Genomic DNA, 111,559 nt, shown 5'->3' with positions numbered 1-111,559 from the left:
GCGACGTCACGCCGATGTATAACCAGGCCACACTACGTGCTCTACCCAGGGCACGTAGCGCGTGACGCGTGTACACGCCGGCGGAGCCCGCGAGCCCGCAGCCGCGCCCGTGCGACGTCACGCCGATGTATAACCAGGCCACACTACGTGCTCTACCCAGGGCACGTAGCGCGTGACGCGCGTACACGCCGGCGGAGCCCGCGAGCCCGCAGCCGCGCCGTGCGACGTCACGCCGATGTATAACCAGGCCACACTACGTGCTCTACCCAGGGCGCGTACGCGCGTGTACACGCCGGCGGAGCCCGCGAGCCCGCAGCCGCCCGTGCGACGTCACGCCGATGTATAACCAGGCCACACTACGTGCTCTACCCAGGGCACGTAGCGCGTGACGCGCGTGTACACGCCGGCGGAGCCCGCGAGCCCGCAGCCGCGCCCGTGCGACGTCACGCCGATGTATAACCAGGCCACACTACGTGCTCTACCCAGGGCACGTAGCGCGTGACGCGCGTGTACACGCCGGCGGAGCCCGCGAGCCCGCAGCCGCGCCGTGCGACGTCACGCCGATGTATAACCAGGCCACACTACGTGCTCTACCCAGGGCACGTAGCGCGTGACGCGCGTGTACACGCCGGCGGAGAGCCCGCAGCCGCCCGTGCGACGTCACGCCGATGTATAACCAGGCCACACTACGTGCTCTACCCAGGGCACGTAGCGCGTGACGCGCGTGTACACGCCGGCGGAGCCCGCGAGCCCGCAGCCGCGCCGTGCGACGTCACGCCGATGTATAACCAGGCCACACTACGTGCTCTACCCAGGGCACGTAGCGCGTGACGCGCGTGTACACGCCGGCGGAGCGCGAGCCCGCAGCCGCGCCCGTGCGACGTCACGCCGATGTATAACCAGGCCACACTACGTGCTCTACCCAGGGCACGTAGCGCGTGACGCGCGTGTACACGCCGGCGGAGCCGCGAGCCCGCAGCCGCCCGTGCGACGTCACGCCGATGTATAACCAGGCCACACTACGTGCTCTACCCAGGGCACGTAGCGCGTGACGCGCGTGTACACGCCGGCGGAGCCCGCGAGCCCGCAGCCGCGCCCGTGCGACGTCACGCCGATGTATAACCAGGCCACACTACGTGCTCTACCCAGGGCACGTAGCGCGTGACGCGCGTGTACACGCCGGCGGAGCCCGCGAGCCCGCAGCCGCGCCCGTGCGACGTCACGCCGATGATCGTGCGCAGGCACGCTGATATGCACGACCTCACCTGCAGGGGCCCGCCGCTGTCGCCCTGCGGATAAAATAAGCTACATTACTACATTATACCCGGCAAAAATAGGCTACATTTTATCCGGGTGCGGGAAAAGTTCACGATTAAAAGCGAGATTTTGAAAACACTCTGCTCAAAAATCAGAATTTCTTGGGTCTCGGCTCAAAAGGTGGGGTGCTAGTTTTTTCCGCCGCGTCAAGTAGTTTCATTAATGTATTGTTAGCGGTCAATTGTTAAGCCAGCTCTACACTTAGCCCGCGGAATGCGTTTTAAAGAATACGCGAAATGGCTCCACATTTGGCGTTTGCGCCCTTTCGCGGCATTACATAGATAGAGGGCAGCAAAACCGAGTGACCATAGACGTTTCGCCATGCAGCCGGGCGCCTCTGCTTGAAAGATTCTTTCTTCGAATGTCATTGTGACAAGACATGAAGGGCAATAGGATTTTGCCGCACTTTCTATTAATTTTACTTGATTTTAACATAAAACTATTTCTTATTATTTTCTTTGTAAATAACACTCGACAATAACACTGCTTCTTGTTTTTTTTAATTATAGGTGCTGCTTTATTGGGTTTCATTTATTGACAACGTACAAAATTGAACTATACGTACTGCGAAGCTGATTTATCCCAGAAAGTCTTTTGCAGTCGGCTTAAAAAATTTGACCCTGGAAACGAGTTAAAAAGTCTGAAATGTCCTTACCTCACAAGTGTCCCTGGCTTCCGTGGTGGTATCTCCTCCGTAGCACATCTGTATGTTGTGCATGTACCCTCGCTTCAGCAGCCGATGCGGAGGGAAGTTGTGAGAGCACTCCGCCGCTGAAAACTCGTATAGATTCACCTGAAATTACGATGGCACGTTAAACTGTAGGTCCCGGCTGTCCTTGAATATCCTTGGCAGTCGTTACGGGCAGTCAGAAGCCAGTAAGTCTGACGCCAGTCTAACCAAGGGGTGTCAGTTTGCCCGGATAACTAGGTTGAGGAGGTCAGATAGGGCAGTCGTTCTTTGTAAAACATACGGACTCAGCTGAATTCGGTTAGACTGGAAGCCGACCCCAACATTGTTGGGAAAAGGCTCGAGAGAAAGTTTTTAATATGCTTTTGTTATGTCGGCCTGAATGTAACTATGTAATGGAATCTCACAATGGAACTAGGTACGTATTTTAGGGGCACTGCCGTTCCTGAGGTCTAACTAGCTTGTAGCCTGCTCACCTCCTGCAGATTGTCAGCCAAAGGTCTATTCCTGCCGAGTTTGCCCCACCCAGTGGCGGAGGCACGCGACTGCGGCTGCCCGCCGACGTCCAGACACGCCGGGAACACTTCCTTACTGAATGTTACTCTGAGGAAATTGTATATCATAGCACTCATCATCATCATCATTAGTCTGCATCAGTACCGCCGTCACAAATCACCTATCCTCTCGAAATACATATAGAGAGTTGCTACCTAATTGCTACCAGCTACCATTAGTTGCTACCAATTGCTACCCTCGTGGTTTTGAAGATATTCAGCATCCTAAGGTGACATTCAGACATTCTGATATCAGGATGACTGTCACTTTTCCCAGTGTGAAGAAACGGCGCAAAAGTATTGAGTTTTTTTTCACCCAGAATTAAATTTTAGACCACATCGATTCAGTGGATAAAAAAATATCATTTTTTTAATGAGTTTTTGCGCCTAACAAAAGTAGATTAGCAAGTTGACAGTTCAATACAAAACAGTACTTTTGAGTTAGGCGCCATCTATAGTCTACCTGTCATATTAACTTACTAGCCGTTTTCCCGCAGTTTCACCCGCGTCCCGTGGTAACTACTGCCCGTACCGGGATAAAATGTAGCCTATGTTATGCTCGTGGATAATGTAGCTTTCGAATGGTGAAAGAATTTTTAAAAACGGTCCAGTAGTTTTTGAGCCCATTCATTACAAACAAACAAAGTTTTCCTCTTTATAATATTAGTATAGATGTATGCTAACTTGCTAATCTGTTTTTGTATATAAGCTAGGCGGATAATAAAGACCAGATCCCAAAGGCGATTATTTTCAATTGATTTACTGTCACTGCTTGCACTGCTCAACTTTTACTCACGGTTTAGAAATCTCCAACAACGCTATATCATGATATTTTGATGGCGGCGCGAAGTCTGGGTGTGGTATGACCCGGCTGATGTTGAATACTTGCCACCGCTCCGGAGGGTCTGACCTCTTGAGTAAGCCCAGGGCTGCGAAGCGTATTGGACCTCTGAAAAAGTTAAATATATCTAGGAATACTAATACATATTATAAAGCTGAAGTGTTAATTTGCTTTAATGCGCTAATTTCAGTTTGCAAAATTATAGGCTCCTCTTATCCGAATATGGGAAGTCGTTTCCACGGGACTCGGGTGCAATCTCTGGCAGAAGGTAATAGGTTAAAAAAGGTTATAAAAGTTCTTAAATATAAATTTCTATCTTTTTGTTATGTTTGTTTATGTTTATCTATTGTTATTCTGTGCCTCAGTCTGAAATCCATTAGTACCAAATAATTATTATCACACAACCACGATCACACCGTGGTTGTGTAATAATCATAAAAAAATATACATGCGGGTCAAACTGAAAACCGCCTTATGCTTTCTAAAATTGTATCTCAATCAGTTCACAATCAGTTCAGTTTAAAAATCCAGCCTTTCAAATTGTTTAAAATACATGACTACAAAGACTTACAGATAGTCTGACGATATGCAGTGCGCTGCAGTCAGTATGAAGGTCTCACTAATGAGTGAACCACCGCATAGCCACAGCGCTGACCCTGCATCTTCACCGAACCCCAGCAATGCCTGGAAATCATTAATACCGTCAAAAAAATATTTAGGACGCACAAAAATGGTTGGATTAATTGGATTTGTAATGACGTTTCTTAGCTAGTCATGTATTGTCATCAGAATATAATATGATATGTCTAATAGAACCCCGGGAAGTGGGTCAAATTAAGATTCCAAGATTTTCTCACATACATAGTTACAAGTGAAGCTAAGTAAGCGTGTTAAAAAGCAAAATTGTTTATTCAAACTTGGCTGCACAACACCACTTTTTGAACGTCAGAAACAATAGACAGCCCCCAAAACGCCCACCCTTCACCACTTCCTATGTGTTTTTGCTGGGAAGAAGAAGTGGCGCAACAAACTCCCCAGCAACACATGTCTGTCTGTAGGTTAGAAGAATCTTTCAACAATGTTTTATTTACCAACTAGCTTACGCCCGCGGCTTCACCCACGTCAAGTTCGGTTATATCGCATTTCCAAGAGACCTCTTCAAAAGACCGGGATAAAAACTATCCTATGTTCTTTCTCAAGGTCAACCCTATCTCTATGCCAAATTTTATTAAAATCAGTTCAGTGGTTTAGACGTGAAAGCAGTAGTGTAACAGACAGACAGACTGAGACTGACTTTCGCATTTATAATATTAGTAGGGATTTAGGCGAGGTAAATAAAGCTTACCATATGAGGATACCGATACATCTCGACGTTGTTCCCCGCAATGGCCACAGTGTGGGACCTTGTCTCGAAGAAGTAGCAGTTTCCTTGACTGTCCCAGAACCGCTCCAGGCCTCTAGTTTCACATGAATACGGTAATTTTGTCAGGTACTCTAAACATTCTGAAAATTTCAGTTTTTTTTGGATTTTGAGGACCTGCTAAGAGATGGTTAGTGGAATGGCATTTCGTGGCACAGTTAACGGCAGCGAGACGGTGACAATTTTTAGGTGCTCCGACGTACCCCTAAGACTGTCTGTGTCTTTAAGTTAGAGACTTACACACTGCAACCTTGTATTTTACTATTAGTCAAGTACAAGTTGGTCATGGTTGGCAACTAACGTCCTACAGTTTAGTCTGCAGTATTCAGCGTTTTTGAAGAATTGATTCATCCACACCTTTAAAAACTAACTTGCTGTGCCCGACAGGGTCTATAATTGTTTTTTTTTTGTTTTAACTGACCAGCAGGTATACATTATGGGACGCAATAGAGTAATGAGTATTGAGTATATATTGAATGAAGATATTTCCATGATATTGATTACGAAAAGATTATCAACTTACTATCTCTCGCCTTTTGACCAGTTTTGAAGAAAATTCCTCCTTGATTATCAACTATGGCATTTCTAGAATATGAAACATGAAAAGTTAGTACAACATAAGTCATGAATAAAGCAAATATAATTGAAAGCTTTATTTAATAATGGTGTCCAGACAGTAAAGGAAAACATCTCGAGAAAATCTCGACTATAAAAGTGAAGAAGAAAGAAAGAAATCCCCAACCCGCATTGAGCAAGCGTGGTGATTAACGCTCAATCCTTCTCCGTGTGAGAGGAGGCCGCAGCCCAGCAGTGGGACGATACAAAGGCTGATGACGAAGATTATGACAGTAAGTTATCATATATAAGCTATTTTAATAGTTACCTACCTGGTATCATTGACTAGTTTACAATCCAAACAGCAGACAACTGGTTCCTTTCCTTTGAATGAACATATCTGCAAAATAAATCAAGTTGGATATACATATAGGGGGCTTCAGGAGGAACATGGTACGTACGTTAGTCAGTAAGAGTCTGACACTCCCTCACGCTGCACCCACAGCGGGAGGGGTATTTGATGATTTCCCATAAAAAAGGACCCACCAATTTAACGTGCCTCCCAAAACCCGAGTTTGTCACTCGTCCACGAACAGACGGTGCCAAGGGTTGCTTAACCTTAGGGTGCGTCTACACGGCGCATGTAGCTGGAGCAAGTTAGCATGCGCAAGTGATAAGAGCACATCATCATCATCATCATCATCATCGTCTCAGGCATAGGACGTCCACTGCTGAACATAGGCCTCCCCCTTAGATCTCCACAGATACCTGTTGATGCTTTGATACATGCGCGATGCGCGAGTCGCTGGACCCGCACGTTTTTAAAATGCATGTAACCTACACATGTGCCTCAACATGCGCAAGCTACTTGCATCGTGTAGATGCACCCTATAATTGACCGACCCGTGCGGCTGTCACTTAGCCACAAGCCCCCTTATGACCGGCTCTGGTTGCAATAAATGCGTATTTTGGTTACTTTTACCTTTGGATATTGTTTATTTTTTATGTCTATCACTGTAGATAGGCACTTGTAGATGCTAACACATTTGCCAACTCCCTTCTCAGTGAAACACGGCTCCCCTGAAATTGTAAACGAATTTTCGTAATGAAAAATGCTTTGTGAAAGGTATTCTACTAATATTATACACGAGTAAGTTTTTATATGTATGGATGGATATATGTCGGTTTTCTTTCACGCAAAAACTACTGCATGGATTTTGATGAAACGCAGATGATGATGTAGAACTCATATAAAGAGATCAGTCAGCTGCGCAGGACATATTACAGTGCACGCACATTTGCTTGGACTGCGGTGCACTCACTATTCCTTCACTCTCATGGCGCGATGGGGCGACAATCCGACACCACCGGAGATAGATCACAAGCAGAGCAACATAATCGTACTCTCCGACGCTCGTGTGTGTCAATCACTGACTTCCAGGCTCTGGGTTCCTCAAAGCGATTTCGGCCCGACCCGGGAATCGAACCCGACGCCTCGTCGTGCTCAGCAGCCACGCTTGCGACAGCTAGATCAACGAGGCAGTTAAATAATTACATATGTTACTACATAGTGAGTGTAAGTTGTACTACATAACTGTTAAAGCATTAATCGCAGTTTGATACCGAGACTAATCTATTTACTAATCTAGTTTTACCCAGTGGTTACCAAGGCAACCTGGTCAGAAACGCAGTCGCTCCTTATAAAACACTAGTAGGTACTTAGCTGCATCCTCACTAGACTGGAAGCCGATACTAACATAGTTGGAAAATGCCATTATTAAATTTATTGAATTATTATTCAAAACTTTGACTAACCTTCCATTTTATCGAACGTACACACCAGTGAAACACAAACCAATATACAAACTACACTTTTATAAATCATAGCTACAATTTTACACTAATACCTATTTTAATAATAAATTCTAAAGTCATGTGTTCAACGTGAACAACGACATCATACTGTATTATATGTAAAAGATAAAGTTACAAAACTGGAGCCCGATTCTGCTAAGTTAATAATGTCAAAATCGAATAGAAATCGAATCGCAATAGGTATGATCGCAATAGCAGTTTTAACCATATCGGACATTCTGCTACAATGGAGTATAAGACCAATCGTATTCCAACGACATTCGATTGGTTTGCGATTGGTCTGTTATTTTGGTGATTTTGGTCTATACGGTAGTTTGCTCTACAATCATATTGCAATCTTAAATCATTTGCAGACAATATGATTCATTATTGAATCACAGAAAATTATAAAAGCGTTTATTTTAAAGAAAAAATAGCGGAATGCCACATACGCTTCAATCGTAATTGAGTCGTGATTGGATCTCAGTCGGATGTGAATCGTATGTCGCTTAAGTAAAATTAACAGAATTGAGCCCCTGCTTGTAACTTTATAAAACTCGTTTTTATATTGTTTTTTTTCCTGCTTGTTACTGGGTAGGTGGGACCTGCTATTTTTTGTTTGTTCTTAACTATTTCTGGACTGTATCCGGGTTGTAATTAGCCGTTCCCAACTATGTTGGGTTCGATTTCTAGACAGAAACTGTGCTGGCCTAAGCACTGTTGGTCACAAAAGTTCTGTGCCTCCTAATATCCCAAAATATAATTTGGGAAATCCCTGTGGGATTTTAACCTATTTGTCTTAGGAAAAAGGGCTAGGTAAAGGCTAAGGGTCTAGGGCTGCCATCACGAATTTCGCTAAACCCGGACAAACATTAAAAAAACCCGGCCATTTCGCGTAAATCGCATTTTTCCCCCGTGTCCATTTCGACCGCGCGGCCACCTCATAATTTTTGATGAAACTTTGCCAGGAATTAGTAGTAATTTGTTACTTTTCACTCCTCTTTTCCTGAATTTGTTACAAAAAAAACCAAGCCGCTATGACAAAGAACAGTTGGCCGCTAGAACCGCCACTTGCCGTAGTCATCGCCCGTGATTACTCAGAAACTATACAATGCAGATAGACGAATGATACATCAAAAGAAAGGTCTTAATTTGTTAAATTTGTTACAAAAATAAAAAAGGTCAAAACGTAGATATACAAAAAGTTATGCAATGTTAAGTTTTCAGGTTATGAGTAGGTAAGTATATCACCGTAGGCACCAAATTAATAGAGGCTAATGTGTATAGAAAATTAGTCTTTAATTTGTTACAGCGAAAAAAGACAAAAAAATACTAGAAAGCAGGTTCAATAATATGTTAGAGTCGATTTTAGTTGGCCGCGCGGACGGCAATATGCCTAAAATACAATTTCGTTTTTCTCGTTATTAAAAGTAGGTTTTAGCTTAATTAAAGTACTAGTCGATGGGTAACGTAACCTAGTTTGAATAAATATAGCGAATTTAACTGCAGCATTCGTATTTTAGGAGATATTTACAAAAACACAGTGGTATGAAACTGTATGAGAGTAGGGTGTCCATGCATTTTCACATATTCGAAATTTTCGTTATTCACGTCTTATTTTTTTAGGGAGAGTGCATCTTCTTCTTCTTCCGTCCCTGTTCCCGTTATCTGGGGTCGGGTCTCCTCACACTACGGCGCCAGGTTGGTCTATCCTGGGTTGTCATTTTTGGCAATTGGGCTTTCTTAAGGTCTCTTTCGATGTTTGACCACCAGGTCAATGGCGGGCGGCCTCTACCTCTCTTTTGTTCTGGCAAGTTTAGTGCGATTTTCACTATATGGTCTTCACCTCGTCTCATAATATGGCCATACCATCTAAGGCGATTTTCCGTCATTTTGTCCGTGATCGATGCAACTTTAAAGCTCCCCCTTATGTATTCGTTCCGAACTCTGTCCATTCTGGTCACCCCACCTGCCCAGCGCAGCATCTTCATTTCATTTACATGTGCTGTCTGTTCATGAGTTTTCTTGACTGTCCAGCATTCGGAACCGTACAGTAAGGCGGGCCTGACGGCTGTTTTGTACACTTTACCCTTTGTTCTTATGGGCATACGAGTATCACACATAACTCCTGTTAGTGACCGCCATTTCTGCCACGCTACATTTACACGGTGTGCAACATCGGTCTCTACGTTGGCATCCGGCGTGAGCATAGATCCTAAATATTTAAACTTGTTTACTGTGGGGATAGGTGTTGATCCAATACATATAGTTTCAGGAGTTGCATTTCCGCTAAAGGGGCATTTCATGTACTCCGTCTTACTTTTGCTCACTCGGAGTCCGTACTTCTCTAAAGAGTGTGTCCACGTATTTAACGTTTCTTGCAGGTCTTTTGCAGTGTTGGCCGCCAGCACTATATCGTCAGCATATAGTATAGTCCACGGTAAAGGCGATGGAATATGTTTGGTCAGATAGTCCATTACCAGATTAAACAAAAAAGGGCTCAAAGCGGATCCCTGATGGACCCCCACTTTGACCTCGAACGCGTTACTTAGTCCTGCTGGTGTTTTGACTCGTGTACTGATGTCACTGTACATATCTTTGATTATTGATGTGTATCTTTCCGGAACATTTTGCGCTCTTAGGGCCTGCCACACGAGTTTGCGAGGCACTCTGTCAAAGGCCTTTTCAAGGTCGATGAAGGCAAGATGAAGATCTGACTTGTTGATCCTGTGTTTTTCCATCAGAATTCTAACTGCCTGAATAGCATCAGTGGTTGATCTGGATGATGTGAAGCCAAACTGATTTTTTGATACATTTGCAATAGAGCAAAGGCGCTTATGTATGATCCGCTCCCAGATTTTTAGGGTGTGTGAAGTCAATTTTATACCTCTATAGTTTAGAGAGAGTGCATACTTTATAAAAATCAAAGTCACAAATAGATTAAAATTTCTTTATTCACAATCAACACAAAGGCAAACAAATCAATTGTTTGCCTTTGTGTTAACACAATGTGTCAAAAATGTGACACAGAGTTGAAAGGTGAACTTAAGCTAGGCGAGATCATAACATTTGATTTAAACGGAGCTGCAGACTCAGTTTTACTCACTGAATTGCCGATTACTCTTAGCATTAAGGATAATTATTATTTCTTAGTTGGTACTATAGAATTTATACTATAGATTTTAAATAACAATAAATATTTTTGTTACGACGACAATTCTTTTAAAATTGAAATACACACATTTTCGTGTCTAACTGACACGAAAATATGTGACACAGAATTTATAAATATTATGTTAGTTTATGAAGATTTTATATTTATCTGATTGTCTTTTATTACTTGATTTGTTTGCCTTTGTGTTGATTGTAAATAAAGAAATTTTAATCTATTTGTGACTTTGATTTTTATAAAGTATGCACTCTTCCAAAAAAAAATAAGACGTGAATAACGAAAATTTCGAATATGTGAAAATGCATGGACACCCTACTCTCATACAGTTTCATACCACTGTGTTTTTGTAAATATCTCCTAAAATACGAATGCTGCAGTTAAATTCGCTATATTTATTCAAACTAGGTTACGTTACCCATCGACTAGTACTTTAATTAAGCTAAAACCTACTTTTAATAACGAGAAAAACGAAATTGTATTTTAGGCATATTGCCGTCCGCGCGGCCAACTAAAATCGACTCTAACATATTATTGAACCTGCTTTCTAGTATTTTTTTGTCTTTTTTCGCTGTAACAAATTAAAGACTAATTTTCTATACACATTAGCCTCTATTAATTTGGTGCCTACGGTGATATACTTACCTACTCATAACCTGAAAACTTAACATTGCATAACTTTTTGTATATCTACGTTTTGACCTTTTTTATTTTTGTAACAAATTTAACAAATTAAGACCTTTCTTTTGATGTATCATTCGTCTATCTGCATTGTATAGTTTCTGAGTAATCACGGGCGATGACTACGGCAAGTGGCGGTTCTAGCGGCCAACTGTTCTTTGTCATAGCGGCTTGGTTTTTTTTGTAACAAATTCAGGAAAAGAGGAGTGAAAAGTAACAAATTACTACTAATTCCTGGCAAAGTTTCATCAAAAATTATGAGGTGGCCGCGCGGTCGAAATGGACACTTTCCCCCGAACGAGTACGATTTTTTTAAACAAAATAATACCTAATTTGTAATCCATTTACTATTAACATATACCTTAATTCAATGAGGTGCTTCCTTACATGGAAGTGTCCGGGTTTTCCCCGGACACTTCATGAAACCCCGCCCGGACGGCCTCCAAACGAGGACAAATGGCAGGACAAACGGATGGCAGCCCTAGACAAGGCACATAAATCCTTACTTATATCATGGAGAAATCGGTCTGTTAAATCTACAGACAGACATGTGTTGCTGGGGAGTTTGTTGCGCCACTTCTTCTTACCAGCAATAACAGATAGGAAGTGGTGAAGGGAAATTTTGACGTTCAAAAAATGCTGTTTTGCAGGCGAATTTGTATAAATGATTTTGAGTTTTGTCTATCGATCTATTGAACCGATTTAAATGAAATTTACAGATAGCTTGAGAAAAGATATACTTAGTCTATTTATACTACTTTATCCGTGTGGTGAACTGTAGGTCCCGGTTGTCATTGAACATCCTTGGCAGTCGTTACGGGTAGTCAGAAGCCAGTAACCGTGACACCAGTCTAACCAAGGGGTATCGGGTTGCCCGGGTAACTGGGTTGAGGAGGTCAGATAGGCAATCGCTCCTTGTGGCACACTGGTACTCAGCTGCATCCGGTTAGACTGGAAGCCGACCCCAACATAGTTGGGAAAAAGGTTCGAAGGATGATGATCCGCGTGGTGAAGTAGGACCTACCTAGTGTGTATTATTATAATAACTGGTCTGGACTTATTCTTCAATGCAGTTTGAAAATGTCAGTGACTTTAAACTTGCCATTCTGGTTGTTGTTGATAACTCTTAAGGCATTTCTATAGCCTAGTAATTAAATCATCCGTTTCTCAAGTACGAGAGTGCGGGTGCGATTCCAAGTTAAGTTTGCACCAATGTAATTTTTTTAGTTTATACTTACCGAGTGTATCTTTGATACCTACCAATGAAGTGAGTAAACTGGTTTCAAGTGCTTTAAGAGGGAATTACCTACTTCCAGCAGCTGGGTAAAAACTACCCCTTATGATCTGATCTGATGTACTTATATATGAAAAGATGTGAAAAAGTATGGATTTAAAATAAAACAAAAATATGTATGCTAAGCGCTTTTATTATAACTGAATAGAAACATTATTCTTATTCTTCATTAAAATCATTCAACATTTAAATACATTACAATCTAAGGATTCCTACACGACTGCGATTTTGCGACGCGACAAAAAAATCGCATTTTCGTTGTTGTCGAATCGCCAGTCATTGAACCCGGGTGAAACAACACAAGATATAAATAAATGCTTTAAATACTAATCGTTGCGACTAATCGCATTATTTTGTCGCATTAACGACTCTAAATGACTACGTATTAGATTCTTTATATCACATATTATATGTACAAATACCACGGAGGAAGGAAAGATAGCGGAGATGCCATAAGGAAGGTAGGTCAGGCGCCTTCTTGTAGCTCAAGCAACGTACGGTAGCCGTGATCAGTTACTAGAACTAACGAGACGTTCGGGTTCCTTGTCAAATCAAAACCAATCTGTCAAAGATTGGTGATTTTATTTTGAAAATGGGCGGGTTCTATGTAAAACGTTTAAGGGCGGAGCTAGTAACATTCCTCGTCCCCCTAACACCCGCATGTTGTCGCGCTACTTTCTTAGGAGATTTTGCGTTATGACATCTCCCCTAGTCATTTTGTTCTCCATGACAAATTTTAATATTTTTATCGTTATAACATAATGACAAAAAATAGAAGGAGAAAGATTACATATTTATTTTGGGACTAACTTATTCAAGACATGTCATCGGTTGATAGTAGCGTCAACTTCAGGTCAGTGGTAACAGTTTTATAGGAAAATCGTACTTATTACTATTGAGTTAAGGTGCATGACAGTTACCACTGATGGGCAGTCTACCGTACATTACAAAATGTTTTTTAATGAAAGTACAAACTACTTTTGGAAACAAAAAAAAAACACTTTTTTACGTGGAAAACTCAAAATATATATACCCCTTGCCACACTGGTTCTTTTTTTTTTCTTGTATACTTTTTGTTATTTTTCAATGACTGTATGTGTGGCTAAATAAATGGTTTAAAAATAATTACATTAATTTAATAAAAGATCTAAGTACATAGGGTTGGGAAGATAACCGATTGTAAAAAAGAGATTCTCGATTCAGATATATAGGAAATACATGATTTTTTTAAATACTACAAATCGCCTGTCTAAGCTATTTTGCTGACTAGTCAAAGTAGAAAAGTAGATTTATTTATTATTAATAATTCATAATACGTTAAGTATTATTTTTAAGTTGTACTTATAAATGTTAAGGGCGATTCATGTATTTTGAATATTATTTCTATTACAAATTAAATTAAAATCAATGTGGGTACTTTTAAAATAATAAGGTATACATATTTGTAATTATACATTTCTTCTCAATTTCAAATTACCCAAGGTTTTTACAACAGTTTTTTTTTACAGACTAGTAAAAAAAACAGAAGAAATTTTCTAAAATCTAATATTATAGGTATTTGTGGTAAATCCTAAATTATTATCTGAGTGTAATCATTTAAACAGAATTGGCAAAACATACAATAATTCTAATTTCTATTAAGTACAAATAGGCCTTATAATATTTTATAACAGGGTTTTTGAAAATGTGAAATAACATAGTTGTTCCTGAGATTAGCGAATTAAAACAAACAAACAGTTTAACATTATTATACATATTAAGTACAGATAAAGTAAAAAAAATACGACTAGTATTTTTGCTCAGATCATAAAATGACAAATAAGTTAGGTATAGTTATCGGCTCGGATATTGAGCCCTGACCTTCACCTGCGCAGAAGTGATTTATTGGTTTATTGCCTTAAGCGTACAGTGCGCAAAGCGATCCCAACTCTTCCGCCGAGAGCTCAATATCCGTGCCGATAACTATAATAAAGTAATTTTGGTACATTTTGACTAGCCAATTGGTAAATTTGGTATTTTTTACGTTTAAATTAAGTAATACATTGTTAGTAGAAATTAAATATTAAAATTACCTTTTTCATGCCAAGGTGTAGGTATGTTAGTAAGTTTTTAGTAACTCTTATATTATGTATTTCAGTATGTTAATCAGATCAGTAGTTTCCGAGATTAGCGCGTTCAAACAAACATACTACATATTTCTTTATTTTATAGTATTAGTAAACATACTTAGATATAAATATATATTTTCTATAATACTGGACAGTGTTAGTATCTAAACTAAATAGTGCATTGAATTTTGTTAATATTTTTACTTCTACATTTATTTTTACATACATTCACCGTTCATATTTAAGTACTATGTAATAGAATTAGAGCCCTATTAGGTAAAAACCGTATGAAAATCTGTTCAGTATTTTTGGAGATTACCGCGATAAGAAGTAGAAGACTGTTTTATAATAATACTAGCCGTTTTCCCGCGGTTTCACCCGCGTCCCGTGGGAGCTATTGCCCACACCGGGATAAAATATAGCCTATGTTACTCGCAGATAATATAGCTTTCTAATGGTGAAAGAATATTTAAAATCGGTCCAGTACTTTTTGAGTTTATCCATTACAACCAAACAAACAAACAAACAAAGTTTTCCTCTTTATAATATTAGTACAGATGTTATGAATTAAAGAGTTTTAAACTGACTATAATCGACTATATTATGTTAGTTCATAAGGTTAGGCAACTGATTGTAAAGAATTAAATAGCTAGCTTCTATAATGTTAAATATGCAGTATATGCTCTATTTGAGTAGGAGTAGTTCTCTTTTAGTTCAGTGCCTACTCATATGGAATATAAAATAGTCGATAAATCTATTTATTTAGTAAGTCGAGGTATTTATAATTGCTTAGTGATAGTGCAAATGACTGCCTATTGACTATGCCAGTGTTTTTCAAACTTTTTCCTTTCTTGACCCCTTTAAGGGGCATGCATCAACTGTTTGTGAGAAATTATATGTTTTACCTATATAAACATTAGATATAAATAATAAATAAATTGTTTATTGTCCCAAAATAGTTACATAATTGATGAGACAGCCCCATTAAGTTTTTAAAATACTTGTGTAGATATGAGGCGTGATATTATCTATTGCGGTAATAATATACCTCAAAGTAATTTTCGATGTCTTTTCTTAAACCGAAAGTTGTTACAATTCGAATATTTATTTGAACTATTATTATAAATATATTTCACACTAAGAAACAGGTTACATGTGTATTTAAAAAACTTCTTTTTCTTACTGAAGTTGTTTTAATAAATTAATTTGAATTGGTGAATCTTCAAAGTTAGAAAAATACTGGTCTTTACAATGGAAAATGTAATTCCTACACTGGCACAGTTTCTAAGTAGGTAAGTTTATTTAGAAATATATTATTTTTTTACAAATTATTATGCACTTTTTTGAGATACTTAAACATGTTTTTAAGATAGGTATAATATTTTAAGTAGGATTCTTAATTCGGTATAGTAATAACCAGAGGTCAGAATTAGGTGCTCATAAGTTGTTTTTGTACCTACTTAAGATTTTTGGAAAAATATGTAGCGTTAATTTTCGCGAGACAAGGCGAAATACGGGTCGAGTATCCAAAGCCATTTTTTTTTTAAGGGAAATCATCAAATGCCGGCTCCCGCTGTGGGTGCAGCTCTCGGGAGTGCCAGACTCTTACTGACTAAACCCCGCCATGTTCCTTCTGAAGCCCGCCATGTACCAGCGCCGCGGTCATGAGCGCGAACAATCCCGCGGCCCCGGTAGATTATAGAGGTACATTTATTTTTATATGTACTTCATACAAAACTACATAATTCCGACCTTTAGTATTAACTTAAGGCGCACACATACAAATAAATTACTGAGACCACTCAATCTGACTATAAACCAACTAACGGATTTCTATAACGTATCTATCCACGGTTTTGCGATTAGAGATTGAAGACATAGTTTACTAGCTAAACCCGCGTCCCGTGGGAACTACTGCCCGTACCGGGATAAAATATAGCCTATGTTACTCGGGAAGAGTGTAGCTTTCCAACAGTGAATAATTATTCAAATCGGTTCAGTAGTTTCGGAGCCTTTAGGGTCCAAACAAAAAAATATTTACTCTTTCATAATCATCATCATCATCATCTCAGGCGGCGGACGTCCACTGCTGAACATAGGCCTCCCCCTTAGATCTCCACAGATACCTGTTGGAGGCGACCTGCATCCAGCGTCGACGGCGACCGACATAAGGTCGACTTTATACCTTTCCGATTCTTTACTATATCAGTAAAGATATGGAGCTAATATCAATTCAATCTCTTATCGCAATTCAACGGATAGATAGCTTATAGAAATACATTGTAAATGCTAAATATTATTTATACATTATATTGTAACTGTTAAATATCTACTATTAATATACTGCAGTCTATTTAAGTACAAACTACTGGTTTGGGAATCACTGACCATATTGCATGTATTGTCCATTTCAAAACTTAGGAAAAACTAAACAAAATCTGATAATAATATTATCTCTCTAGCCTTTTCCCAACTATGTTGGGGTCGGCTTCCAGTCTAACCGAATGCAGCTGAGTACCAGTGCTTTACAAGGACCGACTGCCCTATCTGACACCCTCAACCCAGTTACCCGGACAACCCGATACCCCTTGGCAAGACTGGTGTCAGACTTACATGTTTCTGATACGTAACGACTGCCAAGGATGTTATATGACAGCCAAGTAGTTAAAAGTCAGACAACTAGTGTTACCAAGGGTTGTCCAGGTAACTGGGTTGAGGAGGTCAGATAGGGCAGTCTCTCCATGTGACACACTGGTACTCAGCTGCATCCGGTTAGACTGGAAGCCGACCCCAACATAGTTGGGAAAAGGCTCGGGAGATAAGTTTAACTTTCCCTCAAATGGTACACTGTACTATACAGGAATGAATTTTATCCAGTGCGCAAACTTTGTCAACTTATAGTTAAATAAGTTTTATAGATACATACGTATATTTTTATTTTGTTGTGTTTTAGTACAAAAAAAAAATAGTTATTGATAGCGAAAGATGTTTATTTTGTAAACGATTGTACGGTCACAGTACACGCGTAAAAATAGTGTCGTGTCCATATTTTGCTGGTTTTACGGTGGATATTTTTAAATAAGAATCAACATCTCGAGTGTGCGGGTTTGGGTTCGAATCCAGGTCAGGCAAGTACCAATGCAACTTTTCTAAGTTTGTATGTACTTTCTAAGTATATCTTGGACGCCAATGGCTGATAAAAAGGTGAAGGAAAATATCTTGAGGAGACCTGGACAATACAGTCTGAAATCGTCAACCCGCCGCATTTAACAAGCGTGGTGATTAACGCTCAATCCTTCTCCGTGTGAGAGGAGGCCGCAGCCCAGCAGTGGGACGATAAAAAGGCCGTAACCGTAATTTTATATATAAAAAAAATACTGATGCAGATATGTTCTTGTATATTGTGTTCTTGTTCTTCAAACGGTAAAACAGGACCCTATTGTTTTCGGTCCTCTGTCCGTCCGTCCGTCCGTCCGTCACCAGGCTATATCTCATGAACCGTGATAGTTAAAGAGTTGAAATGTTCACAGATGATGTATTTCTGTTGCCGCTTTAACAACAATTACTGAAAGCAAGAATTAAAAAAATATTTTGGGGGGCTCCCATACAACAAACGTGATTTTTTCGCTCATGTTATAAATAATGGTACGAAACCCTTGGTGCGCGAGTCTGACTCGCATTTGGCCGGTTTTTTATTTTTTGCGCACAGCTTAAAATCCAATCCTATATACATATGTAATACTACGGGCATCACCTGACTGTAGGTGGTGCGAGTAGAACCTGTTGTTATTTCAAGAGTTTCTCCTGCTCATCAGGTCTGGCGAATACGTCTCCGTTGCGGGTTTCTGGTGAGGTTCGGGAGGCAAATGATGAACGGGTGTGGGGGGAGGCTGACACTGGGAGGGGGTGGGGAGATACCTGAAGACAATAAACAAATCGTTACCAGACTTTAAAAAGTGGGGCGGCAGTTTTATGATAGTTAAAATTATTTACATCTAGCTAGAGTAAATATATAATACACTAGCTTTTGATATGACTTCCGGCAGATTTTTGGTTTGACCAAAAACTATTCTGTGTCCTTTCTCAAGTTCTAAACTATGTCTGCCTGTACCAAATTTCACACAAATCGGTTTAATAGCTTAGGCGTGAAGAAAAGACAGACAGACAGACAGACAGAGTTACTTTCGCATTTATAATATTAGTTTGTAATTTGTAAAGTTTGTATTTGGATAAAAGTTACAATATCTTACCTGTCTCGAAGGCGTTTTATGTTCACCACTAATACTTATATCTTCATCCACAGATTGTAATAACTGCAAAAAAACAGAAAATATATATAATATAAATATAGTCTATGGACGGGTCATAAAATGGGACCCAAATTCATCCAACTTTTAACCGGATTTTCTATATACGTTTCTTAAAAACTACATACATACTTATTACATAATATCATTTGGTATGACGACAGCACATCAACCTACCTCAATACGTCAAATATCTTCAATAGATTTTCAACCTTATCACAATACTGTTACAGCCTTTTATCGTCCCACTGCTGGGCTGCGGCCTCCTCTCACACGGAGAAGGATTGAGCATTAATCACCACGCTTGCTCAATGCGGGTTGCTGATTTCAAACTGTATAGTCCAGGTTTCCTCAAGATGTTTTCCTTCACCTTTTTGTCAGCCATTGGTGTCCAAGATATACTTAGTGAGTACATGTATACAAACTTAGAAAAGTTGCATTGGTACTTGCCTGACCTGGAATCAAACCCGCGCCCTCATACTCGAGAGGTTGGTTTTTTACCCACTAGGCCACCAAGACATTATCACAATAGTGGAAGTGGAATGTTCGATTGGTAAAATTCGACAGATACGGGTAGGTTGACCTGCTGGCGTTTGTACATAATAATTTACTTAGGACTACAATTTAGAGTCGTTTTTGCTAATTTACATGTACTTAAGTTACCATACACTACGCCAAAAACAGCTATACAATACATATAAATTGTTTATTATTTCACTTTGTACGTAATTTTAGATACTTTATATAACTTTTATGCAACAATACCGCTAGTCATTTTGTTCTCTATAGCTCAACCATTTTCGTGAGAACTTCTACACATTTTATAGTTATCGGCACGAATCTTGAGCTCTGACCTACATCTGCGCAGAAGAATTTATTGGGTCCCTTTTGTGGTATGAAGTTAGGCGCGGGAGCGGGCTAAAGCGGTGATTGGCCCGCAGCGCATCGCGTCATAGCCGTCACTCGGGATTGGTTCTTTGCTAATAAATCACTTTTGCGCAGATGTAGGTCAGAGCTCAAGATTCGTGCCGATAACTATACTAAAGTTACACTGAAAAAAACCTCAGTTCTGATTCCTCTCCAACATTTTAATGATCTTGGATAGTTGAACCAACATGAGCTGTTCAGTTTCCATCCTTCTCTTTTCCAACTCTAGTCTCTCTTCTCTCCAACCTCTATCTTCTATCGAGTCTCTTTCAAATTCTAGAAACCTCTCATATCGATCTAAGTATTCGAGTTGGCGATCATTCGATTCGATTTCATGTTGAATCGATGTATAATCTCGATGGTTGTGCGGTATATCGAGCTGTGGACGCGGGCGGGGCGGCTCTGCGCTCTCGGGGGATAGCTTGTGGAAGGATAGCAGCGACGAGTCGCAGTGGAACGTGGCTTTCTTTTTCTTGCAGTGCTCTCCTTCTACAACAGTGTTTGTATTATAACTGCTATGCCCTTTAGTTTTAGTATTTTAGTTATAGGTTTGTTTAATAGAATAGTTTTTAATTAAAATGTAAATATGATTTAAAAAACAAAATAAAAAAAATGGCACTCGAGATGCCGATCATTCGATTTGTAATCGATACCATTCGACTTATAATCGATATGATTTGATTGTATATCGATATCATTAGTTTGTATATCGATATCATTCGCTTATAATCGATATGATTCGATTGTATAATCGATATAATTCGACTCGATGTCGTGCTGAATCGATGTGTAATCGATATGATTGGGTTGTATATCGAGCTGCGGCCGCGGCCGGGGCGGCTCTGCGCTCTCGGGGGATAGCTTGTGGAAGGATAGCAGCGACGAGTCGCAGTGGAACGTGGCTTTCTTTTTCTTGCAGTGCTCGCCTTCTACAAGATTATTTTCATTTTTACTACTACTATCTCTACTACTAACTATCGATATCATTCAAATTGTAATCGATATCATTCGATTTATAAATAATCGATATCATTTGATTTATAATCGATATCATTTGATTTATAATCGATATCAATCGATGTATAATCGATACTATTCGACTCGATTTCGTGCTGAATCGATGTGTAATCGGTATGGTTGGGTTGTATATCGATATTATATGATGCATAATCGATACGATTCGATTGTATTTCGATACTATTCGACTTATAATCGATACCATTCGATTTATAATCGATATCATTTGATTTATAATCGATATGATTCGATTGTATATCAATATAATTCGCTGTATAATCGTTATGATTCCATTGTATATCGATATGAATCACTGTATATCGATATGATTCGACTCGATGTCGTGTTGTATCGATGTGTAATCGATATGATTGGGTTGTATATCGAGCTGCGGCCGCGGCCGGGGCGGCTCTGCGCTCTCGGGGGATAGCTTGTGGAAGGATAGCAGCGACGAGTCGCAGTGGAACGTGGCTTTCTTTTTCTTGCAGTGCTCGCCTTCTACAACAGTGTTTATATTGTTACTGATAAAGTATTTGGTTTAACTTATATAAGTACTCTAGATGGCGATCATTCGAGTTGTAATCGATATCATTAGTTTGAATATCGATATCATTTGATTTATAAGCGATACCTACATTTTTATAATCGATATCATCGGATTGTTATACAGATATCATTCAATTAATAATCGATATCATTCGACTCGATTTATAATCGATATCATTCGACTCGATTTATAATCGATATCATTCGATTTATAATCGATATCATTCGTTTATATATCGATATCATTTGATTGCATATCGATATGATTCCATTGCATCCATATCCATATTGATTATATATCGATATGATTCCATTGTATATCGATATGAATCGATATATAATCGATATGATTCGACTCGATGTCGTGTTGTATCGATGTGGAATCGATATGATTGGGTTGTATATCGAGCTGTGGACGCGGGCGGGGCGGCTCTGCGCTCTCGGGGGATAGCTTGTGGAAGGATAGCAGCGACGAGTCGCAGTGGAACGTGGCTTTCTTTTTCTTGCAGTGCTCGCCTTCTACAACAGTGTTTATATCGGGTGTGTCGTTCGTAATCACATTAAATGAAATGCGTTAATATACTGGTTGATATATGTCGATTAACACAAAGAAAAAAGAAAAATACGTAAAAATAAAAAAATGCATTTTAAAAATAAATTGACTTTATTAAAAGGGCACTAAAGTATATAATGCTATGATCCAAAAAAAAAAAATAACATCAGAAAAATCGCAAATCTCGCACAAATATTATTTTTGGTTCCCAAAATGGATTAATGGTCACCAAATTCTAATCCAACTTAAAGATTAATATTACTACCAAAAAGTTAGTGACGAAAACGAATCGCTGCAAAACCGACTCCACGTAGTCTTGTCTGCCCTACCCCTAGAGTGCAATTCAAAACCGCGTAGGCGCGGAGGGGCGAGGCGGCCTGCGAGCTGAGGCGCAGGTAGTTTTAAGGCTCGCCGCCGCGGCTGAGGCTGGCCGGCGGAGCTGGCCAGTAAGCCGAAGCTGCGGTGGTGAGCGTGAAAACCATCTGCGACGATAAGCTCGCATGGGACCGCCGGAGCCCTGCAGCGCCGGAGCCGTGACAGAAGCCTTGCTTGCTGCATGTTGCGTGCTTACATTTTAAACGCACTGAGTTACACACAAATTCATATAACAATAAATAAGCGACGTACGTTTGGGAACCACAGTATATTAATTGGTATTTGGGAAATATTCTAGTGATCGTTAGCTTTTTTAGTCTAACAAAAATGACCAAATTAGGAGTCATGGTATTACATAATTGGTAGCATCTAAGTAGTGACAATATATAATATTTGGTCTAAAGTGTATTTTAAAGGCGTCCATATATTTTTTTAGTAGTCAATAATACGAAAAAATGGTTTTATCTAATAATATTTTTGGAAACGTTATTTGGTGATCATTTATCCATTTTGGTAACCGTTTAGAATTTTTTTGGTAGTAAAATAGGTACTTTTTAGGGTGGTGTTTAAACATAAGCCTTTTTCAAACAAAGTAAATAGAATAAAAATGTGCGAAAATTAGAACACCATATAGAAGTCAGTCATTACAAACAACTGAAATTCTCCCTTGAAAACTGACAGCTGTCAACTGGTCAAAACATTTGATACTCCTAACTTTATCTTTGCTTTACACATGATGTTGTAAATTATGAAAACGAAAAACGAGTCCTGTGGCTAAACCACTGAATGGATTATGTTATTTTTTTTACAATTCGATATAGAATATCATGAAGTACATGTGATAGAATTTTGTGTGATTATGAACGACACACCCGATATGTACTAAAACTACACATCATCTGCCTACCCTTATCTGACAGTTAAACCATAACTTCAGGTTTCACAGGTGTTGGATAGTAATATCTAGCAAAGTTATAAGCAGCCTTTATCTTTCAGATAACAATAACTATCAGATAACTAAAAATTATTTCGATTAATGGCCAATTTTACAAGTAAGTAACTGATAAAGTCTATGAGTCAGAGACTAATCTGACAGTTAAACTAAAACTTTTGATTTCATAGTATATATCTGGCGACTGGCAAGCATTCTTTATCTGGCAGATAGCAGTAACCATCGGATAACTAACCAACACTTTATCGGAAACCAAGTGTAACAGGGCCTAAATAATATAAGTTCTCTAAATATCGATAACACTTTGTAAAACTGGTAGGTAGTCAGAATTACTGGCTTCTCTTTCTGACTGCATCGGAACGACTAACAAAGATTTTTTATCAAATGTTTAAATTAACGACATCCACGGATGTTGCTTAACCTTATGATCGATCGAACCGTGCGACTATTGCTTAGCCACATTTTAACGTAAATGTTTGTCCATACAATAGAGGTATAAAAAAACTAACCATTAGCCTTCTCATCAGTATTCTTATTCAAAACACTTTTCTTGAACCAGAAGTTATTTTCTACGCATTCCGCACAGTTACTGGCATCCAAATCTTTGCTCAAATGTTTGGGCAAATCTATATTCAACTTGGCAAACTTATCATAATTGGCCCAGTATTTTGCAGTGTCGCAAGCATTTGCGTAAGATTTTGAAGGCCCAGTTTTTGTTAATTCGTTGTAAGACTTCGTCGTCACGCCCATTTTAGCTTTTGAAGTGTCGGAGTGAGACCAGTATTGGTTGGGTTTAGACAAATATTTGTCGGAGTTTACATCCAACTTTTCAGAAGATTTATACGTTTGGGGGATTTGCATCAGTTCTATTATGTTCACTCTTTGGGGGAACTGGAAAATTAGTAGTTTTAGAATTACAGTTGATTGTAAAAAACTATGGGTATGATGCAAAAATTCGGCTAATTTAATGTGTTAATATTACTGAAAATTACTTAAACAGAAAGATTGAATAATTCTAGGAGTACTTGATTTCAAAAAAATAGGCAACTTAAAAAATTACTAAAATTATTCAATGTTTAAAAAACACATGATTTTGTCATCCTGCACTTGATTGCAGAAATGAGTTAAATTTAAATAAATGAGCAGATGATATTACTATTTTTTTAATTTTAGGACTACTATTACAAATACTTCAAAAATATTACTGAAATATTATATAGACAACCATGATTTTTTTAATATGTACTACCCGCCCACTCCTTCTCTGTATAAGAAGATCCATACCTCTTCCGACCAGTCAGTCAAAAAAATACTCTACACATCGCTAATACAGTTAAAATTGAACCTTATTAATAGTAGAAGTAGATCCTAAATCATCTGTATTCCTAGTGGACGCAGTGCTAGTAGACTTGCCGAGTAATTTCTTAGATATTAACGAAATTGGTATATTGCCACTCGATTTACTTGAGTTACATAAGTTCTGGAAAAGGATAGGATAGGATAGACAGCGTTATCATAAAAAAATAAACATCTGTTGAACACTTGTCTAAAAAAAAGTGTGGCTACAAAACCGATCAGATCAGTTCAGATCTAATTTCAACGTAACAATCTGACATTTTTTTAGACAAGTGTTCAACAGACGTTTAAAAGTTTTTGTGGTACAGAGATAGTCTAGATAAAGATACCTCAGTTTTATCATCGTTTGTTTAACCTTTTTCCTATTTTGAGGATTATCTGACTTCCTCAACCCAGTTACCCGGGCAACCCAATACCGTTTGGTAAGACTGGTTGTCAGACTTACTGGCTTTTGACTACCCGTAACGAAATCATAAGAACTTACCTTAAAAAAAAGTACTGCAATAGCATAACTAAAATCTTCACTTAAGTAAAGCAAATACTATGCTAAAAATAACATAAAAGTAGGTCCAGATGATCATCATCATCTCAGGCGGCGGACGTCCACTGCTGAACATAGGCCTCCCCCTTAGACCTCCACAGATACCTGTTGGAGGCGACCTGCATCCAGCGTCGACGGCGACCGACATAAGCTCGTCTGTCCACCTTGTTTGTGGACGTCCAGATAAAAGTGAGATAATCTCGCACAAACATATATACTTACAGGTCAAACTGAAAACCTTATTTTTTGAAGTTGGTTAATAAAAATATTAGACTTTAACAAATAGTTTACCTTATCAACTTCTGTATCAAATTGTTCGTTCGTTGCTCCTTTTGATAATGCGCCCTTTTCCATAAGAGTAGCTCGTTTGGCTGCTAGGTAGAGAGATCTGAAAAAATATATAACGTAGTTATATACAAGTATATAATGTTACATATCATATTTAAACTTTAACAGCCTTACTACAAAAACTTGAACATCTGTTCAACACTTGTCTAAAAAAAATGACAGATTATGATGTTGAAATAAACTACGTTTTGCAGCCACACATTTTTAGACAAGTGTTCAACAGACGTTTAAAAGTGTTTATGGTACGACGGTGAGAGATTATTTTTCATATACAAACTAAAAAGGAGATGACCAAAAAAAGGATTCAGTATAATTTGTGGGTTTTAAAAAGTATTTCAAATCATCTAAAAACCATGGGGTTCTCTTTTTATAACGTTTTTTCGATCAAGATTTTAGCTCACAAAAAAGTTTACTTTTACTATTTGATGTTCGTTAGAAGTTGAATGCAGACTCGTGATTGGACCGTTTTGCATTGTTAAGTCATTTGTTATATTTGACAATGTCACATGGCGCGATTTTCAAAGACAATTTCTCCAAAAACATTTCATAGCCAGTTGTGAAGGTTGCATGTAACTGCGAAACCTCTCCAAGTAGGTAAGGTCGGTGCTTAATCGTATCTGGAGTGGTTAAATACAAGACCTTTTAGTCTCCAGACAAACTCTGTAACTATGGGGATATTCCCATTGGCTTGTATAATGTTAGTGTACCTTGTTTTTTATGTGCCTTGATGTCAATAATCTTATAAATCAACATTAATTCAACATAACTTATTTTTGTGAAAATATGATATAGCTCCTATACCCCATGGATTTCAGGCTAGATTTTTTGGCACCATCAAAGGTCAATAATAATGAACCTATTGGTACCCATTTCGTTGCTGTCGATTCTGGGTTTTTTTTCTATGAAAATTTGGCCATCTCCTTTCTTGTACACTACCTGAGTACAAGAAATTCTTTAGTTTTTATTTTGGTCAAAAGTCGTCCTGCAACATTATTTTTTCGGTTCAGTAGTTTAGAATCCTTAAGGATACAAACAAACAGAAAAATGTTTATTATACCTCAAGTAGTATACATGGTTAGCCGTTTTCCCGCGGTTTCAGCCGCGTCCCGTGGGAACTACTGCCCGTACCGGGATAAAATAAAGCGAGATAGTATAGCTTCCTAGCAGTAAAAGATTTTTCAAATCGGTAAGTATAGGCTAGTTTCGGAGCCGTAGCAGCATTATAACATTCCCATCACAAGACATGCTCAATTCAATTTTTCTTACATATTTTCGTGGTATATTTTTTAGTTACATTACTACAGAAACATATATAAAAACTCACCGTTTAACAGTCAAATAGAAGAGCTCAGTGATGGCCCTGACGGAGTAGTCCGGCACGAAGGTGTGACGCAGCATGGAGTCCATGTTGATGTTCTGCAGAGAACCCATCGCTGACGGCGTCGGGGACTCCGCTGCCAGGAGAACATCATGCTTATAGTAGCTTATTTAAGATGTATATTAGTAATGGGGTCTTATTTTACCCTTTGGGAAAGGAACCCTAAAATTAGGAGTCAAATGGGATATTAGTTAGGCAAATGATGATGATGATGATAGTGATGATGATCATGATAGTGATGATGATGATAGTGATGATGATCATGATAGTGATGATGATGATAGTGATGATGATAGTGATGATGATGATAGTGATGATGATGATGATAGTGATGATGATGATAGTGATGATGATGATAGTGATGATGATGATGATAGTGATGATGATGATAGTGATGATGATGATGATAGTGATAGTGATGATGATAGTGACGATGACGACAATGATGATGATGATGACAATGACGTTTAACAGTCAAATAGAAGAGCTCAGTGATGGCCCTGACGGAGTAGTCCGGCACGAAGGTGTGACGCAGCATGGAGTCCATGTTGATGTTCTGCAGAGAACCCATCGCTGACGGCGTCGGGGACTCCGCTGCCAGGAGAACATCATGCTTAGAGTAGCTTATTAAGGGCATATCTTATTTATAGAGTCCTGTTTCTGGATAAGGAACTAAGGACCCCTAAGAATAGGGAAACCAAGAAAGCAGAGAACAATTTTTCCCATTTCAAAAAGTAGGTATTAGCCGTGACAATGATAATGATGATGATAGTAATGATGATGACAATGATAATGATGGTGATGATGAGAACCCATCGCTGATGGCGTCGGAGACTCCGCTGGAGGGAGGAAATCATGCTTATAGTAGCTTATTTAAAATGTATCTTAGTAACTCCTAGCCGATTATCGGCCACGGCGACTGTTCTCATGTAAGGAGATCAGCCAGCTGCGCAGGACATATTATAGTGCACGAGCATCTGCTTGGACTGCGGTGCACTCACTATTCCTTCACTCTCATAGCGCGATGGGACGACAACTTAGGAGTCAAATAGTGTATTAGGTAGGCAAATGATGACGTTGATGATGATGACGACGACAATGATGATATTGATGATGATGAGCGTATTTCTTACCCAGCCCCACGTTCTGCGTCAGAGCCTGTACGCCGAAGTATGTGAAGGGTCCGGCCTCGAACACGAGGTTCCACTATGTAGTGCCCTATGATGCTGTACAGCGGTGTTACATACCCAGCCCCACGTTCTGCGTCAGCGCCTGTACGCCGAAGTATGTGAAGGGTCCGGCCTCGAACACGAGGTTCCACTATGTAGTGCCCTATGATGCTGTACAGCGGTGTTACATACCCAGCCCCACGTTCTGCGTCAGCGCCTGTACGCCGAAGTATGTGAAGGGTCCGGCCTCGAACACGAGGTTCCACTATGTAGTGCCCTATGATGCTGTACAGCGGTGTTACATACCCAGCCCCACGTTCTGCGTCAGCGCCTGTACGCCGAAGTATGTGAAGGGTCCGGCCTCGAACACGAGGTTCCACTATGTAGTGCCCTATGATGCTGTACAGCGGTGTTACATACCCAGCCCCACGTTCTGCGTCAGCGCCTGTACGCCGAAGTATGTGAAGGGTCCGGCCTCGAACACGAGGTTCCACTATGTAGTGCCCTATGATGCTGTACAGCGGTGTTACATACCCAGCCCCACGTTCTGCGTCAGCGCCTGTACGCCGAAGTATGTGAAGGGTCCGGCCTCGAACACGAGATTCTCTCGCCCCACCGTCACCTCCACGCGACCTTCCAGGATCAGCACGAAGTAGTCCACCTGGGAGATACAGAAATGGATCATTATACTCTTGCCACTATATCAAATCTATGTGTGGTCAGCGCAACATATTTTCTCCTTCCAAACTCCGCGTATCTGCCGTCATCACTAGCCTCCGTCAACGGTTTAACGTACATAACAACCTTTACCGTTTTTAATATTAATAGGATTTTGCCCAAATAAGTTAAACTTTTTATATCATTATTCGGATTACATTTGAATTAAGAGAGTTTTCTGACTAAAAAATATATCACAAATTACTACTACAATATTATTATCGCGGTCGATAAGACTACGCCTCATATGTAATGTACTTAGGTAAAATATACAGAAAAAAAAAAAACATTTTATACTTGAATTTCTCGCTAACAGAAGAAGCGTTCATCTTCATCTACAAGTACTCTCTAAATACTACTTTAATAAATAAATAGCTAGACAAAACTCACCGGCTTCCCCTGCTGGAAGACATAAGTGCTGGGATCCTTCTTAGTCTTGCCTTTCAGCTTAATGTGGTGTATCACGTCTTGCTTCAGCAGCCTTCGTAGAACCGTCTCCGAGACTGTGTCTGGTCGGAATGCGTCGACGCCTGCAAGAATTGTAGAGATCTTGGAGAATCGGTAAAGTTTTTTGCTTGCAGTGCACGTGTATATCAACTGAACACGGCATTTTAAATTCATTCATTATCAACATGGCGACATACCCAAGATGGACCAATGACTTGTAATGTATTCCTACAATATGGGTATCAAATGAAAGGGCTTGCTGAGAATTATTCGAATGACTCAAAAATATAACATACTAGCCGTTTTCCCGCGGTTTCACCCGCGTCCCGTGGGAGCTACTGCCTGCACCGGGATAAAATATAGCCTATGTTACTCGCAGATAATATAGCTTTCTAATGGTGAAAGAATATTTAAAATCGGTCCTGTAGTTTTTGAGCTAATCCATTACGACTAAACAAACAAACAAACAAAGTTTTCCTCTTTATAATATTAGTATAGACACATAGAAACAACTCAAAATCAAAATAGATTGATCTAATTAGGCTGATAAATCGGCACTTTTCCAACTTAAGCCGGCAAGTGCGAGTCGGACTCACGCACAAAGGAAAACGAGCAAAAAGTTTGTTGAATGGGAGCCACCTAAAATATTTAGCAATATTCTAGTTTTCGGTATTTATTATAGTAGCAACTCTTCAACTGTCTTGCTGTTAGGTTTATGAAATACGGCCTGGTGACCGACGCACAAACGGACGGTAAGTTCCCTGTTTAACCTTTAGGTGTGGACCCATAAAAATGGTTTTTATTCGATATTCTGAGCCGCCATTAAGTTTGATACTCACTGGTGCTGAGAAACTGGAAGGTGGCGAGCGTCAGCTGAGGAGATATGTGTATGCGCTGGTTTTCATGTCGCTCGGCGAACGCGGCGAAGTCCTGTAGCTTGTTCGTCGGCTTGTTGCGGCGACGTTTCGAACGGTTGTCCACTGTTGGGGAGAAGTCAAAGTCGGTATCAAAATGTATAACTTTGAAAGTCTAAGTAAGGAAAAACAGTGAAGAAGTAAATTACATGTATGGTTTCGTATTCACAAAACAGGAATTGGTCCATGAAAGATCTATAGTTTCTCCTAAAAAAAAATTCAGTGGCTGAATGCTATGTCCTCAATTTTCAGACGCACGTGACCTTGACCTTGGTTAAAGCCAGGAAAGCTTAGAGAAGATATTGGTTTCATCAACTAACTTGGACTGTATAATTTAATCTGATCTAATATGACCTTGACCTTAGGAAATCCAAAGTGTAACGTTGACCTTGTAGATAATGCAGCAGTAAAAACAGCAGCAATGTCAGTCTGTATCATCTCTTTTATCTATTTTCCAGTGACCGAAAGTATGTGCCTTTACTTTTACGGTAAAGTGTAATGTAAGAACACTTACAGAAGACACCGGTCTCATCAACGATGATAGCCTATATATTTTTTTCCGACTTTCTTTTGCCCAAACATGACCTTGACCTTGGGAATTCCGAAGTTTAACATTGACCTTGGGGATAATGTAGCAGTATTTACAGCAGCATTGTCGGTCTGTATAATCTTTTATGTGACCTTGACCTCAGGTAAATTGTAAGTATACTCACAGAAGACATCGGTCTCATCAACAATCTCTGCCTGTATCATCTCCTCTATAACATCTTCCAAGGTCACCAACCCCATGGTCTCGTAGAATGGGTCACCCTCACCCTCGTTGTTGATGCGGTGGACGAACGCCATGTGACCTTTGTGACCTTGGGATGAAAGGTTGAGGTCATTTTATTCTGGAATATTAGCTAAATATGGTTGTAATTATAAAAAATACAAAAAATAGTGCATATGGATAACAGTGTCTCATCCCAATTATATGCAGAGACACACATAAAATAAATCCTAGAAAATAAATCTCATTTAACTAAATTCGAAAACTCCCATTCACAGAGATTATTCGAAGAAAAAATGTGAGGACCTTTACATAGTTCTTCTTCCTCCTGCCCTGTTCCCAATTTTACTTGGGGTCGACGCAATATGTCCTCTTCTTCCATTTTCCCCTGTCACTTGTCATACTGACACTCACTCCCTATTCATGTCATCTTTCAGGAAATCCATCCATCTTTTCTTAGGTCTTCTTCTTCCTCTCCATCCATCTACATTCATACTTAGCACACACTTTGTTGCGTGCGTATCATCATTCTTCATTACATGCCCAGGACTTTTACATAGTTGATGAGCACAAGAAAATCAACAATCAAGTAAAAAGGCACTGATTATTTCTCAAGAAATCTCTTTAAGCAGGCCTGCTATCTCACTGTAGTTACCAAAAATACATGTTTTATGTCGTGTCAGCAGAAGGACGTCTCCTGCTAGACAAAGGCCTCCCCAAAGTTACACCCTTATCTAGGGTTTAACAGTATTAGGCCCGGTTGTTCGTACGTTACGGTAAAGTTAAAATTTGACCAATGCGATGTCAATTTTGACCACGGCTAATTTGACGTTTTTATTATGAAATTTTAACGTTCGTAAAAACTAACTGGTACTTCAACAACGCTTTTTGAATTTAAACCCTGTTAATTTTACTGTAACTAGAATATAACCCTAACCTTGACGTAACTGAGCTTCGAACAACCGGGCCTTAGTATATGTCTTCTCAAATACTCCTCACCAAAAAAATCTGCAACCTACCTTCCTTAAACTGCTTGAACATGACATCCAAGGTGACATCTTCGAAGACAAAGTTGCAGGGGTTCTGATAGTACTGGCACAGCGTCCGCAGCGGCGTGTTGTCGTCAGGGTCCACGAACGCCAGGTCTTTGATGAACAGCACCGTCACGATGTTGCCGCGACCACCCTCGTATACTGGGATGCGGGAGTAACCTGGAGGCAGGTCATCCATCATCATCATCGGCGCTTTAATGTACTCCTATAGGTAAGCTTCTTCTAAATATAAATAGTCACATAAGACTGAAAAATAGCATTTTGGTCAGTTTTACAAAAGACCTACCGACCGGATCCTAAAAACGCACACCTTTCATCATTCAAACTTGGCTGCAAAACTAGCACTTTATGAAAGTCAATTTAACAAAAGACAGATTTAAAAAACACACCATTCACTACTTCCTATGTGTTTTTGCTGGGAAGAAGAAATGGTGGAACCAACTTTCCAGTAAAAAATATCTTGAAGAAAACCAATGAGCGTTATGGTAAAAGCACGCTTAAAGGAATCAACCGCAAAATTTTATTCTGGGGAGGACGCACAATATACGCCTGTCATGGTAGGTCCCGGCTGTCATTTTAACATCTTTGGCAGTCGTTAAAGGTAGTCAGAAGATAGTAAGTCTGACATCCAGTCTTACTTATGCAGTATATGTAGTAGAGAGCTGCATAAAGGTATATTTAGATTTTTTTTTTATCACGTGCACTGCTATAATCATTTTGTCGAGCTAATGACTCATTGTTAGCAAGTCAGCTATTATTATAAAATACAAGAACTATTCGTCTTAACGCTACTTTGTTGTAATATTTATTTCCTCGGTGTTGTTATTTGTATTGTAATATTTTACGATTGGTTACGCTTGTTGCTACACAATGGTTTCTTTAAGTACTGTTAACATAAAATCTTATATGTTAACTTATTTTTCGTTGACTAGCTGATTTCCCGCGGTTTCTCTCGCGTTTGGGGGAAAATATTGCCAAAACCCGGCTAAAATATAGCCTATGTTACTCGGGAAGAGTGTAGCTTTCCAATAGTGAAAGTAGAGTGTAGCTTTCAAATTTTTCAAATGGTTCAGTAGTTTCGAAGTTTTATCATAGATTTCATAGAAGACTTATCCTTAATTACGCGATATAAATGCGAAAGTAACTGCTGTACTTTCACGACTTAACCACAGAACTGATTTAGATGACATTTAGTACATCCAGTCTAAGCGCCTGAGAAAAGTATAAGGTTTCATCCGAATGCGTGAAGTTGTTCCTTCGGGACGCGGAGAATAATTAGCATTCCATAATAAGAACATTCTATGGAAACTTTTACCGCATCTGACAAAACGCTGCATAGTTAATATTACACAATACCATCATAACTCGTCAGTTGGCGATCATCCAACGGGACAGCTTACGGTAAATATAAACGCCGTCTTTAGACTAGCGTTATGAAATATTTGAAGTATCACTCTTCATACATTGCGCAGTTTTTTATCTAGTGTGCCCTTATTTTAAATAAGTTCCCGAGAATATTTTTTGCATTTAATATTTTTTTATTTATTATAAAATAGTTGTTTTCCTCAACTAGTTTCACTAGCGTCCCGTAGAAAACCACTACCCAGATAAAATATAGCCTATGTTATTTGGGAATAGTGTCGCTCTCCTACAGCGAAAGAATTTTCGGTTCTATTCAGTTCTATAGTTTAAGAGTTTCTAAGGTAGAAACTAAAAAATATTTCCTCTTTATTATATTAGCATAGAAAACGAAACTGAATTAAACTTCATGCTAAACTATTGCAATCCTCCCATCCTTCTTGTAAGGTAAAATTCAGTCTTTTATTCACTAGAAGCGACAACAAGGTCTTTAAATGGAATGGTGGACCCCACATACCAAACGGTTCGAAAATATAGTTCCAAACAATACCACTTACCAGACTTAACAATCTCAGACATAGTCTCGAAGTCCAGCACAGAACTGATAGGTAGCATGAAGACATCTTCCAATTTCGTCATCACATCTGATACAGTCTTCTTTCGAAGTTCAAGAGCTCCAGAAATTATATTAACTTCATCCTTGTCTAAATCATTAACGTCTGTTGTCACCTATTGAGCAAGATCTTTATTAGAAGGAAACATTTTGAAAAAAGTTTTTTTGGTTAAGCCTTTGATAGATTTTATCATGTTATATTTTATTAATTTGTAGTGTCTTGGGTTGAAAATGAATGATTTATAGCTTTTAATATTCAGCAGAGTGGACAGTTATTTAATGTTTAGTTTAATTTGGAATGGTTGCATGCATATTTAAAGTTACTGAAGTAGGTGTACCACAGGGTAGTATATTTGGTCCACCTTAATTTTATGCTATATCATAAAGATCAGGTATTTACACAATATTAGTTTATAACATTGTTCATAGTTATGTTATCATGTCTAGGTTTAAAAAATGGTTTCCTGCAGGAATCGAACCCATACGAAGAGTTTACTATTCTATTGGAAATAAGGGTCTATTTTCTATGCAAAACATGCATTTATTGGCAAAATTAAAGCTCAATTTTACTTAGGTATAAATATTGTAGATTTTTGATATTTTTTACATGAACTTAAAATACTGAATTATTTTATATTGTCTTCATATTGATATGGAAAATTAATAAATTTGAAATAAAATAGATAGGTAAACATTAAAAAAATCTTAAAAGATCTCTGATGAAGATATATCTGTAATTGAAAACTTTATTAATTTTGAATATTACGCCAATGTACCAGATTTTTTTCAGTCAAAACCGTCTTAGGTATGTTGAAAATTCCTGTAAAAATAAGAATAAAATTATAACGGTAAGGTTGTAAGGTGTAGCAAGGCACTAAGGCTATAGGAATCAGCTCTGGTAAGGGACCTTGGTTCAATCTAGCGTTTTCTGTGGGTACAGAAAATAAGGTATATTCTGTGTGTGGTGCGTCGTGAAATTCTAAATAATTTCGTTTATTATTTTGACAGTAAATTGAGATTATGAATGACGATATACTACATAAATTGTTTTTAATAATTCCGTGATTTAAACAACAAAAGTTTGACACCAATAAAAAAAAAACTTGATTGTTTTAAAGACATGCCAAACGTCTGTTTAATTTATTTGTCCTATGCAATTACTGTTATTTTTTTTCAGATAGCGTACGGATTTTGGGCTTTCGTTAGGCTTAGTTTCAAGAATGTTAAACCCCGAATAACTCAAAAGTTACTTCCTACTAATCTTTTTCTGTCACAGTTTACTTAAGTAGGTATGACAGAGATAGAATGATTTTTCATTATTCGTGCGCAAGTCTTAGACTTAAATCATAAAAACCCTGTTTAGAAATCACTGTTATTGCCCAACTTAACACTACCACGGCAAGATACCCCAAAAAAATTTCACTGCACACCTCACTCTACCAGTATTCACACCACTAAATACGCCTACACTACCATTCACTAACAACCGTTCTGAACAATACATACCTGTCTCACACTCTTTGTACGGAACGCAAAAAGAGACAAAGTCTCTCTCACCTTCACAAGCTCCTTGAGTCTCTCGCGGTTGTAGACGCTCCCTATCTCCTCGCCTAGGAAGTAGTCGAGGAGCTTGCTTACTGGGAACGCGAGCGGCGCTGTTAGGGCCATTACTGCCTGTGGGATTAAAGAAGATATTAGTCTATACTTATTAATATTTAAAGAGACCAGATTTGATTGTTTGTATCGTATCGAATAGGCTCCGGATGTACTGAACCAATTAGAAAAAACCCAAGGCCAAGTGCGAGTTGGACTCGCACACGGAGGGTTCCGTGTCATTATTTATAAAAAGGACAAAAAAAATCACGTCTTTTGTGTGGGAGCCCTCCAAAAAAATTATTTTATTCTAGTTTTCAGTATTTGTTGTTATAGCGGCAACAAAAATACATCATCTGTGAAAATTTCAACTCTCTAACTATCACGGTTTATGAGATACGGGTACGGAACCCTAAAAATCTTGGAAAGCTATTCTATTTCTGAATAATTGGAAAGCTATTATATTCTTGAGTAATGTAGGCTATATTTTATTCCGTTTTGGGAAGAAGTTACCACCATCGATCACAAGGTTAAGCCCGATTGGCGCTGTAGTGCCCATTTTATCATGACCAATTCCTTCGAGTTTCGGAAGGCACGATAAACTGGTAGGTCCCCGCTGTCATTTGAATATCTTCAGCAGACGTTACGGGAAGTCAGAAAGCTTAACAAACAGTCTTATAAAGGGGTTTGTAGGTATCTAGTTTGAGAAGCACAAATAGGCAGTCGCTTTATGTGGCACACTGGTACTCAGCTGCATCCAGTTAGACTGGAAGCCGACCCCAACATAGTTGGGAAAAGGCTCGGGAGATGATTGTTTTTCCAAGCAATAAGACGACCAAAATAATCTATTTCTGTAATAACATTTAGTTTTTTATGTTGTTTACAATTGACTGATGTTCTGTTTTATTTTATGTTCAAACGTCTTTCCTTTGATATAACGTATGTTTATTTTAAACAAAGATTTGGCTAATTTCAAAGTCATCTCATCTGTGTAGACTTTTCCCAACTAAACTCTTTTGCAAAAAAAGCGGGCACCTATGCGAAATCTTAGTTTTAAGGACTTTACGTGTATTTCAAAGGGTTTTAATGATTTTAGTATGTTTCTAGCATCAAAAGAGTTAGCCGAGCATGCGTGAGAGTGTATTCTAAATTTGAATTTTGTACAATTGCTAAGAAATTGGTTAAACCTTGTTTTGGACTAATTGCTAGCAGAAAGTTCGTCGGTATTTCGAAAAGTTTTTGAAGTGATTTTCAGAAAAATGATAATGCAGTTTTAATTAATGATTAATGTACTTTTTTGTTGGATCAAAACATTTTTGAAAAACTATGCGTATTTGATAAAATTTTCACCTGCTCGAAATGGGATATACTGATGGTTGATGGCAATGTTAAGAGTTTCGGTATTTTAGTGTAAAGCGTTCTATTGTTTAGATATTATACCCACGTGTTTTGAAATATCGCTTTTTCATAAATAAACACTATTTAGAAGAGTATCAGTACTTTGAGCTGCGACAAAACCAATTTAAAGTAAGCAGTGCCGATCAAAACTCGTCTCCTATCAGACTTTGACATTTTTTAAAGTCTTGAAATTCTACAAAATATAGAAAATAGCACATAGACTGTGAGCACGAGGTCTTAAGGTCTCGTAATCACTGATTTTTAAACAACCTCGTCTCTTGGGAAACTCCGTAGACCTCTGAAGATCTATGAGTCTGAGCGTTCAAATAGCGTGTTTTCATCCCACGGACATTTTATTAAATAAACTTGCCTACAATGAGATTTCCTGGCATCTACAGCACTTTCTTGCTTAAATCATAACAATATTTGGCTATCTGCTCATTTCTTAAGAACCATACGTTTGGCCAATAATTTTGAATTCTTGACTCCCTTTCAGCTAAATCATCGTTGAGTAACCCGATACCTATGGAGTTATCGAGAGCTTCAACGCGGCAATAATTTGACTTTTTAGATAGCTTTAACCCTCCTCATCATTTTTCATGTGGTTAATTATAACATTTATTGCAAAATTTGGTATTTTTTAAATGTCAAAGTGCGATAGGAGACGAGTTGTGATCGGCACTGCTTACTTTAAATTGGTTTTGTCGCGCCAAAGGTACTGATACTCTTCTAAATAGTGTTTATTTATGAAAAAGCGATATTTCAAAACACGTGGGTACAATATCTAAACAATACAACGCTTTACACTCAAATACCGAAACTCTTAACATTGTCATCAATCATCAGTATAGCCCGTTTAGAGCAGGTGACAATTTTATCAAATACACATAGTTTTTCAAAAATGTTTTGATATAATAAAAAAGTAGGTACATTAATCATTAATTAAAACTGCATAATCATTTTTCTGAAAATCACTTCAAAAACTTTTCAAAACACCGACGAACTTTCTGCTAACAATTAGTCCAAAACAAGGTGTAACGAATTTCTTAGCAATTGTACAAAATTCAAATTTAGAATACACTCTCACGCATCCTCGGCTAACTCTTGTGATGCTAGAAACATGCTACAATCATAAAAACCCTTTGAAATACACCTAAAGTCCTTAAAACTAAGATTTCGCATAGGTGCCCGTTTTTTTTGCAAAAGAGTGTATTTATATGTATAGTACCAGTGTGCCACAAGGAGCGACTGCCTATCTGACTTCCTCAACCCAGTTACCTTGGCGACCCAATACCCTTTGCTTAGACTGCTTGTCAGGCTTTCTGGCTTCTGAATACCCGTAACGACTGCCAAATGACAGCCGGGACCTACAGTTAATTGTGCTTTACGAAACACGGATTTCAAAATGCATTTTATAAACGCTTATATGTAAAACGTTTATCTGACCATGTATAATATAGTTTCATGGTAAAATAGCGTAATCAAAGTGGTAATTTTTTATGGCTATTTAGTACTCGTGACGTTTTTACATATTTTTTTAAAGATGTAAATTCGTTATCGTTAGGAGCCCACTAGAGGAATGTTCAAAACATTGTTTTATATCACTGAAATGTTTAAAATATATTTTTGTACCCTTAAGGGTCCGGGGCTACTGTACCGATTTAAAAAATTCTTTCACTGTTGGGAAGCTACACTATCCCTTGGTGACATAGGCTATGTTTTAACCACGTACGAGAAAAAATGCTGCGCCGACCCCAAATAAAATTGGGGTAAGGGTAGGATGATGATGATGATGTACTCTCTCACTGCACTCGCTCTAATTTATATAGTACCAACAAGCTATTTTTCCGCGGTTTCACTCGCATCCCGGGAGAAACTTCTTCTCGTACTCGGATAAATGTAGCCATGCCACTCAGGAATATAGCTTCTCAAAATTGTCAATTTCGCCTTTAGTTTTTTTTTTTTTTTTTTTTTAATTAAAAATCCTGTTCATTATATTAGTATAGACAAAAAAAATCTTAACCAAACATACCTTAGTAATCATAATACTTTTAGCTCCAACCATGAGGCCATGTCTCGAACAGATAGCCTGAGGGGTTATCTCGCCTAACAGCACAATAGCTAACGTCGAGAAGATGACAGCGAACAGTCCAGAAGTCGGTCAAACCTAACCGCGTGCAGCTGAGTACCAGTGCTTTATAAGGAGCGACTGCCTATCTGACCTCCTCAACCCAGTTACCCGAGCAACCCAATACCCCTAGGTTCGACTGGTTGTCAGACTTTCTGGCTTCTGACTACCCGTAACGACTGCCAAAGATGTCCAAATGACAGCCGAGACCTACAGTATACTGTGCCCTCCGAAACACGGTTGATTTCAAACTTTAAGGTACAAACTAACATTGTTTCTTCCTCAAAATAACAGTGTAGATTAGACAATCAACAAAAACACATACCTTAGTAATCATAATACTCTTAGCTCCAACCATGAGGCCATGTCTCGAACAGATAGCCTGAGGGGTTATCTCGCCCAACAGCACAATAGCTAACGTCGAGAAGATGACAGCGAACAGTCCAGAAGTCAGCTCATCCAGGAGTATGGTGAAGGTGGAATTGACAGCTACGTTGCCTAGGAGTATGCTGCAGAGGAGGTAGTTCCCGTGGTCTCGGACTGGCATTATGGCGCGGGCGTATTTGCGTTCTTGTTCGGTGCCTGTAAGGGGACATTTTATATAAGTCTGTGGAGATCTAAGGGGGAGGCCTATGTTCAGCAGTGGACGAACTATGGCTGAGATGATGATGATGAATAAGGCTACTGATGGCTCTTTGAATGGATTTTTTTTTAATGTTTTTTGGTGTGTCATTTGTGGTAATAATATAACTCAAAGTAATTCTTGATGTTGTTGTTTATCTTCCAAAGGTCTTGCAATTAAAAAATCCGATAAACTGTTTAGTGTAAAATATAACAATATGCCGGATTGTATTCTTATTGTATGTAATATCTTTCTGAATTAGACAAGGACAGAAAAAAATATATTAAGCTTTTTTGTGTTTAAAACTGTATAAAATGTTTACTTGTGTATGTAAATAAAATCCAACGGATATGATGAATCTATGCTTATATTATAAAGCTGAAAAAAATGTTTCCTTTAACGCACTAATATCAGTCACTCCTAGACAGATCCGAAAAAAAAAACAGTTTTAGATCACCCATTTATTAAGAAAAGTTATAGGTAGGCATAGGCTTCTCTTTATCCAAGTGTGTAGAGCAGTTTCTAAAGGATACGGGTGAAACCACTGACACTATCTAATCAAAACTAAAAATCACCATAATTCTAGTACAGTAGACTGCACATCAGTGGTAACTGTCATGCACCTTAACTCAATAGTAATAAATACGATTTTCCTATAAAACTGTTACCACTGACCTGAAGTTGACTGTACACTTACCAGTATTAGATATAATCTTCAACTCCGTTCTATCCAAAGACATGAGTCCTAGGTTCAGCCCGGAGAATAGCGCCGAAAAGGTCAGACACGTCATGATGAGTGTCAGAGTGACCCACAGCGGTAACATCTTGTTGTGGGACGCGAACATCTTGTAGGCTTCCGTGCCTAAGAGAAAAGGGGGAAAATTCAAATATAAAATGGTTTTTTTTATTAAAACATCATAACCTAAGTTAAATAGCTAGAGAGGTCTGATCTTAACAGTCGCGGTAATAATATACCTCAAAGTATTTTTTTATATATTTAACTCCGAAAATTCTTAGAATTCGAATGCAATCCGAATTACTATTTTTTATTTACCAGTTCATAGAGTTACATTTTAATTATAAGAACTTTTACATAAAAGCTACTGGATGGACTTTGATGAAACTGAAACTACTTAAAGCTTATTTACATATCATAATAAAAAATAGGCAATTTTTGATCCACGTTCGATCCACTTACCTTGATGAAGATATTTCTCTTCATCTTTGAAGGGATCATCAACGCCTAACTTGAGGTTTTTGGCACAAATGTAAAGGTTGGAGTCCGATATAGGAGCTGGTGCGACCACATCGAATAAAGCTGTCTTGGGTCTCACTGATCCTTCCTTAGCCTGCGAACAGAAAAGAAAAGAAAGAAAAATCATTCATTACCCCAAAACTAGTCATAAATATTGCATTTATAATGAAGTTTCTTAGCTAATCATGTATTGTCATCAGAACTCAGAGCGTGTGCAAAATTTCATCCTAATCGAAGATCGGAAGTGGGTCAAATTGAGATTTACAAGTAAAGCGAATATAAGCGTGTTAAAATAGGGGGAAAAAGACATGAGCATACTTTTGTCCGGTTGCGGGAAATATTATCCTCGTAACCTAACCTAACCTACCTGGAGTGTAAGGCCTCCTTTACAGACCATGACGAATTTCAACCTTATTGCATTTGACTCATCACCTCCAGAGCCTTTTCCCAACTATGTTGGGGTCGACTTCCAGTCTAACCGGATGCAGCTGAGTACCAGTGTGACACAAGGAGCGACTGCTCATTTGACCTCCTCAACCCAGTTACCCGGACAACCCGATACCCCTTTGTTAGACTGGTGTCAGACTTGTTTACTAATGACTACTCGTAACGACTACCAAGGATGTCCATCATTGGATAACTGTATTTGACTGAAGCTAAAAATGCTTGTAAAACATTCTAAAATTGTCAGCCGACGTAATTTAAGGGCGCGTCTAAATACCGCTCGGGGAACTAATAACCAAAATGGATGTGTGGGACTATTCGTAAACGTGATGGAACTAATCTCGCAAATTGTAGGTTGGTTTCTAGGTGAATACACCCCAGCCCATACGGCCTTTATATGCTGTCGAACTGAGGATAATAATTTAATGAGAGGTCCCGCACCATTATCAAGTCATAGAAGCCTAGTGGGTAAAGATCCTACCTCTCAAGTACGAGTGCGTAGGTTCGATTCCAGGTAAGGCAAGTACCAATGGATCTTTTTAAGTTTGTATGCACTTTTAAGTATGTCTTGGACACCAATGACCGTGCTTCGGAAGGCACGTTAAGCTGTGGGTCCCGGCTGCCATTGAACATCCTTGGCAGCCGTTACGGGTAGTCAGAAGCAAGTAAGTCTGTCACCAGCCTAACCGATCAGGTCCGATAGGGCAGTCCTTCGCTTCTTGTAAAGCGCTGGTACTCAGCTACATCCGGTTAGACTGGAAGCCGACCTCAACATAGTTGGGAAAATGTTCGGTTGATGATGATGATGACTTAACTCACCATATATTCTCCTTTGAGCAGAAACTTGCAGGGCTGTCCGTACTGCTGAACTTCATGAGTGAAAGCTATCACCGTCCTTGAGGTGAGGCCGTCTCCGAACAATCTGGAAGATCAGTCTCATACTGCAGAGGAAATACAACCGAATTGCTAGGAACTAAGGTGGTAAATGTCATAAATCATGTTGTAACAATGACTAAAATGTAAGATAATGTACAGGTTTGAAATTGTAAATAAATGTAAAAGAATTTTCAGTTATAGCTGGAAAGAATGTGACTTATGAGAAGACGTTAGAGACGAGGCGTATGAAAGAAGACGAAGTGAGGATGAAGGGCAGAGACGACGGGTAGGAGGATAATGATGATGATTTCATAGAACACTTTCAGTAAACAACTGATTAGATTAGGGTGAATTTAGTTTGGAAGAAAGAAAAAACTTAGTGCAGACGTATTAATTAAGTAGTTCAATCAGGACGCAACCCTATTTTTATAGACGTTTTATTTGACGAAAGCGGGAGATTTGTAAGCATAAATCGGGAGCTTTCAGTAGTGGTCGAGTCGCCGCGTCATACAAACAAAATGTGCATATACATTTACACACACAAGCATGGCTCACCCGCTTTCGTGAGATGAAATAAAACATCTATACTTATCTATTAGTTACTACAACTTACCTCAAAGTAACTCTCGAATCAGCCAGCACACTGGGTATACTTTCATCAATAATTTTCGGCTCCTTATCCGAATTCTCTATCCTTAACCCTTCAATATTCACAATAAAAGTATCTGCTTTTACGCTGAAAAATTCAGTTTCAGGTACCGTTACATCCCTTGGTTTTCTTAAAGCTTCCATAGCTTCAACATTTCTAGATGGTTCTATAGTTCCATCTATACTTGAGATATCTCTTTTGAGTCTTTCAATAGAATTCTCATTTGTATCAACATTGAAGTCGGTAATAGTTTTATCATGTTGTATATCATTTAAAGGCACATATTTCTCGTTGGACAATACTTCTATATCTTCTCTCTCTTCTCTTGTTAATGTTGGTGTCTTCTCTAGATGGTTTATATCTATGTCATGGGTTAGGTCTGCCCATTCTGTGTTTGTTTGTATGTCTGTTTGTAAGGTTGGGCCTGTGATCTGTTCATGTCTGTGGACAAAAATAAGTTTATTAGTACTTTGCAGGGAATATGGATTGAGAAGGGTTGAGGCGGCATGGCTGAACTTAAAAACCTTTGCTTAAAGTAGCCTAATTATATATTATTCATATGGTCCATCTAATGAAAGCGCATATAGGTAATTTACTTATTTTTAATTGTACCTTTCTAAAGATGAGTTAGATTTGTATTGTTTATGTTTCGTTAGTTTCTTTATAGTTATTCCAGAACTAAAGATTTATGAAAATATTTATAAACAGATCTGAACAAGATACTTTAGCCTACTATTTGCAATACGAGATTTTTCCTCGAAGATACAGCTTATTGAAAATCACCTAAGAAAATCGATCACAAAAATATTCTTGAATTTTCTGCGAGGAGTAATTAAATTCATTCATCTGCTTATGAAGTGAGACTATTTAAAAGTTTAGTAAGTAGTATGTGGTCATATTTGAAGTTTTTAGAACATAGTCGTAAACTAAAGCAATTTTAACACCGCCAGTCAAGTGTTGCGTGTCTCGATCTAATTTTATAGTTCTTTGCATATAGGTAGGTGCAGAGAAGGAGGCCGGCGTAAAAATAGAAAAAGGGCACTCGCCCTTTACTACTGAAAGTTTATTTATTAAATGAAGAAGCTGACTATCCGTCAGTTGCACAAAGGTCCATTAAAGTTAAAGCTTCTTTAAATCTATTGCTGTCTCTCTCTTTGTCAACAAGATAAAAAAGTGTTAGCAATAGATTTAATGAAGCCCTAATTTTAATGGACCTTTGTGCAATTGACGGTCAATTAGTTACATTAAATTTCAACTTTATAGCTATCGTTTTCCATAAGATAAAAGCCTGGTGACAGCCGTACAGCGAAGTCTTAGAAATAGGGTCCCGTTTTGCTCTTAGAGCACAGTTACCTAAAATGGAAATGAGGTAAGAAAAGGTGTCCAAAACGTATGCATCAAAAAATGTGTTAAGTCTATATGTAGTTGGATGGAGAGGCAGAAGAAGACGAAGGAAAAAATGGATTGATTGCCTGTAAGATGTCACGAACACTAGGGGAATGGATGTTATGATAGCTGACAGAGACCAATGAAGACGGAAAACGTATTGACTCCAAATCTATACTAATATAATAAAGAGGAAACATTCCGTGTTTCTTTGTTTGTACCCAAAAGACCGATTTAAACATTCTTTCACTCTTAGAAAGATTCATTATTCATATTTTATCCGGGTACGGGAAGAAGTTCCCCGGGACGCAAGAAAACAGCTATAACACAGTAATGTTTACTCGTACATACAACCTTTTATTTTTGATAATTTATACACAGAAGCTTGGTGTTCCTTTATTCATAAAAAGGCTTTGGAGATGCCAAAGGTGCATGTTTGTCATAAACAGTCAGACAGCCATTGAACCGCTGAATGAACCCGAGGCGTCTATGTGTCTAGCTTTCAATATAGCTCACTAGACCATTGTTCAGATTCCGGCTAAATTGGAATACTGCCAAATACCATAGGCTTGGTACTTTGTTTATTTATTAAATAATTATGTATCTCTTTAATTAGTAGGTATAATAATAAAGTTTTAGGAGTCAATCTCCGGTACTAAAAACTTTTTTGTGTTTGTAATCATCTTTGGCATCATGGCCAAGTCTTTTTCAGTACTATTTTGGGTGGTTTCCTGTCTAACCACATTCAGCTGAGTACCAGCGTATTACACGGAGCGTTTGTTTATCTGAACTGCTTAACTACTTTCAAGTAAAACCATAAGTAAAACTGGTTGACAGTCTTCCAGGCGTCCGACTACCCGTAATGACTGTCAAAGAAATTTTTTTCAAACTCAAAAACGAAAACACTTTTCGAACGTCAAAAACAAAAGAGCCCCCGAAACGCCGGCCTTTCACCACTTCCTATGTGTTTTTGTTATTTATATGACAGCCGAGACCCACCAATATAACGTTAGAACATGATGATAATGATGATATCCTGCCATCCCTCATCCCTCTTCATGAACGTAAGGCTAAGGCAGAAGACTTTTTCATTCCTTCCTAGCTTTATGAGCAAGTAAGTACATACGTCACAATATCAAAGGCTACACCTTAATCTGCTAATGGCTTTAAAAATACGTTTCTCATTCACTATGACGTGAACATCGCGTGACGTAGGTACACAGTGCGACACGACATAGTCTATTAATATTGTTGTATAGTAAATAAACATAGGCTTGCCAATTTATCCTTACTATGTAACGTGAAAAACGGGTCGAATGGTCAAAAGGTTGAGGAGGTCCGTGGATGAGTATAATGAGATCCTTCGTGTTTCGGTAGGCATCTTTGGAAGTCGTAACGTGTAGTCATGCATAAGAAAGTCTGACTACTCCCCTTTCCAACTCTTACCCGTCACCCCCGCTTTCTAAGTAGGTACGTCCCCGTATAAGAGTTTCATTTTAACCGACTTCGCAAAAAGGAGGAAGTTCTCAATTTGGATGTTTGTATTTTTTATGTCTGTTAGCACTTCGTACCAATTTGAACAAATCTTTCTTCTTTAAAGGGTAACAAGTAATTCCTAAATGGTCCCATTGTTATCAGGTAAACGATCTGATGATGCTAAACTATTCAGTAACTTCACGGTGGTCAAAATATACGAACAAACCAAACCAAGCTACTACTACTACTACGCCAAGCTTTAAATGGCTGATTTCAGAAGACGAAAGTTATTTGACGAAAACCGAAATGAGTATCTACATAGTGTTACGATTCAATCGACATTTACCTTAACAAGATTTACTTTCCAACTCACCGGCCGAGTGAAAACCGTATTATACGTGTATTTCGTGCGCTTCTACAATTAAAATTTCAGACTGAAATATGCCGTCTTCATTATGAAATGCTTTGAATGATTCGAATAGCTATTCTGAATGGATTGCTTTGGTTTCAGTGGTTGAAATTGAAAGTATTTTCCGACAGTTATTTATTGAGCTAGCGTGGTTATTAGCGATCAATCCCTCTCTGCGTGAGAGGAGGCCGCAGCCCAGCGCTGGGGCGATGAAAAAAGGGGTGTGACGACGAAATCTTGTTACTAACATTTAGTACAGGTGATATTTACTCTATCTTGCTACAGACTAGACTAATTTGGATGTTGTATGGAGCGAATAAAAAACAGTGGTACTCAGCTACATCCGGTTAGACTGGAAGCCGACCCTAACATAGTTGGGAAAAGGCTAGGCAGATGATGGGTTCAGCAGTGGACTTCCTATGCTCAGATGATATGATAAAAAAATGGCTCGCCACTATTTAAATACATTTACGACTATATCCGAGTTATCTGACAAAACAAGACGGTAATAAAAAGTTTCTGAAACACTCTTTATAGTTTTCCAATCTTATTTTTCTGCTGACGCAAATGGCTTTGACCTTCCGAATCCATATTCATAAAATAGTGGTTTGATTGCGTATTGAAAGCTTTTGTACTTGAACTAAATTCGGTTATACAATACTAACTTTTTACAGCGGTTTTCCTCGTTTTCAGTGGGAACTACACTGCGCAACCGGATAAAAATCTTAGGTATCACGATACATGGGCTATCTGACACTGCATTTTTTTAATCGGTCCACTAGTTCCAGAGATTAGTGCGTGCAATGAAACAAACTTTTCAGCAGAAACTTAAATATTAAGTATTTTCTGTTTCACGTAAAATACACTGAATTGATTTGGATAAAACTTGACAGTGTCAGAATAACACATAGGCTTATCCATCCATCATCATCATCCTCCGAGCCTTTTCCCAACTATGTTGGGGTCGGCTTCCAGTCTAACCGGATTCAGCTGAGTACCAGTGTTTTACAAGGAGTGACTGTTTATCCAGGAAACTAGTTTTTTTGACTGACTGGAACTTGGGCGGTTTTTCTAGGTACTAGCGACAATTTTAACCATCAACGTCTGTTCCCTAATGACCAAATCTTACTCCAATCATAGGACTGGCATATCGCCAATATACCGCTTATGAAAGGGCACGTGTTAGTGACACACAACACATGACACACATGTGTGTCTGACACAACACATGTGCTGTTGTGTATTTCTGGAGTGCATTCACGTGTTGTTTGTTTGTTTGTCAGCTGTTTTGGTTTGTCACGGAAATTATTGGGACCTACCTGTTTGTTGGGGGACTTCTTCTTGTACTCGGAAAAACTAAAACCTATATACTAGAATAGCTTTCTAATAGTAAGAGCATTTTTAAAATCGGTTCAGTAGTTTAGTAAACAAACAAAAAAGGTTTCCTATTTTTTACATTGATTTTCAAAATGTACATTTTCGACTTGCTCCTCGTGGCTAAATTCGCGGAATGATCAATCATAAGCATCGCTTGGCGCTGTCCGTTTATAGATGGGCGTCCCACCCAACTGTCATTTGAACATCTTCATCAGTCGTTACGTGTTAATCAGAAAGAAAGCAGTCTCACCAAGGGGTATCAGGTTGCCCAGGTAGCTTAGTTAAGGAGGTCAGATAGGTAGTCGCTCCATGTGGCACACTGGTACTCAGCTGCATCCGAAAAGCGATCCCAACGGCGGTCATGCAAATATTTGCAATATTTTAAGTATTACACAGTTTTTACCATCCTATATTCCGACTCGGGACACAACCTTTTCTCATTATTTCTGCAATGCTAGTTCCAGGCTTAGGCCGTTACGTAATAACCTTGTAGGCCATAGTTTGTCAACTACTTAGACTAAAATATCTGGGTCGCACTTATGCGTGATATAAAGGTCATGGGAGGGGGTTGAGGGGTGGTAAAGTTCACCCCCTTGGTAGGTCAGATTATGTCGGATGTGGGTATAGTTGCTGTTTTCTGCGACTTTAATCATGTTGGAAAGAAATAAAGAAACGTTTTTTTGAGTAGAGCACAGGGGGTGCGAGATTTAACAGTGGTAAGCATGGAAATATGTACATATATTATTTAGATTACAAAAAATAGAATTCCAAAATTGTAATTTTTTTCTAATTTGATTGGATTTAATACGCGTTATAAAAAACTACTTTCCGCCAGCCGTTTCACCTACGTCCGACCGTGGGACTTTGCGTAGCCGGTTAAAAAGTCGGTAAAGCTTTCTTCGTGTATGGAGTATCTAAAACCGATTGAGAATCTTGAGATTAGCGCGTTCAAACAAACTCTTCAGCCTTTTAGTATTAAGTATCTTCAAATGGGCACCTTTCTCGTGTTTCCTTATTTATTGACGAAAACAGCAAAATTCCTTCAGTAGAGTTCGAATATTTCGCGAACAAACAGATAGACAAAGTCCTCCATAATTTTAGTGTTACAGCAGAACAATTTATCGTCCGTACCGCCAGACAATATCATAAAAACTATGTTAATTGAGAAGCTATGGTGTTTGCCAAATATTATGGCGACCCCTCTGGTCTTTGAACTTTGCCTAAATGTCGTCGACTGTCTACAAAAGAGTCTAGATATTATACAATGGCACTATATTACCGCGTGTTTCGGAGGGTAAGGTAAACTGTAGGTCTCGGCTGTCATTTGAACGTATTTGACAGTCCTTACGGGCAGTCAGAAGCCAGTAAGTCTGGCAACCAGTCTTGCCTAGGGGTATGGGTTGCCAGGGTAACTGGGTTGAGGAGGTTAGATTAGCAGTCGCTCCATGTGGCACACTAGTACTCAGCTACGTCTGGTTAGACTGGAAGCCGACCCCAACATAGTTGGGAAAAGGTTCGGGAGATGATGACTATATTACTGCCTGGTCAGTTTAGCGCGAACAATCCCGCAGCCCCGGCAGGCCTTGGCCCTGAGCCCCGCTGCGATGGAAATGGCCTTAGACGGTTATTCGCAGCACAGTCCACTCCAAAAGCCTAGGCTAGTATACAAAACTAGGTTACGTAACTTTTTTTTAAGAAACGTTTAACATCTGACAATAGAAGCAAAAAGTTTGCACTTTTAAGGTTTCTTTCAGCAAACAAAAGGCGAACGAACCAAGTAAAACGTTCACTTTGTAAATAACTGAAACCTTGTAGAAATAACTTGTTTCTTTGGCGGTTCTTTTTTTGCTTGTCATTTGTTTTTTTTATTCTACCTGAAAACTGAAGGTATGTTTTGAATGCCAACTGTCGATCGCACATGCTGCGACTGCATGAAAACAATCGATTATCTGAGGGCAACTGCACGTGCTACTGCCGCTTCAAAACGGTTTTATGTAAATACATACAAACCAGTAGCGCAGTTTTTATCGATGGCAAAAATCATCAAATGACCCCTCCCGCTGTGGGTTAGCAGCGGTGAGGGAGTATCAGACTTTTACGTAGTAACTATTATAGTAATCTGTGCTTTTACTGTATATAAATCCATCGTGTTACTTCGGAAGCCTTTTATTTATGTATAAAAGGCTTACGAAGGGCCGCGGTGACTCTTTCGAACAATCCTTGCAGCCCCGGCAGGCCTTGGCACGGCTGGCCCAGTAGTGTAGCTGCGGCCGACTTCATGCAATCGAAGCATGTGCGATCGGCAATTGCAGTCGCCAGCTAGCATTCAAAAAACACCCTAATGGTGGATGCCCATCTGTCGGAGCAGAACACCCTGAAGAAATTGTTATTATATATTTTTTTAATCATTATTATAAATTGAATGAGCCTTTCTTAAATATGGAAGTAGCTATATTATGTAATATAGATGTTTACCCATTCATGGATATACCGCCCTAAGCATTGCTTAACCTTATGATCAACCCATGCTGTTATTTCACTCATGTTATCCTTACTAATATAATAAAGACGGTTATTTTTGTTTGTAGGGGCTCCGAGACTACTAGATCAGTTTGAAAAATCCTTTCACTATTACGAAGCTAGACTATTCCCAAATAACTGAGTCTATATTTTTTCCAGATACAGGTAGTCGTTCGTTCGGAATGGGGGTGAAACCGCAAGTAACAGCTAGTTCTAAATAAAGTTACATTATCCAAAATAATTAGTGCCGGTTTTCAGTATTGTGTCATAACAGTGTGACTGACCATCCTTAGAAAGTAGGCTAGACATAACTGATTAAAATAACTGTGATTATCTACTAATACAGAACATCTGACTAGTTTAATTCTAGTTTTCTTTATTAATTTTTTTATGAAGTTAAATATTTATATACTGTAGTGGAAAATGTGTATTCCAGCTTGATGAGCATTTTATGGGCATGATCAACTAGAAATTAAATATGTATTTGGTGATCTTCCTTGGTAAATGCTTTTTTTTAGTTAGCCTGTGCTGTCCCACTACTGGGCAAAGGCCTCCCCCAAAAGCCTACCACTTTTCTTTATCCATCGCTGCTTGAGGCCAGTCCGAGAGGAAGCTGTCCAAGTCTTCTCTCCTTTGCTAAATGCTACTTATTTTAAAACTATGATAGTGTGTATACTAATATTAGGTATAAGATATTGTTATTGTTACTAAAATTATGCATCTCTTAGTTGTCCGATTAAATTAATAAATAAAATTATATTCTAGGGAAACATGTTTTCTTTTTCCAGAAAGTGGGTGACTCAATCTAGTGTGGTTAGGTATAAGTACACACTCATTGTCTTTGTGTGACTCAGTCAGTACTCAGTACTGCAGAGTACATACAAATGCAATGTGCATGTATGTTTACACACACAAGTTAGGTTCACCTGCTCTCCTAAAATTTAACATCTGTAGCAATTTTAACTTTTTGTATGAAAAAGTTCAAGAAAGAAAGTTCAATGTCTTAAAAAAATCTGTTATAGTTTTACTTAGGTTTTTATTCAGTGGAGGACAGTCATACATGCTATAAGATATGATGAGAATTTTTTGGACAATCTGTTTTGCCCCATTTTGCTATCATCCAGTTTTTTATAATACAACCAAATGTCTTATTAAGTACTGAGTATTTAATAATATAAAGAAGCCAACTGGTTTTGGTATACTAAGCTATATTAATTATCAAGAAAATAAAATCCTACAAATATACAAAAACCAAGATATGCCTGTATTTCATGAAGTCTATTTATTTTCAAATACAATAGGAGTTATTAAAAATAAACCCTTTTTGTTAACATCGCAAAAAAAAACGAATATATTTTAGTAAACTATAAAGAAATTACTCACGAATTATCGCTCTTCACATCCAAGTAGAATTCAGCGCCCTGGTGCACCCATTTTCCTCCAAACGGACTGTTTTTCACATGATTTTCGTACACACAAAAATACAATTTCGTATTCGCCACAGGCAAAATAATTTCTAATTGTGTTAGCCACTGCGTGGTAAAAACCTCTTTTAACTCGTAATTGGGGTATATGACGTCACATTCACCACCCCTTGAACCTTCCACTGGGGTTAATCTCCACGAAAAATGCCCGAGAAACTCACCACCCTTGATATTTAGTAAATATTTACAATTTACAGTATCACATTTTTTGTTGTCCAATTTCAACGATATTATCCGTGGTTCAGACACACTATTGTTGGAGGCGTGCACATTAAAAAATAAGTATATTAGTAAACCACAAGTCCGCACCAAATTCATCACTTGCGACATTTTTGCGAGTGCAAAATTGTAAAGAAAACAAGGGTTCGTGTCGCGTCGACGGCTACAGCGACATGTTTCCGTTTGACAGTTCGGCGGGCAATTGTTGCCGGAACTGCAGTAATCCAAAAACTGTTGTCATATCCTGTTTATATTAATTTTTATTTACAAGCGAACACTTATGTGTTTATTTTTTAGGTATTTCATATAAATTAAGACGGTAAAATAATTGAACTGTATTTAAATAATTACAAACAGTTGTGTTAATTTTCAATAAGGAAAAATATTTTACGATTTCCGAACGAAACTAGCTAGTTTTTGTCATGTTGGTAGAACTGAAAAATAAATTCGGATACACATCTATCAAACAGTATTCTTTTTAAGCATTTACACTTTACTATCATTTCTAAGGGACTAGTGTTATAATAATGCACAATAGTACTTAATGAAATGAACCACTAAGATGTAAATAATTTTTACTTTCATAGATTTCGTAAAATTCTCCCATTTCTGTTTCGGAATAAATTCGAGATAAATTCAATGCAGGGAGTATCCGAACGAAATTTAATTACGTACTCACGCAAAACTCACCGAAATTTCACTGAAATTGATATCGAGTAGAAAGGCTGCCTTTCTTCTCTGTCTATCATACCAAATACGAAAGAGAAGGGCTATGTTTGTTATCTGATAAGTTCGAGAAAGTTATGAAGTGTACGTGTTGGCGAGTGAGTTTGCCAAGACGAAACCGGTGGTAAAACCGCGATCGGTCAGCGACCATTTGGCAAGACAACTAAAAGTCAAAAACGAGTGTGTTGGCCCTATTTTTAGTGAAACAAAAATCAAATCAACGTAATTTCAATATTATAATGAGATCGCCATTTAAATATTCATTTAACTAGACGAATTACGTGTCTGAGTGCACATATCTGTTGTTCTTTGTTACATCATGAATAAAAGTTTATCGAGGGAAGAGAATTGATTTTCTTTACGGTAAAAATTGATGGAAACTGATATTATGGAGGTGAGAGGGGCTGGAGACGGGGCTGCGGCCGTGGAGTATGTCCGACCTCCTTCGAAACGATACTCCTGGGCTGAAGTAAGACAGGCCGTACACGATTTAAGAAAGGAATTATCATGCCTATCGACAATGGTCCCGATTGCTATAAGTTTTCGTAAATTAGGCAATGGGAAGACCAGGATATATTTTTTGAGGAACCCACAGAATGGCTGGGAGATCACGTTGCTGTATACTGATGTTTTGCCTTCACAACAGCCAAATAACTCAAGGTACCTTTTAAATCATTTTTGTCATCTCATCATCCTAGCTGTTTTCAATTGGTTTAAAAAAAAAGATCATATCATTAAATTTACAGTAGTTATTAGCTTTTTCTGTGAGAAAATTGTTGCTTTTGTTTCAATATTTAAAATTCCTTTGTTTCCTCAGTATTGTGTGTGAATAATAAACTAATTATGTGACTGTTGCACAATTAATAAATACAGGTTTTATAATAGCATTGAAATTGAAAGAAAGGTGACAACAAGGCTGTTTTTTGTCCAAAAATATGTAAATAGAGAATGCCAAAAGAATTACACTAATATGACTGAGAATTGTATGAATAAGTCAGCATACAAAAATATGTAAATACCTATTAATAAAGAACTTATATAGCTCAATCACCTTAGTTAATGACTTCAGGCAATGGTTCATCATCTGTCATCTTTTCGCAACTATGTTGGGTTCGGCTTCCAGTATAACCGGTTGCAGCTGAGTACCAGTGCACCACAAGGAGCGACTACCTATCTGACCTCCTCAACTCAGTCATCAATTCAATTAAACTAAATCAATAGTTTTGGTGTGAAAACCTGACAGCAGATGGTTTTTTTTGCATCACTGCATAGTACAAAACAAAGTTGCTTTCTCTGTCCCTATACCTCAAGAATGCTTAAATCTCTAAAATTACCCAATGGATGTTGATGCGGTTTTTTTAATAGATAGTGTGATTGAAGAGGAAGGTTTCTAGGTATAATGTAGTATTTACTTTAAGCATTGCACCTGTGCTAAGCCAGGGTGGGTCACTAGTTTATAATATTATAAGGAAATAGCTGGCTACAGATGAAGTAGTAACTCAATAAAATGCATAGACAATAGATATGAATGGGTTGCAACCTACATGTATTCAAGTAATAGACAAAGGGGCATTCTAATCTCGCTCTTGAATAATAATTACCAAATAGTTATAAATAACATAATGTTTACAAAAACATTAAACTTTCTCCGTCAATACTTATCTGTGTATTATCACAAAGGTATTTAAGTTAATTTGTTATTTCATAATACATATTATTACTTGATAACCTGTCTTTGTCTGTCTATTGTGTACTTAATCCTGTTTTCCCCAGTTTCATCTGTGTCCTTTGAGATATCTGGCCCATCCTAGGATAATATATGCCTATGATTTTTATTATTATGTGCCAAGCCTTTTCCCAATATTGTGTGCTGTATACCAGTTTTTTTAATGGCTGCCTATCTGCCCTACCTCTACCCGGTTACCTGGACAAACTTATACCCCTGTAAGACAGGTTATCAGACTTTCTGGCTACTGAATTCCTGTAACAATTACTAAAAATGTTCGCATACCAGTTTAGAAATTGATTGTGCCTTCAAACTCGTTATGGCTAGATGATAACTCTATCAGAATTGAATTATTTCTAAAACAACAAACAGACATTTTAATTTTATTTCTTAGTGTAGTGCTCTAGTATTTTGTAATGACATAGATATTATGTTTATAAACACTATGATAAAATATATTGAGTCAGAATCTTACTATGTAATGCAAGTAACCCATTTTCCAAAGTCATATGCTTTGTTTGTAACGATGTACTAGTTACTTGATTCACGTATCTGTACTAATCTATACTTTTGGTAAGCCACCCTATTCCCGAGTAGAATAGGTTACAGTTTATCCCAGTATGGGCAGTAGTTTTCACGGGACATGGGTAAAACCGCAGGGAAATGGCCAGTTGCACATAAAACAAAATGTATATATAAATCATTTTTAAATTAAAAATAGTGTCCCAATGGCATTAGGAAAATAGATCCTCTAACACTTGTTTCCGCACACGGTTTCACTCGCATCCCGTTGGAACAACTTCATATACCCAGATAAAAATTAGCACAATGTCGGTCCTGCTTGTGATCTCTCTCCGGTGGTGTCGGATTGTCGTCGCATCGCGCTATGAAAGTGAAGGAATAGTGAGTGCATCTGTGTCCAAGCAAATGCTTGTGCTCTGTAAAATGTCATGCGCAGCTGGCCAATCTCCTTACATGAGAACAGCCGCCTTAGCCGATAATCGGCTAGGAGGACATCATCATCATCAATATTAGTTTAGATGTTCACAATCTTCTACTCTCTTTACAGATTAGACTGGAAACCTCTAATAGAGTCGAACGTGGCTCTCGGAGTGACATCAGGCAAGTGGTCAAGAGAGGAACAGCTTCTATGGGAACGCCAGAGAGTAGCAGCATGGGGCATAGCCTCCTATGAACTGCATCAGGCGACAGGACGCATCATGTTTCCCTGTGCTTCCTCGCTGTTTGTGGCTGATGAGGGACTTAGTCAGGTAAGATGGGATTTCAAATTTATTTTTTATAAGATTCTATGAGCCAGTATACCAAAAAAAAAATAAGCATAGACTGTGTGTACCTTTTCACCGGCTTCATAAAGTGCATGGCTCATTTCTATCGGATCTAGGTATTGATTTTTACTATAATAAAGTTTCTCGGTCTACTAGAACTGCTGTTTATTCAATTCCATCCTTTTATGAGTCAATATTTTTTATCTACCTAGCCTTTTCCCAAGTACTTTGGGATTACTTGGGATCGGCTTCCAGTCTATGCGGATGCACCTCTTTATCACATGGGAAGGCTGAGTATGTGACCTCCTCTACCCAATCACCAATAGAAAGAGTATAAGCACTTAGCGCCGTCGTTTCCGAATGCTACTCAGTAGCAGTCGTTGTTACAATTCCACGTCAGAGGCCGTCAGGCGGATTTGAGAAAACTCTGACACTAGGGCTTGTTAGGTGATTAAACTTGTAACTCACTCGATAGAAGAACAAGCTGTATAAGATTACCTGTGTAACTGGGTTGAGGAGGTCCTATAGGCAGTCGCACATATGCTTAATATATTCTAGATTTTAATTTCAATGTTGCAAGTGTATCATTACTAAGCAGTTTTTAATTGTGTCGTCATATAATAATGCTCAATGATATAGGTGTATAAATTGATATTATCATACTAAAAGATATGTTATACATATAAAACAATACCTGTTTAACTTGCATATTGTTAGGCAGAATTACAGTATTTTATTTATTTTGTATTCATGTATGTATTTACATTAATTATTACTTTTATATAGAAGTAGAACTTTTGTCATCTGTTTTTTATAACTTGAAACTCCTTTAAGTATCTTGTTTAAAAGTTAAAGAAATATGCCTACGTAATAATGAATAAATACATATAATTACAAACCATAGGTGTCAGGATGAAATCTCATAATTTTATAATCAAAGCAATATCTTTTAATTTCTTAACCAAATAAAAAAAGAATTAATAGTTTTAAAAACTAAAAACACGCTAGTCATGTATTGTCATCAGAACTCAGAGCGTGTGCAAAATTTCATCCTAATCGAAGACCGGGAAGTGGGTGCTGCGGGTTGTTCGAAAGAGATACCGCGGTCCTGGTACACAAAAGGCCTATGACGGAACACGACGGTTTTTAGTCAGTAAGAGTCTGACACTCCCTCACCGCTGCTAACCCACAGCGGGAGGGGTCATTTGATGATATTTAACGTCGGAAAAAAAAAAGACCGGGAAGTGGGTCACATTAAGAGTCCAAGATTTTCTTATATCATAAGTTAGTTACAAGTGAAGCTAATACAAGCGTGTTAAAAATACTAAATCTATTCTTAAGACACTTATCAACATTTCCTTTATTTCCAGTCACCCCCCCTAGTTCCCCGTTCCCTCAACACGGGAGGGGGGGCTCCTCTCACCCCGGCGATGTGTCCCCGAGCCCCCGACCTGGTGGCTCACGCGGCGAGGGGTGATATCTGGCTCGCTGGGGGGCAGCTGAGGCGTCCTACTAGACTTACGTATGCTTGTAAGGGACATGAACCTGATCGGTAAGTGTGAAAAATAAATTAGTTTACTCTAGTTAAATTAGCACTTTTATAGAAGTACAAATGAGTAGATGTTCTTACTGGAGACACACTCTAATCAACATCGTCGTACAAGACATATGCTTATTATAATTAAAAGATTATAATAAGCATATGTTTTGTACGCAGATTTTGTACTTGTTTGCAGATTATAATTAAAAGAAAAACAAAAAAACTTTTTAGTGTCTAATTACAATTAATTGGAAAGAGCCCTCAAAAACCGTTATTTACCGCTTTGTAATTCGTTTAATATTTGTATTGTACACCTCTGGGAAAAGCATAGAGGAAACATCTCGCATTGCTGTAATTTGACCTATATTTACAAATAAAAGATTCTTATAGTTATTTATTTTAAAGATAAATTTTTAACCGGTTCCTAGATTATTCTTATTAGATAGGATTTTTGTAAGACATTTTGTATTTTTCCTAAATCATACGTTTTTATTTCAAATAGGCCTTTATACACTAGTAGCATATATAGCACATTATTATTTATTATTTTGTGGATTTTTGTTTATCCAGGTTAGCAGACGACCCCCGGCAGGCCGGAGTGCCATGCTACGTGACCCAGGAGGAGTTCTCAAGATACACGGGTTTCTGGTGGCAACCACAGGCTGAAGGTGAGTTTCGAATATCTCTCCTATGTCTTATAGATCTGCGAAATTATGCCAAATAACTGTGCACATCTAAAGTTAGCTAAGAATATTTTGGGCCCAAGTTCACTAGAATTATAATTAAATTAGAACTTATTTATTTGCTTGAAATAAAGTTACAATTATAGGTCTCAAAATACAATTATGTTTCTTCATATCTCGCCTCATATTCAGCATGCAAACTTACAGACAACGTAAACGTCAGTTTTCTTAAAATAACTGCCCACTATGAATTTCCACATTCAATTTTCAAAGTAAACACTGTTTTTAAGAAAAACTGAATTTTGTGGTGAAAATGCTCCTCTATAATAAAATAACCCCCTATTTTATATTATATCTCTATAACATGGGAAATGGTTGTTGGGAAAATAAAATGAAAATATACGTTTGTATATAAATATGTCGGCGCCACCGTCGATCTGTCAACGGTGGACCTTATATAAAGCGGCGCGCGCGCACGACTCGGGTCATTCGTTCGCCGACCGTTGCCGAGTGCACACCTCCCACAAATTCGTGATAATTTATTACGTTAATATTAATTGTAGTGACTAATATTGTGTTAATTGGAATAAACCAAGTGATTGTGTCAGAACCCCTTTGTTTTATTTAACGATGTCGGATCCTGACGCCGACAAATATATGTTTTAATAGGAACTTATATTCCTAGCTTCTGCCAGCGTAAACTATTCCGCGCAGTCAGTTAAAAAGAAGCATAATGGCCTTACATTGTAAGATTTTTCAAATCAGTTCAGTAGTTTATATTACTCATAAATAATTATGTATTACAGATGATGTGTTCAGAATAGTGTACGAGGAGGTGGACGAGAGCGAAGTCAAGATCTACAGCTTCCCGTCTTCGCAGACCACCAGCGGAGAAGTTGAGGAGTTCAGGTATACTTCATCATAACTCCTTGAAAGACCTGTCCACGGAAAAAAATAAGGCACTTCAGTCACTTAGATTAGAAAGAAAATTGGAATCGAAGAAAATTGGACCCGTGTTTTGATTATTTTCTGTTTTTTTTTCAGAAAAATTAAACAATCTGCCTAGCATTTCGCCTATTATTATGAGTGGTTTATCAAAAATTTAGGTTAAATAAGTACACAGCTTTATATAAACATCTGTGACGTCATAGTTTGAGTTTTTATACAAATTGACAGTAAAATAGTTTGTAAATATAGTGTAAATATTCTTATTTAGATAAATATTATTTGCATTCATATAAAAAAAATCCGTCAGCTGTTTTTCTACAGTAAAGAAATTTCCTCGAGCACACAGATACTAAAAAATAGCCTGTGAATCTGGGATAGTGTAGCTTCGCAACAATGAAAGACTTTGAAATAATACAAATTGTAATTTTGGAACCATTTTAAACTAAAAACAAAACGTTTTTGTCCTCAGATTCCCTCGCGCCGGTACACCCAACGCCAAGTCCTCGCTGAAGATGGTCACGTTCAGATTGCAGAAGGCGGCTCCCACCACAGTCCTGGACTATTATCAGGAGGGGGCTGCTGAACACTGTGAGTATTGTGGCTAAGGGGCTACATCATCTGCCTAGCCTTTTCCCAACTATGTTGGGGTGGGCTTCCAGTCTGATGCAGCCGAGTACCAGTGTTTTACAAAGAGCGACTGCCCTATCTGACCTCCACAACCCAGTAACCCGGGCAACACGATACCCCTTAATAAGACTGGTTGTGAGACTTACTGGCTTCTGACTACCCATAACGACTGCCAAAGATTTTCAAATGACAGCCGGGACATACTATTTATCTTGCCTTCCGAAACACGGAGGAACTCGTTATGACAAGATTATCACCCGTATATAAACTAACTTCTGAAAGCAATTTCACCCGCATCCCTTGGGAACCTTTGTACTAACCCGGATACAAAGTAGCCTATAGCCTTCCTCGATAAATGGGCCATCTAACACTGAAATAATTGTTCAAATCGGAGTTCCTGAGATTAGCGCGTTCAAACAAACAAACTCTTCAGCTTTATAATATTAGTATAGATTTATATATTTTTTGTTGACGTTCTAATTATAATTCCTGTTCTATAACCCTATTTCAGCTGGTGAATCAACAAATGGCTGTATGGAAGTGACGGATATCCGGTGGTATGAGTTACGCCAGCCGCTGAAGGAAACCTTCCCCTGGTTCGAGTACCTGGCCAGGGTCGGCTGGACACCTTGCGGACAGTAGTGAGTAGACTTTATTAGCCTAGCCATATAGTAAAACAAGGGGCAACCAGGGAGGATAATATGTTTCCCTATAGTGAGAGATTTTTTCACATCAGTTCAGTAATTTCGGAGCCTGACTTAAGGTACGTTTTGAATTCTTGCTGCCGATCGCACACGCCGCGAAAGTCGGCCGCAGCTGCACTACTGGTTTGTATGTATTTACAAGAAGTCGTTTGGGATAAAATATCTGACGTCTATAGTTGCAGTCGTTAACACGTAGCTTAACATGGGCTATTTTTTGTCCGAGTACGGGATATTTCCCCTCGGAAGCGGGTGAAACCTCTGGAAACAGCTTTAATAGATACTGGTACGGAACCCTTCACCCTCGAGTTTGATTCGATACAACCGGATTTTAGCCGCCTTAAAAAAACAAGTCTCAGTTTTACCTGTATGAATGTTTGTGCGCGTTTATCTAAAGTTTGGCTGATCCGATTTCACCATAGTACTTGTCAACTTAGGAGAAAGTTTTAGGTATATTTCTTTGTCATTTTTTATTTTCCTATTTTTATTTTCTATTCCAGTGTCTGGGTGCAACTCCTAGACCGTAAGCAACAGCGATTGGAGCTGGTATTAATACCGCTGTCACAGTTCTGTACTCCGTCCCGATATGACACAGATGACGCGCCTACTGTGAGGCACGAGCCGGTGATTAGTGATCAGGTAACTATTATATTGTAAAACTCATTTCATTATCTGCCTAGCCTTTTCCCAACTGTTGGTATTGCAGCTGAGAACCAGTGTGCCACAAGGACGGACTGCCTATCTCACCTCCTTAACCCAGTTACACAGGCAAACCTATTAGTACGATTGGATGCTAGGCCGGCAATACACAGATTGATTCGAGCGGTCGACCGCTTGAAGCTGTCGCGACGCGCAGGGGCGACAGCTTCAAGCGGTCCGTGTATTGCCGGCTTTAGACTTTCTGGCTTCTGGCTACCTGTAACGACTGCAAAAGATGTTCAGAAGACAGCCGGCACCCACCAATGCGACGTGCCTTCAATAAGGAAGTTAATATGACAAAATGGTCACCCTTTAAACTACCCCTGTGTGTGTACTACTCCTAAATACTCCCTACTACCTTCTTTACTTCCCCTGTGTACTCCCTTATGTGTCATCATCATCTGCCGAGTTCTTTCCCAACTATGTTGGGGTCGGCTTCCTGTCCAACAATATACGGCTAGTACCAGTGTTTTACAAAGAGCGACTACCTATCTGACCTCCGCATCCAAGTTACCCGGGCAACCTGAATTTGTCGTGCCTTCCGAAACACATTCATTGGTGTCCAAGATATTTGTACTTAGAAAGTACACACAAACTTTGAAAAGTTGCATTGATACTTGCCTGACTGGAATCGAATCCACGCACTCATATTTGAGAGGTTGGTTCTTTACCCACTAGGTCACCACTTAATCCTTTATGTGCTCTCCATTACTTTCTTACCGTATCTCCCTAATATGCTCCCCCTATGTATTCCCTTATATACCTCCTATTCCTATCATTCTCCCCTACCTATGTAGTCCCGTCTAATTTTCACGGACACCCAACGAAAAAAAACCGTTTGTGTCCGATTTTATTTGGGCAACGGTAGCCTCTTTTTTTAATTCGGTAAAAAAAGTTTTATTTTGTATTATTTTTACAGGCAATCCAAGACATCCAGATCTTAGTATCAGAAACGGCTCCAGACGCTTGGATCAACGTCCACGATATTCTATATTTTCTACCATCAAACGGCTTAGAAATGAACTTTATTTGGGCGAGCGAAGAAAGCGGACATTTACACCTATATTTAGTCACTTGTGCTCTAATACAGAAGAGTACTGCGCAGAATAGATGTAAGTACGAAAAGATAAAACTTTGGTAGAAAATGGTAGAATTTTTTGTGTAGTGGTAGATTGTTTTAGGATGTGATTTTGAGTTATTTGGTTGCGGTAATTGAAGTTTTGCGTAAAATATTGTTTGGTAGGAAATGGTAGATTTTGAATTTTACTACAATTTGGTGTTTTCTTCCTACTAAATTATAATCTCATGAAATAAAGGTTGAAAATTTAATATTTTGAAATTCTACCATTTGGTAGAAAATGGTAGAATTTGTCTACCATCACTAAATGACTTGTTTGCCTTCCAGCCGTCATAGAAATGATAACGGAAGACGAGAGCAACGCCGTAGGACCGAACATGATCAGCAAAGAGCCAATCACGGCTGGCGAGTGGGAGGTCATGGCGAGAAAGATATGGGTGAGTTTATATCATCTGGCTAGCCTTTTCCTAACTACACTGGTACTCAGCTGCATGCAATACTCTAGAAGCAATCTTCATCATCATCTCTTGAGCCTTTTACCAACTATGTTGGGGTCGGCTTCCAGTCTAACCGGATGCAGCTGAGTACCAGTGTGTCACATAGAGCGACTGCCTGTCTGACCTTCTCAACCCAGTTACCCGAGGAATACGATACCCCGATATAGGTTTAAATCGGCTTCGTAGACGTCCATTTAAGAATAGACTAAGACTATTCTTGATTAGTTGTGCCTTGTCCGTTTCACTCGTGCCCCATAAAAATTATTACCCATACCTGGACAAAATATAGTCAATGTCACCTAGGTACAATGTATCTTCCCTTCTTCTTTCTCCTGCCCTGCTCCCAATTTTATTTGGGGTTGGCGCAATATGTCTTCCGCTTCCATTTTTGAACTCGTCATACTGACACTATCCTAATCCATCCATCTTTTTTTAGGTCTTCCTCTCCATCCATTTACATTCATACACATGTGACAACTTTCTACTTCTCATCTTTTCTGTAACTGGCGCTACTTTCAGACTTCCTCTAACTAATGTTATCATTCCTCACTTTATCCATTCTTGTAACACCACACATCCATCTCAACATTCTCATTTCTACTACATGCACTCTTTTCTCATCTCATCATTTTTGTCCAGTAGTTTTTCAGTTTATCCTTTAGAAACAAAAATACAAAGCTTTCCCCTTAATAATATGAGTATGGATCCTGCACAGGTAGACGTGGGTCGGCAGCTGGTATACTTCGTGGGTCTGCGCGAGACGCCGCTCGAGCGACATCTGTACGCCGCGCCGCTCGCGCCGCCGCGACCCCATGCGGTGACGTTGCTGACCAGCGTGGGGCATTCTTGTGCTGTCGATATTGATGAGGTAAGTAACTTTCAATAATACGACCATTTTTTTTAACGACGTAAAAAATCATCAAATGACCCCTCCCGCTGTGGGTTAGCAGCGGTGAGGGAGTGTCAGGCTCTTACTGACTAAACACCGTCGTGTTCCGTCGTAGGCCTTCTTATGTGCTAGGGCCGCGGTACCTCTTTCGAACAACCCGCAGCAATAATACGACCAGACTGCTGATTCCGAGTTTTGTGAGCGTTTCCACTCGATGCGTAATGATACATAACCACGGATTTATAGCTTTGACAAAGGAACGCGCATTCAGAAACTGCAGCTATGCAGTTTCTGAATGCGCGAGCGAAGCGGGCGCGAATTTTTCCATGTTTTGTAATTCAGGAGGAAAACACAGAAAGATTCATAGTATTTTGTATAAAATTGAATTTGAAAAAAATGCGGTTCAAAAATTGTAAGAGCGATCCACGAACCGAGCTTGCCATGCGTTGCTTAGCCTTATGATCAGAAAGTCCGAGCTAGACAGTTTTTCAGATTCTCAAGGCAAAAACACATAGGAAGTGGTGAAGGGTGGGCGTTTTGGGGGCTGTCTTATGTAAATTCCTGACGTTCAAAAAGTGCTGTCTTGCAGCCAAGTTTGAATAAATGATTTTTGATTTTCATTTTGATTTCTCAGATCTTTTTAACCAACTTAAAACAAAAGTTTAATGGTATATTACCCCTTTTCATCCACAGGACTGCACAATGGCAGTGATAACATCTTCGAACATAAGCAGTGTGCCCGTAACGAGGGTATACAGGATCACCACGTCACCACCGCGCTTACTGGTGCAGGGCACCATCACTGATAGACCTCCTTCAGGTAAGATAATACCACCAGAATGACGTATAATGGTTATATGTAGGTAGGAGATGATGTTGGCAAAAACTATCATTTTGGTAGAAAATGGTAGAAATTTTCGTAGCGCTGAAATTGCTTGAAAATTCTTGTAGTATGTGGCAGTTAGTGTAAAGTATGGAAAATTGGCAAATTAGTGTTTGGTAGAAAATGGTAGTTTAGTTGCAATCCTCGAACATAAGCAGTGTGCCCGTAACGAGAGTATACAGGATCACCACGTCACCACCGCGCTTACTGGTGCAAGGCACCATCACTGATAGACCTCCTTCAGGTAAGATAATACTACCAGAATGATGTATATAGGTTGTTTGTAGGTAGGAGATGATGTTGGCAAAAACTACCATAATGGTAGAAAATGGTAGAATTTTGTGTATAGCTGAAATTTATGAAAATTCTTGTACTATGTGTCTAATAGTGTAGAATATGCGAAATATTGGCAAATTAGTGTTTAGTGGAAAATTGTAGAATTTTTATTGTACTAAGTAATAAATGATCTTATTAGGTATGTGTCAATGAGTGCTAAATATATGAAACATCGGCAAATCTGTGTTTGGTACAAAATTGTAGAAATTATTTTCATATGAAATAAACAATAACGCCTCCTGTGTATCATTCAGTGCAAGTTTTACTCAAGAAAAACAAATGGTAGAAATTAAAACTTCATTGTTATCCAAGCAAACCATACACTAATTATGTAGTATTACTCAATACTCAATTCTTTATTAGCATTCCATATGTTATGGACCAAGTGATAAATTGGGCAGTATACATAATGCCCGGTCATTATGAAAAATGCCCAATATGAGAGTGCAATTTGATAATAATTATTCAAATAATCAAATTGACCGGGCACTATACATATTGCCCGTGACCTTTTGGGCAAAGTAATACAAACATATTTAATTTCACTTTTTTAACATAACACATCCCATATTAATTGACCCAGCATGGAAGTAAGCATGCAACATGCAGCAAGCATCGCTTCTGTCACGGCTCCGGCGCTGCGGGGCTCCGGCGGTCCCATGCGAGCTTATCGTCGCAGATGGTTGTCACGCTCACCAACGCAGCTTCGGCTTGCTGGCCGGCTCTGCCGGCCAGCCTCAGCCGCGGCGGCGAGCGTTTCAACTACCTGCGCCTCACCTCGCAGGCCGCCTCGCCCCTCCGCGCCTACGCGGTTTTGAATTGCACTCTAGGGGTAGGGCAGACAAGACTACGTGGAGTCGGTTTTGCAGCCATTCGTTTTCGTCACTAAGTTCAATTTTTAATACAATGTTTTGAATCCAAATTAAATTCGACCATAATTAAAATAGAACATATAATTTAAAACAATAATCATAAAATATGTAGCAAGTAACAGAATTTATTTATTAGAACAACTGCCACCCTCGCACCGCATAAAATATAGCTTTATTATCAAATTGCCCAACTATCATGTAGCAATATAATAATGCCCGTACAATGTGATAAATAATGAAGTTAAGATAGTTATTAATCACTTGGCCCAATAAAGCTAGACATTATGCATAATGCTCGGGCATTATAAATAATGCCCGAATTAATCACATGGTCCATAACACATATAATGTTATACAGGTACATATAGGTGGTATAATAGGAACAATATTGACCCAATAGGGCACAGCTTAAAGAAGTTTCAGAGAGTTTAACTGTTTATTAATTAGAATAATATAATTAAACAGCAGAATCTCTGGAGATACGAAGTTTCAACGGTTCGTGGGACAGCCGGTCCGGTGACGGAGACGATACGGATAGCGAAACCGGATCCTTAATCAGAGGTACGTTAATAATCCCGGCCGATTATCGGCCACGGCGGCTGTTCTAAGGAGATCAGCCAGCTGCGCAGGACATGTTATAGTGCACGAGCATTTGCGCAGACACAAGTCTTATGATAATCGTACTAATTAAACGCAAAAGTTTGCATGGATGTTTGTTCCCCTTCCACGCAAAAACGAACCGTTTTTGACGAATAAAAAACTTATCGATGACATTTTACCGAACCTTGGCCGTTAATAGTGACAGTTTATGCATCAGAATAACTTATGTACAAAAAGTAGTTTCCTCGGGACACCGCTAGCGAAAACGAGTTATGAATAAAAAAATAATCAATTTTCCCATCGAAACGATAAATGGAAGTCACAATATTTTATACTGTTTTACCATATAAATATGAGTAGGTAGTAAAAGTATTTTGCTTTTGACGGAGAAGTTATCGATAATTTTGATGCCGCAATTTTATAGTAGTATCATAATTTACTCGATATCGATACCGAGATTCCTTCTTATCGAATGAGCTGCAGATCTAATCACCTAACAAGCCCTAGTGTCAGAGTGTACTTAATTAGAAGTTGTAAAATTTTGCACAAGCTACTACAGAATTACGCTACATTTCCTTCTAGAACGTTCACTCAGCATATCAGAGATCCCGGCGCCCACAATATACGAGACCCGTCTGTCTTGCGGCGCCACCGCGTACTGTACACTGTGGCGCTGCGGCCGCCCGGGGCGGAGCCCTACCGTGCTGCACGTGTACGGGGGCCCCGAGGTGCAGACTGTCACTAATAGTTATAAGGTGAGGCTTGTCATCATCATCTAGCGAGCCTTGTCCCAACTATGTTGGGGTCGGCTTCCAGTCTAACCGGATGCAGCCGAGTACCAGTGTGCCACAAGGAGCGACTGCCTATCTGACCTTCTCACCAGGGCAACTCAATACCCCTTGGTTAGACTCCTGTCAGACTTACTGGCTTCTGACTACCCGTAACGACTGCCAAGGATGTTCAATGACAGCCGGGACCTACAGTTTAACGTGCCATCCGAAACACAGTCATTGGTGTCCAAGATATACTTAGAAAGCACATACAAACGTAGAAAAATTGCATTGGTACTTGCCTGACCTTGAATCGAACCCATGCACTCATACTTGAGAGGTTGGTTCTTTATCTACTAGGCCACAACAACTTTTACCAGTCATATTTCAAACCTACTTCTCCCCCCAGGGTATCAGACAGCTTCGCATGCATATGCTGGCGGCGCGAGGGTTCAACGTGGTGGCGGTAGACTCGAGAGGGTCCAAGCACCGCGGACGAGCCTGGGAGGCTGCTATCAAAGGGAAGTTAGGACAGATCGAGTTGGATGATCAGGTATGTACTGTAGCGCGTGGCGCGCTAGGAACCGGGGATCTCCAGGATATTTAATTAAAACATTCAATAATAACTTTAACTTTGCGTTTATTCGCTGACTTCGGGTGAAGTGGCATACTTCAGTATATAAAAACTATTCTATTTCTATTTATATCATTGTCCGGCCAGTATCAATTACACTTAATAAAACCTACTTCTAATCTACTTCAGTACTACATCTCTACAGTACCAACACCCTATGTTATATCTGTTGTAAAATATTTGTAATTGAAAATACGATTTTATTTGTGAAGAGAATATTTTATTGAGTGACATAAGTTTGACAAGACAAGAGATGCGAAAATATTTGAAATAAAATCTACTGTAACATTCTGTACGATTATATATTCAAATCAAAGCGTTTATGATGCATCTAGAACATGATATATAGAATCGAATATACATATAAAAAACAAAAAAAACATGAATAAAACAAGAAGAATAATAACAGAAGATTATTAGAACTTCTTCAACAATACCCCTTATGTGTTACCCCTATAAACTTTCTTATGTACTCCCCCTGTGTATTCCCTTGTATGCTTTCTTTACTTACTCCCTTATGGAATTCCTATTTACTTTCTCATGTTATCTCCCTATGAACTTTATTATGTACTGCCCCTAAACAGGATGACAAAAGTACCCATAAAACCTAATGGGGCTATAAAAGCCTCTTAAGAGTTAGGGAGTGGGGTTGCGTTAAGAGTATGTTAATTGGAGTATGTTCGTTCTAGGTGGAAGTTTTACAATGGTTGGCTAAAGAGACCGGTTGTATAGACATGGAGAGAGTCGCCATCCACGGTTGGAGTTACGGTAAGATTCACTCGTTTACTATAGATTCCGTCCGCGGCTTCACCTGAGTTTCACTTCTCTCACCTGGATATAAAGCAGGTCCTGATTTTTTTTTGTTTTATTTATTTAGTGCTTGAGCACTTGCCATGAAATTTCTCCACCATCTAAAAGTTGACTGGAAGAGAACGCCTAAGGGATGATTTATATTAGGCCGTGTACGTGGCTCGTACGGGGCACGGATGTGAAACGTTGCATACATTTATAATAAGCAGTTTATATTACACAGTGCAAGATCCGTGATCCTAAGGCGTTAAGTCCGCCTTTGTATATTGTTTTTATTTTTATAAAATGTGTGCAAAAAGTATAATAAATAAATAAGCGCGTTTAAGTAAATAAACTCTATTGCTGAATAATATTAGTACAGTTGTTTCTGCCAAGTTTCATTAAAATCTATCTTCCAAGGGCTATTGGGCAAGACGTAGTTCGAAAAAATCAGAATTAAATAAAAAATATCGCAAAGGTTATGATTGATTGATGATATGATGAACAAAAACGTTGTTTTCCTCTGTAATTTTAATTGGATTTTACAAGGCAGATATTTATTCTGAATTTCCTGAACGATGTTTTTTTAGTATTTTGTATATTTACCCTCCTTTAGGTGGCTACCTATCCCTGCTGGCGCTGGCGACGCGGCCGGCGGTGTTCCGCGTGTGCGTGGCGGGCGCGCCGGTGACGTGCTGGCGCCTGTACGACACCGCCTACACCGAGCGGTACATGGGCAGCCCCGCCCGCTCCCCGCACGCCTACACCCGCGCCTCCGTGCTGGCACACGCGCCCTTCTTCCCCGACCAGTGAGTACCGCGGCACGAGTCAAGAGCTCTGACCTCCCCCCGCACGCCTACACCCGCGCCTCCGTGCTGGCACGCGCCCTTCTTCCCCGACCAGTGAGTACCGCGGCACGAGTCAAGAGCTCTGACCTCCCCCCGCACGCCTACACCCGCGCCTCCGTGCTGGCACACGCGCCCTTCTTCCCCGACCAGTGAGTACCGCGGCACGAGTCAAGAGCTCTGACCTCCCCCCGCACGCCTACACCCGCGCCTCCGTGCTGGCACACGCGCCCTTCTTCCCCGACCAGTGAGTACAGCGGCACGAGTCAAGAGCTCTGACCTTCACCCACTGACCTCTATATTTACCACTGGACCGGCTGTTCGGCTAGGAGGACATCAGTTACGAAAAGGCTAAGGGGATAATGAGCTTCGGACCTTTACCGTCTTTCCGCAAAAACTTTTGAACATCAGTTTAAGCCTTGTCTAAAAAAAATTCAAGTTATGACGTTGACATATGGTTCATTTTGCAGCTACAATTTTTTTAGACAAGTGTAAGTCAGGTGTTTAAATTTTTGTAGTAAGGCCATTAGGGTCTTAGGCCTACAAACAAAACATTTAAAAATCAAAATGTTTTTATTCAACATAGGGCTTTTGAGACGTCATACAAGGTTCCAAAAAGTTTTTAAAAAGTAATACAGTCAGTAATAGACTGTTTGTACACTACAAACAGTCTATTACATAACAATAGTAAGCTGACAAAATTATACAATGCAAGTGAAAGTTAAACTACACATGTTTTCTCTTTATTATAATAAATATAACAATTAACTGGTATACCTCTATCTTCCAGGGAAGGTCGTCTGCTGATCATCCACGGCTTGGCGGACGAGAACGTCCACTTCTGTCACACGGCCGCGCTCACGGCCGAGCTCGTCCGCCTCGGGAAACCGCATCGAGTGCAGGTATACTAACTTCGGATTCCTATAAGCTATCTATCCTCTGATTGGCGATTAGATATTGAATTTTGACTTTAGCATCATATAAAGCGCTTCATGTGTCAATAATTTTAATTAATAACTTCTCGTATAAACTACTAGATTCTGCCAGCGGTTTCACCCGCATCCCGTGGGAACTACTTCCTTTACCGGGATAAAAACTACTACTATAGCCTTCCTCGATAAATGGGCTATCTAACACCGAAAGAATTGTTCAAATCGGACCAGTAGTTCCTGAGATTAGCGCGTTCAAACAAACAAACAAACTCTTCGGCTTTATAATATTAGTATAGATATAATATCTGTTGATTGGCCACTAGATATTGAATTTTGACATACGTAATCCTAAACTATCATCTCTCATTAAATCTTGATGTCGTCACTCAAGACTGGGCATGCATCGATTATTTCCTACACTTCTCCATTCATCACCCTCCTGTCTTTATCTCGATTTTATTTGGGGTCGGCGCAGCATGTTTTCTTCCATACTCTTCTATCCACCGTCATCTCACACGTAACATTCTTTCCAGCCACATTGACTTTCACACAATCTATCCATCGTTTCTTTGATTATATCCTTCCACGTTCATACTCATCACCTTCCTCACAACATGAGTTTCATTCCTCCGCATCACATGCCCATACCATGAACACCCGATTACCACATAATTTTACAGTATGAATTATCGACTAAAAAACTTACTTATTTAGCCAAAATTCACCCAAATAAAGTTACTCAGTTAATCTAAAATCTATTTTTTCTCGCAGGTATACCCGGGAGAAAGGCACTCTCTCAGAGCGATGCACGCCGCCAAACATTACGAAGCTACCCTACTACACTTCTTACACGAAAATCTATAAAACCTTATACACTACTGTATGGGAAATATAATATAAACATGGAGCATAAAATAAATACCGGAGATGTCATAACATGCCTGTCGGGCTGCGGGATTGTTCGCGTGAGTTACCGCGGCGCTGGTACATGGCGGGCTTCAGAAGGAACATGGTGGGTTTAGTCAGTAAGAGTCTGACACTCCCGAGCGCTGCACCCACAGCGAGAGTCGTCATTTGATAATTTCCCTTAAAAAAAATCATCAAAACCATTGATATACAAAAACCCAAGATGCACAGTCTCGAATAAAAGTAACGCTCGAAAGTGTCCTCAAACACCAATTCTGTCTCTTTCTATAAGATACAAGCATACGTTGTTGCAAGTTCAACTTTACGCGAATTGATTAAAGTTGTTATTACAACGCACTGTAGTTAAAGCAATAAAGTTTTACGACCGAAGTGGTCGCTAGGACAAAGCAAATGAGCGCACAATTTTGAATGTTGCGCTCATTTGGTGAGGACGTTTTTGAGACGTTGAGTGTGCATCTTGGGTTTTGACGTGACAACGTCTTATAAATCGATGGAGCCGGCTGCACGCACGAAAAAACATGACTCATGCGGCGTTACCTCGCTCTGAGGCGTTACCTCGCTCTGAGGCGTTCCGTTTAAGGCTTGAAGTGCAAGCGAGAGCACGCAGCGAGCGACAAAGAGGCACAATCGGCTACTCACGTTGTTACGTTCAACTATCGTCAGTAAAACGACTTTACAGACAATGGTTTTTGTATATCAATGATCATAACGCAAAATCTCCTAAGAAAGTAGCGCGACAACATGCGGGTGCGAGGGGGACGAGGAACGTTACTAGCTCCGCCCTAAACCGCCGATTATTTTCAAAATAATATCACCAATCTTTGACAGATAGGTTTTGATTTGACAAGGAACCCGAACGTCTCGTTAGTTCTAGTAACTGATCACGCCTACCGTACGTTGCTTGAGCTACAAGAAGGCGCCTGACCTACCTTCCTTATGGCATCTCCGCTATCTTTCCTTCCTCCGTGGATATTACTTACTATAGATGTTTTTCACGAAAGCGGGTAAGCTAACACTTGTGTGTGTAAATATACACACATTACACACACAAGTAGTCTCACGCTTTCATGAGATAAAACATCTTACCAATATGCAAGAGAAAGAAAAACATTAAAAGTTGCGCCACAGTTGGGACGCAGTGGCCACGCAGTTGCCACGCTATCAATAAAAAAAGTATTATAACTACATCCTTATCAAATTCACAGCGTTCAGAATATTTTCTCATTCAAGTGGTTGGAAGATAATTTTCAATGCAATTACAATATAATAAAACAATCTACAATATTTTGTTTATTTATTTATTGCAAAATAAGTTGCGCCACTGTTGCGCGATAGTTGCTTTAAAGTTGCCTTATCAATGCAATCTTTTACTATTGTAAAGTCACTATAATCATCGGCAAGGATATTGAGCCCTGACCTTCACCAGAAGTGATTTATTGGTTTATTGCCATAAGGCAATAGGGCAATAGTTTGCCGTAAGGCAAAGTGGGGATCGATTTGCGCACTGTACACTTATGTGTACAGTGCGCAAATCGATCCCCACTCTTCCGCCGAGAGCTCATTATCCGTGCCGATAACTATACATGTTGAGCCAATATCGGAAAAGAAAAGTTATTTGACAAGAAACCTAAGGGTCCGATTTCACTAATGTGGAGTGAGGAAAAACTTCTCTCCACTTTGGTAGAATCAAGGTTTAACTTATCTATACGGTTTTTGAAGTCAAATTTCTTTAAATCATATCTTTTATTTAAAAAAAGATGCGTTTTTTGCTATTTTTGCCTCATTTAAAAAAATATTTTTGAAACTGCCACCCATCCATTTGCATACCGCGCCGTTCAAAGCACCCCATACAAACATTAACTTGTAAAATATTAAACTAGTGTTAAATAATTATGTTAATCTTGTACATTCTCGTAAACAACTGGACCGATTTCGATGAAATTGTTACGAATGGATTGACGGTGCTGTGCGAGTGAGACTGGGTTTTCGAAGATAGGATAATGATTTTATGCAAAATATGAAATACTAGCGATCCGTCCCTGTTTCGAACGGATAGAAATACTTAACTAATCTAAATCTTTCCTTATGAATCAGCCTATCTATTGGTGAAAATTGCATGAAATTCCGTGCAGTAGTTTTTGAGTTAGTCGCAAACAAACGGACTAAGGACATATAAAAATGTGAAAGCCTGTCTCACTCGCACATCTGCTAAATTGAATTCGCTAGAAAGAGACGCGAGATGGATAAATTTAATTATATTAGATAGATACTGTGTTAGAAAATGTATTACAAAATGTAAATATTTTTTAATATTAATAAAAATATATGTTTTTAAAAATCCAATTTTTGAGTTTTGTTTTTTGTGTTCTGAAATCAGAATCATCGTCTCCCGAGCCTTTACCCAACTATGTTGGTGTCGGCTTCCAGTCTAACCGGATGCAGCTGAGTACCAGTGTGCCACAAGGAGCGACTGCCTATCTAACCTCCTCAACCCAGTTACCCGGGCAACCCGATGGTTAGACTGGTATCAGACTTACTAACTACCCGTAACGACTGCCAGGGATGTTCAATGGCAGCAGCAGCAGTAAGTGACAAGAGCACGCGGTACATAATTTTGCTTTGGTACATGCGCGAGTCGCTGGACTCGCACGTTTTTAAAATGCATGCAACCTGCGCACGTGCCTCAACATGCACAAGCTACTTGCACCGTGTAGATGCACCCTAACGGTGCATTTTGTCACTTGTCACTTGCGCATGTTAACTTGCACCAGCTAAATGCACCGAGTATACGCACCCTTGCGAATTTGCCAGTCTTAATTTTAATTTTCTCAGCTATTTACATAAAATTAAAGCGATTACGCTAGAAATTCTTAACAGGAACGATACAATATTACCTATTTAGAAGCGGAAATAATCAATTAAATATTATAATCAATCTCTTTAATAGTCTTTTTACATATACAGTCAACATCAGGTCAGTGGTAACAGTTTTATAGGAAAATCGTACTTATTACTATTGAGTTAAGGTGCATGACAGTTACCACTGATGTGCAGTCTACCGTACTTGTAGAAATATAGACACAAGTACCTATAGCTCATTAGCTTCCGTTAGATAAATTGTATGCGGGTGAATTGAGAACCTTCTTTTTAGAACGTCGGTTAAAAAGAACAAGGTACGACCAAATGAAAAGAATAAAGTCGTGGTGGCCTAGTGGGTAAACAAAAGATTAAAAACGCTAAACCCGATAAGAAGCAAAAAATAACTTTAACACTACGTAAACTAAATTTTGTCGTGTTGGGGGACCGCTCTAATTCATTACTTTAGATACGTGCTTTTTTTTAAACGAATGTTGTAATTAGGTAGGTATCATTTGATTTATGTAAGTATTTATGAAGGTAAAAAGCGGTCCCCCGACACGTCAAAATTTAGTTTACGTAGTGTTAAAGTTATTTTTTGCTTCTTATCGGGTTTAGCGTTTTTAATCTTTTGTCATAATTATTGCATACTTTTTTTGGGTCGGGGGTTTTTTAAAATTTATAATTTTATTTTATTTCATGCTTTTTAAAGGAGCTCCTTAATTTTTCCTTCTTTCATTTAATTTATTTTATCTTAAGATGGGGTCGCTATATGCGATCTCGGCCAAAGGAAGCTGTTTAACAATCCTCATAACAAACTGGCTCTGGGAGAATTGCACAGATTGAGAAACAATGAGGATTAACCTTTGGACATTCTAGATTTTCAGTAAAAATATAAATCGGTTTATCCGTTTCATTCCGGCATTCCAGGGTTGCATCCGCCACATCCCATTTCCAGCATCAGGTTCTCGTCAATCAGAAACATGAAGAGAACTCGTCAAGACAAATTCAACGAGCCCAAACTCGATGGGTTTACTAAAAGACAGTTCAGGGTCACGTCTCCTACCTTCGTGCTCTAACAGCAGACCAGCTCAGTGGTTCCAAAAGACATTAGTGTTTCAAATTTCAGATCCCACATATACCTACTTGCAAGTAAACTGAGCGTGTAACATTCCTATCACATCTAGCAAACGAGCTGATGACCTTGAAGACCTGAACCGATTTCCACCAAACATAGCTAAGAACACTCCCGACTGGCATACCTTTTAAACAAAAAAAACCGCATTACAATCGGATCATCCGTTTGGGAGCTACGATGCCACATACACACACACACACACACACAGACACGTCAAACTTATAACACCCCGTCGTTTTTGCGTCGGGGGTTAAAAACCAAGTTCTTAAGTGCTACTTTTCTAAGTGTGTACGTACTGTCTAAGTCAGTGGTTCTTAACCGGTGGTCCGCGGACCACTGGTGGTCCCTGGAGGCATTCCAAGTGGTCCGCGAAGCTTAGCTTCGTGACGTTGGTATACGTTATCTAACTTAATTTTTATCTACTTATAATTGCGAGCGGGGGTTTTCGCATGGAAGTATATCGGGTGTGTCGTACCTAGTCCCCCATTCATGAAAATGTATGTTTGGCTCGCTTCGCTCGCGTATTCAGAAACTGTATAATGCCCCTTATTTTGGCATTTGCCAACAAACAAAAAGTTAAGTACGTTTGGGCTAAATTTTACGTAATATTTGGTTTAAGTCCGATAAAAATTTCGCGCTCGCTTCGCTCGCGCATTTGGAACTACATAGGCAAGTTTTTCTTTATTTGTACTTGCTTACCTACACAACTGCCAACATGCGTTTAGCTTTGAGTAGAACTGACCCAAAAATTCAGTTTTTTTTTTTGATAAATAATAACGAAACGAGTGCTAATTTAGGTAAACCGATGAGGTGGTCCCCGGCAAGACAAGCTTTAGTTAAAGTGGTCCCTCATGTCAAAAAGGTTAAGAACCACTGGTCTAAGTATATCTTAGACACCAATGACTGTGTTTCGGATGGCACGTTAAACCGTAGGTCCCGGCAGCAGTGAAGATTTTCGGTAGTCATTATGGGTACGGCGGCTTACCTAGGGGTTATTGGGTTGTCCTATTAACTGGGTTGAGGAGATCAGATAGGCAGTCGCTTCTTGTAAAGCACTGGTTAGATGGGAAGCCGAACCCAACATAGTTGGGAAATGGCAGATGATGAGGTACAACCAAATGCATTACCTAAGTAGATAATTTATTTTTACAATATTGTATGTACGGGAATTCCGATATTAAGATCAATTCCAGTTATTTCATTTGTGAAGAGATTACGTTATCATCTCCCCGTATATTTATAGTCATAATAATTCATTTTCAAGAATGTTTTGAGATTCCAGTCGTGTTTTGTTACTGGGAATTTACACTGAACAAATTTAATAAAAGATTATGAATGCATAATATTTTTTTATCCTAAACTTATGGACGGTTCGGAACAACAACATTTTTTATTGTGTTCTGTTCCCAAAAGGAAATCAGAACACTACAGCTAGCCAATATTGTATATATGCATGCATAATATTTTATGTATTTTTTGATTACTAGAGATAGTAACTATTTTAACCCACTTATGGGGCTCACGTCAAAATTGTACCAATCTACTATGTTTGTAATCATGAGGAATCACGTCTTCAAGTATCGATCACTAATTACCTGCAGTCACCCTTATAATAAGCAAATCAAGGAATCAGGTTATAGCAATCAGCCATTGATCTGATGTCCTCCAAGCCAATTATCGGCTAGTACAACTGTTCTCATATAAGGACATATTATAGTGCACGAGCATTTGCTTGGACACAGGTGTACCTACTCACTATTCCTTCACTCTCTGCGCGCGATGGGACGGCAATCCGACACCACCGGAGAGAGATCAGGCGCAGGACCGACATTTACGTGCTTTCCGGTGCATGGGTGTATCAATCACCAACTTCCAGACTACAGGCTTTCTTGTGAAGGTTACTAAAACCCACCAGGCAGACCCCGGAATCGAATCCGAGACCTAAATGAAATGAAATACGTTTATACACGCGTGTGACACTGCCTTACAAAAAATAAATAAAAATAATGTTTACAAACGTTAAAAATAAGAAAAAAAAGACGACCTTTGAGGTGAATAAATAAATGAATTACAATTAAAATACAGTAGGTAATGGGAAATATGTGTTACACCCGCGTGAAACGGCCCTCGCTCAGCATAATGCTGAGACCCTATACGGGACAAAAGCCTCAGCGCTGATTTTCAGCGAGAGTTTTTCATGCACTGCAGTCGCTTGCGACAACTAAACGAAAAAAAGCATCAATATGCCTTACATTGACTGCAGTTATTTAATTTTACACAAATGTAGGAAAATAAGAGAGGCCGTCATTTCTATCTTATCTCAAGTTCAAGAGGTTGCACTGTGAAGGTTGAGCGATTAATTTCTCTTGCCTACTTTTATTTTATCATTTCATATATTATTGGAGTGATAAAGACATTGTGCATCATTTATTTAAGTATTTTTATACGAGTAAAGTGTCAATTGAGTTCGCTTTTTAAGGTAAAACGGGACCCTTTAACCTATTAGACTTTGTTATCCATGAACCGGGATAATTAGACAGTTGAAATTTTCAAAGATGATCCTATTTCCGTTGCCTGACTTGCTGGCTTCTGACTACCCGTAACGACAGTCAAAGATGTTCAAATGACAGCCGGAACCCACTAATTTAATTAACGTAAAGTCCATTTTACGGAAGAAGTCCCCCAGACGCAGCGCTAGTGTCTATGCGATAGCTCAGTAAATACGTACAAAAATATATAGTTCTACAGTTTTATCAACACTCAATATATGTGATGTAGGTAAATCCAGACTCCAGATTGCCGCTGGGAAAAGCCCACTCACACTTAGGTACCATCCTTACTTCCCTACTAATATTGTTAATGCGAAAATACCAATGTCTGTCTCGCGGCAAAACTACTGAATGGATTTGATTGAAACTTCCTAACCAAGTCCAGTCTAAACAAGGGGTATTGTGTTGCCCGGGCAACTGGGTTGAGGGGGTCAGATAGCTCGGATAATGATGGATTTGAGTGAAACATGGTTTAATTAGCTTGCACTCCGAAGAAAGGACGCAGGCTACTTTTTTCCCAGTTGCGAGAAATTGTAAGTAGGTATCTGCCTAGTTCTCTCCGCCCAGAACTTATGTGAAACCGCGGGGAATCTCTTTACAACTTCATTATATTTTTGATTTACAAAATTCTGTTACACATACCTAGGCATAAAGTAGGTCAATTTAGAATAACATAAAATATCTCCTCTCTAGAACCTCATCCTTTTTAGGAAGTCGGTTAAAAATTCCTTGACTTTGAAACGTGTGCTCGGCGCGACAATTTATAGGTAGGTACATAAATAATGCACAATGGCGGGTTTTTTACTTGTATTTGCATATAAAAGTGCAGGTAATCCTAATTTTATTCTAGCTTAGAAACAATGGTTTAGGTTACAACTAGTCAAACCGGTCGGTATCGCACCTTTGCTCATCCTTACTATACTCTATTGGATAGATATGTGACTAAAGATAAACTATGTTGACTTTTATGTAAAAAACTCATTTTAAAATAAAATGCAGCTCTATAAATCAAGGTCATCAATCATCCTTGGCAGTCGTTACGGGTAGTCAGAAGCCAGTAAGTCTGACACCAGTCTAACCAAGGGGTATCGGGTTACCCGGGTAACTGGGTTGAGGAGGTTAGATAGGCAGTCGCTCCTTGTGGCACACTGGTACTCAGCTTCATCCAGTTAGACTGGAAGCCGACCCCAACATAGTTGAGAAAAGGGGAAAAAGCTAGAAAGATAACAGTGTCTAGGTCAAGAGTAATTAATGGATCCTATAAACCTAAGTGCCTACAGAGTATTATGTAATTCCTATAAAATTAGAAGACCTCCGGAGGCTAGCTGCATATTAAACTTGCATCTACCATGTATTGAAAACCAGTTATGCAGATTTTAAAGAAACCAGAAAATCCTACTTATGTATTGTGAACTACAGGCTCAGATTACTTAAGAGTGCTACGGGATTGTTAAAGAAATTGACCACGAAGAAGAGTACAGGGACCAGTTCAGAAGAAACATGGGGTCTACGCTTCGGCGCGAGTCCATAGCAAGCTATCATCTCCCGAGCCTTTTCCTAACTATGTTGGGGTCGGCTTCCAGTCTAACCAGATGCAGCTGAGTACCAGTGTTTTTATCCACAGCTATCTATGTATATTCTACTTTAGTACTTTACATAGATTCTGATTCTAATTCTAGAATGCATTCGTGCAAAAAGATAGCTATTTCACAGATATTTAAGACATGATCGCACACAATTTGTTACTGTTTGCTGAAGCGAGTAGAGAGACCAGAAGAAATAGAATTAATAGAAATACATATATGTGCGTCACAGTACTTTAAACTAGTAGAATCTTACCACATTAGAAGTCAAAAAGACTTTAAAAGTACCTAGATCTTTAAATTGGCCAAGGTCATCATCATCATCATCATCTCAGCCATAGGACGTATAAAGGTCGCCGGAAGACGCTGGATCCAGGTCGCTTCCAACAGGTATCTGTGGAGATCAAAGGGGGAGGCCTATGTTCAGCAGTGCATGATACCTAAAAAAATTGCTACAATCGAAAACATTATTCCTTTTGAAGTCTTTTATAAAAGGGTAGCATCTAAATGCGTACCCACCCAAAATAGTTTCGTTCTACCCTCTATCAAAAATCATGTTTATTATTCTAAACTAAAATCTCAAAGATCATACAATACAAGATAATTACGTTGTATATTGTGTATAAGGAAAACCACAGATCGACTGTTTGTTTATTAGCGTGAGGTAATTAACAGCACATATTTACGTTACGCTACAGAGTGTGACGTCATCACAATGAAGTTCGATTATCTTGAAACGGGTTAACTTTTGTCCAGTGTATCCCATGGTCAAATTTGTCCGTATTGACCTATACTATCACCTCATGAAAGGATGCGCTGTACTTACAAGTAACCCTGTACACTTAGGTCATTGAAGATTTTTGGCAGTCGTTACGGGTAGTCAGAAGCCAGTAAGTCTGACAACCAGTCTTGCCTAATGGGTTGCCCGGGTAACTGAGTTGGGGAGGTCAGATAGGCAGTTGCTTCATTTAAAACACTGGTACTCAGTTGCATCAGCCGATTCGAACATAGTTGGGCAAAGGCTAGGCAGATGAGGTGCTTACAAGTTCTTTTTGAATAACATTGATTGTCCTTAATTGGCTACGAGGCAAAGTCCAGCATTTTCACCAACAATTTTATGGTCGGCTTCCAGTCTAATTAATTCAGCTGATGAGGGATTGAGTATGTATCTGATATACCTATTCAACTGAGTTACCTGGGCAACCCACAATAAGTTGGAAAAAAGCTAGGCAGATGATGTCCCGGCAACCCGATTCCAGTAGGTAAGACTGGTTGTCAGATTTTCTGGCTTCTGACCACTCGTAACGATTGCCAAAAATGTTCAAAGACAGTCGGGACCCATTTTAACATGACTTCGAAAACACCGAGAGACTTGCTATGACAATATAGTCACCCATTTGCAGACCAACCAAGCGTTGTTTAACCATATAAAATCGATCTATCTAAGCGGCAGTTTTCAACAGCAAAATACCCGAAGCTACGCAATTTGCACTTTTTTGCATATAGGTGAAGATAATACCTCCTCTGAACTTATCAAAAAAGATTGCCGCGGTCACAAAGCTGACCCTCCGATGTCGGTGACCTTGCCTGACCAGTTTTCCTCTTAGTGACGTAAGCTTAATATGTCCATTGTGTATTTTAATATTATATCTCTCGTTTGAAACAGCTCAGTTCACTGGAAGATGTCTGAGTGATCGGAGGACGCCTTCTAACTTAGTTTTTGTTAAATTATTTTTTTATTTTTAACTAAATGACCTTCGATTTTTGAAGTTTAGTTGTGTTTTTAGTGTTGTGTTATTTTTAAAAAAGGTAGGTTAAGTTTTTTTTTAGTTTATCTATATTTATAATTTACTTGGTTATTAAGATAAAACCAATTTAAATCACGTTTGGTGTAGAAATATTTATGATATCCATAACGAATGTCATCGGATGACCGTTTTAAATTCAACAATCTAATATTATAAAGCTAAGTTGTTTATTTGTTTGCTTGAACTTGCGGATCTCGGGAAATACCGATTTGAAAAATTCTTTCAGTGTTAGATAGCCCATTTATGTAAGCAGAATATAAGTTACATTTTATCCGGGTGCGTTAAGTAGTTCCTACGGGACACGGGTGAAAACGCTGGCCCAAGCGAGTATATGTATGTATGCCAATACACATAGGAAGGGGTAAAGGGCGTGCGTTTTAGGGGCTGTCTTTTATAAATATTGACGTTCAAAAAGTGTTTTTTGCAATCAATTTTAAACAAATCATTTTGATATCAATACCTTCATGTTTTCAAGTAATTTTACCTCCCAAAAGATGCATAAAAAGATATCTTAATCGTATGTCATTTGGTCATTGGCCGTGACCTGCTGATCAAAACAACGCGACCCAAGGTCCGAGTCATGGATTAAATAAAAATATTACCAAATTGCGTTTTTTATCTTGAAAAATAATGTGATGCATGACACCAATGTTTTGTAAGACTTATCGAATTTATTTGTTTGTTTGTACGGGTAAAACCGTGGGGAACATGAAGAATTGTTGATTATCTATATCTCCTATTTAATTAATTATTATATTAAGAGTACCTATTTAATTAATATTATAAAGCCAACGAGTTTGTTTGTTTTGGCGGAACGCGCTAATCTTAGGTCGGATTTTAAATGTACTTTCAGTGTCATCAGGCCTCATTTTACCTATAGTTAGGTATTTCATCATTCAATCATTGTTGTAACTAGTTATACCTACATAATGATAAATAACTGAATCGTTAAAAGGTATATACTTACCTACCTAGTATACATATAACTATTGAGTAATTAATGTAAACAATTTTAATATGACTTTTTAAGTAAAAACTCAGTCCAAAAATATAATGCAGCTTAAAATCAATGTAAATGCAATAAAAACAATTACTTAATCAATTAAATCACTATTTTAAGCAGTAGTTTATTTGTTTAATATGTATTTGTGTGTAAAAAGTCCTATCAACATTGTTTAACTTAAGTTAAAAGCCTAACAAAATGGAGTAGGTTTAGAGACATTACGGGCAAAACCGGGTGAAATAACCAGTGACATTAATGAATGTTAGGAAAACCAGTTTTCTACGTATTTTCGGGTAATAGTAAATTGCCTGTGGTCGTATATAGATGTTAGGTTTTTTCCAGTTCAACGTAAATAACAATGTGTTTTTTCTTACTCTGTGGTTCCGGGGAATAACCTTATATTGAAATCCTTATAATAAATCTAATTATAAAAAAACCGCGGCTTCGCCCGCGTGGTGTGTTGATAAAAAGTAGCCTATTATGTGGTAATCCAGGGTATCTACATACTAAATTTCAACCAAATCGGTCCAGCTGTTTTTCCGTGAAAGAATAAAAAACATACATCCATACATTCTCACAAACTCACATATAATATTAGTAGGATTTATAATATTAGAAGGATGCCTTCATGTACCTAATACCAATTATAAATGCATTATTCTCTCTGTCAATCTGTCATTTTAAACAAAAAACAATTGCTTGCGCCGAAACTGCAACCTTTATGGGCGAACAAATGTGTCCAAGCAAATTGAGCAAGCGTGTTGATTAACGCTCAATCCTTCTCCGTGTGAGAGGAGGCCGCAGCCCAGCAGTGGGACGATAAAAGGCTGATGATAAGAATGAATAATTTTGGAGGAATCTCGCCATCTTATTTGTGGGTGTGAATTAAAAACAGCTCTTTTCGTGTATCTAGGTACATAGATACGTAAACGAACTATCAATAGACCAGGTCATTAAAAACTTGTTTTAATGTTCAAATCTAGTTATTAGTTATTATCTCAAAAACGAGTTGTATAGCTCACAGCGTTGTGTGAGAAGCTATGATGATGTCATATTATTATGTTTTATTGGAAATTAAAACCGGTGGGATTGTGCATTTAATGTTCTTATCTTAGAATAGCTTATTGTTGTTCAGGGCAAAGGCTGTTTTTGATACACACAAAAAAAAAAACAATAACTTCAAGACGGTTGAGTTTTGATGGAAAATATCTCAGAACCACTGCTGGAATACCACTTTTTTACTCCATACCATTCAAATCGGTATTTCAAGTGTGACCGCTATCAGTATGTGTATACATAATAACTTATGTCTGTCTGTGTCTGCACTCTGATGCATTTTATCCGGGAGCATGAATAGTAGCTACCCACGCGACGTATGTAAAGGAAACCGCTGTGGGAAATAGCAGCTTCTAACTTTCCTCGATAAAATGGCTATCAAACACTGAGAGATTTTTTAGCTCGTTCAAGTTATAAGTCAAGCTATATAGTTCAAGCTATACATGTAGGTAGTTTAGAGGTAGATAGGTATAATATAAACAGTATACATACATAGACGGAACTAACGCAGTTCTATAGTTAATGAAAGTACTACTACAAATCTAAAACTAAATTGATTCTAAAACCCCTTCAAATTAATTAACTGGTGGTTTAAAATAGGTACTAAAAACAAGCTAGTCATGTATTGTCATCAGAACTCAGAGCGCGTGCAAAATTTCATCCTAACGAGGACCGGGAAGTGGGTCAAATTGAGATTCCAAGATTTTCTTACATACATATGTAGTTACAAGTGAAGCTAATAAAGCGTGTTAACAATTTCAGGAACAATGCGTGTCCTCATAGCGGCAGCATTCCTGATGCTGGCCAGAGCACAGTCGACCATTGATCCGAATATACTGGCTGGCATCTTCGGAACACCCCCAACACCGGCCCCCAATTACGGGGGCTCTACTACACAGAGACTTGAAGATGTAAGTTAAGAGGGTTTATTTCATAATAAACTTTAGAATCGCCGCGTCGTCGTGGCCTAGTGGGCAAAGAACCAACCTCTCAAGTATGAGTGTGTTGGGTGGGTTTGATTCCAGGTCAGGCAAGTACCAATGCAACTTTTCTAAGTTTGTATGTACTTTAAAAGTATTCTTTTAGACACTAGCGATTGTGTTTCATAGGGCACGTTAAACTGTAAGCGACTGTCATTGAACATCTTTGGCAGTCGTTACTGGCAGCTAGAAGCCAGAATGTCTGAGAACCAGCCTTACTAAGGGTATCGAGTTATCCAGGTAACTGGGTTGAGAAGGTTAGAATTAGCAGCAACCGTTAAGTTTATAAGCCGACCCCAACATAGTTGGGAAAAGGCTAGGCAGAAGAGTTTTAAAGTGGTAATACCGGCTCTGAAAATAAGATCACATCGTAATAGTAGGTACTTCGGGTGATAGTAACATCAATATGTGGTGATCAGGTAGACCAAGAGACCAGGATGAAAGCACAAACAAACGGTCATCCTACTCTAAAGACCTCGGTTCTGGTGGAGATCTTCGGAACTCCTCCCCCCCCACCTCTCGGCCCCGGGACGAAACGTAACGAAGACGTGAGTTCAGGATTTGTGGACAGTTTCGGGTGGAACGTGCATTTTTGATAGCATGAATTGGTTAATTTTGGATGTTTAGAGTCAATTGAAGGGGTTTTTCAGATTCATGGGCCCATCATATCAATTCAAATAAATAATTTCGTCTCTGAAACTGCCTCCTTGATGTACCTATTAATAGGCAAGTGACTGCTGTGCATGGGGTCTTAAACCAAGGGGGAAACGAAATCACTTTTTGGGATTTCCTTGGTTAGACTGGCATCATGTGCACAAGCGTAATGATTGTATTGTATCTGTGGTCTCGTGCATGTAATTTTCCCTGGGTATTTGTATTGAATCATTCTCGGCTCGTTTAAAAGTGCCCGCTACTTTGGCATTTCTTTTGAGCTCGTTATAGTGAGACTCCACTAAACTCGTTCGCACACATTTGCTCGCGAACAATAATATTTGCAAGCAAATAATTATGTGATTGTTAGAGCGAGAAGACTAAACGGGCCTCATCCTCCGAGCCTTTTTACCAACAATATTGGGGTCGGCTTCCAGTCTAACCGGATGTAGCTGAGTACCAGTGCTTTACAAGGAGCGACTGCCTATCTGATCCTCTCAACCCAGTTACCCAGGCAACCCAATACCCCTTGGTTAGACTTTTAGATGGTTCACCTTGCTTATTACATGGGCTTATACGACGGAGCACAGCACAGATGGGACTATTGCAACGGCTTCACACTAGCGGGTTTTCATTTAGATTTTTGAAGAGCTGTTTTTCCGCATGTTAAAAGCCGTGCGGAAAATGTTATAGCGTGCAGAACTATTTTAATTTTTTAAAGATGTTGTATTTTTGTTACAGATAACAGTAAAACCGACTGAAGGGCCGACCACACACGTAGATGAGAACGGCAAAAGTTGTCAATGTGTCCCCTACTATTTGTGTGACGCGAACAACGTGGGAGTCGATGTGAACAACGCTAGTGTCACTGGATGGGGCGTTTTGGATATTAGGTAAGAAATGTCATCATTTCCTATTTACCTAGTTGCCTCGTTTGTCTAGCTTTCGCAAGCGCGGCTGCTGAGAACGAGGTCTCGGCTTCGATCCCTGGGTCGGGCCCAAATCGCTTTGTGGATTTTAGAATTTTTCACAAAGCAGCCCGGAGCCTGGAAGTTGGTGATTGAAACACCTGTGCATCGGAGAGCATGTAAATGTCGGTCTTGCGCCTGATCTCTCTCCGGTGGGGTCGGATTGTCGTCTCATCGGGCTATGAGAGTGAAGGAATAGTGAGTGCTCCTGTGTCTGCGCAAATGCTTGTGCACTATAACATGTCCTGCGCAGTTGGCTAATCTCCTTATATGAGAACTGCCGCCATAGCCGATAATCGGCTAGGAGTACATCATCATCATAAATTTTTGTTTAATTGTAAGTCTAGTGTCACACGCGTGAATATATGTATGTATTTTCTTTCTTTGATGAAACTTGAATGTTATTCTAGGTTCGGAGAAGATGACAACCAGCGCCAATGTCAGGAGAGTGTGGAAGTATGCTGCTCAGTCCCCAGAGACCCCGCTGATGTGCCCAAGCCTGACCCCAAGCCTAAACCTGGTCATCCTCTGGGCTGTGGTTACCGCAACCCTAAGGGATTGGGTGGGATCACTATTACTGGTAATACTGTGAGTATTTCCATAATCTATAACTAATATTATAAAGCTGAAGAGTAACTTTGATGGTTTGAACGCTCTTACCTCAGGAACCGATAGGAAAAATTATTTCACAGCCAAATTCCACGATAAATGTATCGAAGAAATTGAATAGATAAAGCAGGTAGGAGTTGATTGAAAAGGCTCTGAAATCACTAAACCCATTTGAAAAAATCTTCAGCTCTTTGGATTGATGATTTTAAAGTCCAGGTTTCCAAATCAAATCGTTTATTTTGCAAAGGTACAAAATAAGATGTTAGAATTATACATAGGGGTTCCAACACATTCTACCTTACGGCATGCAAAAGATAAATAAAAAAGTTTTATTTTTCTTTACCTCAAGATGAGTTCCTTCTCCTCAGCTGTGGATGTGTGTATGAAGAAACGCTTAGAATATACATATATTGTTAGAAAGTACATTACATACTCCTAGCTGCTAGCTAGCATCGAACTAGCAAACTAGTATCTACTTGAAAGGTAGGTATAAGTTTCTAGTTAGGTAAGTATTCTAACCACTAAACCACCACGGCTAGCCAAGGACACGCGTGATAAAATCCGTTACCTTGAAAGGGCTTCTAATACCAGTTTATTCCTTACCCAGGGTGGTGAGACCCAATTCGGCGAGTTTCCCTGGGTGGTGGCGGTGATGAGTCAGAACGGGTCCTACGCTGGAGTCGGCGTGTTGATACACCCTCAAGTTGTGATGACGGCCGCCCATATTGCTTTCAAGTAAGTCCATCATCATCATCATATCGCGAGGAAATGGTTTAACATTTTAATAATTTACGCTGTTTTTTCTAGGTTTGGATCCAATTTGATACAAAATCTAAAGATCAGAGCTGGTGAATGGGACACACAGACAACTAAGGAAATATACCCATTCCAAGAGAGAACCGTACAAGACTATTATATTAATGAAAGTAAGTTAATAATTATGACAGTTTCTTATTTATTTCCGGATCTACTCCGTTTTCTAAAGCCAACTGTTTCATCATGTGCCTAGCCTTTTCTCAACTATGTTGGGATCGGTCGCCAGTCTAACCGTATGCAGCTGAGTACCAGTGTTTTACAAGGAGCGACTACCTATCTGACCTCCTCAACCCAGTTACCCGTCAACCCGTGCAACCCAATAGGTACACCTTGGTTAGACTGGTGTCAGACGTACCTACTGAGTGGTTTCTGCCAAAGACGTTCAATGTCAGCCGGGACCTACAGTTTTACGTGCCATCCGAAACACAGTCATTGGTGTCCAAGATATACTTAGAAAGTACGTACAAACTTAGAAAAGTTGCATAGGTTGCATTGCCTGACCTGGAATCGAAACCACACACTGGTACTTGAGAGGTTGGTTCTTTACCCACTAGACTGCAACTGTTTAACTACGTATTTTCACGTTTATTTCCAAAGCAAGCAATTGTTTTAAGAAAATATAGGCCTTAAATTTTTCCCTTATTTTCTAGATTTCATGCCAAAAAGCCTGAAGAATGACGTTGCCCTGTTACTACTGGAGTCGCCAGTGGAAATATCAGAACACATCAACGTCATCTGCATGCCTGAACAAGATGAAGTCTTTGACAGTCATAAGAACTGTGTGGCTAATGGGTGGGGGAAGAGTCATTTTGGTAAGATATTAGAAGTTTTTCTTTAAGTACTAGATGTGTTTCGCGTCCCGTGGGAACTACTTTTCGTACCCGGGATAAAATTATAGCCTGTTACTCGGGGATAGCGTAGCTTCTCAGCAGGGAAGGAGTTGTCGAGAGAATCGGTTCTGTAGTTCCGGAGCCTTTATACAAAGAAACAAACAAATATTTGTTTCCTCTTTATAATATGTGCACTTACCTATTGTAAAATAAAAATATTTACGTAGGTAGTACCTACCTATAGTTTGTGGGTTTTAGATGTCTGATACAAGTAAATAAATACTTTTTCTAGTTTGGTATCCTAGCGGCATCAAAACTTAAAAAAAATACGGACTTCATAATGCCTATACCTACCTAAAACCTACTCCTAAGTAAGTCTGACATATACCTACTACGCTGGAAAACTCATCAACGTCGGTTCAACCAAACGTGACATAATCGCATACAAACATAAAACCTCCCACTTTTGAAGTCTTTCAAAAATAGAAGTATACAATAAAACCATCTCATTTCCTTCTAGAACTCCACGACCGTTACGCCGTGATCCTCAAGAAGGTGGAAGTCGACATGGTACCGAACACCAGGTGTAACGCTCTGCTGAAGAGGACCAGGCTGGGACATAACTTCCAGCTTCATAGGAGCTTTGTTTGCGCTGGGGGGGAGGAGGGGAAGGATACTTGTCAGGTGGGTCATACCAGCCTCGTTTGTCTGTCAATGTCTTAGGGCCTGTACGCACTGACGACTAGTTGCTGGTGACCGAGTCGCCAGCGACTGTGACTTTCATTAGTTTAAATAAGATGTTACGCACTTAGTCGCCGGTTGCCCGGGCCTATTTGCCTATGTTTCGGTCGCCGAGGGACTGAGTCGCCGCCGACTAGTCGACAGTGCGTAATAGCCCTTAGGGCACATTGATGACTTGTTGCTTTAGCTGTCGCAAGCGACTGCAGTGCACGAGGTCTCGGGTTCGATTCCCGGGCCGGCTATGTGGGTTGTAGTAACCTTCACAAAGCAGCCCGGAGCCTGGAAGTTGGTGATTGATTCACCCGTGCATCGGAGAGCACGTAAATGTCGGTCCTGCTTGTGATCTCTCTCCGGTGGTGTCAGCTTTTCCGTCCCATCGCGCTATGAGAATGAAGGAATAGTGAGTGCACCTGTGTCTGCGCAAATGCTTGTGCACTATAATATGTCCTCCGCAGCTAGCTGATCTCCTTACAGCCTTCGAGGCCGAAATTGGCCTTGGACGACATTAACAAATCATATTTTCAACCTTATTTCATCAGTATTTTCACTAATTACAACCTTTCATTCTAGGGTGACGGTGGCGCCCCCCTAGCCTGCCCTATCGGCAACAACAGATACAAATTAACAGGCCTAGTAGCCTGGGGTATCGGCTGTGGCCAGAAGGATGTACCAGCGGTCTACGTCAATGTACCACTCTTCAGATCCTGGGTCGACGATAAAATGGCCCGCTGGGGTATGGAAGCTACCTCTTACAGGATATCAAATGTAGACTAAAATATGTAGTATTATTTTCGAGAAAAAACTAAACGCTGTTTAAAAAAAATGTTTGACGTTTGAATTCTATAGACACACCGATCCATCCTGTATTTTGACATTATATCGGTGTGTCGTACCTAATCACATTAAATTAAATACGTTAACATTATGTTGATTAGCAGAAAGGAAAAAATAAAATTTTCAAACAAAGTAAATAGAAAGAAATGTGCGAGAATTAGAACACCATGTAAGAGTCAGTCATTACAAACAACTGAAATTCTCCATTGAAAACTGATCAAAACATTCGATACTCTGCTTAACACATGATGTTGTAAATTATGAAAACGAAAAATGACTCCTGTGGCTAAACCACTGAATGGATTAGGTTAATTTTTTTACAATTCGCCATAGAATATCATAAAGTATATGTGATAGGATTTAATGTGATTAGGTACGACACACCCGATATAGCTTCATATAAATTATGACTTTCAATTTCTAATCGAAAAATTATGGATGGATCGGTTACTGATTTGCAGTTAGGAAAAGAATGACAATAATATAATATAAGCCGAGACATGAGATTATATTATAAGAGAATATAACTGAGACGTTCTTCTAGGCATTTAAGTAAATATTAATAATCTTGATATGACTTTTTAGTCATAAAATTAAGTTTAGAAATAAAATCCTACTTAAAATTCATTATAAATACAATAATGACTTAATTAATTGAATCATTATTTTAAGCAATAGTTTATTTGTTTAAAAAGTTTATCAAGATTATTTACATTTAAGTGCCTAGGTACCCAAATGGAGTGGCACCCAACGTGGGGCCAATTTTATAATATTTTTTGTATTTTTTCATGTCCTTTAGACGCATTTTCAAATAAAGTTTTGTTTTGACATAATATTAAGTAAAAATGCTCAAATATTTATCTACTAAACTATGTAACAGTCATGTTTTTTTTTACGAATTTTGACATTAAATAAGATATTTTTTAAAACTTACATTGTTTTTATATTTGCACATTTTTTATCTACAAAAAGGCAGCCGACCCCAACATAGTTGGGAAAAAGGCTCGAAGGATGATTTCTTATCTACACCTTTATATGAACGTTGCACCATAAACAACTGGACGGATTTTCATGAAACTTGGCAGTAACATAGCTTATACACCAGACAACATTTAAGCTACTTTTAATTCCTTTTTTAAGAAGTATTGTCCTCAGAAAGCGGGTGAAACCGCTAGCAGGAGGTAACCAATCAAAAATAAAACAAATTTTAACAATTTTAAATTAATTTATTTGATTCTCACAGTAGGTAAGGCAGTTGAGCAATTCGCTTTTTCTAGCTCTCCATGTAATTGTTTCAGCCTAGCCCTAGCTAGAGTCAGGCTGGCATTGGTTGAACGCATACTTTCCTAAAACAATAATAACATTTTAATCTACAATAATAATAAAAAGAGCAAAATTAGAATTTGTTTATTTGTAATGGATAATTTCAAAAACTGCTGGACCGATTTGAGAAATTCTTTCACCATTAGAAAGGTACATTATCTGAGAGTAAAATACGCTATATTTTATCTCAGCATGGGCAGTAGGGCAGTAGTGGGTGAAACCGTGGGAAAACGGCTCGTTAAGAATAAGGAGCTCATACAAGTAACAGCCGCATGGCTCGATCGGTCATAAGGTTCAGCGCGGTCTGTCCATGGATGGGTGACCATCTTGTCATGACAAATTCCTCAGTGTTTCGAAGGTCAGGTTAAATCGGTGCGTTCCCGATCCCATTTGGACAGCATATTTAGCCGTCGTTACGTTACGGGTAGTCCGAAGCCAGAAAGTCTGACGACCAGTTTAAAATCGGCGGAAAACAGCCAGTAATAAACATATATAGTGTAATATAATACTTACTTGCACACTGAGTAACATTTTATCGGATCTGGTTAGTTTTTCCACCGATATTTCTGTTGTATGTCTGATTAAGCCTTCTAATGTCGCTCTGAATGATACGTTGCATTCCCCTGTAAATGTTAATATTTCATATCAATAAATATGTGATAGGATTTAATGTGATTAGGTACGCAGACCCCGTATAAGGAAGTACATAAGAAACTTCATAAGGTAAGTACATAAGAAAGTTGATAAGGGGAGTACATAAGGAAGTATAGAAGGCAGTACGTAAGGGGTGTACCTACATAATGGAAGTATATAAAGGGATTACATAAGGGGAGTACATGAATGGAGTACTTAAGGGAAGTACATAAGTGGTGTATATAATGGGAGTACATAAGGGTAGTACATAAGGGGATCACATAAACAAAGGGAGCACATAAGTATAAAAGGAAGTATATAAGAAAGTTTATAGATTAGAGAAGATAAGGGATTACAATATAGGAGTACTTACATAAGGGGAGTACATAAAGTATTTAAGGAAGTACATAACGGTAATACATCATAAAGTATATAAGGAAGTACATAACGGGTAGACATTATAAAGTATATAAGGGTACACAATAACTAAGCACAAAACTACCACACTTACATAATTTCTGGTGCAGTAACGAGTTGTAAATATTAGCATGTGTGGTTGTAGGTGTTGCTGCTGGGTTCAGGACGCTGTGTAGCGGCAGATCAGGCTCCGGGATGCTTGATGGTAGTGTCAGCTTTGTCTCTGAAATATATTGAGTTCTAATTATATTACTGTGTTATAGAACTTGCTAATTCTTATTTCTATAGAGGTAGTAATATAGTTGATCCGACCAGATCCGCACTGCTCTTGACTCCACGGTGCACAGTGCTCTTCACACCGCCAGAGACAGAAACAAATGGAAGAACATCATACGTTCGAAGGTGATGACACAGGGAGGTCACGACCCTCAGCATTGAGGAATTACGACGCAAGGAGGAGGAGTAATATAGTAAAGAGAAAACATTGTTTTAATTTCTTTGTCTTTTAACTACTTACTAATGCAATATTCCTTAAAATGAAAGAAGACAACTTAAGGAAACCTGGACTTATAGTTTGAAATCACCATCTCATATCGAGCAAGTATGGTGATTAACACGCAATTATTATTGGAACTAATTTGAAACTAAATTCTCCAGGAAGTATTTGAAACTAGAAGATTTGTCTCCCATCATCTTCCGAGTCTTTTTCCCCAACTATGTTGGGGTCGGCTTCCAGTCTAACCGGATGCAGCTGAGTACCAGTGCTTTACAAGGAGTGAATGCCCTATCTGATCTCCTCAACCCAGTTGAGATTTGTCTCCCCTTACTAACAAATCAAATTAAATAAAAGCTTGTAAAAAATATATTACCATCATCTGACTCCGGCGCCTCTCCAGCAATTACGAAAGATTTAGCATTGCCCGATAACTCCAGGTCCTGAAAATTACAATAACATAGTCAGAGCTTGTAAGTAAAAACGAAAACTACATTTTAACAACAAAATTATGGACTGTAAGATACCTAATAACAATTTAATATTGAGAAAAACAATTAATTACAACAAAAATATCTACAGAGTTATATAAAAGGTTTTACAACGCAAAAAGCGACAAAAATATTGCGAAATCATAGAAAGTAAGTCAAAGTTTATAAAGTTAAGAACTACCTATTTGATACTCACCGGAGATCTTCCAATTTCTATTTCTGAATCCGATTCTGATGCCTCCCCATCAACTACATGAGCGGTTTTAGACATGTTCTTATTGGATTTTATATGAAAAATGGACAAAAATCACATATATTTCTAAAATTCTCTGTTTGTTTACGTGTTTTTTTGACAGAAATCACACATTTTCCGACTAAGTTTGTACTTTTACAATTTTGAGCATGAACAAGAGAGCAACGTATAAAATTTTTCATTAAAGTGAAGAGTAACGCAAATCCTTATGTGAAGATAGGGAATGGAACGCGAGTACTACGTTTAGTTACTCCCTGGACATTAATTAAGGAATATAATAAATAGACATATTAGAGAAGAGAACAATAAAAACAATATTTATTAACAAAGTGTTTTATAAAAGATGATGTTTATATTTTCACTACAACTTCAATCGGAGGAAACATTATTCGTAGATAAATAAGCAGAAAACATGACCACTTGCTTAAAATCCAAGTATCCCAGCATTTTACTTCCACAGATTAATGAAAAAAAGTGGCAAGAACCGCGCATAGAGTATAGTAAATAGATTGGAACCGCGCGTCGTCGTCTGCCATTTTGTTTGTAATTTTGCAAATATCTAAATAAATACTAATTTAAAACGTAATCTTACGTTAACAAGAGATTAGACGTGTTATTTATCGTTAGGCAACGATATAAGATATATTTAATTCCATTATTTAGTGTAAACTGGGTGTAACATTAAGTTAACCTAACAAAATATTTTGTGTCGTAAATTATTAAACTTTTGTTGTGAATAAGTGTATTATGGTTCGCGGCACCGGTAGAGGAGGCCGAGGCATGCCGGGCCGCGGTGGTATGGGGCGCCCGCCATTCAACAGGCCCCGTGTATTGATGCTCAGACCTCCTTTCGACTTGATTTTGGCTGAACCGGCATTTCCTAGGTGCAAGCCAGCGCCTGATGATTCTGCTCTCACACAGGTTAATTAAAACTTAAAGCAGCTTTTTCCCCTCCTTATTAGTACTTTTTGTTACTCATAATAATGTTCTTGTCTTGCATATATTGAAATAAGAATCCCAATCATTAATTTGATAATGAATTCAATCAATATATTAGTGTTTTACCTCAACCAATGGTTTGAGTAATTACGTATGAATGTATAAATTTGGTATATTTTTTAATTAATAATGAAAAAAGGCAGCATTCTATCTGTTTATTTGCTTAATAGAGATAGAGAATTTATTATTTCATTAGCCCCATATGTAATGTCACATTTCTATCAAGTACATAAGCTACACAACACATAGATAAAATATTGGGAACAGTCTATACTCAGCCTAAGTCTATACTCGTCCACATACTTTACCTATTAACACTAGAAAGACCAAGGCAGTCAAATTGGTAGCAGGACCAAGGCAATTTAATTGTTAAATATTTCACAAACTATGTCTTTGTTATATGTTATGACTTTTCTAGCTAAGCTAAATATTAAAAAAAAAATAACAATATATGGTATATTAATTGACCACAGCGGTCTTTGATAGTATACTATCAAAGACCCAGGCCAGGCCAGGCTTCATGCTATAGCATGAAGCCTGGACGTTCTAGTGTTAATAAAGATTAAAATTATTGTTCTAGGCCCTTCTCAAAAGACATGCAGAGCTATGTCCAACGCCCGCAGAGCAGTCTGCAGTGCTGAGTCTCATCACCAAACTGCAAACTGTGCTGGACAACTTGGTTGTGGCACCCGGAGACTTTGCAGCATGTGTAAGTTAATAATTACCAACTTGTAACAACTGGCAACATCTATTATATCATTAAGATTGAAAATATATATTTTTTTATTAACATGGTTTGTATTAAAACCAGAGGGTCCAATATTAGCCAGGAAACTGAGTTATGGAGCTCAGATAAGCATTATACAAGTGACAAACATAATTTCAGTGACTGGATTGTGGAGTATCAGTATTAATGAAGCAATAAATAATGAAATATTGCTACAAAACTGCATAATTTTTTACTGCAATACTTCAATAATTTTCTACTGGTGCAATATTTTATCAACTAAAACAAACATTAAAACTTTAGTTTTCATTAGCGAGAACAGCCGCTGTGAAAGATGGTCTGCACACAATTATAATTCCAGAAAAATAATACAATTTTTAGGAATCAGAAGTAGGTTTATTTAAAAAGGAAATAGCAAGAAATAGTTTTAATAATAAAAAGTGAGTTCACTTGTTTCTGCTAGCCTCTATGTAACAACTGGCAACTAACAATATATTTTTGTCCCTAGCAATTGGAAGAGGTTCGTCAAGTGGGCTCTTACAAGAAAGGAACGATGATGGCCGGTAAGAATGTGGCTGATATTGTGGTCATCATGAAGACATTGCCTACTAAAGAGGCTGTGGAGGGACTTTCTAATAAGGTGAGAAATTGTATACTAGTTTTAATAAATGTTAAATAAAAAATTTATTTCGTAATACATGGTACAGTCAACTTCAGGTCAGTGGTAACAGTTTTATAGTAAAATCGTACTTATTACTATTGAGTTAAGGTGCATGACAGTTACCACTGATGTGCGGTCTACCGTACATAGCATAGGTCTTAGAAACTTTGGCTAGGTTGTTTGCATACTGAGGAAACTACTTCCTGGATTAATAGTAGCTTAAATGTATCTAAGTAAGCGCATGGAGTTTCTTGCCGGTTCTTCTCCATGAGACCCACTTTTTGGGACTGCGCAACTAGCTTGACGTTTCTTAAGCACCTGTAATAAGTCTATATGAAATAAATACATTTGACTTTGATTGTATTGCCTTTCGTCGGCCGAGAGCGTCTGTCGCGGGCCTCGGCAGCGGCGCCATACATTTTCATAGGTTGACTATTGTCGCGCGCGGCCGACGACTGTCGTAGGCCGCGCGCGGCTGCTATAGTCGCGATGCACGCAATTACACCTTAAAGCTTTTGTTTCAACATGCTAATTTCTAAACTATTGGTATACCTAATTTTATAATTGGGTATTTTAGTCTAGATCAGAAAAAAATTAAAAGTGAATTACAATGATTGTTTAGAGGAAAAGCAATCAGGAAATGTTAGTTTCACTTCGTAAGGTACATAAATATATTTTTTATTGCAGTTTAAAGTTTTTAGGTTTTTTTATCTGTCTTTGAACACTACGAAATGTCGCCGCCATGCTAATGACGTCATTACGGTAGTACACAAAAGTGTCAGTTAAAATTTTCAATACATAGGTATCAAAATATGTATTACTGACAGCTGTAGTAGCGTAATGACGTCATGACCAAAAAACAATCATGGCGTCCGTTGTGTGCCGCGTTTTCGCGAAATACGCGCGAAATTTGAAATTATGATAAAACAATTAATTTATATTCGTACATAACGTGAGAAAAAAAAATATTTTTAATTTTTTAGAGATATATTAAGACTAAAGAATTTATTTAAGATATATTTCAAAAATGCATGTAATACCCTATTTCTTTCACTTTTACATAGAATCCAAAGAAAGTGTAAGGAAACTTTTTATGCGTACATATTTTTATCCGTATTTAACACAAACTACGATTCCCAGGTTAACGAGGAGCTAAACAAACTGATGAGAGCGGAGACGCCCAGTACTTCGGTCACCACGGCTTGTCATGAACGTGGCTTCACGGTCACGGGTCCCAGTGCTGCTGTCCGTGTGCTCATCACCACGCTGCATCAGAATCTGAGGAAATTGGAGCCTGAGGTATTATTATAATAACAATACGTTAAATTTAAATGAATAATTGGTATAATAACAATATCTTAGGCAGCTGGATCGAGGGATTCAGAAGGCTGTACTACTTGATACGGCGCGTATTGTGAGGAGGTTTCTGTCTCTGGGATCCTAACCACCGGTACCTTGGGCACCGTGCCCGATATTGGTGGCCACCTATTTTTTATATTTTTAAATGTTTTTTATATTTAATATATGTATAAAAATGAAAGTTATGTGTCCAAAGCCTATTTCGGCCACGGCGGCTGTTCTCATATGAGGAGATCGGCCAACTGCGCAGTCCATATTATAGTGCACAAGCATTTGCGCAGACACAGATGCACCCACTATTCCTTCACTCTCATAGCGCGATGGGACAGTAAACCGACTTACTCCCATTCTAATAAAATAAAGGGGATAAAGGCTCCGAAACTACTGATCCGATTTGTAAAATCCTTTACTGTTGGAGAGCTAAACTGTTTCCGAGTAATATAGGCTATATTTAATCCCAGTACAGGCTGTAGTCCCCACAGGATGTGGGAAAACGGCTAGTATCATAGTAAATGTCTTATGTCAGCTTCTCAACTTGATATATAAATATAAGTTTCCTATATGTTGTTCCAGGTGCATCTAGATTACAAAGTGATTAATAGCCACCTGGCTGCCATCCGTCACAGTCGCTGGTTTGAGGAGAACGCTCATCATTCCTCTATCAAGGTTAGTTTGTGATGATGATGATGATATTTTATGTTATGATGACTTTAGTGGTGATAATATGATGACTTTAATAGGTGTATATTGTAGGGACACATGTAAGTATTTATGGCAGAGTGCAAGGTAAGCAAAACCGTGTGAGAGCGTGAGGTATGCAAGGTACGGACAGTTACTGCGCACTGGTCCGAGTGAACAGTTCTATGATGATATAATGATGTAGTGATGATAATGTGTTGGCCAACCAGACAGGTTTTTGAGTTTGTTACACTTTTAAGCTAAAACAGCTGGCCTGATTGAGATTTTTGGCACAAAAATTTAGGTAAAGGCGAAGTAAGACAAATTTTTATCCAAGTGCAGGCTGTAGTTCCTTCGAAATTCGTCTGCAATTTACGTTGTAAATAGGTTATGTACTCTATTACATTATTATCATTTCCATTTACATATATAATTGTTAAAAATAACTACAAAAATAGGAGAGTGTAAATTCTTTTCAAAATATTTTGTGTGACAACTGCTTTATATTAGTTTTCGAAGTCCCCTTCCATGTTCTAATATAAATTGTATTTACGAACATAACAGGTACTCATCCGCCTCCTCCGAGATATGTGCGCTCGCCACTCAGGACTCGAACCTTTAACCCCGTGGATGATCGACCTGCTAGCCCACCACTGCATCATGAACAACCCGGCTAGACAGGCGCTGCCTATCAATGTGGCATTCAGGTAATCTATATTTCAAGCGAATTCTTCAAAAGTCCGGGATAAAAACTATCCTATGTTCTTTTACGAGGTCAACTCTATCTCTGTACCGAATATTAAAATCAGTTCAGTGGTGACAGCGTAACAGACAGACAGACGTAGGGATAATATAAAACAAAGTCGCTTTTTCTATCCCTATATCCCTTTGTACGCTAAAATCTTCAAGACTACTCAACCGAGGAAGGTTTAGGGTCCGTTCAGACAGACCGGCTCGGAGAGGAGAGCAAATTCTTAACACGTTTAAAATCGAGTAATTAGGTTTATTTTTGTATGTGCACGGCTTTTGTCATTAAGAATGCTCGAAGGTGCTCGGTGTGAAATAATAAGAGGAGCCGAGCGTACTTTTTTTCGGTCACGCAGACGTTTGGCTCCGATTGCATCTCACGCGGCCGATTGGAGGCCGATTCCGGTCTATGTGAAAAAAAAAAACACGCCGATGCTCTCCGAGCCGGTCTGTGTAAACGGATCCTGATACTCCCTCACGCTGCACTCACAGCGAAATACCTCATGATTTAATAAAGAGCTAGGAACTAAACTGTATTATGTTTTACCAGACGGGCTCTATCCCTGTTAGCCGGAGGCCTGTTCCTGCCCGGCTGCGCGGGTCTGGCGGACCCGTGCGAGGCGGCGCACGCTCGCGCACACACCGCGCTCGACCTCGCCGCGCAGGACCTCGCCGCCGCCACCGCGCAGACGTCAGTACTCCTCATATACACCTCATATAGTTGGGGGCTGTTCCTGTGTCAAAGAGATCAGCCAGCTGCGCAGGACATGTTATAGTGCACGAGCATTTGCTTGGACACAGGTGCACTCACTATTCCTTTACTCTCATAGCGCGATGGGACGATAGTCCGACATTACCGGAAAGAGATCAGGCGCAGGACCGACATTAACGTGCTCTCTGATGCACGGGTGTATCAATCACCAACTTCCAGAGTCCGAAGTACTTTTTCTAAAAACTCACGAAGCGATTTCGGTGGAATTTCGATTAAGCGGGAATCGAACCTGAGACCACGTGCATATAGCAGTAGCTCTTGCGACAACTAGACCAACGTGGCAGTGTTATTCTACTACCGGAGCCAAGGAATAGGTACATGGCGGGCTTCAGAAGGAACATGCTGGGTTGTAGTCAGTAAGAGTCTGACACTCCCGAGCGCTGCACACAGCGGGAAGAGTAGTCAAAAAAGCTAGAGAAATATTCAGATCATCGCTAACTTTGATTTAATGCAGCGAAATTTCGTAAAAAAAAATACAAGTTTATTTTTTCTTATTTATCTTTTAAGTAATTATCCATGAATTAATAATTGCTTATCGTTTCCACAGTCTTCTCCGCGTGGTAGCCCGAGGTGGTCACCGCTACGTGCTCGGTCTACAAGCCTTCGAGGGAGGCAAAGACATTTCTACTGAGATCACTGTATGGGACGGAGTGGTGGTCTCTCCCCTGGCACCAGCCTACCAGGAGACTCCGGAGCCCATGGATACAGATGACAAAGGTATGTACTAGCTGTGTGTCCCGGATTCACCCACGTTTTGTAGCTATTTCACCCCGATTCACCCACATTGGCAAGGTTGTTTGTACTGAGATCACAGTATGGGACGGAGTGGTGGTCTCTCCCCTGGCACCAGCATACCAGGAGACGCCGGAGCCTATGGATACAGATGACAAACGTATATATGTACTAGAATTATAGTGAGATAAAGAAAACAAATCTAAAAAAACCGGCCAAGTGCGAGTCAGGAAGGGTTTTGTACCATTGTTTACAAAATGAGCAAAAAATCACGTTTGTTGTATGGGGGCCCCCCAAAATATTTATTTAATTCTAGTTTTCAGTATTTGTTGTTATAGAGGCAACACAAATACATCATCTGTGAAAATTTCAGCTCTCTAACTATCACGGTTCATGAGATACAGCCTGGTGACAGACGGACGGACGGACAGAGGAACGAAAACAATAGGGTCCTGTTTTACCCTTTGGGTACGGAACCCTATAATTGAGCAGAAGTCGTTTATTTTTATTTCCTTGGTTTCTGAACGATTGTTTCAGAACTAAAGATTTAAGAAAATATTCAGAAAAAGACATTTGAGCCTACAGTTTGTTGAAATTTTCTCCGAGATACAACTCCTTGAAAATCGACCATGAAAAACCCAATGTTTTATGAGTTGTGTATGTTTTCCGATAAAAATACTGTCTTCTTCTTCCTCCTGCTCTGTTCCCAATTTTACTTGGGGTCGGCGCAATATGTCATTCTCTTCCATTTTCCCCTGTCACTCATCATACTGACACTCACTCCCTTCCTATTCATGTCATCTATCAGGACATCCATCCATGTTTTCCTTCCTCTCCATCCATCTACATTCATACTTAGCACACGCTTTGTTGCATTCGTATCATCCCTCTTCATTACATGCCCATACCATGACAATCTTCTACTTCTCATCTTTTGTGTTACTACGGCGCTACTGATAAAAAAAGAAAACTATAAAAATGCTGTACCGTAAGCCAAATGGCTAGGCAGATGATTAATGATATTTTTTTCTTTTCAGACGACGAAGTTCAAGATGGAGTAGCCGCTTAGATTATAATTAACTTAATATAAGTTTTATATTAAAAGATCTTTAATAATAAATTAATTATTACCACACCAACATTGGCTTTTATTGTATAGCTATACTTACTCCATTTTAGTAGGCACTTAACTAAAGGTCTTAACATCTTGATAGGATATTTCACACAAATACTACCCGTGCCGATAAAGAATGGGATTAGAAATCGCGACAGTTGTATTTACCTCTCGCTCATACACTATAGGACATGAGCGAGAGTTGAATACAGCTGTCGCGATTTCTAATCCCATTCTTTATCGGCACGGGTTGTACATATTAATCAAATAAACTATTGCTTGAAATAATGTTTCAGTGGATTAAAGATAGAACATCGAACACATGGATTGTAGGTCCCGACTGTCATTGAACATCTTTTACAGTCGTTACGGGTAGTCAGAAGCCAGTCTTACCTAGACATATGACATTAGGTTGCCTGGGTAACTGGGTTGAGGGGGTCAGATAGGGCAGTCGCCCCATGTAACACACTGGTACTCAGCTGCATCCGGTTAGACTGGAAGCCGACCCCAACAGTTGGCGAAAAGCTCTGTAGAACAACCTTACAATATATATGGCACCCAACGTGGGACTATGCAGATGATTCTAAAATTGTTATTATATTCGTTTGTCATTTATTATTTTCCTACTATGATAATTTTTCAAGTTTTAACAACTGTATTTCATTTAATGTTAAAAATTATGATATACAAATGACATGATTGTCAAACTTTTTTGTTATCAGTAGTTATTAAATAAATGCTGTTTCCTGTAATTGGGGGACACAGCAATCAGTTCCAATGTATTTTGTGTTTGATGTAAGTGAGCTGCTGTCATTGAACATCCTTGACAGTCGTTACGGGTAGTCAGAAGCCAGTAAGTCTGACACCAGTCTAACCAAGGGGTATTGGGTTGCCCGGGTAACTGGGTTGAGGAGGTCAGGCAGGGCAGTCGCTCCTTGTAAAGCACTGGTACTCAGCTACATCCGGTTAGACTGGAAGCCGACCCCAACATAGTTTGGGAAAAAGGCTCGGAGGATGATGATGTAAGTGAGCTGTGTACCCTCTGTTTTAAATCCAAATAAATTGAGGAATTCGTAAAAAAATACAACAAAATTGTTTTTTTTTTTAATGTCTTTCAAGGCAGCCTCTTAGTATGGCTCTCGATCCAGGGCACGTAATGTGAGACCCTGGTATACATCCCTGGCACGCCAGCTCCACAAGTCTTCCCGAAAGACGTGATGCCAAATATAGTGTGTTCACAAACTGACTTCTTAGAGTTTTCCGTCTTTACTTGAAGGGGCCCGCCACTTTCGCCCTGGGAACAGGAAGATAGGTAAAACAAAAGAAACTGTAGGTACAAACAAATAAACAAAAATTTTTAGACAACTAAGCAACAAGAATAAAAACCGGCCAAGTGCGAGTCGCAATCGCGCACGAAGGGTTCCGTAAGATTATTTATAAAACCGACAAAAAAATCACGTTTGTTGTATGGGAGCCCCCAAAATATTTATTTAAGCAGCCCGTAGTCTGTAAGTTGGTGATTGATTCACCCGTGCTTCGGAGAGCACGTAAATGTCGGTCCTGCGCCTGATCTCTCTCCGGTCGTGTCGGATTGCCGTCCCATCGCGAATACTTAGGGAGTGCACCTGTGTCTGCGCAAATGCTCGTGCACTATAATATGTCCTGTTCTCATTTAAGGAGATCAGCCAGCCGCTGATCTCCTTAAATGAGAACAGCCGCCGTGGCCGAAATCGGCCGTGGACGCCATTATATTATTGCACTACTCGCTAGGCCTCACCTCACATGTATCTCCAAAATTATAAATATCCGCGTAGCAAGCTTGAGTGACGTTGTCATAGCCCTTCTGAAGATGATGTTCATGTCGTGGGAACTGTCTTCTGCATTCCTCGTCAGAGAACTTTGTCATATACACCTGAAATATAAACCCAATGTTTTAATGAGGCCCATGTTCATCAACAACGTACTTAAACGTCCTATGCATTTTCAGTTCCAATTTTGAAAATAACCGTGTTTTATAAAATAAAGCGCATAAATTTTTGGTTCACGATCAATTTTGGCGGAATGAAAGCAAAAAACATTGATAAGTAATAACACCTATATCGTGTTCCAGAGAAAAAGGTCTTGACATACAAAGAAGGTAATGGTCATAAAGAAGTACAAAGGGGGAGTATTTGGTGAGAGAATATAAGGAAATACACAGGAGGATTCACAAGAGGTCTTACATAAAGGAGTAGGTATGTATAGACGACAGCACATAAACCTACCTAAATCTGTATTTTTTTTTACTTTTTATTATATGCAGGTACTTACATATTATTTACAGATCTAAATTACATTTTCAAAATAATTACAACAGATGAAGGTTAATGTTGTAGCACTCTTGCCAACGGCCTCAAAATTATTTGAAAAAGCTATGTGCAATCGGGTATATAACTTCTGCGAGAGATTCAACATTTTTGATGAGGGACAAAACGGATTTCGCAAACATAGGTCAACCACACTTGCAGTTTATAAATACATTCAAGAAGTGATTAACATTTTAAATAATAAAAAATACGCAGTAGGTATATTACTTGATATGACTAAGGCATACGATAGAGTTCAATTTAGTATATTGTTGGACAAACTATACAAAATAGGAATTCGCGGTGTTACCCACCAATGGTTCGAGTCTTATCTTAAGGACAGAGAACAATATGTAGAAATTGACTACTTTAACCAGGACACTAATGAAATATTAAACGTAAGATCAGAAAAACAAATTTTAAACTCCTCAATTCCACAAGGCAGCGTAATTGGATGTTTGCTATTTCTTATCTACATAAACGACCTTCCGAAAATCATGAATGAGCCTAGTGTACTATTCGCGGACGACGTTTCCCTCCTCACCTCATGCAATAACGAAACAGAAATAAACGCAAAGCTTCACACCATACTTAATAAAACTACAGAATGGATGGACCAACATAATCTAGAAATAAATTATAAAAAAAACTAAAATAATGACCTTTTACCCCTATCAAAAATCCCCAATAACAATTAACTTCTCAACTAACAATACAAAAATAGATGTTGTCGACAACTTCACACTACTCGGACTTACCATAGACACTCATATTAACTGGAAGACGCACATACAAAATATTAAATCCAAGATCTCCAAATTTGTTTACGCTTTCCGCGAAGTAAAGGTAACCACAGACCTACCAACTGCTCTAAGTACTTACTACGCATATGCGCACTCCTGGTTCAGCTACGGCATCATCATGTGGGGAAACAGCACCGACGCACCATCACTCTTCACTCTACAAAAGAAACTAATCCGCATACTAACAAACATAGAACAAACAGACAGCTGCAAACCCTATTTCCAAAAACACAAAATACTCACATTACCATGCATCTACATATTAGAAATATGTAAATTCGTTAGGAGATACTCAAAGTTCTTTACCAAACGCGGAGACAAACACACCAATAGATCACTGAGACACAAAAATATGCTGATGCTACCTACCTCCAACATGACACTACACTCCAACAGCCCCTACGTGATGTGCATCAAAATATATAATAAATTGCCCAACAAAATTAAGGACGAAACAAGTGACACAAAGTTCCTGAATATCTTAAAACAAATTTTATTAAAAAAAGCATACTATACAATCAACGAGTATATTACCGATAAAGAAATAACTTAAAATTAATAAAAGCAACATATAAAGAAAAAAAAGTATAAAACGAAGTTATGCTACACAAAGATATATGCAATATTATAATATAAATAAATACTTAAATAATATACTACATACTGCCTACTATATTACATTAAACGCCTTCCTCTCTTCTAACTATTTGCTGTGCCCATCAGGGTCCATAATTGTGACTACCACTATTATTTTATATTTTCCACCAAATGTACATTATGGAATGCAATAAATGATATGATATGATAAATGATATGATATGATATGTTTGATTGGCAAAATTGTACAGATTTGATTGACCAGCTGGCGTCTTTACATAAGACTACATAAGAGAGATACTTTGGAGTATCCACTGTCAAAGAGGAATGGAAGCGTAAAATATATTACGCCGACATCAAATAACTTAGGAACAGGGCAGGAAGAAAAATAGAGGCAATTTTCAAATTTTCTTCCAGTCCTTTACTTACGATTTGCAAGTGTTCAGGCACGGGTTGCTTATTGGCGAGGTCTACCCAGCCGGCGGCCGCGGCGATGTCAGGTATGTCATGACTCTTATACAAACATGCTGGGGCTACTTCCGCGTTGTATCTTATTCTGAAACATTTGTGTATGTCTCACATCTTCCATTTATATTATATTAAATTTTATTTTTAACACGCTTATATTATCTTCACTTGTAACTATGTATGTAAGAAAAACTTTAAATCATAATTTAACCCACTTCCCGGTCTTCGATTGGGATGAAATTTTGCACACGCTCTGAGTTCTCATGACAATACATGACTAGCGTGTTTTTCTTTCTCCTGAGATGCGCAACGCGAATGAGAAGCGATCCGATTCCGACAGAGTCAGGGCCGTTTATGCCATCCAAGACTCAAGACACTGAGAATGTGTGCAAAATTTCATCCTAATCGGAGACCGGGAAGTGGGTCAAATTAAGATTCCAAGATTTTCTTACATACATAGTTACAAGTGAAGCTAAAAGCGTGTTAAAAACATCAGGTTCTATCGTCTTACCTAGACGTGGTCTCCAGTAACGCGATGTCATCGTACATAGAAGGTGGTTCATAGTCAGGATATGGTATAACTTGCGCGATATCATATATCTGCCACATATGGAAGTCATCAGTTCGTCTCAGTACGCCCAGCGCTGCGAATTTTATACCTCTGAAAATAAAAACACTAATTGTGAAAACATACAACATGGTTCTATAATGTACCTACACAGTCAAGTGCACCTCGCTCACTCAGCCGCCAGTGTGGTCGCCAGTCAGCGTGCGATTTCTTCTACGAACTGACTGTCGAGACGCCATGGCCACTCGACTTGGCGACCATCGGATACCAGAAGTAGCCAGACCTGCACCGCTGGCGACGTCGCGATGGCGTCTAAATGAGGCAGAGCTCTTGAGGGTACCGGGTTGCCCGGGTAACTGGGTTGAGGAGGTCAGATAGGCACACACTCCATGTAAAGCACTGGTGTTCAGCTGCATCTTGTCAAAGTGGAAAAGGCGAGGCAATTGGGGAAAAATTGAGGTTTGGGCTGTCATTTGAATATCCTTGGCAGTCTTAAATGGTAACCGGAACTTAGACAACGAGAATAAGGTTATCGGGTTCTCCGTCAACTGAGTAGGTCAGATAGGCAGTCGCTCCATGTGGCACACTGGTACTCAGCTGAATCCGGTTAGACTGGAAGCCGACCCCAAGTTGTGACAAGGCTAGACAGATGATGATGACTTACGAGATAGGACTTGAGGTGCAGTGAGCTGCAGTGAGGATATAGTAGTCACTGATGATGGAGCCAGCACACAGCCACATCGCATTCTTTGGATCTTCTCCATAGCCTAGCAGAGCCTGGTGAAATGAACATAGAGATTAGATTGCATAGGTAAGAATTGTGTATAGAGCAATTGTTGTTTAGCGCATTTTCAACAAAACTACTTTCCGAAAATGGATAAAAATTTGAACGAAACGAACGAACAACAACTCATTTTCATACATAAGATTATAACTTACCATGTGACGATATTTATATCCTTCGGCGTCGAAGCCGCCGACTACTGCGAATTGTACACAAATTATTAAACATATCAGCCTGACCACAAAAACTTAAACTTCTGTAGAACACATAAGTCTAAAAAAGTGTGGCTGCAAAACAGACCTTGTTTCTACATCATAATCAGATTTTTTTAGACAAGTGTTCAACAGATGTTTAAAAGGTTTTGTGGTACGATGGATAAGGTTTATTTTTAACTAAGCTCGTAGCTAATTAACAGCCACACCGGTCGATCGATAAGGTAAAGCAACGCTTGGTGAGGTCGGTCCTTGGATGACCATCTTGTCATGACGAGTTCCTCCGTGTTTCGGAAAGCACGATAAATTGGTGGGTGCCGGCTGTCATTTGAACATCTGTGGCAGAAATTCTGACAACCAGACTTGCCAAGTGGTGAAACGTTGCTCGGGTCGGCTCGGACACAGGTGCACTCACTTTTCCTTCACTCTCATAGCGCGATGGGACGACAATCTAACACCACCCGAGAGAGATCATAAACAGGAGTGACCATCGTGCCTATGTTGACGAGTTCTGAACTATTGAAGATGTCAAAAATGAGGTCTTACCACCAGCTAAACCTGCCCCCCGCATTATAGCTTCTGGTTCGCTGCAGAATAAAATAAGTACCTATAAAAGTCGTTTTATTTCAATGTCTAATTTAATATTGAGTTAAGTGTCAATAAAGTTTAAGATAAAAAAAATCTAATTGTATCTTGGACACCAATGACTCTGAACGAAACTTGGGGCGCGATTCTACTAATTTTACTTAAGCGACATACAATTCACATCCGATTGAGATCCAATCAAGACTCAATTACGATTGAAGCGTATGTGGCATTCCGCTATAGGTAAGTAGGTAAATGATTGCTTATTAGTAGCAGAATGCCCGCTAAGGTTAAAACTGCTATTGCGATTCAACTTTGACATAATTAACTTAGCAGAATCTGGCCCCTGGACTTCAAAATATAAAATCGTCAATCCTTCTTGAGTGCTCTTGGTAATAAACACTAATTCCTTCTCTGTATGTCTGTGTTTTGTTCCTTTTGTTTGGTTTTTGTTTTTTTTCTATGTGTATGTATGGCTTGTGTCAATTAATATTTTTTCTTTCTTTCTTTCTTGGTATGAGAAGAGGCCGAAGTCATACAGTGGGACAGTAATATTGCTAGGTACAGTAGACTGCACATCAGTGGTAACTGTCATGCACCTTAACTCAATAGTAATAAGTACGATTTTCCTATAAAACTGTTACCACTGACCTGAAGTTGACTGTACAAGAGTGGTATTTAGAATCACCTGGAGTTATCCACAGATTTACACTGTTTACAGCATAATGTAGGCACGAAAACGTCCATTGAACAGAACTGTAATTTAGAAAAACAAAGATTAGTTACTAATTGTTCCACGTGTATCTGTCATCAGTCTTACCAAGGGGTATTGGGTTGCCCGGGTAACTGGGTTGAGGAGGTCAGATGGGCAGTCGCTCCTTGTAAAACACTGGTACTCAGCGTCATACGGTAAGACTGGAAGCCGACCCCAACATAGTTGGGAAAAGCCTCGGCAGATGATGATGTTCCCCGCAACCTAAAGTCTCGGCAGATGTCGAGGTTCCGTGAATCGCCTGCAACCTGAGATAACTTCTTCCCGCATCTATGGTGAATCTACCAATGAGCACTATGGGCATGCTGATCACCCTAATTTACCTGTGACGTCACATTTCTTTCATAATATTTCGCATAATTATGTACTCCCTTGAGTGTAGGTCCTTGTGTACTCTTTCTATGTACACACTTATATGCTCCCTTACACTTTCTTATGTAGGTCCTGTTCCTCCGTAACATGTTACTTGGGTATACCCAAGTTTCACCTATTACAACATGTTTTCACTGTAATTCCCGCTCACCACCCCGTTTTTTGTCGCTCGAATACGTAAATAAAATATAGGTAATATCATCGCTCGCTCGACCCGATCCATGTCGTTCCGAATTGTTATTTACAAAATTACCTTTGGATAAACAATATTTCTCATAGTTTTGCCTGCGGGCCCTTCAACACAGTGCTCCAAGTTGAAGCAGATTCCTTCACTCCCGTCAGGTAATTCACAAGGAGTGTCTGAAAATAATCATCATATAACTATTGGGTGAAAGCTACATACCATTGCCAAAATTTGATAAAAAGCTATAATCTATTTTGATAAACGGGCTACCGGCTATCTAACACTGAAATATTTTTTCAAAACAGTCCAGTCTGGTACTTAGTTCTTGAGATAAAGGCGTACAAGCAAAGAAAGATTCAAACTCTTCAGCATGTCGATTCTATAAAATATCACAACTCACTTCGACATCACTCTCACTTCGACTTCGATCTAAAGGTAGAATTCTGTGGACGCGACAATAGTCAACCTATGAAAATGTATGGCACCGTTGCCGAGGCCCGTGACAGTCGCGCGCGGCCGACGAATTTCGTAAGCTGCTCGCGGCATTGTCAACAATTTAATTCTGGTTTTACTAAAATTCTATAGATGTTATTAAGCGCTAGACCATGTTGAGAAGCGTACGGCCGCCAGCGGCTCACGAAATTCGTCGTCCGCGCGCGACTGTCGCGGCCCTCGGCAGCGGTGCCATACATTTTCATAGGTTGACTTTTGTCGCGCGCGGCTGCGACAATCGCGACCCACGGAATTCTACCTTAAAGTTTCGTGATTGACATTGTCAAACTACACTAGCGCTACACTATCGAGCGTGTTGACAAGTTGAACTAAATTAAAGTCGAGATTTTGACAGATCTGCCAAAATCTGTCTATCTATAGGGGAGGTAGGGGAGAGATGGGCAGTTGGGAGACATGATCAAATCAGATTAAAAGGGGGGGGGGTCCTTTTATTCTGATTTGATCATAGTTTTTTTTTTTTATTGGGTAGTTTACGTTACCGACTGGTAACGGTGTTCATCCATAGACTATCTGGCATTTCTGTGAGTTGTCAAGAACAAACACTCGTAAAAGTACTTAAATATTTTGTTGCGGTTTCGGATCGTTATAAAGAGAAAACTAATGAAAGGTATGTGTATTTTCTATTATTAATGATTGATTGTCAAAAATCTCCAGTTACGATTATAGTAAGTCGATGCAATCCACACCTATTATACCTCTAGAAGAGGTACTACAGCAATAGTTTATGGGCCCCACGTTTTTATTTTAGTCTAATATGACCGGGACCACCTACGTAGGTTGACAGGTAAGTAACTATTTTTTATTTTCTAGTTTTCAGTGCACATAAGATAAAACCGTTTTACTTAAGTTTTTACCGATTTTTTTTTATAAACTAAGTCAAAGTGTCCAATGCTCCCTATGGTAGGGAGGCTTGGACATACCATGTAATGTATAATTTGTAAATTTTGTTCTTCTTTTCAGTGAAAATTTGTGAGGTTATAAATCTGCGCTAAAATCCTTTATAGAATCTTGTTTCTGGTACCGTTGCCAACTTGATCTAGGGACTCCATATTTATCAGCTGTTAATTTTATTTTTAACCTTTTGATACCTCTTGTATTGCTCGTTATATTAAATCTTTAGGAATTTCCCGTCGCAAACCATTCTTTTTAACCCCGACGCAAAACGACGGGGTGTTATAAGTTTGACGTGTCTGTGTGTGTGTGTGTGTATGTGGCATCGTAGCTCCCAAACGGATGATCCGATTGTAATGCGGTTTTTTTTGTTTAAAAGGAATGTCATTCGGGAGTGTTCTTAGCTATGTTTGGTGGAAATCGGTTCAGGTCTTCAAGGTCATCAGCTCGTTTGTTAGGTGTGACAGGAATGTTACACGCTCAGTTTACTTGCAAGCATATGTGGGATCTAAAATTTGAAATACTAATGTCTTCTGGAACCACTGAGCTGGTCTGCTGTTAGGACACGAAGATAGGTAACCCTGAACTGCCTTTTAGTAAACCCATCGAGTTTGGGCTCGTTTAATTTGTCTTGACTAGTTTTCTTCATGTTTCTAATTGACGAGAACCTAATGCTGGAAATGGGATGTGGCGGATGAAACCCTAGAATGATATATAACCCTGGATCAACAAAGGTCCATCTTTATTGTTTCTCAATCTGTGCAATTCTCCCAGAGCCAGTTTGTCATGAGGATTGTTAAACAGCTTCCTTTGGCTGAGATCGCATTAGCGAACCCATCATAAAAAGAAGGAAACATTAAGGAGCTCCTTTAAAAAACCATGAAATAAAATAAAATTATAAATTAAAAAAAACCCCCGACCCAAAAAAGTACGCAATTATTATGACAAAATGTTATAAAGTAGTAATAGGTTTATGTTTTCAAAGCTATTGAAAACGTTATGATCATTGATTCGCTTCGAATTCGAATATTATGAACGCGAAAGTGTGTGGGTATGGATGTTTATTCCTTATTCAGATGCGAAAAGTATTTCCCTCGGGGAGTGCGTGAAACCGATGGTAGTTCTCATGTAAGGAGATCAGCCAACTGCGCAGGACATATTAAGTGCACAAGCATTTGCTTGGGCACAGGTGCACTCCCTATTCATTCATTCTCATAGCGCGATGAGATGATGCCAATCCGACACGACCGGAAAGAGATCAGGCGCAGGACCGACATTTACGTGCTCTCCGATGCACGGGTGTATCAATCACCAACTTCCTTGCCCCGGCCTGCTTTGTGAAAGTCTTCTAAAACCCACAAAGCGATTTCGGCCCGACTCGGGAATGGGACCCGAGACCTCGTGCTCAGCAGCTGCACTTACGACAGCTAGACCAACGAGGCAGTTGACAATATAATAATGAGGTACTGTCGAACAGATCTGATGATGGACCTGGAAGTTATAAACTAGAACTTCATGATAGAATATCGTATCATAGCTGTGTTTGGACTTGTTAGAAAAGTCTTGTAATGATTTTAACGAGCATTTTTAAATATTCCTTTTAGGTCTTCAAAAGACTTGTAAAATATAATTAAAGATACATACCTTCAGCATATTTACTTAAAACAAAAGAAAAATAAACAAATAATAACAAAACAACTGTGTATGTTCGATTCATTTCTGAATACAAAATGGCGGATTTACAACCGTTTTGTATTACAAGCCGTTTAATATTTGAACATGTATTGTTAAATTAAATACATGTCGTTTTTATTATTAGGCTTTTCATAAACTGTGTGATTTTCAGTTGCTGTCGTTGGCAACTATTTGTAGTCCGATTAGTTGTTATTTTTACTGGGTAGGTAAGTAGAGAGAAATAAAGTCGTGGTCGCCTAGTAGGCAAAGAACCAACCTGTCAATTATGAGGGCGCGGGTTCGATTCCAGGTCAAGCAAGTACCA

General features: G+C 39.0%; 7 protein-coding genes across 9 annotated transcripts; 3 read left to right on the top strand and 4 right to left on the bottom strand.

Annotated features, from left to right (window-relative positions):
• Positions 1-1,001: 1,001 nt before the first annotated feature.
• On the bottom strand, positions 1,002-4,766 carry LOC110383576 (serine protease snake). Its single transcript, XM_064042838.1, has 6 exons — positions 4,746-4,766; positions 3,972-4,084; positions 3,356-3,508; positions 2,482-2,608; positions 1,973-2,110; positions 1,002-1,289 (listed from the first exon to the last, which is right to left on the bottom strand). Exons 1-6 carry the CDS (start codon positions 4,764-4,766, stop codon positions 1,107-1,109), a joined length of 735 nt encoding a protein of 244 aa, XP_063898908.1. The 3' UTR covers positions 1,002-1,106.
• Positions 4,767-17,562: 12,796 nt separating this feature from the next.
• On the bottom strand, positions 17,563-51,884 carry LOC110381567 (unextended protein). The gene is made up of 17 exons (XM_064043003.1): positions 51,338-51,884; positions 42,751-43,227; positions 42,081-42,183; positions 40,761-40,911; positions 40,260-40,424; positions 39,266-39,522; positions 35,379-35,495; positions 33,766-33,937; positions 31,817-32,008; positions 30,742-30,888; positions 29,954-30,094; positions 29,058-29,197; positions 28,485-28,611; positions 26,728-26,857; positions 25,347-25,443; positions 18,732-18,794; positions 17,563-18,399 (listed from the first exon to the last, which is right to left on the bottom strand). Exons 1-17 carry the CDS (start codon positions 51,766-51,768, stop codon positions 18,268-18,270), a joined length of 3,042 nt encoding a protein of 1,013 aa, XP_063899073.1. The 5' UTR covers positions 51,769-51,884; the 3' UTR covers positions 17,563-18,267.
• Positions 51,885-52,502: 618 nt separating this feature from the next.
• On the top strand, positions 52,503-72,988 carry LOC110381569 (dipeptidyl peptidase 9). 2 transcript variants are annotated; one of them, XM_064043014.1, is made up of 19 exons: positions 52,503-53,043; positions 55,179-55,380; positions 56,766-56,947; positions 57,506-57,603; positions 58,425-58,527; positions 59,036-59,154; positions 59,705-59,834; positions 60,395-60,533; positions 61,513-61,705; positions 61,999-62,108; positions 62,884-63,036; positions 63,751-63,877; positions 65,617-65,709; positions 66,331-66,503; positions 66,928-67,071; positions 67,842-67,920; positions 68,558-68,750; positions 69,577-69,688; positions 70,490-72,988. In XM_064043014.1, exons 1-19 carry the CDS (start codon positions 52,757-52,759, stop codon positions 70,580-70,582), a joined length of 2,730 nt encoding a protein of 909 aa, XP_063899084.1. In that variant the 5' UTR covers positions 52,503-52,756; the 3' UTR covers positions 70,583-72,988. The 2 variants fall into 2 exon arrangements, with proteins under 2 accessions (XP_063899084.1, XP_063899083.1); XM_064043013.1 differs by having other exon boundaries at positions 65,614-65,709.
• Positions 72,989-80,427: 7,439 nt separating this feature from the next.
• Positions 80,428-90,000, top strand: LOC110381573 (phenoloxidase-activating factor 2). 2 transcript variants are annotated; one of them, XM_064042973.1, is made up of 10 exons: positions 80,428-80,580; positions 83,401-83,549; positions 84,038-84,166; positions 85,011-85,162; positions 85,648-85,825; positions 86,454-86,581; positions 86,654-86,772; positions 87,313-87,474; positions 88,013-88,176; positions 88,804-90,000. In XM_064042973.1, the coding sequence occupies exons 2-10, from the start codon at positions 83,406-83,408 to the stop codon at positions 89,005-89,007; spliced, it is 1,380 nt and encodes a 459-aa protein (XP_063899043.1). In that variant the 5' UTR covers positions 80,428-80,580; positions 83,401-83,405; the 3' UTR covers positions 89,008-90,000. The 2 variants fall into 2 exon arrangements, with proteins under 2 accessions (XP_063899043.1, XP_063899044.1); XM_064042974.1 differs by lacking the exon at positions 84,038-84,166.
• Positions 90,001-90,278: 278 nt separating this feature from the next.
• LOC110381576 (uncharacterized) lies at positions 90,279-92,780 on the bottom strand. Its single transcript, XM_049848366.2, has 5 exons — positions 92,621-92,780; positions 92,310-92,376; positions 91,535-91,663; positions 90,904-91,013; positions 90,279-90,413 (listed from the first exon to the last, which is right to left on the bottom strand). The coding sequence occupies exons 1-5, from the start codon at positions 92,693-92,695 to the stop codon at positions 90,294-90,296; spliced, it is 501 nt and encodes a 166-aa protein (XP_049704323.1). The 5' UTR covers positions 92,696-92,780; the 3' UTR covers positions 90,279-90,293.
• A 393-nt stretch (positions 92,781-93,173) lies between these two features.
• Positions 93,174-100,491, top strand: LOC110381570 (interleukin enhancer-binding factor 2 homolog). The gene is made up of 9 exons (XM_064043010.1): positions 93,174-93,598; positions 94,257-94,385; positions 94,912-95,043; positions 96,205-96,363; positions 96,997-97,089; positions 97,666-97,808; positions 98,399-98,539; positions 99,168-99,337; positions 100,390-100,491. Exons 1-9 carry the CDS (start codon positions 93,425-93,427, stop codon positions 100,419-100,421), a joined length of 1,173 nt encoding a protein of 390 aa, XP_063899080.1. The 5' UTR covers positions 93,174-93,424; the 3' UTR covers positions 100,422-100,491.
• Positions 100,492-101,570: 1,079 nt separating this feature from the next.
• On the bottom strand, positions 101,571-111,274 carry LOC110381571 (serine protease snake). Its single transcript, XM_064042783.1, has 10 exons — positions 111,205-111,274; positions 108,226-108,332; positions 107,517-107,584; positions 106,790-106,830; positions 106,187-106,230; positions 105,912-106,024; positions 105,191-105,340; positions 104,641-104,767; positions 102,244-102,378; positions 101,571-101,760 (listed from the first exon to the last, which is right to left on the bottom strand). Exons 2-10 carry the CDS (start codon positions 108,247-108,249, stop codon positions 101,581-101,583), a joined length of 882 nt encoding a protein of 293 aa, XP_063898853.1. The 5' UTR covers positions 108,250-108,332; positions 111,205-111,274; the 3' UTR covers positions 101,571-101,580.
• Positions 111,275-111,559: the final 285 nt, after the last annotated feature.

This window comes from Helicoverpa armigera, chromosome 30 (assembly GCF_030705265.1).
Source record: "Helicoverpa armigera isolate CAAS_96S chromosome 30, ASM3070526v1, whole genome shotgun sequence".
NCBI lineage: Eukaryota > Metazoa > Arthropoda > Insecta > Lepidoptera > Noctuidae > Helicoverpa > Helicoverpa armigera.
The sequence above is the reverse complement of the archived record's forward strand: the minus strand, read 5'-3'. Positions and strand labels throughout refer to the sequence as shown.

Coding starts and splice junctions, on each gene's coding strand:
- LOC110381571 (XM_064042783.1), bottom strand. CDS start 108,249: ATGAGAAATATTGTTTATCCAAAG. Junction 106,231..106,789: donor GGGGGCAGGTTTAGCTGGTG/GTAAGACCTCAT, acceptor TACAATTCGCAG/TAGTCGGCGGCTTCGACGCC. Junction 106,025..106,186: donor GATATAAATATCGTCACATG/GTAAGTTATAAT, acceptor TCATTTCACCAG/GCTCTGCTAGGCTATGGAGA.
- LOC110383576 (XM_064042838.1), bottom strand. CDS start 4,766: ATGTATCGGTATCCTCATATG. Junction 3,509..3,971: donor TGCATATCGTCAGACTATCT/GTAAGTCTTTGT, acceptor TAACTTTTTCAG/AGGTCCAATACGCTTCGCAG. Junction 2,609..3,355: donor TTGTTGGAGATTTCTAAACC/GTGAGTAAAAGT, acceptor CAATTTCCTCAG/AGTAACATTCAGTAAGGAAG.
- LOC110381576 (XM_049848366.2), bottom strand. CDS start 92,695: ATGTCTAAAACCGCTCATGTAGTTGATGGGGAGGCATCAGAATCGGAT. Junction 92,377..92,620: donor TAGAAATTGGAAGATCTCCG/GTGAGTATCAAA, acceptor TGTAATTTTCAG/GACCTGGAGTTATCGGGCAA. Junction 91,014..91,534: donor GTTACTGCACCAGAAATTAT/GTAAGTGTGGTA, acceptor TAACATTTACAG/GGGAATGCAACGTATCATTC.
- LOC110381570 (XM_064043010.1), top strand. CDS start 93,425: ATGGTTCGCGGCACCGGTAGAGGAGGCCGAGGCATGCCGGGCCGCGGT. Junction 94,386..94,911: donor CCGGAGACTTTGCAGCATGT/GTAAGTTAATAA, acceptor TTTTGTCCCTAG/CAATTGGAAGAGGTTCGTCA. Junction 95,044..96,204: donor TGGAGGGACTTTCTAATAAG/GTGAGAAATTGT, acceptor TACGATTCCCAG/GTTAACGAGGAGCTAAACAA.
- LOC110381567 (XM_064043003.1), bottom strand. CDS start 51,768: ATGTCGCAAGTGATGAATTTGGTGCGGACTTGTGGTTTACTAATATAC. Junction 25,444..26,727: donor TTCTATTTGACTGTTAAACG/GTGAGTTTTTAT, acceptor ATATTTTTTCAG/ATCTCTCTACCTAGCAGCCA. Junction 18,795..25,346: donor TTGATACAGAAGTTGATAAG/GTAAACTATTTG, acceptor GTTTTTTTGCAG/TTATTACAATCTGTGGATGA.
- LOC110381573 (XM_064042973.1), top strand. CDS start 83,406: ATGCGTGTCCTCATAGCGGCAGCATTCCTGATGCTGGCCAGAGCACAG. Junction 84,167..85,010: donor GGACGAAACGTAACGAAGAC/GTGAGTTCAGGA, acceptor TTTTTGTTACAG/ATAACAGTAAAACCGACTGA. Junction 85,826..86,453: donor TCACTATTACTGGTAATACT/GTGAGTATTTCC, acceptor TTCCTTACCCAG/GGTGGTGAGACCCAATTCGG.
- LOC110381569 (XM_064043013.1), top strand. CDS start 52,757: ATGGAAACTGATATTATGGAGGTGAGAGGGGCTGGAGACGGGGCTGCG. Junction 59,835..60,394: donor TGGACACCTTGCGGACAGTA/GTGAGTAGACTT, acceptor TTTCTATTCCAG/TGTCTGGGTGCAACTCCTAG. Junction 63,037..63,750: donor GTGCTGTCGATATTGATGAG/GTAAGTAACTTT, acceptor TTTCATCCACAG/GACTGCACAATGGCAGTGAT.